At 36.1% G+C, this 129,167-nt stretch overlaps 1 pseudogene; it reads right to left on the reverse strand.

The window, feature by feature from the left end:
• Nucleotides 1-57,614: 57,614 nt before the first annotated feature.
• Nucleotides 57,615-99,850, reverse strand: LOC100541138 (mitochondrial import inner membrane translocase subunit TIM14 pseudogene; annotated as a pseudogene).
• Nucleotides 99,851-129,167: the final 29,317 nt, after the last annotated feature.

Below are 129,167 nucleotides of genomic sequence, written 5' to 3' on the forward strand. Positions count from 1 at the left end.
TTCAGTACTAGCATTGCTGCACGACTAGAGAACATAACAACATTCTTTATTTAGTATTATAACATTCACATGAAGAGAGACAATAATTTTTCTCCCACTTAATGGCATATATTAAAAGGAAAACAATCTCACATGAAGATAGCATATTCATGTTTGACACCTTAACCTAGTCATATAAATCTAGAAACATCACCAATGTTATACATGAAGGCAGCCTATGATGGGACTTTATCCATGTGAGTACCTTAAAAAAAGTAGTTCCCACATGTTCTCAGATGATTGTTAAAAAGCCAGCACCTTCACACATTCACCATCCTTTCTTTCTCTAAAAAGACAGTCTGTACAGATTATACATTTAATCGGTGGTAAAAGAGGTACCCTATATTTAAACAATGCCACAAACATAATGACTCATTTGATGTCAGAAAAACTCTGAAAGTTTCTTTTTGATTTTCTAACTCTCTGCACTTCTGTGGAAACTTCCAGTGCTACAGAAGAATGTATGTAGGGAAGTACTCCCTGGTCTGAAAGTACTACTGAAGAACCCATTGTACACTAATATATCAAGTGGCTTGGGAACATCAGTTGCAACATTCCCAAATGCTGAAGAAACAGAAATGAAGCACATATGTGACGGACTGTCAGTAAATATTGCACTGTATTTGAGTCAGCTCATGTAACACAACAAGAGTGGATGTAAACATGAACAAAAACACATGCTTAAAAACCATTCCCCACACCTTCATTTTTTTTAATTTGCTGTATGCTCTTAAAGCGTGGCTTGCCTAATCAAAATGTAAGATTTAATAAAAGCTGCAGCTGAACAGAGCAAAATTACAGCACTCTCTAATATGGCAAACATAATTAACTTTGAATTATGTGAATTAACCATGCCTGACAAATTATCATTCAGCTCTGAAATTAAATTCTTTCTTACCATTAGATTTGTTTGTTGAGCTCAAGTAGGCAAAAGTAGTATTTAATAAAGTAATAACAATGCTTTGCTGAGAATGTTTTTGAGATATATGAATTTATCCAAAATAAATCATAGGAGTGTTATTATTAGTTCATTTGCAAATACTGTATAATGCTACAATAGAATTACAGAAAAGTTTTATGTCACTACAGGTTACTCTATGTACATTAAAACTTTTTTTCTAATTACCTCTAAGTTGATCTAGTAATATCATTATTGGCTAAATAATTCTGGCATAGATAACTTTTGGCAAAGATAAAGTGTTATTTTCCTTTTTTTTTTTTTTTTCTTCTTCAATTAAATCAAACTGGCACCCATACTGAACCTTGGAAAACACCACTTTTGACTGGCCATCAAAATGATTTGCCTCCACTCACAATGATCCTTTGGAACCTGTCACCCAGACAGTTTTTTACTGAGTGAAGAGCACATCAATCCAAGCCATGAGTGGCTGGTTTCTCTGGGAGAATGCTATAGGAAACAGTAGCAAATATTTTGCTAAAGTCCAAGTAAACAAAATCCACAGCCTTTCCCTCATTCACCAAGCAGATCACTGTCATAGAAGCAGACGTGGTTAATCAAGCAGGACCTGTTTTTCATAATCCCATTCTGACTTCGTCTGTTCATGTGATTGTATTGTACATGTTAAGTAATGGCACTCAAGATGATCTGTTCCATGGCATTGAGGTCAGATTGACAGGCCTGTAATTCCCCAGACCGTCCCTCTTACCCCGCTTGCTGCATTTGTTAACCTTCAATCAACTGGGACCTCAACTGTTAACCAGACTTCCAGAAGAGAGCTGTGTAGTTCCCAAAAGTTTCAGTAGGCTTTCTAATTCAAGCGTGGTAAGTTCTTTTTTCAGATGTTTTCTGTACAAACTGGTACTAAAAGATGAGAGTAGTCTTCACAGCACTGACCTTGTTTTCTCCTGTTGATGAGGCATTTCAGAATGAATGTACAGTGTTACACCTCAGAAGAATAGTAAGAGGTTAAACCTTACTATCAGTTTGTAATCTGGAAATAGCAACTGTGAAGTCTGAAGCACATGGCAGAGGAACGACCTATTTCCACCCATTCAGATTTCTATTTTCAGAATTCAGTGGATTGGAAGAAATAAATATTCACCAACATCTTAGATAATGTAATACATCAGTCATAAATAACTGGAGTGTAATAGTAAGAACTTATTTATTTGGATGAATGCAAATAGAATGGCTTATATAGCAGAAAATATTGTCGTGCCTTTTAAAGTTTCACACTTGTTGGTTCTTCCTGAATGTAAGGACAGTTTATGCTCACAACAACATTTGAGCAAAATAACATATGCAACTTTTTTCTGCTGTTGCTCATTTCAAGTAAAACCCACCTACACTAACACTCCCACTCCCATCTGAATTAAAAAAATAAATTAAGATATATGCTAGAAGGAAGATAGGGAACTATAATTTGGGATGATCATCCAATAAGACTGTTATCCGTAGAGTAAGTTAAAATAGCCAATACTGGGATTCTGAGATTTTGTTATTTGATTCAGTTTTTGCTTTTGGATACCATCAGTACTAAAATAACATCAGCATAAATCTAAGACATAGAATTTCAACCTGAAGAAGATCAATGGATTAAAGTCCTTACTAACTTAATGTGTTTTAGTGTCATAGTTTTATGATTTTGGTTATTGGTATTCCACATCATAACATCATATAGTGCACTGGGAGTTAAAGAGCTAATGCTCCAGTTCCGGGCACCTTTCCAGGAGAGAAAAAGAACTACATAACCCGGAAGACTTTGCTTTCAAGAGAGAAGATATAACCCCTGGCAAGATCACAAGACCTTCCCTTCTTTTTTGGCTCTCCTCCCTGCCAATTGTACACCTTGCCTCAGCACTAGTGTAAGGCCTACAGCTTTCAACTCTCTCATTATATTTGATTTATTAGTTTCAATTCTAATTATATTGTATTATAGTATGTTAGTTTTCATTCCGATTCCAGTATCTCCTTAGATCATTGCTGCTGCTTTTAATTATTTGGGGTCCCCTCTTTCTCTTTTCTGGAGAGGCACATCTGCAGATCCCTCTGTCCCACTGGTCACGGAACCAAGCCAAACCAGCCTGTTTGTCAACGGTTTATGGGCTGGTTCGGCCCAGTTCCATGACTAGCAGGGCTAAGAAGGATTTCACAAAATCCGCGCCTCTGGAAAAAGGGAACAAGGGACCCCAAAATGATTAAAAACAGCGGCAATGATTTGAGCAGAAACAAACTAATTTACTAAATATAGTATCGGAATGCAAGATAACGCACCATAATACAACTATAATCAGAATTGAAGCTAATAAATCAAATATAATGAGAGAAAGAATGTCTGAAAAGTGGATAGGCCTCACCACAACACTGAGGTGAGATGTGCAGTCTGGTTGAGCAGCAGGGTGATGGGAGAAGAGCTGATGAAGAAGAGCGGATGAAAAAGAGCACATCAGGTGACCTTGCCAGGAGTTATATCTCCTCTCTGTGACTGCAAAGTCCCCTGGGGAATGCAGTTCTTCTCTTCTGGACAGGTACCCAGAACTTGAGCATTAACAGTTAAAATCCCAATGCCCCACATGATGTTATGATGTGGAATACTGAAAACCAAAAATCACAAAACCGTGACAGACATTTAGGTAAAAAAGGAAGAAAGATAACTACCTAGTTGAAGGAGCACTCACCAGTGTTACTGCTGAAGGAAAACACCAACAATGGAGTATCTCAGAGCACAGAGGTCAATAGAGGTATTTTCTGACTTCTATATAAGACAACCCATAACGAATCCATATGACATTTCAAAAAAAGCAGATTAATAAACGGTCCTATATCATAATATGAATTTACCTATTGCACACTTCTTTAATACCTTACTGATAATTGGAAATATATTCCTAACATAAATATATAAATAGCACGTGGGCTTTTTCTTATAGAGTAACTGAGGAATATCAACTTTTTATCTCTGTTTCTCAAACATTTTGTTTAATTCTTTAACAAAACTTCCTTGTAACAGGCAAAAATGAAGATAGTTTGTAAAGTTTTATACAGAGAGCACAGAGCTTTTATATTCTTAAAAAACAAACAAACAAACAAAAAAATCCAAACCAGCAAGCTTTCAAAATCTTTGTTCCCCTACAACTACTTGCATTCTTCACATCTATTTCCTAGTAAACAAAAGAACAAACAAAATAACAAACCAAATATGGTCAAAAAATAGAATTCATGTATTGACTATGCAAAGATCACAGCAGGGGTTCAGGTGTGGAAATATTTTAGTATTTCCATCTATGACCTCAGGAGTGACTTGGGAATTTTTCAGGCATGCATCAAGCAATTTGATTATACTGGCCTGAAATTAACTGTTCATGAGGAAACCTTGTTATTTGTGGACTTTGGTTAAAACACCAGCAGTTTCTGTTTTGAACAACTAATTACCTCTTTTGGATGTGTTGGTGTAGAAGATTGAGAGACAGAAATACAGTCTCTTCTGCTTATTATGATAAGTAGGTGGTCTTACTAAGTAAGTGGTTTCCAGTCTTTTGAAATACAGATCTCATTTGGGGCAATGAATGATAGAATCATAGAATCATTAAAGTTGGAAAAGACCTCTAAAATCATCTAGCCCAACTGTCCACCTACTACCAATATTTCCTCACTAAGCCATGTTCCTTAGTACAACACCTAAATGTTTCTTGAACATCGCCGGGGATGGTGAGTCTACCACCTACCTTGGGAGCCTGTTCAAGTGCCTGAACACTCTTTTGTGGATGAAATTTTTCCTAATACCCAGCTTGAACCTCCCCTGTGGCAACTTGAGGCCATTCCCTCTAGTCCTAACACTAATGATACAGGAGAAGAGGCTGACCTCCACCTTGACACAACCTCCTTTCGGATAGTTGTAGAGAGTAATAAGGTCTCTTCTAAACCTTCTCTTCTCCAGACCAAACAATCCCAGTTCCCTCAGCTTCTCCCCATAAGACCCTTCAAAGCTTCATTGCCCTTCTCTGGACATACTCCAGGGCCTCCATGTCTTCCTTGAAGTGAGGGGCCCGAAACTGAATGCAGTATTTAAGGTGTGACCTCAACGGATCTGAGTACAGACAGATAATCACCACCCTGGTCCTGCTAGCTATTTTTGCCATTTTAGAAACAAATTGGCCCAGCACAAATAACATAAAACCATAATTGCTTGTGCCTAATGGTCTTCTGGCCTACATACTCCACTGGGAGGCTGGAGAACTTTTATTCACACCGTGTTACTCACATGCAACTCTTTGTAAACTATTTTCCTGGGCAGAGAATGAAGACAAACTGGATTGCGCTGTGGGAGCTGTGTCAAGACTTTGTTGTGTAAAATCCATTTAGGTAAGGCAAATATTAGATGAGATTATATCACTTGTACCCCTCAGCACCCTGCACAGACTTTTGAGTGATCACATGACTTTCTGGCTCAAGAGCAACCATAATAGAAAATATTAACAACTGTCAGTAAACAATATTTTCCTCTCACCAGCAATTCAAAGATGTAAAACTCAGATATGTCTCAACTTTGAGAAACAGATAAAATGAGTGTGGAGGAGAATTGATCAGCCGTGGCAAAAGGAAGATTGGTGTAGAATGGACAAAAGAATTTTGAATGTTTAACTTTAAAAAAACCCAACAAGATAAATATTACAAATAGTATAATAAAAGCCAAATAATTAAACATCCTAAGGCTATAAAAAATTAATCGAGATTAGAAAGACTTATTAGCATAATTGTGGAACATCTTAAAGGCTTCTAGTCAAAACTGACTCAATCAACACAGTCTTGCAGAAGTGCTATAGATCTTCTCTTTCCTCACAAAAAGTGGTTAATCTAAAATTTTGAATCAGAGGTAGAGAGCATTTTATAATTAACAGTGTACAAGTTGTGCTAAACACACACAAGTTCAACTTGCATCTCACTGCTGAATGGCATTTTTTGAATACTTTCCTAGTTATATTCAGAGCAAGACAGTTCACAAAAAATGCTCAGAGTGCATTGACACAAATAAAGCAGTAGCAAATTGGAGCTAATAGTCTATTAAACAGCAGCTAAATCCCATCCAAGACAAATTTGGAGTATTCTGCTCCAAATAAAGCTCGTCACACATAACTGGCATCTTGTTCAATGAGGGTTTATTTTTAAATTATCTTCCAAATAGTAGTGAGTTTTATATACATCAGGCCACAAATCAGAACAAAATACCATGTGCATGTGCATGCTAATGAACTATAATTACAAAATTATTAGTGTTATGCAAAACAGAAAAGCAGATGTCTTTCTTCTTTTCTTTTCATTTCTTTTCTTTTCCTTTCTTTTCTTTTCTTTTCTTTTCTTTTCTTTTCTTTTCTTTTCTTTTCTTTTCTTTTCTTTTCTTTTCTTTTCTTTTCTTTTCTTTTCTTTTAAGCATGCATTTTGGAAAGCAACTATGATCTAACCTTGTATGAAATTTACAAGGCACCTCATACAGAACTGCTTCCTGCAGAGCACAATTGAAAGGGCTGCTCTGCAAATAGATTTCTGAATTTTCCCTTAAGAAAAGTAATACATAAAGGAGACCTGTGCCTGGCTAGGAAGTCTCAAACTCCATGTTTGAAAAAAAAGATCAGAACTGAGGCAGGACATTGGTTCATGAATCATGTTACCACGAATGTAAGCACAAATGCTGCTGAATAAGTTCTAAAAAAGTCTAGAGAACTGAAAAAATGTGGTGTGGTGGCATCTATCATAATATAATACTTCAACTACAACCTTCTCTCAGCTGTCAAAACAGACAAAAATCTGTTCTCTTACTTCCTTACTATTTAGTTTTATGAAATTTGGGTTCTACAGAACATTCTAAATCCTTCCTTTTCAGGCTGAGCATTTTCCCATATTTTTGTAAGGATATATCAGGGAAAATTAGACAAGGGAAACTAAAAAGCTTGCACAGTTACTGGCACGTTGGTCTTGAATGAAGTCTTGAGCAACCTTGAACATGAGAAGTCTTTTATTGTATGTTATTCGATCTCCCATTTCTCTTGTCACCTATTAGAGAATTTATAGGGTGATTTTTTGTTATGTGTAGACATCTTGAATTTGCAGTGTACGCAGATAAATATCACAGATCCACAACTTGTATAAACATCAAATGTCTCACTAATGCTAAAGTAGCTGTACCCATTAGGGCAAAGCAAGACTCTTGTAACTGATTTTCTAATTTTTATGTAGACCTGAGAGACTAAATCCAAAGGTCTATCTATTCTAAGACTGCCTTTTCAATGTTCTCTATTCATTTAAAAAATTGAGGTTTCCTATTTACAGATGATTTTAACTGTAAACAAATAGAGGCTTCCCAAAAGACTTCTTGTACAGTATTTCAAATGTGAAACATTATTTGGCCTAGAAATAATCACAATAATAATTATCAGTAATGTACTGTTTCATTGAATAAAATAAAAAATTCTAGTTTTATACATTTGCCTCATATAATAAAAATCTGCAGTCTTAGTAACCGAAAATAAAAAATGAATATTCATTTTTCCTCCAAAAGAGCATTTTAAACTTCTGGGAAATCATAAGCTCACACAGAAGATATATGTATTTATCTCAAAAGTAAATATGTCGATATAAATCATAAAGTTTGATATTAGAACAATAGTTGGAGAACAGAGCAGGGAGAGGATATTCTTTCTCTATTGCCTCAAATCACAGGCTATTTTACTTATTTTTATGAAAAGTATTACATACAGGAATGTAACAAGCAAAGAGATCTTAAGGAAGAGTAGACTTTTCTTCAGCACACCTGGATCACATTTAAGATGAAATGGTCTGAGAATCACCTTATAAGTGTATCAAGTTCCACGATCCAATTAGTTGTATATGAAAATTCCACATTTGTAATTGTTATGGCCTATTCAAAAATGTGCAAAATGTGCAAAACTATATTTTAAAAATGTACAGCTGTTAAGTGCTTAACATATATACTTTTTAATGTTAGCAATATTTAGAAGGCATGTCAGAAAATCCTACTCCTTCCATCTTTTCAATTTCTCATGAATATGTCTAATATGTCTTATTGTGCCTGAAATGAAAGATTAAAGAAGAACGAAGAAGATGGGCATCTTTTTTTTTTTTTTTTTTTTTTTAATTTGTCAACAAGTAAATGTCAGACCCCAGATGTCTGGGCTAATATTTATACACACTTCCCAGTCATTTAAAAAGTTAAAATCTTGAAGTATTTCCATAATTTTTGATATAAAGGTCAAGACTAAATTAACATAATGCTTCACTCATGTCAAAAATCTAAAACTGGTATTCATGACTTCCTTCTAGTTTTCCTAATTAAAACATAAATTCATTCATTTCTTTTAAAAATTTCACTAAACTAAATTAGTCCATCAACTAACTGATTAGTTGCATTAGAAAAAGTACTGCATACGCTTAATAAAGATATGGTAACATTTTAAGAGTATTTTATTTTTTTCACTTAAATTACTTCTTTTAAATAAAGCTGAGATCTGTATTATTTCTTCTAAATGAGGCTTAGCTTTATTTTTGAACCAGATATGATTGTTTTCTAATGATAATTTTCTGCATTCTGTTACAGACTGTTCCTGCCCGTGAATAGCTATTAATAATTTGAGTATTATAACTTACATTGCCTGGCTTCATGTTGTTATTCCAGACGTGTCTGGTTCTCACAGGGAACCTACTTGACCGCTGCCAGTTTCACACCAACATCTCAGATATCCTAGAATGCCTCCAGTTGCTCTATCTATCCATATTTGAGCCACTGAATCAAGGTTCTCCTGTTGGATAGTATGAGTTCACTGCGTTTACTTTTCATTTTAACTGAGTTTATTTTCATTTAGCTAATTAACAACATGCTTTGTCTTTCATGCAAAATAAAGTACAATGACAGTTAAAAGTTTAATTGCTTTTCTTGCTCAATACTCATCCCTTCTAAATGTTGATAGTTCTATTGTTTTCCACTTCTCCTTTTGTCTTGGCATACAAAAATCAGAAGCAATAAAATAGTGTACTGTCTGATTTCTCTGCAAGTATAAGAAAATGCTAGAGCCAGCTCTAAGTCCTATTTGTTGGCATCTAACTGAAGTTAGTATAGCTATGGAGAGATGTCTCAGTAAACAGAAAATTGAAAGATATTATCTATTTAAATGTCAGTCTGACTCATTTGTTCTTTTGTCTTTTCTACAGTCATGAAGATTGGGCAAACAACAATGCTAAATTAGGACATATTGTAATGGTCTTTTGTTTTCAGGAACTCCATAAAAAACACTGATCTTTTGTTCTGGTACCAGATACAGATTGTTTAAATTCTTTGCATTCATCCAGTTAATCGTACTCCATAGGAAGTCACCCATCTATGATTCATACACTCTGTAGTAGTTTGTGCAGAGAGCTGACTTGTAGGGGTTTAAGTGGAATTTACTGTATATAAACATGACTGCTACAACATATGGTGACACAGACAGTATCTATTAAGGTTAAAAATGTTATGCAAAAAACATACGTTCATTAGTTACCTAAGGAAAATTTTGTGCAAAATAGATTATTTATTTATGTCACAAAAATGAAGACACAGTAATTATTTCAAATATTTATTCATTTCTATAGTGGGAAGACTGAATTATATACTTGTATTCAAGATCAGTCAAATTATCTACAACTGACATATAAAGCAAATGAAAAACTGCCCCACAAATATGTGATTTGTTGTTTACAACTCAACACTACAATACAAACTGGGGCAATTTTCAAGAGGTGAAACCATCCACAAGTCTAGGCACCAACATAAAACTAAGGAAATGTGCAATTTTTTCTCCACCTCTACGAACACAGCATGAAATATAATTTTAAAGTAACATTCATAGACTAACATGTGCACATCAAATCATTCCCCAGTTATGTATGACTGAAATGTAAAGAAATAAAAAGTATTCTTTCCTAGTATACATAAAAGAAAGCAATCTGTAGATTTCAGGCAGATCTCCTGTAGAAGAGAACACATATCCCAGGCATGGAAATAATATCTAATAAGTACGCTAATTTAGATGATGCGTATTAGAGAACATGGATATTTCAGAACAGAACAAAAGTTCATGGTCTAACCTACTTTTTTCACAGGTCAAAGAAGTTTTCCATCATATTTTCTTCATTAAGAAAATAACATTTATAAACTTACAGTAAATTTTGCAGAAAAATATAAGGTTTTATGAAGTAGTAAGCTGACATACAGCAACTCACAGACTTCAATGCGAAACATTAAATAGTATGAGGAAATGTAAGTTACATTTAGATCTGTTTATATTTAGACTTTATTCTTGATTACAGATATATTTTTACAATTAAATCTTAAGCCGTACACTAATCAACTTTTCAAAGGTTTCCTTAAGAAGAATAACAAAGCTCATATAATAATTTCAGTACTGGTTTATTGCTGTCTCTGTACTTCCCTAGAAATCAGACCCATGGTTATGTGTCCAAATCTAGTAATCATCTCACACTTTTATTCTGTGTTGATCAGCATTCCATAAGGATACATGTCACAATTCAAATGTCCTTTGACTCAGCTGAAGACAGCCAACCTTTAGAAAACCCAACATAATCAAAACAGCAAGAAATAGTAAGAAACAGTGAAATTTGAGATGTAAAAATTAGACAGAAAGTTCAATATGTTATATCAATATGTCAAAGACAGAAGGAAAAAAAAAACAATCTCTTACAAGGGAAAATATAAAATAATCTTGCAGCACTCAAGACATCTGATATTAGTTGGAAGTATTAAGTTGCATATGAGGAAGGTTCAAGTGAGCAATGAAGAATGCATTTCCATAAAGGAAGGTATTTCTTCTACACAATGGCTTATTTTGGAGAACAAGACAAATAATGTTTATAAATCCATATCATAATAATGAAATGTGTGTGAAAAAGCCAAATCGAAGCACAGAATGTATGGAAAGATGTTATTTTTTGCATAGTATTTCAGCACTTGTACTAGGAATTTCATGCTGCCACCATCAAAATATCCTTGAGGTTTGTTAATACTCCAGAACATAATTTCTTAACTAAAAAGAATGGAGACAACCTGTATAAGTGTTCATTTGTCTTTTAGCTGTCAGTGTTAGATGAACTAACAGAATGGTCAATATGAAATTAATTAATAAGGAATAAAAGACAGAAATATAATTTATGTGATTGGAAAATAGATCCTGTCAAACTAAGTTTATGTCATTTTTTGATTAAATGATTTTTCTGCACATAAGTAATAGTTAGATTTAAATTACCACATGACATTTTGATAAATAAAGTATCAAGATACACAACTTCAACACAGCACAAGAGAATTCTACCTGGATGGTCCCTTACAGGCGATTCCAAGTGATTCATTGCGACATGATTTATTAGAGACAGGTCTATGGAAGTTGAACATACTTCTTTTCCATACACCATCTGTTTTTCCTTACCAATTCCCCACCTGCCTCTCTCCCACCACCTTCTCTCTTACAAAACAAAACAAAACAAAACAAAACAAAACAAAACAAAACAAAACAAAACAAAAAAAGCCAGTACTTGTTGCAAATTTGAATAAGCATTACAGTTAGAAGAAAGCAAATAATTTACTCAGGTTGATCACACCTAGAGGCAAAGCAGACTATTTCTTAATTAATTTGCTGCTGAAGACAGCATCACTCCAGCAGGAAATCAGTCATAGCTCGACTGAATGTCTACAACAAGGTCAGTTCCGTGCATGATTATCACAGTGCCTTATCTTGGTTTTGTTTACACTGCTGGGAAGCTTTGAACAAGTTCTCTGAATACATATTCTACAAGCTAGCACACACTGCAGTTGAGCAGAAAGAATGCAAGACATTATTATAGGAATGTAATGTAACAGTCTGTTTTTTGTTGATAGAGAAATAAGGGAATGTTTTTACTCTCTTTAAATTTGAGAAACATCAATTCCATTGTGGGAAACAAAATCTAGGGATTAAAAATGGAAGGGAAATAAATTCCAATCAAAAGAGTGAGACCACCTAGAAAGTATATCATGTTTTGCAATGAGTTCTCCATCACTTGTAATTTTAAAATCAGAAGTGTTTGATTTTCTATTTTTTATGGGTACCTTTCCATCTGTTTTTCTGAGAAGGATGAGAGTTGATTGCAGTGATAGCTTATAGAGTGAAAAATCTTTTAAAATTTTTTAGAATACTGTTTAATGCAGTACCATAATCTAGCAAGACTTAGGAAAAAATATATGGATAAAATACAGAATTTTTTAAAAATATGAAAATTAGTACCCTTAAAAGTCTTCTCAGGGAAGATACTGATTTACAGCTTTAAATCAGCTTCCAAGCAAAGGATATATTTAGTAGACAGGATTCTAAAAAATTCTCAGAAATAAAATGTGTGAATGTGTGTGTTCACCACTGCAAAACTTCAGAATTTAAAAAGATCAAATTACTTACTCAGAATTTCTCTATGGATATTCAGTATCCCAAAGAATCACTGCAAGGATTGAAGGAATATGTTTGACATTTTCTTTCCTTCTGCATGACTACATCTGAGAAGTAGGACAGAGATGGCACCTTTAAGTTGAGTTCAGTGACAAAACAGACTATGACAAACTATAATAAAATTCTAATTTAGTGCTAACAAGGAATTTCAACTATTTTGGAAGACTATTCTTCCCACAAGTAGAATGAAAATGGGAAGGTTTTCATAAATCAGCAGACAATGTGTTTTAATTATTTATTTATATAATTTTATAATTTGTATTTATAAAAAGTTACAATGTAAGTAAGCTCTTTAACATTAAAAACATAGTAATTCAGCAAAAGCATGCCCTGCTCACTTTAACTTGGCATGATGTGTATTAGTACTCATACATTTAAATTTTACTGAAAGATTTGATTTGATTTAAGAGTTTGGATATTTTTTCCCCCAGTATAATTCAGGACTATGCTAACTGTTGAAAACTGAACAGTGAAGTAGCAACCACATTAAATATATTTTGCCTGATTTTCACCTCTAAGGTGTTTGTAATAAAACTGTTCTCTCAACAAATACGTTGTTTTTAAAACCACTGTATCTGACCTCCGAAACACAAGAAATCCAGTGGAGGAAAAGTGTAATCATTTCAGCAATCAAATTATTTTTATGACCATCTCTAAAAACAAGCTAAAAAATAAAATTACATCAATCATTCTGTTTCAAGATCGTAATTCAGACTTTTACAGAATTCAAAATATGCCCTCACCCTGTAACAGGAGAACTGTGTGCTAATTAAGATTAATACATGATTCTTAAGGAAGGAAAAAAAAACATAAAGAAACCTTGTAAGAGTGAGATGTGAATTTCAAAGACATCTAGTACAATGAGGTAATATGGCAAGAAAGAGTCGTTTGCAATTGATATTTCAGTTGGGTATCCTGTTTTAGTGAGTCTTAGACCATAGGTAATTTATATGAGAGTTGTAAACAAGGGATGAAGGCTACTGAAGTGGGTACATGAGGAAACAAAGCACTCCAGTTAATCAGGATGCACTTAACAGGGAAATTTGCTTAATTGAGATGTTTCCCAAGGAAGCAATTTAAGACTAATGATACCTAATAGCAATAACTGCTGTTTAATGGGGATGGTAATTTCACTTAATAGGGATACCATCAGGTAATTATGGCCAGGTCTAAACTACTGACTTCTGTTGGCAAAGCTGTACCTGTCAATCGTCTGAAGAGATTTGGTCCTTGATCAACAACAATGGGGAAGAAGAGATACAGGATATTACTTGGATTTACGCACACAATATATTAGGATATGAATTCAAAGCAAACTTAATTAAAAAAAGACTTCTATAGATAAAGCCTTGTTCCAAGTCTGCTTTTTATTTTTATTTCTTTGTTTGTTTGTTTGTTTGTTTGTTGATACAAATGTATTCCATGCTGGGAAAGACTTTTAGTGCATTTGTTCAGCCAAAATCAATCACTATGCTCTGGTGCACAGGCTGGCCAAGCTGGGCTCTCCAAATTCTGTTCTTTACAGTCATAGTGTGACACTATAACTTCCTGGAGAGCAACATTAGTCATGAGAATCCTCCCTACACAGGAGGCTGTTACTGTGCCATTGTGTCCTCATTAATGAAGCCTGATGTGATTTATCATAGCTTATACACACACTCCTTGGATACCATTATATACAAATCAGTCTCCCTTTGCTAACTCTGCTTAGTCAACTCAGACCTCGTACATTTCCCTTTCATTCTGTGCACCCACACTTGCTACTCTGTTGCGTGTCAGCCTCCCATGATGATAGATCAACATCAGAGAGAGCAAGAAGTAGAAGCTAGTACCTACAGATCAGCATCTTTATGGCACATGAAAGCATGAAAAAGATTCAATGAAAAACAGCAGTGAGAAACATAGGAAAAAATCTGTAAAACTTGGTAAATATTTGTTATTTGCTTTGAGGCCACCAAAGATCACCTACAAACTTTTGAGGTATTTTTCTTAACTGCAGTCTCCTCAGAGGTAAGTATCATTTGTCTAAGAGAAAGAAAAGATGGAAGTATAGCTCTGTGTGATGGAGGAATGCAGTCTTCCAGCGAGTTATATCGTTGCAGAGAAGGTCAAACAGGTACACTTCAATATCTCAGGCTCCAAAGAACCACAAGTGAATAACAGAAGAAAGTAATTGCAAAGTCTTCTGTAAAGCACTGACTGAAAGAAATGGGGTAAGAAAATTTATATGTTAGTTCTCGCCAACCTAATCACAAAGTGGCTAGGATTTATACAGGCCAGTGAAGGAAGAATTTAATAGGATATATTTCAATCTTTCATTGCTGGCAATTAGTTTCAGTAGTAGCTGTTTCTAATATTTTTGCTCTAGTTTGTAAGAATGCTGCACAGGCTCTCTAACTGAATAATTCCAACTCTCACAGCAGATTTCAACATAGCTTTGTAAATTCAACATTAAACAGGCCTTAACATGTGTCTAGAGCTTCTCAGTGGTATTCTCCCAAATGTGGCTAAAAAGTACCACACATATGTAGCTACAGGACTGATTGCTTTAGACATTCAAATGTGTTTAGACATTCAGCTGTGCTATCCTTTAGTCAGACACAACCCTAAAACTTTGCCTCTATGTGACAAATAACTTCAGATAACTAAAATTCAAAGAATGCATTCACAATTAACATTTCAAAAGTATTTTTTAAGATAGGATATGAAATTCTGGGGAAAAGAAAGCATGATTTAATGAGCAGGAACACTGCAACACTGCTGTTGCTCCTGTCTTTCAATTATACTTAAACCTTGTGGCCTGCCATAGATGTGATCACTATTGAAACTGTATGGAGAGCTCATAAGTATGTTTAGAAACCCATACCGTTTCATAGATCTTGGTTGAAAAGTAAGAAATGGTGTGTAACAACATGTCTAAAACATGTAGGAGGCACACAATGATGAGACGGATTAGAGGATATTCAGACAGTTAGAGAAAAGTTAACACAGTGTCATGGTTTTATGATTTTTGGTTAACAGTACTCCACATCATAACATCATGTAGCACACTGAGAGTCAAAGTGTTAATGCTCCAGTTCCAGGTACCTGTCTGGAAGAGAAGGACTACATACCAAAGGGGCTTTGTGGTTAGAGAGGAGATATAACCCCTGGCAAGGTCACTTGATGCCCCCCTTCTTCATCAGGCTCTCCTCCCCGCTGCTCAACCGGACTACGTGTCTCACTTCAGATACTCTCTCTCATTATATTTGATTTATTAGCTTCATTTTTAATTATATTGTATTATAGCATGTTATCTTGCATTCCGATAGTATATTTAGTAAATTAGTTTGTTTCTCCTCAGATCGTTTCCCTGTTTCCCTTTTCCGAAGGCACAGATTTTGTGAAATCCCTCCACCCCACTAGTCACGGAATTGGGCTGAACCAGCCCGTAAACTGTTGACACACAGAATGGGAGTCCTGATCTTCAAGCTATTTTAACAAGTATTCCATACATTTGCTTTCTCGAAGAGAGAGCTGTTGTGAAAAAAGGTTTCAAGATTTCTGCTGTTTCAGAGAACAGTGGAAAAATAATCTACATAGAATTGCTGAATTGTAAATTTGATTTAAAAAATCAAGATGCAGGTATCAGTAGGTAGACTGATATGCAGTGTGTCATGGGACAGGAAAGACAAAATCCTTCGAGATTTCCTGGAACCTGGACCAGGAAACCATCAACTCTGACTGTTACATCATGATGGTGACTAAGCTGAAGGTTCAAAATTTGAGAAGTAAGCCAGAGAAGAAGACAAACTTTCTCTTGCAACACAATAATGGCAGTTTGAGGACTAGAACACATTACCAAGCTTGGCTGCACTGTGCTATTACACTCAAAGTATAAGTATATTTGGATTTGGAACCTTTGAAATTCCTTCCATTCAGGCTGATGAAAGATGAACTGGGTGGGCAACATTTTTCCAGCAGTAACACTGTCACACTGTCATAACAGCTGTGAAACAGTGTGTCACCTCTTCTAGGGCAGATTTTTACCAGTACCACAGGCAGGCTCTTTCTTGTTCATTGCTGGAAAAATGCATTGCTCATGGTGGATATTGCATTGAAAAATAATGCCTTTTAGCTGAGAATTCACTCTATAAGTGGTGTTACTGTGCTCTTAGTATTCATTGTACTTTCCATTGAAATAAATAGGAGACATTATTTTCAGAGCAACTTATATATATTATATTTTAATGACTTGGAGGAGGACGACTGGTAATCAAGGTCTTATTAGATGGGATAGGGATAATATACTTATATAAGCCTTATACATATCTAGCGTCTAGCAGTCACTAGTCCAAATAGCTGAAAGGGTAATAAAGTCTTCAGTGCCACCCAATATGTCTGATAAATAACAAATGTTTTCACAGCAGGTAGGAAATTTTTTTTTTATATTCTATAGGAATCAGATGTCCCAAGAATTAACAATAAAACAACTGTACCTGCAGTCCTTTCACAATGTTGTATCAGTTCAGAACTACTATAAAAGTAAAATATTTAATAAAATTAATATCAAATTACATATATACATATAATGTTCATAACAACATTGCTTTCACTCCGCAGATTTCTTCCTATTGATTCACATTAGATAGTAATAAACACATAGGCAAATAATTTTATTTTTAGTTTTGATATATTAACATGGTTTATCAAATATTACATGGCAATTTAATAGATTTAAATCACACCTAGTTCTGTACTAAATTCTCAGCCATTAAACTTAATACAGAAGAAGATGGACTAAGATTCTTTACTAGTTTACAACACTAAATTTAGGAACTGAAGCATCAAAAAAGATAATTATTCCTGGAAGATTGAAAACAACCAATCAAAATAAATTATTAACTTATAAAAAACCTAAGGATATGAGTTTATACATTAGATTACCTTTAGGCACATTACAGCAGTGGGCATAATGCTGTTTCAGTGCATATCAATATATTATCAAACATAATATGCAAAACAGAATATCCTAGCTGTCATCAATTCTCATTTGTGTGCAATTACCTGTAAAATATCAAGATAAGTTTAAATCATTCAAGCCACTGGTGTTCTCCATGACCAGCTGCTTCTAATAAACATATGTGATCAGTAAGTTCTGTGGTTTTTTTTCCCTTTTTTCTTTTTTTAACAGTAAGCTCACAGAATTATCTGCTCAGACAAAAGCAGTAATAGGAGAATGAAGTACGCCCTGTGGGGTTTTACAAGGAAGTACATTCATTAAGCAGTTCTTACGATGCCATAAATGCTTTAGCCATAAGAACCAAACATAAAATCTCAGACTTTGTAATATTCCAATAGGGACTACTTTGCTTTTTGCAATATACAGTTTTTCTTCTTCTTCTTCTTCAAAAAAAAAAAAAAAAAAAAAAAGAAAAAAGAAAGAAAGAAAAGCAACCCGACCAGTAGGATAGTTCTTTACTAGAGCAATTGATATTTTCTTTGGAACAGGCTCAAAATATAAAATTTTATGCATTTTTAAGTAAAGTTTTATACATTGGTCTAACACTATGTGATATTTAAATTATTCACCTTATTAAATCTATGCTAAAATAAAAGAATCTCATGACATAATAAAGGATAAATTTTGAAAGGCATTATGAAATTGCAACGATGTAACTGTTAAGGCTTATACTCTGTATTGTGCTGTATGAAATTATACTGCTCTCATTTTTAAAAAAGACAATGAGAAAAATATCCCAGCCTGCAAGGAAATGGGATAGACATTTTTGACTCAAAAAATAAGTTTAAACAACAGGCAAGAAATAACTGAAAAGATAATAAATGTGAGTGTGCTGATTTACTCCTTAAGAAGAGCACACAATGGACCATGCTTGCATAGATGGCTCAGTTAATACACATTTGTTTTACAAGTAATGCTGTAGACTAGAAGAAACAGTTAGAGGTGTGCTTCCACACTGTAGACTCTGGATTAACTGCTACACATGATGTTTCTAATGCTGACAGAAACTGTATGTTTAGATGTTATTCAGTTTCTAGTTAAAACAAAGAAAATGACTGATGAATCTGAATGGATTAAAAGTGTGTTTGAACTTATAAACAAAGAAAATTAAATTTAATGTATATAAAAATATATAAAATACATATTAACACACCCAGAAATTTAGCAATATGTTCTCCCTCAAAATTCAAAAACTCAAACCATCAATCTTAACACTTATTTTAGCAACTCAGTAGGAATCAAATAATCTAAGTAATCAACACTTCAATTCTCAGATGAACAGCTGATTACTTATTAATTATAGTGAAAACTGATATCTGTATTCTATCTATGGCCTCAAACCTATACAGGTTTTGGAATCGATGCGTAAAATGTATCCCTACACAACCTTGAGTTCCAGAAGTAAGATGCATAAAATTTTGTAAACTCTAATGCTAACTATTTGAATACTTGCAAGTCAGATGGAAATGAAATTTACATTAGATAAAAAATAGGAAGTTTTTTGGAATCATTATTCCTAAAACAGTGATGGAACCACCAAAAATTTTACCTCTAGAACCATGAAATATAACACATAGGTCAATTATTGGCAGTGTGTTCACCACACATGTAAAGTTGAAATGGCATTCAGATCTATCCAAAAAGAAACAACTACCTAAATCTCTTTTTTTTTTTTTTTTTTTCCAGAAGTCATCTATATAGAATAAATATTTACTGTATTTTCTGTTTTTTGTTTTGTTTTGTTTTGGTAACTTTTCTCCCCATCTTCTTTGCTAGTCCTAGCTGTCATTGCTTCGGATTTTTAGTTCCCTACAATACTATCTTCCAACTTAATTTCATAAAGAATTTATAAATACATCCAATTGCCTCCTCTTCTTACGTACTCAAAGTTTTGTATGAGTTATCTTGCCGTACAACTTCCTGTGCATAGAATTACCAAACATAACCAAAGATTGATCCTCGTCTGACTGTAAGGAAAGACAAAGACAAAAGATAAAGCCCATCTATTGCAGCCACACATATTTTGACCACATACAACACTTAACTACACAGCTCTTCACAAGAAAATTCAACAGTAAATAGTCGTATTCAAACTGAAATCACATGTGTCACAGAAGAGTATAGCAATAGGATAAAATTCAGGAAAAAGAAAAAACAAAACAAAACAAAAAAAAACCTTTTCAGGCTCATGAGAACTACTTGAAACACAGAGTTACATTTTAGCAAAATGGTGAGGCTGAGGCTTGCGTTCTGTAATCTTTAACAAGGAGGTAAGAGAAATAAAGGCTTTCCTTACAAATCTTTGTGGTGACTAGTATATTTTCTAGTCATTCCTCTGTTGTCTCAAAATCTCATAGACAAATGACATTGATAATTATCTCATGACAAATGTTGTATACATTAAAAATATCTGTTACAAACTTCAATGTTTAGCATAAAATATTAAAGCTAGAAAAGCAGAAGACAGCATATTAATTCAATTTATAATTAGGTTAAAAAATAAGATTGGAGTATTTTTTTCTCTTTAAGATGAAATCATTTTCTTTCCTTTTAAGTCATTTTCCACTGGGTGCTAATATTTAATTCCACTCCTGCCACTGATCTTACAGTTTCTTATTGGCTTGGAAAACCTAGAAAGCTCTGTAGTTCCAGGTATACATATGTATATTTGAACTGTAAAGTTACAACCAGAAAACTATGGGCAAAGTTAAGGTTAATCAAATCAGTATTCCAAGAACTGTTATTTTCTCCTTTGCTCTTGAAGAGATGAGAATTTGTGGGCTGTTTTTCTGCAAAATAAATAAATAAATAAATAAATAAATAATAAAATAAAATAAAATAAAATAAAATTATGCTCCTCTACAGTTGTTAAGGATTCTGGGGCTTTGGCTTGGAATAGCTGTCTACTGAACTTTGGTCCAGATTTTGCCTCTACAGATTGTGCCTTAAGTACACAGATGGTGTAAATGGTCAAGAAAAAGTGTAGAGCACGTGCTTTAACATAAAGTTACTGTGTTTGTTAGTTTGCTTTCAGCCATATCAGGGAGATTGTTCTGTGGAGTATTTTTATTTGGCCTTATATCTATCTTTGCATTTGCTCTTAGACTTATGATTGCAAATAATTTTTTTCTCTAGGTGATGAGAAATAGATTACAATTAAATATATGTTAATGAATATATGATTACCTACATATGTATCTACACGTGCACACTGTTTTCAGCCAGTTTTCCATGGCCATTTATTCCTAGAATGAAGGATGCAGTCTATTTTTCTGTCTTAGCTTCAGCTGGGGACGGAATCATTTTCTTCAGAATGCCTGATACAATGCTATGTTTCAGTTCTAGGAGAAAAATAATGTGAATAACAATCAATATTTATACTGGGCATTGTATAGTGGGTGGTGAGCAATTGTTTGTGCATCGCTTGTTATATCCATTCATATATATATATACACTTGTTATACTTATTTTCCTTTTCTCTATCTTAGTAAATAATTTTATCTCAACCCACAAGTACTGCTTTGTTTTTTTCTCCTTTTGAATCTTTTCCCCTATCCCACTAGGAAGGGGGGAGAGAGTGAATAACTGTGTGATGCTTAGCGACCCAGTTATTAACCAGGGTGTTAACCTGTTAATCGGGTTAAACCATAACAGTAATTTTTGCCAGCTGGCCTCCTCAAGCAGTGGAAGAGCAAGATGAACTCCCATCCCCTTTGAAACTCCTTCCACCTGATGTTATATGGTATGGAATATCCCTTTAGCCATTTTAAGTCAGCTATCCTATTTCTGTTCCCTCCTAACTCCTTGGTCCCTTTACTGAGAATGCCCTTGGCTCTGTACAACACTTTCTTAGTAGCAACTATAAACACTGCTGTGTTATCAACACCATTTTCCTCCTAGAATCAAAACATATAATCATACCAGACACTCTGAAAAAAAAAAAAAAAAAAAAAAAAATTCAGTTCCAGCTAAACCTAACGTATTTTCTTATGACCGTTTATACTGAACAAAATAATAGAAAAGTTTCTATGGTTGATTTCTGTATTTGAAGGGTTTGTCTAACTGACTTCAGTGATTATTTCTATTCAGCAAGTGCCTGTAGAGCCAGTAATAATTGAGGCATTTATTCATCTGCACCTAAACTAATGTGTAAAAACACTTAATAGTTCTTTTTTTTTTTGCTTTTGGAACTTTTTTATTTTTGGTGATTTTTACCACTTAGGTGCCTGAGAAACAATCAGATACAGTCAATGTTTGTGTAGATTATGAAGAAAAGAACCTCATATTCCTTTTAATAAATTAGTTTCTTCTATTTCCTCTTCCTTCCCCTCCATTCTACTGATGGGAGGAAAGGTTGTCTCATGATTAACTCTTCAAACTGTGATGTCATTGGACTTGGTTAATTTTACCTGAATGAAAAATAACCACAACAAAATTGCAAGAAATTCTTCCTGCATCTGGAAATTATAGTATAGAAAACAATAAGAGAACCAAATTGAGAAATAAAGACATCATCATTTGTAGACATTTTTGTTTATGAAAATAAAACTAAAAATTTAAATCACAGTACAAGATAAGATGATCACTGATGAAATGGGAAAACAAAAATATACCATAACTTGTGCCAAGGAGATAACAAAGAATTTGAAACAATATCAGACTACCAAGAAAAGGAAAAAATAACAGCTACATTTCCAGAAACTAATCAAGACATGTTGCTGGCATATGTCCACTATGAAATTAGAGATAAATGAGAGAAGCAATAAAATCTCAAAACATCACATGGCAATTGATTGAAAATAAAATTGTGTAATAGTATTGTAAACGAAATTGGAAATGCCTCTTCTATTCAATATCTTTATGTTTAGCATGCAGTTTTCAACTCTTTATAAACCTTACTGCAATTAACTATTCTTGTCTAATTTCCCAAGCCAGGTGTCTGCCTCAAGGCAGTTTTACTTTATGAGTTTTCCTCAAGCACGCTTTCACTATTTCTGAGAATATGAAAACATGTTCTTTTCCTATTGATAACAAATTCTTAGAATTATTTAATTGAAAAAAAAAATTCAATTAATTTAAATATATATATATATATATATTTACTGGATTTATCTCCATGAAAGTTAACTTTCTGGAGCATTGCCAATATCATTGGTACAGACAGTCAAAAGTAGTAAATAATAACACTGAACACTTTCTAAATCTGTAAGTCTGTCCATTCAAGAATGATAAAACATAAGTTAAAAAAAAAAAAAGTCTGTTAATAATTCATAAACCAAACAAGAAAAATATATATATATTAACCTCGGTTATAGTTTGGTGGCTTCTATTTAACTAAAATTGAAAAGAAGTTGAAATAATTTGTCTTTTAGACTCCAGGTTGAGTATGCACTATTTATGTAAAAAGATAAATAATTAAAATGGAAAAACAAGCAAGAGAAGAACACCATTTTTCTCCCTTCCTTTGAAACACAGAGTAGTCTTAAGCAGTAAATTTCAGGGACAGAAATTAACTTGGAGACCCCAAAATGCTCTTTCTCACAAAATCATTTTTTAGATTGGGATTATAATTCAAGTCACCCATATTGGAAGTGCTTCCACAGTGACATAAAAATGAATAATGTCAAAATAAATGAAAAAGCTAAAGTTCACCTTTGGAGCAGAGTGCCTGGGAGGATAGGCAAGCCATGTATTTAGACATACCTCCACAACAGTAGTGAATGTTTAAAACCTTCAACAGCTACAGTTTAAGAAAAATGGGCCTAAATTTAACAGTGTTCAAAAAGAGCAACTATGTAGCACACACTGCAACGGGCCAGTTGGCCTTTGTCTCTCCTTTGTCTACCTCCGTCCTCTATCACCGACTACTGATGTTAGTTTCAGGTTTCAAATTAATGATTCTGATTAGACTTCAAAAAACTGAATACATGTCCACTATGACCACTAAGAGAATTCTGATTTCCAGAGGCAGATCTCCAAATGAATCTTTTAAAAATATTTGTGAAATTACTAGAATCTAATACTTCTTGAAAGACAAGTGACAGCAGGCACTGAGCCTGAAAGTGATGTTGCAAACATGGCAGCTCACTGTGATGAAATAATTCAAGCTTGTAATTAAATTCTATCTTTAAATTTCCATCAGTGATACTCAGTTGGGTGACTCTGACAGGGTGGAGCTGTGAGGAAAGGGATTTTCTGTTGCGAAGGTTTGCAATACCGTTTGCGTATTTATCATGAGTACAGAGGCTATGATATAATGATAAAGAAAAAAAGAAAAAGAAAGAAAGAAAGAAAAAAAAAAGAAAAAGGAAGAAAAACCTTTACAGACATGTATAGTTAAAAAATAACAGTATTAGTATTTCTTATAAAAATTACTTGATATTACTTGTTCAGAAGTCACCTGAGTGTTCCAAGTCAATGCAAAGCAGGAAAATTGTGACTTTCAGTTCAGAAGTATAGAAAGAATCCATAAACAAATTACTATAAATGCTGTTCCAGGGATCTCCTTTGTGAATCAAGGCTTGTGTGAAATGATTCTCAAAGAGTAGGCAAATATAATTGCAGATGCAGAATTTTAATTTAATATCTACTTCACAGCTAAAATGGATTTCCTGTACAATTTTCATTTGAAACCAATCTTTCTCCCAAACTTTTCTTACAACATGGAAAAATGCTAAATGTATCTCACTCCAAGTGTCAAGTATTCCATGACAATGCCAAGTAAACAAAATCAATTAAGTAAAACTTTCCATTCTATTTTCATGTTATAAATACTTTGGCTAGAATTTCCTGTTTGCATGAAACAGAATAATTCAGCAAAGGGAAGGAAAATTCATGTACTTACATATATATTTGTCTGTATGTGATTACATGCGTACATACAAGTTAAAAGAATTTGCCTTTCTCTTAAAAAAAACCCCGCACATACAAACTTGTGTATGTTTAGAAGTCCCTCTTATTTTTTTGAATACTGAAGGCTTGGGGAAATAGTTCAGGTTTTCCATACCTTTCTTTTAGCTTAAGAATGTGGACGTCAGAACTTGCTATGTCCAATGAACTACTGCCATAAGTGAAGTGCAGAGTCCGAAAGAGGGCTACAAAGTCCTTGGATCTTGTTCTTGATTTTCAAGTATCTATGTAGTAACTCTCTTACAGTCCCTCTATTACAAGAGAGGTTTCAGAATTGCATTAATGATGTCAATTTCAAACACAAAAGCTATTACTGAAGCCAGAAATTAATGAGGTATAGGGTGATCCAACTTCGTGTTTGTAGTCTTCCCTCAGAGAGGGCTCTTCTGTAAGCCAGTAGAGCCTTTCTCGAGTACCTAGTGTGAACAGTTGTGAATAGAAGTTTTAAGCTGCATACAATGCAACTTTATTGAGTCTATAAACAAACAAGTTCCACCGTAGGAAAAAGTGAGGTTTTAGGTATTACTGTTAATTTGTCTCCATTGTCTATGAAGGAAATTTGCACAAGCTCTGAGACAAATGTTATGGTAGAAATACATTTGGAAAATTTTAAAGGTTAAGCCTCAGATCACAGAATTGTTCCCAGTTACTCTGTCATATGTACCTTCCTTACTATTAGTCATTTAAATTTTGGAAGAGCTGTGGTTACTTGCCTCTACTGCTCTATTGGAAGGTTGTTTCAGAAAGTCATTATCTATTACTACCTCGGTCTATTCACAAGTAATAAATACTCATTTATGCAGTGTATTCTTCAGCACCATCTACTGGTACTTGTTCATCCAAAATATCAACACCTGTGCAGTCATAAAGGCTGCTTGTAATATCTTCTCTCAAGTGAATAATGCGATATGGTCACCATGGTGGAGTAATGCAGTGTTTTTGCAAGCGATCTGGCCCAATTCTGAAAAGAATGCTAATTTTGGCTAGGGAAGATTGATAATATATCTTTACACAACTGTTAAAAGAGAAAATTAGTGTCTCTCTATCTCCTGGCATGTAAGAAAATTCATCATGTATTTTCCACTACCTATGTAGCCAAGAAGCTGCAATTGAGGATCATAGTATAAAGGATACCTCAGCTTTAATTTCAATATATATAGTTTATTTCAGAGAAACAAATATGAAATACTTGCCAACTGTGAAGGAAATTATTATGTCAGCTTTATAGCTAGATAAGTAATGTCCTTGTAAAAAATACAGATCTCAACCTGTTGACAAGTGTAGTTAAAATGTGCTTGTAGTATAACAGCCAGTGCTGCCCCAGAAGACCTTCACTTGTAATTTATGCATTCCTATTTCAAAAGAGGAGGCAGTTCATGTTGAGAAAGAAATAGCGCACTTTTTAATATTCTGTCTAAGGGTTTCTAGCAAGAACTTTGATTTATTAAAACTGAAATAAATTCAAGCAGCTAATTTGAAGTCCTCAGCATTTGTACAGTGTGTTACTTTCATTTCAGAAGCCTATGACATTGAAACTAAGTTGGTTGTTCTGTTATCCCTAGAGCTCTCTTCTCACACTGAAAGTGTAAGACTACAAAGCCTGGATGACAAATTCTTTGTGATGACATTTTTGGAAAACTGCTTCCATGCTACTTCCACAGCTTCCACATCTAAGTAGAATATGGCTGTCATGGAGTTAACTAGATCAATTTATGCCCATGACAGGGGAGCAGTAGGCCCCTGCCCTCCCCCAGTCACCCCACAAAATGGGAAGGAAAGAAGGGAGGAAAAAAACAGAGGCAACAATCTATGGAGGAAAACTTATTTTACTAACTATGATACCGGAATGCAAGATAACACAATATAATACAATCTAATTGAAATCGAGACTAATAAATCAAATAAGATAGGAGAGAGAGAGTTCCTGAGACCGAGTCAAACCTGAAAAGCTTGGAACGGCTAGGAAAGCACCCTCCAGCACCCACTGCCAGGCAGTAAGAGACCGCCCCATCTGGAAGGGCCAGATCCCATGACTTCCGTAATATACAGGGATAGGTACCTGGAATTGGAGCATTAACACTTTAACTCCCAGTACACTACATGATGTTTTGATGTGGAATACTGAAAACAAAAAAAAAAAACCATAAAACCATGACAGTGGCCCATTTTTCAAGCAGGCTAGCTGCTTCATCCACCGTTGGTCTTCTGTTATCTTTCTTGTTCATTCCAGCCAGGGTGCTGGCAAACTATAAGGGTGCATTTCATACAACTCTCTGCCACATAGATATCACATCATCTGGATCTTTGAACTGGTATTATCATCCAAGTTAATACTATACATCACCTCTACCACAAATAGTTCCCTCAAATACTAGATACCTTTCTCCACAGTGGTCAGTTTGCCTGAGTTCAATACCACGTTTTCCTTGAAGGAATATCTTTCCCACACAGCTGACAAGAGTTGTACCTATTACTGGTACATCCTATTTTGGAATCATCCATTGGTGGGAGCAGCAGACATTTTGTATCTGTCATTTTGTCTCCTTCTTAGCCCTATTATATATCATTATCATAAAGAGAAAGAACACAGCCAGCTACTGAATAAAATGAATTTAACAAACATAAATTTCAACATATTGCAATTAAATAAGCATTTCCAAACACAATGTGTAAATAAATTATACAAGTAACTATAAAACGGGAACATCCTGAGCTTATATAATCTCCTTCATACATCAGGCATCAGCTTATTTCACCCTTTTCTCTGTATGATGAGCTCAGAAAAGGTTTTCCCTGTATAGGCAGAGAAGTAAGGATTCCCTGTGAGAAATTCATTAACAAAAAACATATTTTTAAGCAGGTCTAATATATTTTTAATTGTGTTTGTGGATATATACTGCCTTGGAAGGAACACCTCATGCTTATGTGACTCTCAAACAAACACCGAAGCTGAAGAGATGAGTCCCTCACACCCAGCTCTGCCAGGTGCTCGGGATGTGAGGTGAGAACACCTGTAAGGCGGCACCGCCTGGGAAGGGCGCGTGATTGCGAGGTGACTCCGAAATGATCCCGGCCTCATTACCTCCAGATGGAAAGGGCAGGAAGAGAAAGCGGCGGGAAGCAAAAATGGCAGGAAGCTAAAATGGCGGGAAGAGACAGTCACATTCTGAGCTGCTGTTGGTTGGTGGGAGCCAGAGACACCTACATAAGGCACACGGGGGAAAGTGTTCTCCTCACAGCGTGACAGGAATTCCACTGACGGAGGAAGCTCTATTAGAGGAAAATCTGACCCAACTGGACAGATGACCCATAGATAGTTAAGTCTCAGATGGGGAAATTGCTTTGGAAGAAAGAAGGAAGAAAACAAGTTGGGACATCCAGAAAGAAAAACTGATGCTGAAGGGGAGGAAACAGTGGAATAGTGCTAGAGAGGTAAAGAAAAAACAGTTAAAAAAGATCTGTAAATAAAATACAAAGGAAATGAAGACACAAACAGACCCTTCATATAGAACTCTAGTTTGTAACTGAAAATTAAGCATGGCAGTATGTGTTGGAAGCTGACAATCTTGTAATTGGATGAATTAAAAACAACTGATGGAAGAGAAACAGACGAAACTGCGGAAGCCTGTATGTTGAAAAGGGAGAGGAGGTAAAGAGAAAAACAACCGTGGGCAACAAAACTCCCTTGTAGATGGGGCAATACTCAGGTTGAAAATAAAGCATGAAAGTACACCTACTGGAATCACAATAAAGAATAAAACAGCATTGCAATGGGGGAGTGTATTTTTTTTTCTGAGATGCTGCTGCACCATCTGGAAGTCTGCACCATGTAGAAGTGGTGAGTAAAGCTGCTCAGGGGGGTTTTTTTTCTGGCACGAGTCGAGGCTGGGAGATGCAAGGTCTTCCTTGGCTGGGTGCTCGTGTGCCAACTCCATGGGGATGTTCAGTTCTGTGTGTCCATTGGGGGGGGCATTGGTGCTTCTCGGGTCTAATGGTGCCTGCCTTCCTTTTCAAGAGCTCCCGCAGAAGACGGCGGAAGAAGCTGTGTGCAGAACCGGGAGGCAGGAGGGCACAAGAAGAGGGAGCAAGAAGAGGAAGCAGGAGGCTGCAGCTGGGCTAAGGGAGAGGTGGCCTCAGCAAAAGCATCTCCCTGTCACCAGGGGCATAGTCACGTCACAGTTGCCGGCACTTTAGATGACCAGGTTGGCTTTGTGCTGGGTGACCTCACTGTAAGCAGGGCTCGGGTCTTTGCTGTAGTTGGTCTTTTGCCTTGTTGCTCCTTTGGCTGCCTGGGGAATGTGAACCCCTGTAAGAAGGGCGAGAGCCACCTTCTCTGCACCTCAGTGGGAAACTGAGCTCGCTGGACCCCATGGGCACCCTGTAGGTAAGGTAGTGCCGTTTCCCTGCCACTGTTTCTCTGGCCACTCAGCATTGATGCCTGCTGGTGACCTGCCTGTATGTCAGCCTTGTACTCAGGGTGTGTGTCATGCCATTTAGCATTTGGCCCCCTGAGAATCCCCTTGGCGTGTTGAGGTCTGTGGCCTCTGTGCAGCCCCAGGGCAGGACAGAGGCTCTTGTCTGCTGCTTGTGGGTACGGGGATTTTTCTCCCACAGGCCTTGGCTGCACTGCCTTCTGCTTCCCTTCTGGAAAGCCATCTCAGTATGCCTGTGTTCCCCTTCCTTCATTTCACGTGACTTCATTTGCGTGCGTGACTTGCGATTGAACTCTCCCTTTAGGCCTCCATGACTATGGCTGCAGCTTAGCCATGGCTTCCCACTGGGGAATGGGGGACTCGGTGGATGCAGCAAGGGGGATGTTCCATCTTAGCCCCGCAGGTGGTTGCAAGTGTCCTCTTGTCTTGCCCCTTTTTTTGCCAGGATGGAGCAGAGCTGTGTGGTAGTTGTGTGGCCATGGCCACCCTGTATCAAAGGCTTGGGTCTGTGCCTGCATGTCCCCTGTCCTGCTGGCGACGTGCCAGCGTGACACCCCGAAGCGTGTGTCACAAACTGTGGAGCCCTCAGTCCCCAGAGCGGCCTGCCCCCCCATAATCAGGTCTGGGGAAGCTGCATTGGTGCAGCCGGCCACTTTAGCCATCTGGTGGGAGCGGCCCCTCCCCGGCCCAATAGAGGGTGCAGGTTGAGGTGCTACTTGTGGCACAAGTGAAGGAAGTGGAAGTCTTCTCATGTCTTTTTTTTCCATAATTTCCTTTTATGTTTTTGTAATGATTTGTATGTCTCTTCTCTCACCAAACCTTTTGTGATCTTCAAATATTAAATGTTATTTGCTGTTGCATGTTATTTATTGTTGTGTCTTGTTTTTCTAGTGTCATTATTTTGTATTTCTTCTTGTCATGAGGTGTCTTTTTTATTTAATTGCTGTCTTGATGTATTCTATTTAGATACTGTAATCAGGAGTGTAAGTCTAGTTAGTGATTTTTTTTCCTTTTTTTCCTGTACTTTTGAGGTATTTCCAGCTCTTCACTTGTTAATATTTTGATTGTTTTGACATTTCTTTTGTGGATGTTGATATTAGATTAGAAGTGGTAATCGAACACACTGCAAGGTGTTGTGTAAGTGTAACTGCAGTTAGCAATTCTATGTACTGTCCTGTGTTTATGGATTTAACCTTTCAAGTATTCAATGTACACTGAATCGTGCTTTTTTAATTTTGTTCCTTGGTTAGGCCACTTGTGATTGAGTTTGAATTTCAGTGCTTTTCCCCTTTTGCATTTCTATCACCAGAGCTGAGGTATTTGTTATCTTTATTTTAAACCTGGCTTCTTCGACTTTATTATATGTAAGAATCTTTGTTCTGGTTTTGAAACATACGGTGTTTTTGTCATCAAGAGTGCAGCAAAAACAAAACTCCAGGAGAGTAATTGTAGCTTAGACATTAGTAGGAAATTCTTCTCTCAGATGGTGGTGAGGTCCTGAAACAGGCTCCACAGTTTATGTCCCATTCATCAGGGTGTGCAAAGGTGGGTTTGGGGTCCTGACCAGCCTGCTTGGCTGCATGGCAGCCCTGCCAGTGACAGAGGCTGAGGTGAATTTCAAGCTCCCCTCGACTTATTTTGTAACAGTAAATATTCAAAAGAAAATTTCAGATTCAGTATTATGCTTGTTTTTAAATGGTGTGATTTGGAAAGCAATGTTTCGTTTGTACAGAGAAAAAGTTAGTTGGTGTCAGCAAGCACATGCAATACTAAAATAGGGTAAATCCTGATGCAATCAGGTTATAACTTGTAGGGCATTTATATTTCATGGCTCTACCATTTGTTTTCTGGGAATGATTGCTTTTTACAGAATGGCAGCTAAATATAGAGCCTTGACAAACAGTTCACAAATGGGTAAAAAATGTCCATTAGTTCAGTAAAGATTAAAAATGTTACAATCTGCATTTTTTGTGTGAAGGTATGAATAAATATTTCTCTTATCCACAAAAATACTTAATATTACTTTTTAAAAAAATACGGTCTGACTACAAATAAATACTCTGTAGAGAACTGATGATCTTTATGCTGCTATGAGCATTTACATATTTTCACCTCTGTGCTAGGAAATATTTCTTCAAATAGAGGGGGCATACTGGAATTGTGATACCTCTAGGGACCTTATGACAAAGCCTAGCCTCTTGGTTTCTACAGCTTCCTGCAACAGCCTAGCTTTATATCGTTAGTTTGAAGGAGTTTTTTAACTCAATAAGAGCATCTCTTCTAATATTGCTTCACTAGCTTAACTAAAACTGTTTTTTTTTTGTTGTTGTTGTTTTTAAGTTAGTCTAGAGTTTGGGCAGATAAGCCTTAGCTGATGTAGTTACTCCCAAGCATTGACTTTGTTAAATTGATAAAAATGTACTACTCCTGTAAAAAATCTTTCTCTGGAGTGTTAGTGCTTTAACTTCCCAATTAACACCTGTGTCCATCAGGTTCAACTGCTGCAAATCTGTCCAAGTGATAACACCTTCAACTGCTGTGAGATATTTGGCCTGGTTCTGCATCTTTTAATAATTACATTAACGCTATCAGTGTTTCCAGACATGCTCAGGTTGTATTTTCAGGCTTTGGTTTGCTGCTTTCCAGGAGCTTTTTTCTTTCTGTAGTAGAAGGTTGCTGATGCTTTGACCTTATCCCATCTTTCTGAGAGCTTGGATTTGTCCCTGGCTACAAAGGCAGCCTTCCCTGAGCACTCTGCTTGAGCCTCATGCAACCAGTCTCACCATCGTCTCTTCCAGGCTGTGCATTCACTCATGTTTTCAGTTGTGTTCAGCAGTGCCTCTGCTCTGTGGCCTCTGTATTACCTGCAGATGCCATCAGATCTCCTAATCTGATGATCGCCTGGGTATGGGAGGGTGTCAGAAGAGGAAATAGTTCATTGCTCTGTCTTGCATCTGAGCCACTGCGTTTTCTTTGGATACCCAAAAGAATGCCCTCCTGATGCCACACAACACTGTATCCATTGTCTAATTTAGTGTACTTGTCTCATGTACTTTGCCACATGCCGTGCCACATATGGATAATTAGGAAATTGAAAAAGCTAGTAAGCATTTCACATTCTTACCTGGAGAACCAGATAAAGGACAACTGTGTCCATGCTCCCCTCAGTACATAAAAGTTTTCTTCAGTACTACCATAAAAAAATACAGTAGTGTTTTATTCCATCTTCTTAGGCAGACTTTGGAAATTGGCTTGTAGTGGTTTATTTTTTTTAAGCTTCAAAGTGACTCTAATTCTTTTAAGACATAGGTAAAAACTGGGCAGGTGTTGTCTTCATTTAAAAGCATCTGTTTTGTTCAGCTACAGTACACTTGCTTTTTGTTTATTTATAGTATATACAATAACTTATTTGCAGAGTATTTCTTGACAGATGGCCTTTCACTGCTCTAGCTGAAGTATTGTTTATTTTTGGAGATGAGAGGTGGGGAAGGGAATCAATGAATTGATTAAAATTATAACTATTGTAGAAATCTATGTTTCTGTACAAGCTTACCCATGCCCCTCTCCCCTTCCAAATTTGTGCACTATTTATTTCTCTTTAAAACTACCCTGCAAGTATGGACTTGAGATTTTTGTCTTTTTATGCCAGCTCTTTAAAGTAACTTAATTTCTACATTCTGATGTATGAGTGTTTCAGTGTCATCTCAGATTTTCATGATCTTGTTCCCCAATTAGTGTAGCAACCTAAAGAAATTTGAAATAAGATTAGAAGAATGTGACTGCGCTATCTTAAAGTTATATTCACTTTTATAAGACTTCAGCTTTTTAAATCCTTTGAGACCTGGTAGTGATTACAGTCTATTTCTAGTGAAAGTACAGCTGGGAACAAAGGTGGTTTGAATAAGTGAATCGACCTTATTATGACAGAAGTGTCAACAGAGACGTGCATTAGAATACAATGGATTCCATTTTTGAAATAAAGGAAATCTGTGTATATGCGTTCACGTTTCCAAATAGACTAAGCAAATAGAGTGCCAGAAATTAGGAAAAAAAAATATCCCAAAGCTAGCAGTCTTCCAAAGCTATCTCTGTGTTTTCTATAGCACCTTACAGACAGTATTATGTGGTCAAAACAAGATTTTTTTCCTTTGAGGGTAAGAAATATTGTTATAAGACTTCAGCAGTATGGTTACTTTCTTGTGAGCATCCGAACCTTCATATCTAAAAAAATAATGGTTTCATTTGTTTGCAAAGGATTAAAAAAAAAAAAAAATTTTCCATTCTTTCTACTGTGGGTTAAGAAAGAAAAACAGTAACAGCTTTCACTTCTTCCTTTTTCTGCTTTTCTGTTAAAAGCAGGCCAGACCTCAGGGGAACAGAAACAGAACCATATTTGCATGATTCACATGTTTACAGAAAACAGTTTGCATATTTTTAAAATTCTGGAGTTATTTTAGTTAGTATAAATTAACTCTGGCACAGATAAATCCAAGAAGGAAAAGAGGAAAAAAAATCATAGAAACTGCACTTCAAAAGGATCCAGTGAGAAAGGCCATTGTGCTTAATAACATCTAAATAGTCTGGAAAGGAGTGTGTTTAATGCAGCATGGACATGAAGCCAGAAATGGGGGTTCTGTGGGTAGGAAGATAAATATTGTTTGCAAGACAGACCACACTGTCTCAGGTTGAAGTTTTTTCTAATCTCCTGGCCTGATAATGGCTAATGGTGTTTCCAAGAAAACTACATAAAAATGAAAGTAAAGAAAGAACAATGTCATTGCTGACACATCTTGAAAGTTTCCAGCAAGTATTTTATCACTGATAAATCTTTACCATTCTGTAATAGTCACCAGTATTTATACTGATATGGATTATATTTTAATATTCTATATATTTCTGGAATCTCCCTCAAAAATGTATTATGGAACTGTAGAAGCAGAATGGCTTGGGTTGGAAGGGGCATCAAGGATCATCAAACTCCACATCCCTGCCTGTGGCAGGGCTGCCAATTTCCATATGTAATTCTGGGCTAGGCTGCCCCTGTGTTGCACAAAACCCTGCTGAAGTCATAGTAGAGAGCCATGTGCTCAGCTGGGGACATGAACTACCTGGTGACACAAGCACAATGACATCACAAGCACTGTGCTTGGGCCCCTGGCTGCCACCAGTGAGTGCCACAGCGGTGAGCCCTGCACAGGAGTGTGGACACGCTGTGTTAGCCCTCGTTCCAGCTGGTAGTGATAGTGGTGGTGGCTGATGGGTGCTGATACCCATGGTCCATGAAATGTGGAAAAAGGGTCTGAACACTTGGGAAGAATATAGGAATATAGTCAGGGCCTGCAGGGATACAACGAGAAAGGCTAAAGCCCGTCTGGAATTGAATCTGGCTAAAGTGATAAAGGATAATGAAAAAGGCTTCTTCAAGTATGTTAACAGCAAAAGGAAAACTAGAAAGAATGTGGGCCCCTTACTAAGTGAGGGGGGGATTCTAGTAACGGGGGATGCTGAGAAGGCAGAGATACTGAATGCCTTCTTTACTTCTGTCTTCAGTGAAAAGGCTCTCCCGCAGGAATCCCACACCCTGGAGGTTAGTGAGAGGGTCTGGGGAATAGGAAACTTTGCTTTAGTCAGGAAAGAGGACGTGCATGAGTGCCTAGGCAGTACTAAGGTCCACAAGTCCATGGGACCTGATGGGGTGCATCCACGTGTGCTGAGGGAGCTGGCGGAGGTCATTGCCGAACCACTCTCCATCATTTTTGAGAGGTCTTGGATAACAGGGGAGGTCCCTGAAGACTGGAGGATAGCCAATGTCACTCCGATCTTCAAAAAGGGCAAGAAGGAAGATCCGGGTAATTATAGGACTGTCAGCCTCACCTCTGTCCCTGGAAGGGTGATGGAACAGCTTGTGCTGGATACCATCTCCAGACAACTGGGAGAAAAGGAGGTTATCAGGAGTAGTCAGCATGGGTTGACCAAGGGGAGGTCGTGCTCGACCAACCTGGTGGCCTTCTATGATGCTGTCACATGCTGGGTGGATGGGGGAAGAGTGGTAGATGTAGTCTACCTTGATTTTAGAAAGGCATTTGATACTGTCTCCCTCAACATCCTTATAACAAAGCTGAGGAAGTGTGGGATAGACGAGTGGACAGTGAGGTGGGTTGAGAACAGGCTGACTGGCAGAGCGCAGAGGGTTGTCATTGGTGGTGCAGAGTCTGGCTGGAGACCTGTAACCAGTGGTGTCCCCCAGGGGTCTGTGCTGGGTCCGGTCTTGTTCAACATCTTCATCAGTGACCTTGATGAGGGGATAGTGGCCACCCTCAGCAAGTTTGCTGATGATACGAAGTTGGGAGGATTGGCTGACACGCCTGAAGGCTGTGCTGCCATTCAGCGAGACCTGGACAGGCTGGAGAGCTGGGCAGTAAGAAACCGGATGAGGTTCAACAAAAGCAAGTGTAGGGTCTTACACCTAGAGAGGAATAATGGTGTGTTAGCTGGGAGTACTGCAGCTGTGACTGGGTAAGCCAGAACTGTAGGACTGTCAAACATGCAAGTCGTACCAGTGCATCCATTGTAGCTGCAGCAAGAGTAGATGATGAAGGGAGTCTTTTTCATTTCAGGAACACAAAATATGTGCTTCAAGGTATATAACTGTTGATGAGATGGAGGACAGTACTTGCTAGGAGATGTCGTGGCAGTTAGGCACAAGTTGGATCTAGAGTTAGCACAGTTCTTTCAACCAGCTGCTTCCGAGACGCTGCCCTCCTCGAGAGTTTGAATTGCATAAAAAGTAAACTAGGAAAATGCTCACTCCTCATTATTCTTCTCTTGTTGATACTTTCCATAGGGTTCCTGTTCAAGAGGACATGTTGTGGATCCAAGCAGTCCAGGAGTGCAGCTCTCTCGTTTCCAAAAGCAGAGAATTCCTTTGGAGACAACCAAACTTGCTCTAAGAAGTTCCCCATGTCTCTGCAAGGAGATGACTGCTACTTCTATTTCTACTCTGTTTTAAGGTATGGTTGGGTTTCTTTTGTCTGGACTTTCTTCCTTTTCCTCACTTTTAAGAGAAAGGAGTGGAACAGGGGGAGACCTACTGGTGATGTGTTACCTTCATAACCAGTGGGATTCTGCGCTTGCTGCTAAGAACCTGGAATAGTAGCATGGACATGTTTCAGGCTGAACTCTTATTTTTCTGTGTGGTTTCCTTTTGCTTGCAGGGAGACAGTTGTCCCTTCCGCCACTGTGAAGTGGCTCTGGGGAGTGAACGAGTCTGCTGACTGTGGATGGAGGGTGGTTGTTTCAGGAGCAACTGCAAGTTCAGATACATGATAGTTGATGTGAGTGTTTGCCTAAAAATTTGCTCTCCAACTTAGTCCACAAAACCACTTTTCATTACTGTTGGTGGGCTGAATGCACTTTTGCTGGCTAGATACATTTGCTGTGAAAATCTTACTGGTTTCTGTTTCTAGAGGGGTATGGGGAAGAGAATTCAATGCTTCAGGTATATCTTAGCAAGAGATGTTTGCACTAGGTGCCAAAGGCATTTTCTCCCCAGATGCAAAAAGAGCACATTGCTCAGACTCCTAAACCTGCTGGAGCAGGGTTGTAGGAAAGAGCGGGCACTGCCCGCCTGCCAGCTGGACTTGGTTGTAGTCTATCAGGCCTTCTCTGCCCTGAATTTCTTCAGAACAGTTTGTTCTGGCTGCTTGGAGTAGTAAAGGGTGGGGCTAGAAATGATTGTGAAGAGCTAAGGCTCTGCCCGATAATTTCTGATGGACTTAACCATGGCATTTGAAGGCACTGTTTCTCCCAAATACTGGTAGCATTTTACAGGTGCACTGGTTTAATCCCCTGAACTGAGAGTGCCTGTCTCTTCTACCTGAAGGATATGAAAGTGAAATATATCAAGTAGTTACAGCTTATGCAGATGTTGTGAATATGCTCCCAGATGTTTTCTTTAGTGATAAATGATGTTTCAGCACTGTGACAGCCCTATTTCTGGCATGACCTGCAGCTCTGCATCTCTTTGCAAACCTTGTGCGCCTGTTTCCATGTCGCTTCCTTTCTTTGTCTCTTCAGAAGAAGCGCAGTGACATTCCCTGCTATTGGGAGAATCAGCCAGGAGGCTGCCAGAAAGCTTTTTGCACTTAAAGGAACACGGTGGTAACAGACTGACCATATGTCAACGGTTTACGGGCTGGTTCAGCTCAGTTCTGTGACTACCAGGGTGGAGGGATCCGCAGTTCCACACCTGCGGAAAAGGGGAACAGGGGACCCAAAAATGATTAAAAACAGCTGCAACGATCTGAGAGAAACAAACTAATTTACTAAATATAGTATTGGAATGCAAGATAACACACTATAATACAATATAATTAGAATTGAAGCTAATAAATCAAATATAATGAGAGAGAAAGTCCGAAAGGTGGATAGGCCTCACCATAACACTGAGGTGAGATGTGCAGTCCACTTGAGCAGCAGGGAGACAGGAGGAGAGCTGATAAAGAAGAGCCGACGAAGAAGAGCGCATCAGGTGACCTTGCCAGGAGTTATATCTCCTTTCTGACCGCAAAGCCCCCTGGGGAATGTAGTTGTTCTTCTCTTCCAGACAGGTACCCGGAACTTGAGCATAAACATCTTAACTCCCAGTGCACTACATGATGTTATGATATGGAATAACGATAACCAAAAATCATAAAACCATGACACCATACCACCAAGCAAAAGTGAGTTTATGATGGCGTGAAGCATGAAAGACTCAATTTTGAGTATTACCTTTGTGTGGGTGCAGGATGTCAAGTAACCATTCAATGGGCAGTGCAGAGAAGAGTCACGATAAATGAAATATTAGATTGTGTTTTGGCTGTCAGAATAGTGTTGGTTTTTTCTGGAGAGTGGTAAACAATGGCAAAAGCAGTGGTGGACATGGTAGGTTTACAGTGCTCTTGAATAAAAGGTAGAAATGTTCTACAGTTCTTCTGTTTCCTTTGAAGGCAGCAGATGTCTCACAGGGTACTTGTATAAACTTTCTATTTTGCTTAGATGTAGAGCAATGATTATGTAATACTCTGTGATTCTATGATTCTGAGATTGCTCTGTGGTGTGACGTGTTTTGTCCATTAATGCTGCAAAACACCCAAGGTCACTTGTAACCTTCAAGAGAATGTTTTCTTCACAAGCACCGTAGTTCTTTATTTGGGTTTACACTCAGCAGTGCTGAGGGAAGGGAGGAGGAGTCCTCAAAGATCATCTAGTGTTCCACCCGTCCGTCCTGCTGTGGCCAGGGTTGCCAGCCACGAGATCTGACTGCCTGGAAACCCATTCAGGCTGGCCTTGAATGCCTTCAGGGATGGGGCATCCACAACTTCTCTGGGAAAAGCAGTTACTTAGGAATCTTTTACCTGTGCCTCATATACACTGTCTTGTTTCTTCCTAGGCGATTCTTGCTTCAGTCCTGCCTGAATACACGTTGATCAGTGTTGAAGTCATAAATCTTCCAAGCAGGTGATGACCATAACTTGGTCTTCATCAGTGTCATTTTTTCCATTAAACGTAAGTTCTTTCATGTCTGGGGAAAAATTGGATGTTTGAGATGTATCATGGCATAATACAACAAAGGAAGAGGTCATCTGAAATAATTTAAATTGCTTACTAAAAATCTCTGCTAAGTATGTCATGGGGAAAAGTAACTCAGTTTTTGCAGAGGATGACTTCTTGACATATTTACAGTTAAAGTTATGTATTTCTGCTACAAAACCTGGCCCCTGTTTTCTAGACTCAAGCTGCTCTATCTGTACAGATAAATTTGCACTATGAAAAATGTACTTGCTGGTATCTTGCACTCTAAAGGCAGCCTCAAGTTAACTGAATCGCCATCTCTATGTGAGTGTGAAGTGCAGGAGGGGTTAACTACAGATCTCAGAGCTGGTTTGCTGAAAGTGTATCTCCAGTTAGAAATGTACTGATTGTTCTCTTTCTTGTTCTCCCAAGTCTGGAACTGCTTCTGGGAAGCCAGGAAGACTCTATGGCACAGTCAGAGGTCTCAAACTCAACATCCCATTCCTCATAAGAAGCAGATAAGATCCAGCAGCTGAGCTGCACAGCTGAAGATGATGACATCAAGAAGTTCATAATGGAAATTACAGTAGAAGAACTGGATGGAGAAATTGATGTGGACACTGAGAAGGATGCGGATGAGCTCTTTCTGGAACTGTCTGAGGTCATTGACAGTGTGACACTGTCAATTGTATATTTTAAAACAAACAACAACAAAAAAACAATTAAAACCATCCCTATTCCTTTTCTTTCTTATTCTGAGGGGACGCTTTTTCTGAAACTTTGCAATGAGTCTTAAAGCAGAGTAGAACTGGTAAAAATCGGCAGTGACTGCATTCAGTTCTCCTGAGTTCCCTGCTGATCTGAGGTCAGGGGCCGTGCACCCATTCCCCAGCTCTGTATGGCTGCCTTCAGCATCAAGGGCACAGAGCAATTCTTTGGGCACAGAAAAGATGTTCATCTGCAAGGCTGAAACTGAATCTTCTTCCTTCCTCCCCTCTTGGCAAAACTCTGCATTGGGCTCATATGGAAGATCTGGTGTCCTGATTCCTTGAACAATGCCTGTATCAACTGCAGTGCTGCAACCCCTACCTCCCACTTGCTCCCCCTTCTCTCAGGCCTCTTGGTGCAATTCTTCTCCTTGAACAAAAGGTGGAGACCCAGTACAACCAGTATACTATTTCCCTTGCCTAGCCCCTGCTTGCCTGTGGGTAGCAAGGGGCAGCAGCTTGGAGAGCTAGGGCAATGCTTTATTGGATCTGACTCCTGCTTCTCATCCCATTGCCCAAGAACAATAGTGGAGTCACTCTTCTCCTGACAGCCTAGTGTATCTGTACTGGATCGTGGCCAAGGGGGTAGTACTGAATTTGTAAGTCCAGCAAGTGCTGGGGTTTGTGCCGCTGGTGGTAAGTACCAGAAGATTTCACCATCCAAGGGAGCTGCTCCATACAACTACCTGGCAAAATCTGGGTTGGGACACCTCTCAGGGATGACCAAATCCTCCGGGCTGTCGATCAAAGGAAGCCAGGGCAAAGTCCTCCCACTCGAGTCAGCTTCAGTTATCACCTTTCAAACACCTTCAGAGTTTTTGGAGAAGGCCATACGTCTCCAAATGTGCACATGCCCAAACACTATTGTGATTATCCACAAATTATTTAAGATGGGAGTGCACTGCTCTGAGCAAGAGGATGTTCTCAGCGGGAAGACCTTTCAGAACAGGAAGCAGAACATTCTCAGGCAGACTTAGCAATGTCAGGGCTCGGGATGTTTTCTTCTCCTTCGCTTGGAAGGCAAAGAAAAACATCTAGAACAGCGGCAGTGAACCACACCAACCTTCATCACAACACTCCTCGCGGACAGAGAACACGCAGTGACTGCCGCGCCCAGACTAGCTCCCTGTTCGTTATCCTGTTTGTTCTCAGCATTACCGAGCAGCGAGTTTCACAATGTAATTATCACTCCTTTCTCTGTGCTACAAAGAATGTCATCAGGTTCCATTATACTTCTCCTCAATTCTTTCTTTCCTGAATTGAAGAGGAACTACTTGATGAACTTCTTTTATGGAAACCATTTGTACCTCTGCTTATAAGTCTCTGCTTTTTCTGCTGTATTCTTCCAAAGTTGTAAGGAGCCGAACTGTCACGTTCTGAAGGTCTCTTCAGCATAGTAGCACCTTAATGTTTTCTGCTTTCTAAAGGGGTTGCTGAAAAAGGTCATGGAAACACAAGATAAGTGTGTAGATAAGTGTGTAGATATTTGAGGAGACATCAGCTGAAAAAGAAGAATCAGTAATAGGATGTATTAAGACATCATGCATGAAGGAAAATAAACATTTTTCTCTATGTTTAGTTACAAGCATTTCATGATTAAAATAAGATGATTTAATAAGTAATTTTATAGCCTTTTCCTTAGTATTACTTGGGGTTTGGCTGGGTATCAGTCAGCAGGTATTGAAAAACTGTCTTGTGCACATTTATTTTTAAATATATGTATGAGACAGTGGATGTGAGAACAGTGAGCTGATGGGTGGTGCATTTCACCATTGTGCTATTTCTGTCTGTTGTGGTTTCTATGAACGTACGAAGGAGGCATTACTTTTGGAGTGTCCTACCTAGCATACTTTTTTATGCTTTGATTCTTGAATAATACATAAAGTTTTGTTCGGTTTATCTGTTTACTTTAACTCACTGATTTCATTATTTATTATTTCAAAGAGAGTCATGTCTTTTTAAATTTTTTTAGCCTGACCTCCCTCATACATACTGCTTTACATGTCCTTCAGGTACCTACTATATTTCTGAGTACTTATCATTTTATGTAACTGTTTCAGAGCACTCAAAAGACTGCAAAGTAAATGAGGGCTACAGTAGGCAAATCATCTGTTCTCTAAACATTTCTATATTCATGTGTCCACAAATCCTGTTATTTCATTGGCTGCACTGTGAAGTGCTGCCTTTCTCCAGACAAAGATCTGTGAAATTGCTCTTCTAAGACTGCTGGTGGTAACTGGATTAGCTGACAACCTTGTTGTTATCTGTATTTTTCATGACCCACCTATCTCTTTCTTAGCTTTTTTTTTTTTTTTTTTTTTTTTTTTGTCCTTCCTGTTTTCAAAAGGACTCTACACCAAGGATATCTGTATTTCCCTTAAGTATTCCTAATGCTTGCCTCAAAGTGCTTATTAAATTCTTAAAGAAAAGAAATATAGTTTTATAAGAATATATGAATGTAACAAAAGAAGCAGCTGTTTTAAAATGTATCTCATAAATGCAGCTCTGTTGAGACGCGGAGGAGGGAGGAATGAAAGGAATCAGTGCATCAGCCCTGGGGAAAAAGTGGACTGAATTAAAAAGGCAATTAAGAAATGCTGAACCTCCGCTGTGTCAATGAGTTTCTATAGCAGATAAAACTGTGATGATGAAGAACATGCTTATGCCTATTGTTTCAGAACAATGATGTGTGTCCTGCTAGTAATACTGTTGTTCTAAGTGTATCTTGTAGTGTTTTTATTCTTCTGTCTGAGCTCAACAAACATAGATGATAGACAAAACATTCTGTCAGAAGGACAGAAGACACTTTGCTTCAGCTAGTAACAAATTGCTTTCATTACGAACAAATGGTCTTGAAGTATTTTTCTGCTGTATAATCTCCACAAGATGTCAAGCACAAATGGAAACCCAGTGTGTTCTCTAAACAATGAAGTAAAACATAGATGTAGGCAAGTATAGTTTATGATGAATTGTTTCTAAGTGGCTCACTGTTAGATGAATTTAGTCTTACTGTGGATGGGCAAAAGAACCTGCAATCTGTATACTATAAATAACTTGATATGATTAGACTGCAACTTTTACAGTAATTGGTTTGGACTTGAATTAACACTGACAATTTTAATAGATAACATAATTAGAATAGCGATTTGCTTAGAATGCAATGCCGTTTAGAAGTATCCTAATTCCCTGTCCTAATGGGGTTTAAATGATTCCTTTGAAGATATTATCAATGTGTTATGCAGCAGCATTTGATTGTCCTGAGGTAAGATGTCTGTCAACATTCTTTGTAAATCTGTATTTTGAAAAGTGGACACTGCTGTTCTTTCAAAATTATATTGCCTCCTCTTCCGCATGAAAGAAGCACTCAGCTGATATGTAAACTCCATTTCCAATAGTGAAAGTGAACAGGTTGTGACTGAACAGTTAGAAAATACAAACTTTTCTTCTTTTTGACTGTCTGTCGCTTATTATCTCTTTCTTTTTTTTTAATTTGCAGTAAAGATCTTTATGCTCAGAAATGAAGAAACACTGTTACATCAGAATATGAAACGTGGCTCTTGGATATTTCAATTTAGAAATAAGTGCAGTGTGGCATTTAATATTTGAAAACATGGTCTTGATCATGTGTTCTATCCTATATTATTTTGTGAATTTTATTACCACATTAAATCTTGACTATGCTTTAGTAAATCTTTATTTTGAAAGTTCAATATATTTGCTCTATAAAATCACGTTAGGTTTCCATTCCATATGCAAATGGTGTCTGAAAAATCCAATAAAAATTGGTCAAGCAAAGGTACTTAAAATTCTCATTGGTTCTGCAACATGGGTCTAAACACAAACACTTGGAAGGAAAAAAAAAAAAAGAGATAAAAAGGAGATTGAATATTAGACATGGAAAAAACAGACAGTCAAAATTAAGCAGCATCAAAGAACACATGTTCTCTTTCTGCCAACGCCAGATCTGTAGAGTAAATTAGGAAGGAAAAAGATGGTATATCATGCACTCAAGTATGCCTTCTGTGCTTTCACTCGCAACCTAACTGATGTACACTACATAGCCTAAGGTTAAGTCTGGAGGTTTTCCAAGTAAATGCTATTCTTGTATTTATCATTTCCCACATTCCTCTGTAATAGCATATTTCATAATTGCATTATTAATGACCCATAGAAAAACAAAAATAATCAATCATATTGTCAGGATAAAAGGAAACGACTCTTCATGAAGAGTAAGGAAAAAAAAAATAAATTTGTAATACATTCAATCTCCATTGCAACTTTAATGTAAAAGAATAGAGAAAGAAGCCTGCCATATTACTTTAATGACAATCAGTGATGCTATGCCTCATCTGTTGAAAAGGTAAAAGCTATATCTCTTTTTAAAATACAGACCTCAACAGAAATTTATATGAAAATACGTGAACTCCAGAACATACAAATGTTAATGAAATTTCAACCCCTAGAAACTTCAAAGGACAGCCCAAATATTGTAGATGATATGAAAAAACTCTTTAGCAGGGTCCGTGGTGACCGGACAAGGGGAAATGGTTCCAAGCTTAAAGAGGATAGGTTTAGGTTGGATGGGAGGAAAAGGTCTTTTACAGTGAAGGTGGTGAGGCTCTGAAACAGGCTGCCCAGAGAGATGGTGAATGCCCCAGCCCTGGAGATACTCAAAGCCAGGCTGGACCAGGCTCTGAACACTCTGATCTAGCTGTAGGTGGCCCTGTTCATTGCAGGGAAGTTGAACTAGACGACTGTAAGAGATTATTTTATATAATTGTCTCAAAGCACAGTAGGGACACAGATGAACAAGTCTAAGCAAGTCCTGGGCAAGGGTTGTGAAATCCTTTGTCTGAGGGACACAGATGGACAAGGCCAGGGACAATGAGAGAGAGATAAGCTGCAGCTTAATGGCCAGGAAGCAGTCTTTTGTGCGGGCATATCTTGAGGAAGATGGCCATCGCAGGAGGTGCTGCACATGACTTTTACCCAAGCACCCAGGAATGCCACTCTGGCAGAAGAAGGATAAAAAGGGGACCTACAATCATGAGGTTTAGGTTTTCTGGCAACAGATTCTTCATGAAGAAGGGGGTTTTGGGACATGAGAAACCCAAAGTCCTGCTCCTTTCCCTCCTGGGCCTATTCTGTCGCTGCACCTTCTTACTGCCTAAGGCTGGCCATGCTGCTGCTACTCTCCCCTGAAAGGTTTTCTGACAACAGATTCCTCAACGTGCTGCTTGCATGCTGAAGAAAAAGAACAATGGTGTCTGCCATCAGATTCCTCACTATGGAATTCCTGCATGCTGACGGACTCTCCTAGACCTGCTAAGGGACCCTCCTGGACCTGTTACCTGAGTGCTGCTGTTTCCTCATGGACTTACCCTGTGGCTTCTTCCTGCTGCTTGCTTGCTGCCCAAGGCCGGCCACGCTGCTGCTGCTCTCCCCCTAAGCTTTTGCCTTGGACCATCGGGATGGCATGCGATGGGAACACTGCTGGATCCTGGTGGTGACTATTCTTGCTTTACACAATTGTTGCTTATTTCCTATCTTTTCTATTACCCTCTTTCCCTTCTCTGTCACCCTAGTTCATAATAGTCACCATCCTTCCCTTTCCCATCTCCCTGATTAGGATTTATAATAAACTGGTCAGATCAACATTTGAACCGTTGTTTCTTAATCTCATGCCAGGTATACAGATATCAAAGAACGTCCTCTCCCTCCTATAAATTGGAGTGAGACAATGACCTTTAAAGTTCTCTTCCAAATATGAGGATAAAAAAAACACAAACAAAACAAACAATGAATGACATGTATCTCTAAGATAACAGAAACTTATAAATTAAAAAATAATAAACCCCCTGGAAATAGAGTATAATATTGTATTACTTTCAGAGCTTCTGGAGAATGGTCTTTTACCAAAAGGAAGCTAAAAAAAATGATGGAAGTCTCAGAAAGTCAGAAACTTGGATGCCCCAAAATCATCAAAGGCAATGATACTTATTCTGCAATATCAGCTTGAAATGGGTACATTTTTTTTCAGACAGAAAAGGGGAAAGTATTTTTTTCTTTTTTTCTTTTTCTCTTTTTTACTAGAGAGGAACAGGTAAGTCCGCAGGATTACAATGCAACCTGACATCCACTGTAACATTTTTATGGTATGGCAACTAGAAGTAACATAGCTTCATGAAAACAGCTTGTGAAATACAGCTTTTGTGATGTCCTTAATGTCTCAAAGTACACAAAGTCAAACTCAGCCTCTGTGACTGGTATCACATTTCTCAGAGACAAGGGCGTCTTCAAAGTCATCAAAATATAAGCCTATCTTTCACATGAAAGTGCCTGAGGAGAACAGTGACTGAAGAACTGCGGAGGTTTTTTGCTTTCCCAAACAGAGCAGAAGTTAGAGCAGAAGAATTTTCCCAAGAGAACTGCTGCTTACGATATATTAAGGCTGATAAGAAAAGATAAGAAAAAAGCCAAATTGTTGAAATTAAAGAAAATTTTACAACTGAGAAAAAAAATAGGGCAGCAAAACAAGAGCTGTGTGATGTGAGGTGTAGTCTCAAGAATATTTTGATGGTTCGGAAAATCAGCTTGAGATACTGGAATGGAGATCCAAAGTAGGCCATGAAGCTAGAAAGGGAACAAATAAAAGATCTTGACAAAAGCAATGAAATCTGGTCAGTGTTGATCTATTGGCATGGCGTAACTCAAAATAATGTTTATTTTCCTCAGTGCGTCCTGTGTGTTGACATGCTAAATAGACAATAATTATGATAAAAATCCTATACAAAATATATCATACTCATATGAAGAACAGTCACTCTAAATGTCTGTAGTACTGAAGTCAAGAAATTATTTTGTTTTTTTGTTGTTGTTGTTGTTGTTTTTTGACACTCTTGGAGTGATTGAATTATTTCATTAGGGGAAATCTGGTTGGTAAAGTCAAGTTCTCTTTGCAATTTTGCCAATGCATCTTAAATTTAAGGTGATGCTTAGAGTCTGCTTGGTTTCAGAAAGCCAAAAAGGCATACTTACATACTGAGATAAAATCTCAAGCACCTGATGACTTTCTGGGCGAAGAGAATTTGGCTTTTATCCCATGTTTTCAGTAGAGGGGCAATCATTTTCCTTACTAGTCTATCGAAGTGTTTCCTGCTGCCAAGGAGTGTAGCCTCCTTGAATAATAAGCCTTTGTTCTGTTCAGTCGCTTTAGAGAAATTAAACTTAATTCAGTTACCCAGAATATTATCTGTTGCCAAAATGGAAAAATAATAAAAATATTTTCCCCCATTTCAGTCCTTGCCCTAAAGAGTAATTTCTGGTATTAAAGGTTAGTGGTATTTGTTGTATCGGTCCATTACTGTATTTGTAAGATATGGAACCTAGCCAGCAGAAATCTTAGAAATTAGAAAATAACTGATATTGACTTGCCATTATATCATTAAGAAATGACTGGAGAAAAGTTAGATGTTTGCTTAGGTCATGTATTTCCAAGAGAAATGTGATCAATACTTTGGAAATTCACTAGGAATTTGTCTCTGTGATAGGAGCACCGAGAGTAATAATATTCCACTTCATTTTTTTTCTACCTAGAAATATTTGTACAATTCTAGGAATATGTGTTTAATGTGTGTCATCCATTACACCTTACTTCAAGCTTAGGAGTGTAAATTCTGTAGAAGAAATCATGCTGAGAATGAAACGTAATAATACTTTTCTGTACTGCTTATAGGAAACTATGCTCTGAATACCTTAAACAAAACTCAAAACATGAACACTGACTTACGGTAGTGTCAGTGTTACTCAGAATTACGGTCAGAATTACTGAACTTTTTCTCTCAGTCTTTTGCATTTGGCTAACATTTTAAATTCTTCCAGACTCCCTGGATTTCTCTTTCTAAAATCAGAGTTGAAGGAGGAGTTCATTGCTGTCTCACATTTTTCACGTGTTCCGTTGTGCAAAGTAAATTGCACTGATCTTCATTCATAATCATCTTTCTTGATCTTGCTGAATGTTCAGAATATTTAAATATATACATATATTCCAAAGCAATGATAGAATTTCAATGGCCGTTTTCTTCAGAAACTCACTTCTAGCAGCTTAAAATATCCTTTTAGGTGTTTCACTGGATATCAAAACATGCAAAAACTGTTGAACTGCACCAATTACCTCCATTTACAAAATATATGTGTGCATATCTATCTATATCTATCTATCTATCTATCTATATCTATATCTATATCTATATCATCTATCTATATCTATATCATCTGTATCTATACATAAATGACATCTTGGCTTTAGATAATAAGAAGGTAGTATGGGAAGTGCCAGTTGATCTGTGTTATTTTCCTGGAAATATAGCAAAGTGTTTCCTCTTATCCTGAAAATATTTAAGGTGCTAGGTCATCATCTGAAACATTATCATCCTATGATTCCTTTAGAAAGAAAATGACAGAGATGAGCAACATTCTACTAAAAGTACAGAATCATCACACTACAGCACAATAACTTATATGTGCAAACCAATCAATGCCTGATAATTTTTTTGTTATCATAAGCTTCAAATGAAACATGGTGTTTTCTTAAAGCAGAGACTACAGATACCAGTCAGCAGAAGGAAGTTTGAGGAAAAGAGGTTGTCTGCCCTCATGCCTGAAACATTTGTTGTATTTTCAAGACTCATAAAAGACTTCCCACTGCAAAGTGAGGATGAAGCAGTGAAAAGAGATGCCAGAGGGGATCCTAGCTCACCTTGGCATTGGATATGGGCAGCAGTCTCCAAATGGTAAGTAGCACTCTAATTCCCAGAGCTGTGTGTGGTCGTGAATTACAAAGACAACCTTGACAGGAACTGAAAGCTCTGGTTTCCTCTCTCTCTCCCTCTCCTCTACCCCTCAACCTGCTGGCAAATTTTTGGCATATTACAGAATAAAAACCTTGCTTTAAATAGGGTGAAATCAGCGGAGCATTTAAGTTCAAATTTCTGTTAATATTATGACTTCACTGAGTATATGTCAAGGATGAATCTAATTCACTGACAACTAAATAAGAATTATTATTGATTATAAAACAGCACTTAATCAATTTTTTTTAACAGTAAGTAGCTTTCTCAGAACTTCCAGAGTAACTACTTTTGTTCAGATATTGAAGTCTAATTTTAAGGTCCTAATTATGTTCTATATTCTATGTCAGGCAATTCTTTTATCTATATACAGTAGTTGAAAAATTACAATCTTAAAGAAAACAGTAACAAGGTTATCACTTTTCTGCAAAAGTTGAGCCGAAATTTTAAGAAAATATGAGATGGAATAAATGAAGGCTTTTACTGATATATTTCTTAGTATTTAAGATAGTACATCAATAAAATGAAAGGCACAAAATTTTTCAAGTGTCAGTGTAGTTTTGCTTTTTGCTGCTGACTTCATAGTGATTGTTCTGCTGTAGAAGGAACACCTATTTCTGAGAGTTCTTGACTCAATAGAATCAAAATCTAATCTCCAGACACTGGAGAATATTTTTCTCTCATTACACGTATACATGTATTCAAACAGATTTATACAAAACATTACCCTCTTGCTGACTACATGTGTTTTTGTCCTCCAAAAGCCATATTTTTATGTGCAAATCCATCTATGTGTCCACGTCCACCCCCCTCATGTTTGACCCATTTGTGTTTATGACTCCCTCAGTGAGCTGTGCAGTGCAGGTTCCTACATGCCAACCTCTGCAGTTTTCCCACTAGCCAGGGCAACTCCTATCTGCAAACTGACCGATTCTGACAGCAAAGTTCCCATGCCTGTGTGCAAAGATTAAACGACATTACCTGGAGCAGGATAAATAGATCCATATAGACCCAGTCACAGGCAGCGCTAGGAAATATTTTGGCACATAAGTAAAGTGCTACTAAAGTCAGCCTGATGCAAGGACAGTGATAATCAGAAAGATGTAGATGTGATACAATTGTTATTAGAGCAGATGGGTGTGCTACCTATGTGCTGCATAAATATGAAAAGCCATTATTTTCTGTTATTCAATATACTTCCTCTACTGTCAAATTCCTCTGGTGAAAGGAACAGATAAAATGGATCTTCACATGCCTCAGAATTAAGAAAAACAATGCTTGATATGGATTTTTTTTTTTTTGGTTTGTTATTCCTTAAAGAGATTAGCAGACTTCAAAGGAGTCACACTAAAGAAGATAGTTTCTGCATCAGGCTTTTTTCATGGTGTATGTCCCCAGTCTGTGTGACAGACATTCAAGATTCAATTAGCTCAGATTTTTCTGGAGTCTTCTGCTATACTCCCTCCAGAAGTCTCTAAAATTAGGTTTTATAATTACTTGAAGCAAACTAATAGTTTAACTAAAAATAGAAGTAAGCAACAACAAGACACAAATTAAAAAAAGAAAAAAAAAAAGAAAAAAAAAAAGAAAAGAAATCTTATATTTCTAACCACAGTCAGATGCCTCTGCAGAGGAATTCCTGTTCTCCAGCCTTATCTTTAGTCAAACACTTTTCAGTGGTTGCCTGAATTCAACTTCCCACTGTGTCCTAAAGAAAGTCTTTGCTGACCCCCCTAGGAAAGTCTCATTCTTTTCACCACTTCTGAGGACTAGTTACAGAGGCGTTCTCTGGTACTTGTGCTTCCCTTTTGCCTCCAATGACCTTTCCATCTTCAGTCCTACAGTATTCCTGCTTTCCATGTTAATCCTTCTCTGCTGTCCTTCTGCATCCGAGGCATTTCTCCAAAATGAAGCGGGTTCAGTTGTTCTCAGAAAAGGAGCAATAGTACCGAATGTGTAATCAGACCGGAATGCAATAGGAAACAAACCTATTAAACAATTGTACCTTTTATCATACATGGGAAAAGTTGTCATCACCCAGTTTGATTTCCGTTATACCGAGGTGCCTTACACAGACATTAAATCTTACACAGTTATTTATACTCTATGTGGTATTACCATTCTTTATTTCCAATTACAATTACCAGAGAGCCAGAGGCCTCTGGTTTTGCCATGCTACATCGCAAGATTAGAAATCTAGGCATAATTTCATGTCTTCTGTATTTCAGGTGAGAAATGCAGACTTTTTTTTGAACATTACTTCTTCTTTATGAAGAATCTAGAGTATAGCCCTTCACATCTGAGGATGTGTAAAACTGTATCACTAATCTTTCTAGAATTCTCTATTTTATTACACTGACCGTTCACATTGATGCACAGCAATCCTGGTACATTAGCTTTTCAAGTAAATAGGTTAGCAGTGCTCAAATTATCTGGTCTACAGCAGATAACAGAGACCAACAAAGAAATATTGGTAAGATTCAGAATTTTTTTACTTAGGAATAGTTTCTCCCTGGTCGTACAGCACCCAAAGCCCTATTCCCAGGGCTGACTTAGCGATTATGCTTATAATCTGTATTTATGATCTATGTAGCATGTAGATTATTTTAACATTTTATGACTGTTGTTTACTTCATGACCATTGTTTACAATGTTCATGAAATAGTTTCTTCTTTACTGCACTGCATAACATGTTGAAATGAGTTCCCTCTTTTGATCAGTAACAATTTATTCTTGATCAGTAAAAATACAAAAGGTAAAGTTTTCTTACACAAGTACTTGTTCAGCTATACCTTGTTGACTTTAAATAGTAAATGCAGTGTATCAGATGATTTTTAGTATTCCTTCCACAGTGGTAGTTTTTGTACACTTCTACATACATTCAGATGTAAAAGTACACAAGATGTAACTTCCTGAAGATTAAATGTATATATATCATCAACTCTTACATTTCATTTTCCTCCTCTTTTTCACTTACATACAACTCAGACTGAGAACAGGGTACAGAAATGTCAATGACTTCTGTAAAGGAATTCTGATGTCAGATTTGAACTTGTCATTCCCTCATATTGGAATTGCACAAGATTCTCTTGTTATCAATTTATATTTCCTCAGTTTTTAATACTAAATTAATAACTAGAAAAAAGTAAAATGAAATCTATCCTGTCATTATCACCATTACATTTTCCTTTCATATCCCTAACAAGGATCTTTTCATTCAGGCCTATTGAAACAGAAATCATTAAAGGCTTTCTCACTCACACTAGATCACTATAGCCAGATAGGTGCATAATAGGAAATTAACTTTCTTTGCAAGCTATATCTTTCATTGCATTTCACACACACATACACATACAAGCCATGTAGTGGGCAACTGGATTAATGAAAAAATCATTTCCTCTCTTCTTTCTGTAGCTGCTATTAGATGAGCGGAGTTCTGGTAGATTGGCAACAACTGTTGGTACCTCTTGCTTGCAAGCTTTTTCATTAGTTTGTAGCTTTTTCTGCGGGATCCTCTGTGGGGCATCATGCACTTACCAGTCTCATTTGAGTGTTTTCACTTCACATTTCAAGCCTGCCCACTTGTGATACTGTGAGACTGGTCTTGATATCTCCTATAGCATAGTAGTTATGCAGATTTTTGGTCTTCCTGTCTGAATTCTGTGTCTTTTAATGTTCTGCTTTAATGATCTGTTCATAAGACAGATGGTTTCTTTGCCAGTGAAGCACCTTGTTATATGCAGAATAGTCTTGTCAAAGTTCTCTGTCCAGCTTCTATGTGTCTTGTCTGTTTTGCAAGAAACAGGTTATACCTACAGTACAAGAGCATGAGGATGATCAGAGGGCTGGAGTACCTTCCCTATGAGGATAGGCTGAGTGAGCAGGGGCTCTTCAGCTTGGAGAAGAGAAGGCTTCAGGGGGACCTTGTAGCAGCCTTCCATAACTGAAGGAGGTTTATAGAAAAGCTGGGGAGGAACTTTTTAGAAGAGCATGTAGGACAAGGGGAAACTGTATTAAACTGGAAAAGAGTTTAGACTGGATATTAGGAAGAAATTCTTTACTGTGAGGGTGGTGAGACACTGGAACAGGCTGCCCATGGATGTTGCGAATGCCCCCTCTTTGGAAGCATTTAAGACCAGGCTGGATGGGGCTTTGAGCAACCTGGTCTAGAAGGAGGTGTCCCTGCCTATAGAAAGGGGTTGGAACTAGATGATCTTAAAGGTTCCTTTCAAACCAAACCATTTAATTATGCTATGATTCTATACAGGTTTTTTTTTAATAATTATTTTCCAGATGTGCATATCATTGTAAAAATTACATTCCAGCTAATAAAGAAGGAACTTTTTCTGACTCTCATCAGTAGTAGAGGTTACCACAGCCTTGAATTTGGAGTTAAAAAAAAAACAAACATTAATACACATTTTTAGAAAGGTTGTGATTTTATTTAATGGTCAACACTTCAGAAATTTTTTGTAAACAGTGAAGTGATAGATAGGCTCAAAACTGCTGAATGCCTTTTTACAATTCAGTAAATAAATCATTTTAAAATTAATTGGACTCTTTTGTCAACACTCATTTACTATTTATGTTTTTCTATCTCTAGCACTGTCTTCTTCCCTCCATTTCCTTACCCTCTCAGCACACACAGTGAGAAACAATCAGGACTTGTGACGTACTGCAGTGGAAGGCTCACTGTGCAGTTCTGAATGGAATAAATCCTCCCAGTTTTATTTCTTAGTCTCAAGAGCCTGTTTTTCCTCCAACATGCAGTTAAATACAGACTTTGTATTAAAACTAAATGCAGAATCTTCCTAAAGACGAGGTTAATGTATTTTGAGAGAAAAAAAAAAAAAAAAAAACAATAGAGACATTCATTTAGGAGAAAACCTAATATTAAAAAACCAGCAAATTAGTTTAAATGTGTTGAAAAGAAAACTTTGTTTAGAACAGAAGTCAACAAAAAAAAATTTCCATTTTTTCAGCAACTTGCGTCTGACAACGGAAATGTCATCAAATGCCATCGTCCTTGGAATTCATAGGGTTGCAAAGATATTACATCACCTAGCAACAGAAACATCCATTTAGAATAAAAGGATCAAATGAATTCTTTCAATGTGATGTAGATCCCCCAGGATATATACAAATAAACTGCCATAGAAATCCACATGGTTTGCAAGGCAATCTGCTTGTTTGTCCTTGATGTATCAGTGTTTTTCATTAGGAAGACTGACCTTTTGCTAGCAAAACTGATAATAGTCTCCTTGTAATTTCATGTGTATGTTTATTTTCAGGCTGAAAATCTGAGCTTAGAGATTTACTTTCTGTTCTTGGCAGCAGTGAGGGACTGGCACACATATTACATATCATGCCAACCAGCCCATTCTTTCTTCTCCAAAGTGAGAATTTCTTGCATTTTGTAACTTTGTATGTCAATAACTACAGCAGAGAAACAGCAGGATTTCCAGGTTGTAGAAAATTCTCTTTCTTAATTTTAAAACAGTATTGAAATTTCCAGCAAATAGAAACTCTGCTTAGTGTCTGTTCAAGCAAACTGAAATGCTTGAGGCTTTTCAACCAATACCAGTTCTCTTAGTAGTTCTAAGACACTCTCTGGGCCTCTGTAATCAGGCCCTTCAAGCTCATCCAGCCCATGGCTATGGTTCCCATAACCTCTTGTGTTCAGCTTTGCCTCACTAATGAGACAAAGAGACATTAAGATGATCAGCCAAAGCAATGAAATTATTACGTGTAACAATATTGATAAATCTGAACAGATTGTAGAAATCCATGGAAGATCCTTTCTAGATAGAGATATAAAAAAGGAAAAATTTGACAACTAGTCTGGTTTTCTCTCTCATTCTTTGCAGTCTTCAGAAGATTCTGTCTTGCAGAATACCACAGTAATATGAGATAAATTTCACTCATCTAACTCAATCTGAGTAACATGTTAAGCTGTTATTAATCTAATCAAACTGGTAGACATGTATATTGAGCAGAACAACTTGTTTTTTTGTATGATGTTTTATGACTCAGAAGTGAGTTCTGGCTGCTATGTAATTCTCTGAGTGTGTGTCTTCCTTTTCTTTCTTGAATTTCCAGCCTGGAAAATAAATAGCAGTAATTCATTTACCTCTTTACTTCTTTAGGCACAGATTTTCAAAGGTGTTAAACACCTTTGGAAATTTTCCCATAGACTGTGAAGTTTTAAGTTCAAAATCTTTTCCCTAAGATAGCCTACCTCTCTTTTTTTTTTTCTCACTGATAATTGATCTGATTGTCTGATCAAAAGCTAATGTGTAGATTAAAACAAAGGTGTACTGAAGTGTGATTTGACTGGGAGGACCAAAATACACGCAGTTACACAGTGATCCACCAAATTATCACTAGAGTACAAGCTGTATTGTGTGTCCTGGAGTTCTTGTCCTCCTGCAAATCCACGTGATCATGCAGCTGTAGAAAGGAGATTCAACAAGCAGAGGACTCATCACTGTAGGGGATTCTGGTACCCCTTAGAGCAAAGATTCCTGTAGAATAAACAAATGTTCTGTTCAGCAGAAAGAAAAATATAATCTAGCCTAAGAAGTTCCTGTAATTTATCTGTTATTTGTAATGCTTCTCAAGTGTGATGATAATTACATAGCCAAGCACTTAAAAGAGAAAGCTATATTAAGGGAGTAAAAGCCTGTTGATCAGATACTGGTAGACTTTGTCTCTCAGATGTCAAAAGTCGTATTCAGATTGGAAAATTTGATTATTCTACCCTTCTCACATCCATTTAATAATGATAATAATAATGCTGCAAACTCAGTTTATACATAAGATCTCATTGCAATCTAGCCACACGTTTGGTAAATATGTCTAAAAGTAAGAGTGGTTTTCCTAGTAAAACACATAAATGTTACTTCAGGCTAATATCCTTGCAAGACTGATATACAGAAATCGTTTGGAGAGGCAACTAGCTGATATATAAAAGATTTCTTAAAGACTGATTAGTAGTGAACCAAATCAATATAAATTTAGTGAAACAATCAGAAGACATTAGAAAAAGGCAGTTTTATGGCTATTCCAGGCCTGTTCTTCATATCAGTTAAGGCAAGTCCCTATCACATCATATTTTCCTGCAGTGTGTTAATGCTTTCTGTGAGGAGTATAACAGGCCCACTTATCTCTTTTGTGTATCTTATTATAATAACTCAGATTAATGGAGACCTGTCTATTTTACTCTTGTAGGGGATGATAAATACTACAAATTATTATTGAAGCCATTCAGCTGCTCATTAATAATGCATTAGTAAATATCATGTGATTAGATTTCATTGAAGTATGTTACTTTTACACCAGCTTGCAGCTGAGCCAAATGCTGCCTTCAATATCAGCAGTATTTCATTCATGAAGGGGGAGGGTTCTGCAAGATTCTACAAGTATATAGGACGTGGAGGAAAAAAAAAAAAAAAGAGAAAAGAGCCCCAGAAAACTTGGAGTCCTGAAATCCTGTTGTATCAAAGCTTAGGCTGCATGGAGAATATTTTTCAAACAGACAGAGAGCAGAGTATTGGAAAAAGCACAATGGCTCTTCTAATTTTCTCCAAAGACCAGTGAGCCAACATTTTACACTGCTTAAATGGCCCAGATCAATTCTGCACCATGCAACAGAGACTTCTTCAAAATACAGGTTTTTCTTTCCATTTCTTTCTTGGGCAAGATTAAAAATAATAATTTAAACCCTCTGGCAAGGAGTATAATTTTGTTCTCATTCTGTGGTAGCTGTCAAATCAGCTTGGGCATCTTAAAAAAGATTACATCCTTCCTCGGAGTTTCTTTTCTAGAAGACTCTGTGTTTTTGGTTTTTGTTGCTGTTGTTGTTATTTTTTATGTATATAATTTCTTAGGAGGTGAAGACATTTTTTTTTCCCCTGAGAATTCTGACAGTCTGTTTTCTAAGTAGTGATTGTGCTTCCTAAGGTTTAGACTTAGCCTGCTCATGATCATAGTCAGCTTTCAAGTTCATACATTATTTTTTTACCAGTGAGTGTAGAAAACGTCTCTCTATATACAGCAATAGTGAGCAAGCTTGAAAGAAAGCTGTTTCTTACTCTCACATTCCGCAGGATTAGAACTAAAATTATTATTATTATTACGGTTTTTCCCCTTCTAGTCAGGTAATTATTCATTTAAATTTCTTTCTTGTTCTGAGAAGCATACTCTTCTAGGCTATGATGTAGCAGGAAAAGTCCTGTGGTAGTTACCTGAGTGTCTGAAATCTGGATTCCTTTATAAAACATTCAAGCAAACAAACAACAACAACAACAAAAGAAGCCAAAAGAGAAACATGAAACTGTCACAGAATGCTTCTGTCTAACAGAAGGGGTCCTAAAATGAAGGATTTTTTCTCTAAAGTGAGAAAAATTGTAGTACTTAAGCTACAGGATGAAGAGCAGGATAATACAATTTGCTAATGACCTATAAACACTTGAGTCTGGGAGGACTAAGCATGTTGTGTGAAGTTCAGGATTTTGTTTTCTACTTTCAAAAAAAAACAAAAAACAACAACAAAAACAAACAAACAAACAAAAACAACAGACCATGATGATTTCTGTTAAAATTTGGGGTGCTTCTTGGTCAGAGAAGATACCTTCTGCTTTCCTGCATTTACAGAACTCACCTGCTGCCACAGAGAACAAAGGGTAATGGCAGCTTGTAACTTATGTTGGTCTTCACATTCAGAGACAAAACTTCATTGCTGAGAAAAATATCAATAGACATTTAAAACTATATACAAAAACATGGTGTTTTCAAATTGCTTTGCTAGAAGATCAAAATAAAGACGTCAAATAATAAATCATTTCAAACACTTATTATAGTAATTGATAATTTACCTAGAAAAAAATAACAAAAAAACTTGCAGTTCTGATAAAAGAATTACAAGTGTAGCCTGACTGCTTTCCCTATCAATATAAAATTAACCATTAGTCTGTTGTTATTGTTTATATAATATCACAGAATGATAGAATTGTAAGGGCTGGAAGGGACCTCTAGAGATCATCTAGTCCAACCCCCCTGCCAAAGCAGGCTCCCTAGAACGGGTTGCACAGGTAGGTGTCTTGAATATCTCCAGAGAAGAAGACTTCACAGCAACATATAGATAATAGAAAACTTTAGAAAATAGAAAACTGAAAAGAATTTACAGACTTTGCATAAATGTCGTTTGGGTAATTAATGATCAGGAAAGCACAGTGACATTTGTTTTCACAAATTAGATTTTAGGATATCAGAGTTACCTCATTTGTTTGTCTTATGAAAGAAACTCTGTGAAATGTTGTAAAATAAATACATATTTTGTGTGTGTTGATCTTAATTTTGTATATTCCCCAGAGTACTTTTAGTTATCCTACTTTGAAATGTCTTTGAAATTAACCACAAAGTTTTACTTGTTTAACTTCCCCTGAAGTGAGTATTGATACTTTGTAATGAAATGATAACTTAGCAACCATAATTGTTTCTGTAACATTTGTCATAAGTGACAGGGTATTAGTGCATCTGCAGAAACTCTTCTTGTAATTCACACTGGTTGATTAGAAACCATTGTTTCATCCATTGCCCCTAAATATTCCTTCATTCCCATATAAACAGCAGTAGCTAACACTGCTATGTGATCAAAGACTAGCTTTTAGAACAATAAATAAATAGAGGTTTAATCTTTCTAGTGCTTTTTAGAGGTACTTAACATTAGTCTACAAAGAACATTAAATGAAAAGAATTAAAATAATTAGTAATGGAAGAGACTTACTAAGTCATTCCTCTGCCAAAAACAGAGTATATCTTGTATATTATATACTACATTTTTAAGTGTAATGTCCGGTCCAGCCTTTATTAGCTGATCTGTTGCTTGTTTTTTTTTTCTTTTTTCTTTTCTTGTTTCCCCCCCCCCCCCCCCCCACTTTATTGCCATAATGAATGATAGTAGCAATGTAGGAATTTTTCCCTACCCTTGCACATGTACTTCTCAGATGCTTGCTAAATTATTGCTAAATTGCCACGCTACACCGAGGTGATCGTTTTTCAGTGTCGCCAGGCTATGAAATATTTTATCCTTGCGTGCAAAATCACCATATTTAGACTTTCTAATTTACTATCAAATTCAAAAACATTTTTATGTTCATACAATCTCTTATAGAATTATAGAATAATTTGGGATGGAAGGGACATTTATGATCATTTAGTTCCAACCCCTACTATAGGCAGGGACACCTCCCTGTAGACCAGGTTGCTAAAGTCCCATCCATGGTATTGTGTTTTTCTATGCAGAATTATTTCCATATGTGCTACTTAAATCATATTTGCAAAGCCTGCATATTTAATGCAAGGAAGCTTTCTCCAAGGTGGCCACTTGCTTTACTTGTACTGAGTTCAGTTCAACTTCAATTTTTTTGAACTCTCTACACTGAGAAATATGATCTTCTTGGTTCCATAAGCGATACATTGATAAATTTTCTGCAATCCTATGAAATTGAAGGAAATTGTCCAAGGAAATTAAATTGAGGAGAAGGGCTATTGGAATGTGGGTGTTGTAAGCAAAACCTTTCTCCTTTGTAAGCCATTCTGAAAAGCACCATGAGAAAACGTGGCTTGAAGAAGTCTAATATTTTATTCTCTATGTGGATCTGACAAGCCAATTGAGAAAGAGAGAGGAGACAAAATGCCAGACTTCTTCCAGAAGTCATGCCATACCTAAGAGATTTTTCACATCAGCTTTTATAATTCTCTTAACAATGATTTTTTTTTTTTTTTAAGCTGCAGACTAAATACAGTCTCCAGTCAATGCAATTGAGAGTCCTACATGGCATCTATCCCATAACTGTGTATTCAGGTTACATATAATTAGTATGAAGAAGTAACATTAGAGAATTCATTCTCTAGTAGCTTAAAGCAATAGATTTACATTGATTTACACCATCCGAAGGGCTGATCCAGCACTTGAACAAGTAAATAGCGGGGGGGGGGGGGGAAGAAAACAAAAAATACTTATCCATCTTTCATTATTTGATACTGATAAGAAAAACATTGGAAAAAAAAATTTGGCTATTCTACAGTACTCAACTTCAACACTCTCTCAGCTTTTAGAGAAACAGGAAAAAACTATCATAGTGAGGAAAGGTGAGCAGAAGAGTAGAGAGATTACTTCTTTGGGCATGTCTGGACTTTGGAGAATACTGTTTTTCTATTACTTTGGCCTTGACAATCTATATTCCTCCAGCCTAAAACAGGATTTTAGGCACTGCAAGTGATAAATCTTGTAGTCAAGTCACTGGTGATGATCTCCGATTTCTTTGTGCTTGAGAGAGAATACAAACAATGTTTTCCATTATATTTCTGCTTTACTATAATTCCCTGATATATGCATCCTGAGGCTTCAAATGTTTTTTTCTTCCTATAATGCCCACTTCCAGTAGGGAAAATCCTTCCTACCATTAAGCAGATCAGCACTCCTGCCCATCTTGATGCTGTCTGCAAAGTTACTCTTGCACTCAATTCCCTTGTAAAGATTATGAAACAATGCCAGTTAAACATAACAGACACCAGCACTGAACTCTGTGGAACAATAACTGAACCATCCAACAACTAGATTTAACTCTTTCATAACAATCATTTTTGCCCAGAGGGTTTTTTTACCCAGTGGACAGTACATCTATGCCATGAGCAGACAGTTTCCCTCAGGAGAAATCTGTGGGTAACATTGTCAAATCAGTTGCGAAACTCCAAGTAAATAACATCCATAGCTTTTCCAAAAAGTTTTCAAAATACTACTACAGGAATTTGTAAACAAGTAAGTAAATCACAATGGAATAAATAAAAGGGAATATATCCAAATCAGGAATGTTACTTTTATTGCAAAGAAACCTAAATATAATCTGTATTCAGACCTCTAAACTTCAGTGGAGGTGATGACGCAGGAGAAAAAGAGCAATGTGTAAGACCATCTCTATTACTCGTAACATAGTATGTTTGTTCTCTATTTCTGAAAAAAAATATTCATGGTCAAATAGATCTGTTTGGGCTAATAATAATTTGTTGTGCAATTCCAATTTACAGCCTTGTAAAGAACCCAAGCCCTGGATGCAGCAAAATATTCTCTTTTCTGTTAAATTTCTATCCAGAAAACAGAAGACCTGTTTTGTTTGTAGGTTTTGTCTTTCCTTTCCTTTCCTTTCCTTTCCTTTCCTTTCCTTTCCTTTCCTTTCCTTTCCTTTCCTTTCCTTTCCTTTCCTTTCCTTTCCTTTCCTTTCCTTTCCTTTCCTTTCCTTTCCTTTCCTTTCCTTTCCTTTCCTTTCCTTTCCTTTCCTTTCCTTTCTTTTCCCAGTGTGGCTCCATAGCTTGCCAGCAGGAATTATTTAATGCTGAGAAATGTACCACGAAGAGAAGTCTGGCACAAGTCCACTTCCTAATTCGTGCTTTGTCTTACATGATGCCAAGTGCTTCTGAAATCTGAACAACAATTAGCTCAGCAGGTAACAGTTCTAGCTTTCTGTAAATGTTCTCTGTAGTAGATAGGAAATAGAAAACATTAGGCAGATGATGGATGCTGTAGGATCCTGTACAGAGCAATGTGTATTGAGGAATGTGACTGGGGAGCAAAGAGGAATGAAATACAATGTAAAAACTGTAGAGAGGAATGAGGCAGAACATAACGTTATTAAGCTAATGGTCTGAAGGGATAGAATACTAAATTCACTGTGGATGGAGGTAGTACAATATACACAGTAGGAAATAGGACATTATAATAAATGCAGAGGAAGAAGAATACATTTCTCTGAAAGATTAGGTTATTTGTTCAGAACATTTTGTTGCATTTTTTTATTACATTCTCAAGCATAGAAATGCCATTTATCTTTACATACATAATGTGTACATGCGTCTATTTATTTATGCACATACACAGTGACATTAGTCAATTTTGACTCCAGAATGAAGAGACCATGGATATGTTTCTAGAACGTAGATACAATGAAGACTATTTTTCTGGAAATAATAAATTCTCAAAAATACTGAACATTAATTCAGAGTGTGGTACACTCTAAGCATGTATTTTAAATAAAGAAATCACATCCCAGACTCTAAATACAATTTGCCAACTTTCCTTCCAGGAAGCGTGAAAGCAGCAAAAAATGAGAGTCATTTATTCACCGTCTGTTTGGCAGTTCACCTCCTTAACACATAAAGGTGCAGAACATGCCAAATTTAGTAAGTTTTCAGTGATGAGGCTTGTAGCAGTGAAGACGGAGGATTATTGACCTTATAAACATATCCCAATTGAGAATTTATGTGCCTCAGACCTTAAAAAGTTGGCTAGCAATGTCATTCATCTCTTCCTATTACATGTTATTTTCATCAACCTATGTACATTTTATGCTAATAGTTACAAAAGTTATTTCAAATTTTATGGCAGCTGAGTGATTCCAGATGATTTTTGTAATAGGATTAAGAAGTGAGAGAGAGAGGAGAACATACAGGAAAAAAGGGTCACTCATAAAAGATAATAATATCAGCCAGATTTTAAAAGTATTCCTCCATGCAAACTAGGCTATACTAGTTCTTAATCCAACTGTTTTCATCATTAATCTGTGTATGCATACCCAGAGAGGTATGTATAGTGTATATCTACAAGTAATTGCTGTTGAGTCTTGATTACTGGCTGAAACTTCTATATATTGACGCCAATAAGTGGTGTATTCTGATTGATACAGCAGAAGTAAGGGATGACATCAAGAAGAACCCTGATAAAATTCAAAAGGTGGGCTCTTGTGAACTTAATGAGGTTCAACAAAGTGAAGTGCAAGGTTTTGTGCTTGGGTTGAAGTAATCCCAGATAAGTATACAGACTGGGATAAGAACTCCTTGAGAGTAGCCCTGCAGAGAAGGATTAAGAGGTCCTGGTTGGTGAACAACTTAACATGAGCCAACAGTGTACATCAATCCAATACATTCTATGATTCTATCACATATTATCCTTATAAATACATAATATTTTTGATCTTTTATAAAAGTGGAATTATTTGTACTGAGAAAAGAATGAACAACACACAAATTAAACTAAAAGCTTCTTGGTTTGCTGTAGTTCTGTATTCAAGTGAAACCAAGTAGGAAACAACATACAAGATTCACAAATCCTTATAAAAGCACGAAGAGTGCCTTGTTGAAAATATAGCATTATTATGGTATGAAAAAATAAGCTCCTGAAAATGAAGGAATACATCTTCCCAACCTAGACTATGAATAATAAAACAGATTTTTATCAGACAGTATAGTGTGCATCATATTTACATAAATTGGTGGCATTCTTCTTGTGGTGCCACACTTTCTGCAGAGAAATATGAAATGAGAACTTATCTACCACTTCAACTTCAACATGTGTGATATGACAGTGCAGTGCCTACTAAGTCTTGAGGCTGCTTACCAGCATCCAGACACAGCAAGTTTATATCCTGTCAGAATACAATCTTGACTTGAAAAATGAAAAAAAAAAAAAAATAATAATCTGCAAACATTCTCCAAAATGCCAGAAATGCAAGTCATTATATAGGGATTTTTTGTTAAGTTAAATGCAGCAAAATTTTCACGAAAATTCTCTTAATAAACTCTTTCTGTAGTCTGTCTAACAAGGATTTGTGACTGTGCTCCTTGATTCTGACAAATTATGAGGCACTACATGCAGACCTTATGGCCCTAGCAGTAGAGAAATTTAACAGCGTCTTCAATTGTTCAACAAGAAGCACAGTCAGTATACTGAGGGAAGAAATTGTAACACTTTATTTACTGGTAAGCTGAGTCAGATCAGGGGATCTATCAACAGCCTTTCAACATCTGTGAGGAAAGTGTCTAGACAAGAAAGGCAGCTCTTCTCAGGAGTGCATGGTGAGGAGAGGAGAGGAGATGGGAGGAGAGATGGGTGGGGAGGGCAAGAGAGGACAAGAGAGGGAAGAGGAGGCTGCATTCCAGTACCAATTGTCTTTTGATTGCTATAGTTTTAATTTCATCCCTCAAAAGAATAATTTAATTCTGCTGACCAGTAAACGGAAATACACTTTTCATTCAATTACATACTGAATAAAGCAAAAGTAAATTCTAAGAGTTAAAAAATCAGGACGAGGTCCAGAGCAAGGTCTTGAGAGAGAGACCTGATTCACTGCTGAGCTCATGACTTTTACAAGTCATTTACAGAGAGATTCAATTATGTATCTACTACAAATTCACTCCTCCTCCAGTTTAAGTCGATGCATATAAATTTGCAGTGTGTAAGCCAATAACTCCTTTCTCATAAATGAGAAGTTACATTTCTGGAGTAATAGAAAAAAATAAAAAGACAAAACTATATTAAAGAAGTAGGTTTATGTTCCCGTTATTAAACAGTAACTTTTCATTGCTTGGAGGCTTTACCCTGAAGTCCAGTAAACATAATCAAGCTCTAATTAAATGTTAATGTAGAGTCAGCATATTAAAAATTCATAAGCAGTGAGCAGATGCTATGTTGTTGCCAGGATGATCTAATTGACAGGATCAGATCCCAGCTGTGGAAATTCTCTCAACTGAGAAACTGGCAATGCAGTGCCTGTTGGTTGTACATTTTCAACCACTTGTATGGTTGTCAGCATACTACCTTTGGACACAAAGGCAAAGGTAGAACTATTTCCAATCCGTAGGCTGTTTCCTACTCACAATCAACCATGCTGCTAGGAGCTGAAGCAATACTGCAAAAAAAAACCAGCAAAACAGTCGATGATCTGTGCCAACCACCATATAACACAGCTGTTTGTATTGTGTTTTTTAAAAGTCATACTTCAGTTTTACATTTTAACAACTGATTTGAAGTTCAAATATTGGAAATAAAAAATAATTTTAAAAAGTGCTATATTTCTACTTGACATAATGTCAATTATTTCATGTAATATTTTTACAGAGAAAAAAGGATTTATCATTAAAAATGTAATTTTGCAACTTTCAATAAAAGAACACTAAAAGAAGAATGATCAGATTTTTCTGTGATAGAAACTAGTGGTGAAATAACAAGAAAAAAGACTGCAAAACTAAGTACGCATAAAAGCTTTCATTGATTTATTTATCGTTCTACATAAACACCAATGCTAATGAAAATCAGTAAACTGATTACTTTTATTACTCATTTACCTCTTAGCTAGATGTACTTTAATTTACAGTTTAAATAAGTAACTGAATGCCTTATTAGCTAATGTAAGACAATATATGTCGTAAGACTTCCAATACGGCTTCTTTTTCCTTCTCTTTTAATTGTAACATCTGGGTTCTGTGTCTCTGGATAAGTTAAATGTTCACTGGGACAGTGAATGGCCCTTTTCTTGAGCTTCAAAGGGAAAAAATGGAGAACTTTGAAAGAAAGAGACATTAGGAGATCAAACCATGCATATTCCTTAGAAAATGTACACATGCTTCCTCTTTCCACCTAATCACATCACTTCCAAAAGTCACACCAAAACAGCACATCCATTCTATCTTTTGCTCATGAGCTCTCTAGAATCTTGGTTCTCAGCCAAGGGTGCAATCTAGAACTGTTCCTGACTATTTGTGCATGCTGTAAAAAGGAAGGAAAATTCTTTTCTTCTTGCCATGCCAATCTGAGCATGCATAAGACAAAGCATAGCTCTTCTGCAGACATCAGAGCCTGAAAAATTAATTGCCTTGGTGGGAATAACCCTGAGAGCTATTTTGCTTGACTCACAACCTTATGCTATGTCTGCAAAAACGCCAGTGCTGCAGCCTAGTCTCTGTTTAAAGTTTTATGGTTTTGTAACATTGCTGAGCAGTGACTTGGTCAGTATTGCAAACATGTGCTGTGAGCACATTTCTTCCATTGTTTAAGTTTGGTTCTACATTCTACAATGTAACAAGTTATGAAATAACAATATCTGCCATTATGACTTTTGTCACCATTACTACTGCATATAATTGAATTGTTTACAGAATTGTTTAAATTGCAATTGAAATTAATTACAATTACAAAACAAAGGCTTTTCCTGAAAGGCTATTCATTATTTCTCTGAATTACTCTCCTATCTCCTATGTAAATATTGTTGAATTTTATCCTGTATGTAATGTGAAATCCTGCCTGAGACAGGCAGTTATGTTTGTTTGTTTTTCTTGTGATTCTTAATTTTGTTTCAAACAGAAACTGATTTTCCAGACTTTGTCAAATATCTGAAGAGGAAGAAGTTCCAGCCAAGAATTAGCTGAAGTTTCCGTATAATTTTGAGGTTTTCTTGCTGATGTCATTATTACATGGAGTCACTGTCATTCTGTGACAGTCAGATTGTAAAATAAGATATTTTTCAAAGAATTTGAAGGTTTTCATTATGGATTTCTTTATACATTATACCATCAGACATAATTTCTTCTCTTCATGTAATTCCAGTTTAAAATTATTGAACGTGGATGAAATCTCAGTGCTGTTTAAAGGAATGACAAAACATTTTCATTGGAGCTATAATGTACTTAGGTATCTTTCTTTAATATACTTTGGAGATACTGAGATACTTTCCTACTTTGAAATTATAACAACATATTTGCTTCCTGGAAGAGCATTTTTATAGTCATGTGTATTAAATCTTATATGTGTGGTTTCCATACAGCTAACAACATTCTTTTCCTTTTTTTTTTAAACTTGTTATTTCAATGGATTTCATCATGCTCACTTGTGTGGTTACAGATTTTCATGTAGGTCCTGTACAGGTGATTAGTTACAAATAGTTCCTCAGTAGGACATGAAAAATTTCAAGAGAGAAGTTGTCTTCTTCTTGTTATGCATACAGCTGAATGATATGTTATTGAAGTCACAATAAAATGAAACTAAATGTGGATTAGGGACCATTTACACTTTTCAGATTTCGGTAATAGGGGTTTTTCACACATTTCAATGCTAGTTCTTGAAAGTGGGTGAGTTTCCTCAGTATTTCTGTTACACTACTGGCTGAAGCCAAGGACCATAAAGATTTTCATCATATCCTTGTCCCTTACTGCTCTGCACCACTCCCAAAAAACACAACATTTGTAAGAATCAATCTCAAAAAAGCAGTTACAATTCTTCATAAAACAAATTGCTAAAACAATTATAAGGACTGCAAGCTGAAATGAAATCTGATCCATGCATTTGAACAGAATTTCTCTTGTACTTAACTGCAATCACCTGAAGATGGGACTTTTTGTAAAAAAAAAAAAAAAAAAAAAAAAAAAGAGAGAGAGAGAGAGAAAGAAAGAAGGAAAATAAATCCCACAGGGATTTCCCAAAGAAAGAGGAAATAAGTCAGAAATAGCTAAAGGTTCATCTTGAAAACAGATTTGGTGAGCAGATTTCCATAAAGAAGACTGATTCTTGGATAGCTGATTCCTGCTGCTTGAGCCTGACTGTGTGTGGAGAATCAAATAAGTGTATTGTACCTTCCTTGAAAATATACCAAGATATCTGCCTGCTTTCAGTTTTCTATCCCAAAGGAAGATCATCAGCAAATCCCCACGTTAAGTAATTGCTTTGCTTAAAAGTAGTAATATTTTTAATTCAATTCACTAGCAAAAAGCAAGGAAACCCCCCCGAAATTTTCAAAGAATGGAGCAAAAAATACTTTGTCTTGTGATAATACATTAATTCAAGCTGCTGTACAAATAATGGTCTTGCAGTACTTCATTCAAGAGTGAGAGAAAAACAAACATTGCCTTGCTCAGCTTGGGGGGAAAAGGTATGATGCTGACATAGATTTAAAATGTGAAAATAATTTGCTGCACTTCATTATTTTCAAAGGGGAAGAGAATAAGCATGACCTGATAATGATTAGCAGCAAATAATCACAGAGAGGCTCCAGGGAATTGTTGGCTGCATAAGCTCTTGTACGAAATACATTTATGGTGGTGATTATTTACAGCTATTGTACATCAAATACTTTTTTCTTTATACTCCTAATAGATTTCCAGATGAAATTTAATTACAAATCAGCCAGCTTAGTACCTGACAGAATTAAAGAGATTAACACACTCTTTGGGATAAAAGTTTAACTTTTGAATGAGAGTTTTTGTTGAGTTACACACCAGTCAAATGAAAACACACATACAAGGCTAGATGTACACAGTATCGATTTATCTTAATTCCCTGTCAAGTCTGTGCTCCCTTTGTAAAAAGCATTGCCCACTGAAATGGAATCTAAATAATCCTTTTTTTTTTTTTTTTAATTTTTTTTTAATGGTTTGGTCAACTTTTCTATGGCTGTGACAATGATGAACTGCATCAAAATCAAAATGCCAGTTCTGAGCCTCATCCCTTCCCTTCCCTTCCCTTCCCTTCCCTTCCCTTCCCTTCCTTCCTTCCCTTCCCTTCCCTTCCCTTCCCTTCCCTTCCCTTCCCTTCCCTTCCCTTCCCTTCCCTCCTTCCCTTCCCTTCCCTTCCCTTCCCTTCCCTTCCCTTCCCTTCCCTTCCCTTCCCTTCCCTTCCCTTCCCTTCCCTTCCCTTTCTTCATCTTCCCTCCCCTCCCCTTTCCTAATTCTCTCATCTCTTCTCTTGAATTCTCTTAAATTCTTCAGTTCCAAACTGTAAGTCCTTTTTTACTTAGTGATATTCTCTTCCCCTACTTAATTGTCTCATCAGTGATTAGAGCTTAGATAACTCTCAGGGTTTGAGTCAAATTCTCTCGACTTATTTCTGAGGGCACCTTTATGTGATCTTAAGTGAGAGAGCCAGCCAGCTTGCTCTAAGAAAAAAACCTACAGCTAGAGATTTCTGCTGCTCAGATGAGACATTCTAGCAACGTGTTTATGTTCCTTTCCTGTTGTTATGACAGGCACAGTTGGTTAGCTGAGCCCCGTTAAGTCTTTCATACATAAATATGGAGTTTGTAGGCGCTCCCTTGTCAGCATTCTCACTCCTGTATCATGCAAGACCTGTGCAACCTGATCCTCCGTCTTCATATACAGGTATTGTGTCTGGCTCACTATGCCACCTAGCCTTCAAACACAGTATATATCTCCTTGAATAACAATCATTCATGATCTTTGGCTTTTCATCTACTAAGTATTTCAATGCTTGGTGTTTGCTTTAAGTTGTTTTTGCTAAAGTTGGAAAAATTCATCTTCTTTCCTGAACTCATAAGTGTTGACAATATCTGTCAGTTGTGGAGAGACGAGATAGATAAGCGTGGCAGTTATTTTTTACCAAAGGAAAAATAAATGGGCACCAAAATGAGAGAGATTAGTTTCCGGGGGTTTTGCTTGTTATTTATTTATTTTTCATTATTGTTATTATTTTCCTTTTTTTTTTCTTTTTTTTTCTTTTTCTTTCACACAAAAATCATGGCACAGGAAATGGCAATTTGCACTACATCGGGAACATAAATACTATTTCTCCAAGATGTGTGTACTAAAGCAAGGTACAATAAAAACTAACAGTTTTAGAGTACAGTAGAATCAAGTTGTGATCTCTCTCTTGCAGTGAATGTTCTGTTTTGAACTGACTGTCATTATTTAAGGAAATCAAATGTAAAAATCTATACCATTTTCCCAAAGTTTTTTCTTCTCCATTAAAAATGTCAATGTCAAGTGATGAAAAAATATTCCAAAGGGTACATATTCTAAGAAGAACTGATATTTTCGGTATTCTAAATTAAAGCTAGATTAATACAGCTTACACTTTAAAAATAAATGCACTGAACCAGGAGGACTTTTTATCTATCTGTCTTACACAAAGAGAGATCTATATAGAATTTGGAGATACATCTAATCATCTAGAGCTATATTTTTGTGTTGTTTGCAGTAGGTGTGCTAGATCTAGGAAAGTCATTCCAAAAGTAATACCTCCTATTTCTTTCCAGGGAAACTACAATAGATACAAAAAGCACAATAGCACCATTTGATAGAGAAAATTCTCAACTACAAAACACTATTTTCCAATGTATGTTACATATTTTCTGCTGTTCAGTTAACTTCAGGGTTCATCATGTGCCTATGTTTTTATCTAAAAGGAAAAGGGGATTATAACAAACTTGTGCTGGAGGGATTTAACTCCGTGTACAGTTTTAGAGAGTCTAATATGATTTGTTAAGATAATAATCAACTCTTGACAATCATTATCTTCCTCCTTCACATCCAAGTAGAATTATTGTCCTCATGTTGGCTTCTTATAAAGGCATGCAGATGGGCCTCTGAAATTCTCAAATTTTCTCTAAGAGTATTTCCATCTCTGTGTAATTTTATTATTATCGCTTTCTCAGGATTTCCTGGAATAAATAATTTGGGTTTCAATTGATTGTAGCAACTGAAACTTGAAGCTATTAGCAAGCCTTTGGCAAATAGCTATGCATTAGTATTTATTACAGACACAGATGCATGAGAGGTGCAATTAATTTTGTCTTTGTTGAATTTCAACATCAGTGAACTGTTCATTAATTTTAGAATTTGAGAGGATTCTTGGAAACTATTAAACAAATGGGTAATTTTTGAAACTATTTTATGTCACATGCGACAGTCTAGACAATAGATGTCATGCTATATAAAATAAGATCCATTTCTGCTTCATTTGGTGTACACTGTATTCCATATAATTTCTTATTAGTCTACGACAAATTGCATTCTTTGGATAATTTATCCATTAAGTTTAAGTGAGAAAATGAACAAAATGCAAACTTCTCAGAGGTGTTTTTTGTTTGTTCATCATTATTTTTATTCCCATTAATATTCTTTATTAAGTTTTATTACCAATATTCTGTAGTGTTCAAATACCTTATGTATTTGAGTTTTTAAGAAATTCTTTTTTCCCATTCTTTGTGAATTTGTTTTTGTCCATGCTTCTGAAAAGTACGGTTGTTTGTTTTGTGGGTTGTTTTTTTTTTGTTTGTTTTTGTTTGTTTTTGTTTTTGTTTGACAGATTTCACAAGGTTATCCAGTTAGATTACTCAAGGTACATTCTCCGAGCTTTGTATGAGTTATGTTTGTACAGTTCTAGTAATAATACAGAGATGTAAAGTTTTGTATCAGCTTAACTTTCTAAAAACCCAAATTCCTAGTTACAAACTCCAAACTCACAAAAACAAAACTAACCAAACGGGAGTTAGGAGCACAACTGTCACTGAAAAGATTGTAGAATCATAGAATCACAGAACGGTTTGAATTGGGAGGGACCTTTAAGATACTCTAGTTCCAACTCCAATGCTAAAAGCAGGGAGAGCTCACACTAGACCAGGTTGCTCAAAGCCCCATCCAACCTGGCTTTGAATGCTTCCAGGGAGGGGACATTGTCAGCATATGTGGGCAACCTGTTCCAGTGTTTCACCACTCTCACTGTAAAGAATTTCTTTCTAATATTCAGTCTAAATCTACCCTTTTCCAGTTTAGAGCCATTTCCCTTTGTCATGTCACTATGCGCCCTTCTAAAAAGTTCCTCCCCAGCTTTCCAGTAGGCCTCCTTCAGGTACTGGAGGCCACTATAATGTCCCTGTGAAGTCTTCTATTCTTCAGGCTGAAGGGCCCCATTTGTTTAACTAGCCTGTCCTCATGGGGGAGGTGCTCCACCCTCTAATTGTCTTCATGTTCCTCCTGTGGACCTGCTCCAACAATTCAAGTCCTTCTTGTGCTGGGGGCCCCTGATTTGGATGCAGGACTCCAGGTGGGATCTCACAAGAGTAGAGGGGCAGAATCACCTCCCTTGACCTGCTGGTCGCTCTTCTCTTGATGCAACCCAGGATGTGGATGGCCTTCTGGGCTGCAAGCACAAGGATGCATTATGCCATTAGATATCTAAACATCTTTCAAAAACTTTCCTTCAGGAAACACCGCTGGATGTCAATGGGTGCCATTTTTTTCTACATGCAGAATTTCAATGACACATCTTTGCTTCATCTGCACTTCCATGTCAGATGCCATTGTGTCAGACTGCCCCTCTGCTGCCATCTGTCACACGGCAACAAAATGCAATGAAGTACTGGTGGGAAGGTTTAGCATCTAATGACATACAACCAACATCTGCCTCTGACTTCACAGGCCTGCAAAATAAGAAAGGAGATATGACTTTCAGAGTCATATTTTATTTTTAAACACTACCCTGCAATAGGAATCAAATTCTACAGTGTATATCTAGTCTAATACTTGTAGCAGAAATGTGTCATTTGTTATATTAAAATAAAAGCTATCATGGTGCATCTCTTCTTATTACAGTATTATGTAGCATTACCTGCTGTTAAATCTGGAATCTGAAATCCATCTTGCCAACTACACTATTTTCTTTTCCAATCTAAATAAAATTGTTGTAGACTCAGATAAAGACACTGCTTAGTATATAAAAATTTTCTAAGATGTTTTAGAATTGCAAGTCTCCTAGAAGGACTTCAACATTCCTCTTAAATTGGCTTCTGTCCTTGCCTCTTAACTATTTCTAGTAATTGTTGACTTTGTCTTTTGTTCCTTACCAAAGACATCAGTTTGAGATTATCTCCTTGTAAGGTTTCTGAAATAATAATCTATTGCAAAGTCAGGGGAGACCTATCACGGAGTTACTTCTCTTTTGCCTTAAAATATAACTTCAGCATTTTGGGAACTTTCACCTATGAACAAAGTTCTGTATTACAGTCTCACAAAGCCAAAGCATATATGGAACCATCTGTGATCAATTTTTTCTAGATTAGCTGAGTACTTCATTGTTTTTAGTAGGAGGGGGAAAAATGTCTAGAAAAACAACTAGTCTCTGCACTTATAAGAGAGCTGTACTGCTCAGAGCTCCTTTACATCCAGACAAGTTCCAGTGAGCTCACTTAAGGAGAAAATGAGAACTAGTCCCTGGTCATACCTAATGCTGTTGGTCCTGAAGGATGATGAGTCCTGAAGGAAGGAATGAAAATTGTTTTGCTTTAGGAAATACAATATTGAATTATACTGTGAAATAATATACAAGAAATTGCCTTTAACACTCACTACAGTTAAATACAATGTTTATCTGTATGTTTTAACAGCTGTATTACAGTTCAAGAGGGAATTTAGATAGCCTTTTAAGCTAGAAAGGACACTGTAGTTTTGTTATTGCTATTGTGTTCTCATACAAACTAAAATGTCAATGAATTGGACCTCAGTTTCACACCAATTTGTTGTCTGCAGGAAAATATATGATAATTCAGTGTCTGAACTGGTGCAAGTCCATGTATTTCTGCTTGAGTTCTGTTGATTCACAATGGCTGAAAGTTTAGGTCAAGCATTTTATTGACTTTCCAGTAAAGAGAAAAAAATCAACAATTCAATATATTTTAGACAGGCCATTAAAAAATAAGAAGGAACAGTAGTCTTCACATTCTAATTTGGAACAAATCAACCTGTGAATGCAATTAAAACTGTGTAGTTACTGTTAGTATCTATGTGTGTATGTAATGTCTCTTCACCACATACATATGAAGTGCTGGATTGCTATCCTGGTTAGGTCAGTGGACTTGACAAGCAATAGTCTCAAGGGCTGCTGTGACAAGTGAGTTCATAGTTTGCAGTTGAAGTACTTGTCTGTGGAGAAGGAAAGAGGTTAAAAGAAGCAGAGAACATTAATTTTTGATCCTTTACTTCACTTTTATATCTTCATGCTCATGATGTATCACTCATCCCTTATTACCAATCTTCTCTCTTTGTAGATGTAAAAATCCTTCATTCTCATCCAAGATTTTTCCCAGAAGACAATATGAAAGAGTAGAATAATATTTTGTTGCCTCTCTTTACCTCTTTTTTGTCTTTTCTTTTTTTTAATTTTTCTTCTTTTCCCTTTTTTATTTCTATTTAATTTACTTTTGCTTTTACTTATTCCTTTTTGATTCCTATACCCCAGAGGAGATTTTGAGCAGAGAAACTGAGCTTACAGAATGACTGTGGATGGACATCTTTCCACAGAAGGCAAGGAAATTAAAAAAAAAAAAAAAAAAAAAAGGTTTTCTTTGGAGGGATACAGTTTCTTTTTTCATTAGATTACTTCTAATAGGGGAACTCTGCCAAACTAAAACAAATTTTCAAATTATTACCCATACAGATACATATTGATTAAATACTTCAGCCAATCATTTATAGTTACAACCACAATTTTAAATTACATGGGACTCAGTATTAAACTGGCAGATTTGCTCACTGTTCCTGAAGGGATTTTTTGTTGTGTGATATATATTGGGCATTTTATTTATTTTCCATGTAAAAGTCAACTTTCACAAAATCACAGACTTGTAGAAGTTGGCAGTTGGCAGGGACCTCTGTGTCCATCTGGTCCAATCCCTCCTCAGTCAGGGACACCAAAGCAGAGTGCCCAGGACAGTGTCCAGATGGCTTTTGAAGAACTCCAAGGAGGAGACTCCACAGCCTTTCTGGGCAACCTGTGCCAGTGTTCCAAGTGTTCCATCACCCACACAGTAAAGAAGTGCTCCCTGATGTTTATATGGAACCTAATGTGTTCTAACTTGTGCCCATTTTCTCTTGTCCTGGCACTGGGCACCTCTGAAATAAGCCTGCCTCTGTCTTCTATGCAGCCTCCGTTCAGGTTTTTACATATCCTATGTTCATTCTAACCATGTTAATTATTGCTTCTCTACTTCCATATTTAAAAAAAAAAAAAAAAGAGAGAGATTAAAAATCATTTACCATAGGATCCAATATATAGAAAATTTATTGATAAATATATATTTCATGAATATCTGCATCTGTGTCATCTGAAGAGAACAATTCTGTTCAGTAAAATTTCTTATGCTGATTCTTGAAAGAGAAATGGCTATAAAAGTGTAACATAATTTGTATCCTTCAAGATTTACTTTACCAATGATTTTCTCAATGCATTACAGGAATAGTTACCGGTGTAATACAATACAGCTATGGTCTGTGTTAAAAGGTAGAAATTTCAACTACTCTATACCACAAATCATCTTGCAGTTAAGGATCTCCCCTGAATCTGTCTCAAACCAAAGTGAGACATATAAATTTTGTGTACCATAACGCACTTCCCCCTTCTTTTGAGATTTGTCAAAAATCATTTTTTTCACCTCCTGGAGTGGAACACAGCAGCTATTTAGCAGAGTAATAAACCATTTCAGAGAAGAAATTAAGATTATCATATTGTTTAGATGAAAGGAAAGCTTTGATAAGCCAAAAGTAAAGTCAGAAGAGTTAAGATAATTTTGCTAATGCTGTATGTTTGCAAAAGGCTTTATTGCATGTTTAAAGGTGGCAAAGCTACTGTTTTTATGTGACATGCAACATGCGAGACAAATTTCTCTCAGCAGAATGATAGGTAAGCTTTGAATTTCCAATGGTTATTCCTGTTTTTACACAAATGTTACTCTGTTAAATCAATGGAAATCTAGATGTTAAAACTGATGAACATGGGAAGCATTAATCCAAAAAAATCTGAACATTTACTAAAGGGAAACATATTGTCTGAGATACTGTCTGCCAAATCTTTCTTTAGATCAAATCCTCAGCTAAAATAAAACATCTCACTAGCTTTTTCACAGGAAATCGTCAACTCACCATTTTTACCATGCTTATTTTTTAGAGTTGTAAAGATGATCACAAACTTGAGTGTACAAGCTTCAGGCCCTTCACAAATCCCATTCAGACAAATTATGTATTCCTCATATCTGAAATCACTTCCATAAATATCATTTTTCTGGTATTTATTATAATAGAATTATGAATCATATAATGTCTTGGGTTGGAATCATCTACCTGGACTGATGCAAAGCATTTGATACTGTCCCACATGACATCCCAGTTGTTATTGGAGATAAATGGATTTGATGGATGGACCGTTTGATGAATAAGGAATTGGCTGGATCATCACAGTAAGAGAGTTGTGGTCAATGTCTCCATGTCCAAGTGGAGACCAGTGATGAGAGGCATTCATCAGGGATCAGTGTTTGGACTGGTATTAAAATCTTCGTAGGCAACATGGAATGTGGGATTAAGTGCACCCTTAGCAAGTTTGCAGACAACACCAAGCTAACTTGGTGTCAACTGGACTTGAACACCTCATGGGATGAAGCATCCATAGCCTTTGCAAATAGCCTGTGCCAGTATCTCACCATCCACTCAGTGAAAAATTTCCCCCTAACATCTCACCTAAATCTTCTCACTTTTAATTTAAAGCCATTCCCCTTTGTTCTATCACTATCAGACTGTGTAAAAAGTCAGTCTCCCCCCTATTAATAAACTTGTTTTAAAAACTAGAAGGACACAATATGGTGTCTTTGTAGGAGAAATGCACTGGCTCTGTAGTAATTTAGATATTAATTTGCAGAAAATTTACCTCACAAATTCTGTAATTAGTTCTATGTGTGATTATTATATACAATAGGCAGTCAGTCAAAGTGTACACATAGAAATATTTAAGGTTGTATATGAATTCTGTAAAGAGGGTATTTATATTTCTGTGTATGCATGAACTGACACAGCATTTTTTCACAAAATACAATATAATGCACTACAAAAACATTTTAGAGGTAGTAACACTTCCATGATAGTATACACGTTAAAGCTATTTAAGGTAGTTTCCTTACCACAATTTTTCCCAGCTGTATGGGGTTTGTTGTCTCATGAAAATCTTATGAACTCATAACATGGGCTGTGTATTCTGGTAAGAATAAGAATAATACAAAGATGATTAGGAAATAATGTACTGCTCTGACAGAGACTAAGTATGTTCATATAGGGTTTGCATTCTTTGATGCAACAAGATAAATTACAGAGGTCTATTGCCACTTAAATACTTTTTCATGATAAAATAAATTAAGTGACCACTGAAAATAAATAATAGGCAGGTCCAGTTCTTATTTCAGACTGCACCCTATTCTTGTTGAATTTGTTTTTCTACATTGACAATATCAGTGCTGTGCAATGCATGTATTTTACATTTGGGATAGGAAGAAGATGTGTGAAAACATTTTGTTTACTGTAAATCTAGAGGAAAGGTTTAAATCTAATCTAATTTAAAACCATTTTTTTGTATATTTTTTCTGGTAGAAAAAGCCTCTGTTATGTATGTTACTGTAATGTTAATATCCTGATTTTCCTATGTGTTTGGCTAGTCAGTATACTAAAGTTATAAATTTATTATTTTAGTACAATTTTTTCTCCCATAGATCCCTCTTACATCACCTTTTCCCCCACTACACTTATGACAAATTCATAATATCAACAAATCCATTTCATTTTTGCTAGACTTTTACACCAGAACTTTAGTGCAAATAAATGAGGAAAGGAAGAAAAGAAACAAGGTGAGTTTGAAAGATGAGTCTAAAGGCAAGAAAAACAGCTATGAACCAAGAAGGGGAGTGACAAAAGAACTGGAGAATGAAAATGAAATGCCACTTGAAGTCGAGTGCAATTGCAGGCAGATCCAGTTGTGTCAGAGAAGCAAGGGTGCTACAGGTGCAGTCTCATTGAGAGACCGTTGTGACTTCCAGGTCCATTGCAGGAAAAAGAGATATAGACTGGTAACCACTTTCAGTGACCCTGTTGTTTATGACTCATCTCAGAGAGGATGAGCAGTGTCTGAAAGTAACCATCAAATGAACATCTAAAGTCATAACAGTCTGGCTTATGCCATTTATCCTCTTTGTTACTGTCTGCCATGGGTGTAGATTAATGTTAGATTATTTTCTACCCTTTTTGCAGTCTCTACCCTCTTTTGCACTATGAGAGTTTGAATGTCTAGCATGTCCTTGGAGTACAGGAGCATTTGACATTTTCCACTTTAGTACCTACCTCTGCCTTCCCCAGAAACGAGTATGGTAGTAAATGTTGATGAGTAGAATGAGTTGCCAACAAAAATTAATAATATTCTAAAGGTCAAGGTAATTTACCATTACCAGCCTTGGTATGCAATAGTCTAACCACTAAACATCATCACAAATTATGTATTATAAGCAAGAGAAGGACACAAGATTATTTTTCAAAGCAGATAGTGGTAATAAGAACAAAAAATTGAAAAATAAGTTTTGCTTAGAATATAAATATAGATAATAGCAACTGAATAGTCTCTTCTTTTTCCTTTTTCCTTTTCCTTTTTTCTTTTCCTTTCTGTTTCCCTTTCCATTTTCTTTTCCCTTCCCTTCTCCTTTCCCTTTCCCTTTCCCTTTCCCTTTTCCTTTTCCATTTGTCATATAATTCCACAAAATATCTTCCATTTACTTTTCATCTGAAACGACTTTCAGGAGAACATGATTAAGATCCTTGGAAAGTAACATTCATCCAAAGATTTAAGACTTAAGACAAATATGAAGAATAATAAACCAATATGTCTTCATGGAGCTTCACTGTAATATTGTGTGGGGTATTTCCCCCTTCTTTTCTTATGTGCTACACATCAAAATGGAAAATCAGCTGTAAAATTATTCTAAAGATAAATGGAAATATGACATTTGTCAGTCTATCCCAAAGTTGCTGCAAGGAGTTTATTTTTTCATAAAATGTAGCTGTGATATTGCCATAATTTGAGTCAAATACAAACTATAATTCTAATGACAATAATCTACTATTTAAAGTTTGCACAAAAATGTATTTATGTCTTTTGTTTTGATCTCATCACACTGCAGAAAGCTGCTAGCTAACCCTGGGCGTATTATTAAACCTAATCTATTAGCACATCAGTTGCACTCCTGTCACTGCACGGAGCTTTTCAGAAAAATAGTCCCAGAATTGTTTTGGACAGATTTAGTTACAAGAGAAAATAGTTAATGCAGTACATAGAATCATAGAATCCTTAAAGTTGGAAGGGACCTTTAAAGGTCATCTATCAGCTCCTCTGGAATGAACAGGGACATGCACAGCTAAATCAGGTTGCCTGGGGCCTGATTCCTGAAGGTGGTTCTTGTGAGCCCTTGAGTTCCAGAAAAATCTTAGATGAATACATGAGATGAATTACGCAGAAGGTTCCAGTACTGGCTTAAAAGATTCAAGAATTTGAGTAGCAACAAAATTTAAGTTAGCTTAAGGATCTCTTATTTCTCTCTACCAATTGACAAGTACTAAGCTAGATTCTCTGACATATATGTCCTAATTTGGCCGAGTATAGAATTAATATTTTTTGTTTATGACCAGATCGGAATTGGATAGAATAATGAAATGGTTGTGTTTTTCTTTTCTGAAAGATGATTGGATCATAAAGTAGAATTTTAATGTATTAATTCCTCTTACTTTCTTTCCCCACCTTCATATTCTCAAGCAACATTGAAGAAAACCAAAATACATACTTTTCTGATATTTTCCTATAGCTCTAACGTTCAAATGTGATTACTATTTCTAAAGTCAGTAAATATCATTTTCTGCTTAAGATGCAGAGAAGATCAGGGAGATATGCATTCGTTAACAGATTTTTCTTTTCTTTTATTCGTAATCCTGATAGGCTCTTTTTTTTTTTTTTTTTTTTTTGACAGGTTGTTAATGGCTTTTTAGGTGCTTAAAAAAATATCCAACTCTTAATATCATCCATACTTACTGAAGGTTGTCATAATCTGCAGTTTTTCTGTCTGGAATGTGCTGTGCTTATCATAATAGCACTGTGATATTTAAGAATGTTATCCTTGCCAACTTGTGGATGAGCCTTGCTAAAAATGATTTCTTTGTTTTGCTGGCATGCAAAAGAAAGAGAAGAAATAGAGTGATGGAGTCTGGTGAGGGAGGACATGATTAAGTAACTTATAATTTTAAGATTATCTGCTTTGCTGCTGCAACATGTGTCTTGGAAGAATCATAGAATCCTGGAATAGTTTGGTTTGGAAGGAACCTCAAAGATGATCTAGTTCAAACCCCTACTGTCATGGGCAGGATTGCCAACCGCTAAGTCTTAAATTTAAGTGCATCTTCCTGTCCATAAAGACAACAAACCATAACATTTTTTTGTATTCTTCATCTTCTTACAAACTAAGTTACTAATGATAGCTGTAATTTCATCTAATTAGTTGCCCGAAAGTTCCTATTTTAATCAAAGACAGTTATTACTTACTATCAGTGATTGAGAGAGCCTAGAGGAAAGAGAAAGAAGGACCTCTGTAGTGCAATTATTACTGTTCTCTAGGGGACAATTCAGGCCACAAAGCACAAACATCACTCTTAAAATGGAATGAATAGCTCTCCAGAGATACCCCTCTCTCTCGTTACTGACAGTAAAGGAAGCAGTAGACACCTGCACTGCTTCTGCATTGATGAGAGAGGCGCTGGATGCCTAGGCAGATTTATGTAAAGTAAATTCAATTTGGAATTTCTTATATCATCTATACCATCAAGAAAAACTATTAGTCTATTACTTTAATTTACAGTTATAGAAGAAATTTTCTCTCAAGTACTACTTATAAAGGTGAGAATATTTGATGCAGAATGTAATTTTTGTATAAAATACACAAATATATACAGTTAACAACTTCTAATACAAGAATAACATGATTTAAAGTACAATATACACTGATCTCAGATTCACAAGAGTTAAATTGTTTTACTACTGTTTGCCAAAGCTTTCTTTGACTTACGAGGAGATATTTAGCTATCTAGATGCAGAAGTTATGAAAAAGAGCAACAGAAATCATCAACCATGTGGAATAGCTTACAAAGTACAATAGAACAAAGAAAGTAGCAGTCTCCAACCTGAGGGCCAAATATAAAGGAAAATGAAGTAATGACAGACGTGGAAAAGTGAGAAGACTGCAATTAGACATTGCTTCATGTGATGAAAGGAGGAGAATTAAATCCCTGTGCAAAAATCTTGAAATAGAAAAAGAGAAAATATCTTAACTACATCTTACTTGAAACTGTAATCTTTGTTTGGTGTAGACCTGTCTCCACAATGGGATGTTGTGGGTGACAGAATCTTGCATTAATTCAGAAAATATTTAGACCTATAAAAGTGTGTCAAAGTAGTCTCTTCCACAAGAAGTCCCCGAATAGCTGGTCAGAAGCTTTTATGGAATTTCAAGCAACATCCTACCTTATGTTTGTATTTTGGTATGTATTTTCCTAAGAAGTTCTACAGAGAAAAGTTTCTCAGCTAATTAAACCATTACTTGCCTCAATTCAGAATAATAGTTCAGATATCCACAGAGCATTCTAGAATCTCAAATGTAAGTATGTTGAGCGTTGTTATACTTAAAAACTTAATCAATTTTGTTTATTTATTGAGGCTGAGGAATCATTTTAAAGACAGGTCATGTTCTATTATTGACTATGGCCCACAGTGAAGTAATGCCATTATTTATTTTCTCTTTCTTTTTAGTTTGTAAAATCATTCTCAGAAAATTTTACAGTTTCTTTGAAATCACACAACCAAGACACATACCCTACAAGACAGTACCTCCTATTTTCTGTTTTGCCAAGTGTTTGTTCTTTTTAATAAATAGTGCCAGTTCAGATGTCTGCCAACATGCTGTTAAAAACTTACTTTCAACAACCAAGTTACTATCACAATGAAAGCATGAAAACTTTGATAGATTTAGTCTTTGACTATGGCCCCATGGCAAAAATAAAAAAGACGACTCACTTCTCATTTCTCAGTATAAGAATTCTCTACAGCAGAAGAAAAATACAGGAGATAATACTGCAGTGGATGGAATATACAAAAGTCTTGTCTAGGACTTTCATAGCTCTCATTGAAATCAAGTTTCCTTCAAATTAGGTATCAGTAAGTCAATACTAAGCATTTTTATACTGAATGATGCATGGAATCCCCAGCAATAGTGACAGACCAAAGCTAATTATCATTCAAAATTTTCTTTGGGTCTATGACCAATTGCTTTTATGCTATTTATTATGTTTGGGGCATCCTTCCTACTACTGTAACTGTAAAGAAAAATAATTTTCATTAGAGCAGTTCAGAACAGATTGGTTGTTATTCTCTTGTAATTCAATGTGGCCATCATCCCTAAAACCTCCTGCCAATTTCACAACCTCACATTTTATGTGCATGTAATCCTGAATTTTTGAAGAAAACAGCTTGACTATAAAAAATGTATATAGAAAGAAACAAAACTGCAGTCTCTTCCATGTTGATCCTGTTGGACTTGAGGGATTTCAACAGCTCTCAGTTTTTCATGTGAAAAAGAAATATTTTTCCTTCTCAACTACAATTTTAACTACTGGCAATTGCTGTAATATCACAGATAACACTGCAAAGCATATTAGCAATTTCAAATGTAAATATCTTCTTTATTGACATCTGCAGTTTTCTCTGAAGTAATCACTTCAGACTCTCTTTAAAGCTGCTGGAGAGTAGTCATGTCAGAACTTGATTCACGGGCATCCAAGTAATTCAGATGTTTTGACTTTACTCTCCTTTTTTTTCTTTTTCAGAGAGTATCAGTTGGATTTTATTTATTTATTTATTTTGTGGTTACTTAAATTAAAATGACATAAATCTTATAATAACAATTATTTGAAACACAACAGCTAAATGAAAATAAACAAACATCCTCATCTCAGTTGCCATTTGTACTTACAGGTATTTTTTTATTTTATATGAGTGCAACAGTATCTAAACACTTCAGTTTGAGTACAAGTTATCAGATATGTAATGCACAACAAATCTTTTGTTTGCAATACTGGAAAATCTTCTCATCCTTTTTCCTAACCTTGATCTTTCCCAAATCTTGGGTATCATTACCAAGACTACATCCATTTTTGAAAGATTTTCTTCCTTGTGTAATTTACAGCTAGCATAGTAGTCATTGACCAGAGATGTTTTTAGCGGATAAAAAGTTGATCTCTAGTTTTGCCTTGTACAAGCAAGCCTAAAATCTGCCCAGTCCTTCCAAAAATATTGAAATGTGGGAAGAAACCATTATATCTCATATATTTTATTTACTTAGGTAACTATACTCAGGATCACATTGGTTGCTTCTGTAGATTAAACACTAACCTCTCAGGTATTTGTGAACTTTTGTCTTCCTTTTTTTTAACATGGTGATAATCAGAACAAATTAGTTTTGTTTCTTAGATTGCTAAAACCCTCCCAACACTTTCTTCAGCACCAGTGCTGAATAAATCATTGTAATGTTCCCCTGAAGTGAATTGAAAATTAATTTACACAGCTAAGATGATCCTCCTAATAACAGGGAACACGGAACGGGGAAATTGGAAATCATTACCCAGCAAACATTATCTGCATTATTTTTGTAGCTGTTTTAGATTGCATTGTAATAAAAATTAGGAGACTGGCTGTGAAGAAGTTTAAGAGGGTCCCCTGAAGAGCTTCTGCTTTAAAATTGATTCTTTAAGAAAGCATTAAAAAGCTATTGGAATTGATTGCCTGCTAATATAAAGGAAATACTCTTTGCCACCATTTGTGTTAAAAAAGAGCATCTTCATTCATGCATGTTATTAAAACTACTGGCCTGAAAGCCCCTGTAGAAAGATAAAGGATATGGATGGGATATTAAAACAGCAATCTTTACTTTATGTGGGATTTAAAGTTAATATGTCTCTTTTATTAATTTAGCAAAAGCCATTAGTTAGATTGTCAAATATGGGATTTACAATTAAAATGCTGTAGAATAGATGTGTCTTAAGAAAACAGAGAATGAAGAATTTTTCAATAATCTTCCAAGCATGAGGTATACACCTACAGAGCATAAATCCTGAATTTCCAGTTTTCTTTTTTGAATGGTTTGCTATGCAGTAAAATTCAGAGCTTGTGACACCTCTGATTAGCTCCAACAATTTCCAATGATATGGGGTCATACTGAATTAGTTCTTAATCAGAAATCAAATGGGATCCACCATACTACCTTGTTTACAAAGACTGAATTGAATGGCTTTTGAAAGATGTTATATTATGTAACAAACTTGTAATATTTAGCAATTATATAAAAATGGAATTTCCTTCCCTAATTCTGAAATGTTAAAAACTTTTCATGGCTTTCTGATTTCTAACACATTTGAACAAATCTTCCTTGTCTCTCAATTTGGTGTATCAGGAAACATTAAAAGGCACTGAACATTGAAGAGAAAATAGTTAATACTGGTCCATTAGAAATGCATGAGCCTTAATGAAATAATTTACATAGGTGCATTCTTCAATTTTCCCTTTTTCTGAAGTGAAATACTGTGTATGAGGGAACACCATTCTGGGAACTTTGCCCAACACAACAATCAAAGTAAAAACTGTTTGGATGAAATTGCAAGGAAATGCAAGTTGATGAAACTTTATTTTAATTGCAGATTCAGAGAGAAAAGGGACAGAAACAGTGTGACAGACCACATTACAAGCCAGTATGGAAACTAAAGAAATAACCATAATACTTTTATGACTGGGAAAAAGACTTTTCTGAAACTCAGTATATGAACCTACTCTAGTTTTGGGCCTGAACTGAGCTGAAGAAGAAAATGTAAGTTTGCAAAGAATTAAAAGACTGAAGTTTCTCTACTGCAAGAAAACATTCCTGGGAATTCCTGGTTCAACCTGTATGCATATAAATTCTGGAGCCCGAGAAATAATATGTAATGCAAATCTACAACCACTGTAACATGTGCCACAGCATTCAATAGATCATTTAGTTTTATGTAAACAGAAAGAACTATCCCCAGAAAATACTCAAATATTGGTCTTTGGCTTTGATGCTCTGTCTAGAAACTCCTCAGACGCTTGCATGAGATAGTAGATTATGAAATGTTTAATTTATTTAGCAAAGAATCACTGAAGTGATTAATTCAATATGGTAATTTTACATATCACAATAAATTGACTTTGATGAAATGAAAAATTATTATCAAAACAGACAAAAAATCATAAGCTTTGTGAATAATTTTAATTTTTTCACACCAAGATTTCCTAGCAGAAACCACAGCTATACCAATAAACATTCTACCACTTCCAATAATTACAGCGTATTTGTGTCTATGTAAATTTTTAAGGAAAACACGTAATTTAAAAACTTTTTCTGTGAGGAAAAATAAATGTTTTTAAAAAAGCAGAAGTACATCAAATCTTGGAAGAATGCACTTGAAACATGAAAAAAAATATATTTACAAGGTAGAAACTTTGTTCCCTGTGTACTGGAATTTTATTAGCAAAAGCAAAGTATATGAGCGAGATCAAAACTTGCAGCTCTGAACATACTTAGAATAACACTTCTAAGCAATCTCCCTTCAAGTATTTATTAAAACTGTTGTGACTGTCAGTGACTGAAGGATTTAACTGCCACTACCTACTTTTATAGCCTGACTTTCACTGATAAGCAAACACACATTACCTACAGGCTTCCCCTTGAGACGTATCTACCATCCAGTAGATTGAAGGAGGATGAAGATCACAAAGAAAAGCACTAGAATTCTTCTGAGAGCGAATAAGGAGGAAAAGTCAGTTAGAAATTTCTTGTATGGACATTAATGAATGAGAGATTTAATATATTTTCTTTCTTTAAAACAAACAAAAAAAAACCAACAACAACAAAAAAAACCTTTGCATTTTGTGTTTTAGCATGCTTTATATATTTGATAATTTCAGAGTTCTACCTTATCTACATGTACTGACTATATCTGAGTTCACAAAATCCTCACACGTGCAAACAACTACATGAACATCTTGTCACAGTGTAAGCTGGGATGTAGATTTATAGCATTTTTGCTTTATGTCTGAGTGCTTGTTCTCACCCTACAGTAAAAATGAGATAAGAATTGGATAAGATAATTGGATAAGAACAGTTTCAGCACAATCACTGAGGCACCACTGCAGCAGGCATGAGGGATCTTATCTCATCTTGCTGCCCCAGGAGACTGCACTGTCAATTTCTTGGCCAGTTGCAAAAGGAAAATTTTTGTGTTTGGGAATGCTTTGGCCTCTTTGAGCCATTGTCCTGAGCAGCAGCAGCAGCTGGGATTAAAGCTTGCCTATACCTGCACCCACAAGAGAACCACTTGCTGAGGAGGGACTAGAACTTCCACATACCCCCATTCCTAACTCCTGTTTTCATTCTTATCCACGTACATGTTTTTTCCTGATGTGTGATTGATTAGTGTTTCGAATAGCTGAGCCAAAATAATTATGAAACTGCAAAGAGTTGTCAAAAATACGAGCACATAATAGGAAAATCATGCATACTGATCAGTGATGCCTTAGGTTTTGGATAGGTTCTTTATTTTGGAGATGGCCCAGTGCATACATATATAGCATATGCAAAGGCTGCTCTGAAAGTAATGCCTCCTATTTATTATGTTGGTGCACAAAGTCAGAGACAGATGTTAGTGGTACAGCAGCAGAGACTGAATGTTCCCACCAATATTCCATTACATTTTGTTGCTGTGTTACAGATGGCAGCAGAGGGGCAGTCTGACACAATGGAATCTGACATGGAAGCATGAATGAAGCAAAAAATGTGACATTGAATTTCTTAATGCCAAAAATCTAGTACCCACTGACATACATTGATGCTTGGCAAATGCTGATGGAAACCAAACAGTGGATGTGAGGTGGTGGATGGTACTTTTCAGCAGTTGTGACAGTGACAGGTTCATCTCTGCTTACAGTTTTTTATGAGTGTAGCATGCAAGCTCTTGTTTGTCTCTGATAAAAATGCATAGATAATGGTGATGACTATGTTGAAAAAGTTTTATAGCTGAGAACTTGCTTATGAAATAGTGTTATTGTGCTCTTTCTATAAATTGTATTTTCTGTGGAAATATATAGGAGGCATTACTTTTGGAGTGACGTACATTCTTTACTCTATTGTATGTCAGGCAAAGAGTCCTGTAAAATCTAAGTAATTTCCTTTAAAAAAATCTACATTAATGTATTATTTTTCTGATAGTGATATATGTTTATATATATGTTGCTTTCATAGTACAAACTATTGAAAGCAATTTTACAGGTTTCTTCTTTTTTTCCCGCATGCATACATTCATGTAGCTTCCTTAATTTGGCATTAAGTATTGGTCTTCCAAAAGTGTATTAAAAAGTCATGTTCTATTTTTCTTTTTTTTCTGTTTAGTGTTTATAAAGAGACTTCTTGCTGACAGCCTTGATCGAAAACTTGCATCAGAGCATAATTTCAGGGACATATTGGACATTCAACAATTTTGCATTGTAATTATAAAGCAGATCAGTACCCACTTGTAATTAAAATCATAATATAGCACTGCCTCTTGCCAGTTCTTAAAGCCTATCTCCGCTCATTTTTTCCCTTCAGTTACCACAGTGTTTGACAGCTGTGGTCATATAGACAATACACCTGCCAGTTCCAGAGGTCCAGATGCCAAGCTTCACTCGTTTATGAACTTAGCTTTTATCTGATTTTGCCGAGAGAAAATATTCAAAATGACAATAGCAAGAGGTGGGAAATGCTTAGCAGAAATAATTAATTTTTTGTTTCAAATTTATTTTCAGTGGTCACAGGTATCATAATTAAAAGGGCAATTGAATTATGGGACTGAAAGAATCTTTGCCCATTTATAATTCATTAACAAAGTTTTCAATTGTGTTGAACATTTAGATAAATATTCCAGCTGAGTTTTTGCATACATTCCTTGGCAAGTAGGAAGACCCCTGGGTGGTTAATAGAAAGGAGAGAGTTAAAACGTAGTAAGATTAGCTTTTCTTGAGCACTCAATTCCATCTAAATGTGTCAGAAATTACTCTCATGACATCTGCACTGTATCATTTTCCCCCAGTTTGCTGCAAAATGAATTGAGGATCGAAGAGGTTAACATTCTTGTGTATGGATACATACTAGGCCTGGATCACAGCCAGTAATAAATAAAAACTTCCTCACTCACAACCTGTGTTTTACTACAGGACCATTCAACACTTGGTAAATATAGGACTTGTAATTCAAGCATGGAGGAGATAAGGCAGTAAAGTGTTGTTTTTTTCTCATCTCACACTATGAGCAAGGAAGTTCTTGAGCCAAAGAAATGACAATGTTTGATATGAAAGGGATGTAAATGTTGAAGGCTTCGGAAATTTTTCAACTCTAGTATTGTTCACTTACAAATCATATAAAATTACATATACTGAATGGTTAAGGAATTGAAGAATTCATAAAATCTGAAATAGAGTTAATTTTATTTAGGTTGGCAGTTGAAATCATTGCCTGAATTATTGTAAAACTGAACCATTAGGTCCAATAATATTAGTGCCCTTTCACTTTCTTTTTTTCTGTTCTACTTATACCTGCTACTTTCTTTCAAAAAAAATCATAAGTTTGGTTTAATTTATTTCCTTAATCAAATTATATAAGGTCCCATCTGTAAACTATGTTTTTGCATCTCTCTTATCAGGGCAGAAAGGCCATACGCAATATCTTACAGAAATGGGGATGTTTTTAAAAATATCCCATCTAAAATATCATCAAGTTGTAAATTTACAGAGTATTTACACAGCATGTTCCAGATTTTCCAACTTGCAAGAAAATCAAACCCTGTCCTAGTCCTTCTTTTATTTAGAAAGTAAACATTTTTGTGGAAAACTGATTCTGACAAATGTATTTCACAATTTCTTTTTATCTCCTCATTAATTGCTTGTGCGTTTTATCTGAATCATAATGAAAACTAAGTGAAACCTCATTCTCTACTGCAATGCAGAAATGTTTGTGTTAAATATAATAGCAGAACATGGGAAAGTCAGCAGGAAGAAGGAGTGTGCTAAGAGCAGGTAGTACTGATTGTAAGTATAGATAAGAGAAGTTACTGATTTTATGCTAAGAAAGGTAATGAGGTTTTAAATGTTCCAGTGAGCCTTTTAAAAGTGAAACATTACTATCAGAAAAAAATCTTACATTAAAACCTGAAAACTGCTGATAGCTATAGTTCACAAACTGAGAATCTAACCTGGACATATATTCCAGATATATTGTTTGATTTATTTGACATTTTAGGGCATGGAAAAAATATAAACTCAAAAAGTAGAGCTGAGAGGAAGTATTATTTGAGCAAATACTGGCCTACTCATTGTATCTTGATAACAAGAAAGTTTTCAGAATGGGATGAAAGGCTTTCAAATAAATCTCATGGCAGGAGGAAAGAATTAAAAGCATAAAATGTCATTAAATGTAGCAGAATCTTGCAGAATAGATGATGACAAATTAATCAGCTAATTTTCTTTGATCATATAAGGGATTCCATAGAATAATAGTCATAGAATGGTTTGAGTTGGAAAGGACCCTTAAGATCATCCAGTTCCAATCTCCCTGCTATAGGCAGGGACACTTTCTGCTAGACCAGGTTGCTCAAAGCCCCATCCAACCTGGCCTTGAATGCTTCCAGGGAGGGGACATTCTCAGCATATGTGGGCAATGTTTCAGTGTCTCACCACCCTCACTGTAAAGAATTTCTTCCTAATTTCCAGTCTAAATCTACCCTTTTCCAGTTTAAAGCCATTTCCCCTCATGCTGTCACTACGTGCTCTTATAAAAATTCCCTCTCCAGCTTTCCTGTACAGCCCCTTCAAGAAAGGCTTCTATGAGGTCTTCCAGGAGCCTTCTCTTCTCTGGACTGAAGAGCCCCAGCTCTCTCAGCCTGTCCTCACGGGGAAGGTGCTCCAGCCCCCTGATCATCTTTATGGCCCTCCTTCAGACCTGCTCCAACAGCTTGATGTCTTTCTTGTGCTGGGGGCTCCAGAACTGGGCTCAGTACTCCAGATGAGGTCTCACAAGAGTAGAGGGGTAGAATCACCTCTCTAAGCCTGCTGGTCATGCTTCTCTTGGTGCAAGCCAGGATATGGTTGACCTGTGCTGCAAGGGCAATTATTGCCTCGTATTGAGTCTTTCACTAACTGGCACTCCCAAATCCTTCTCCTCAGGCTGCTCTCAAGCCATTATCTGCCCAACCTGTATCTGTGCTTGGGATTGCCCAGGCCTGGATGCAGGACCTTGCACTTGGCCTTGTTGACCTTGATGAGGTTGGCATGGGCCCAATTCGCAAGCCCATCTAGGTCCCTCTGGTTGGCATCCCTTCCCTCTAGCATGTCAATTGCACCACTCAGCTTGGTGTCATCTGTAGACTTGCTGAGGGTGCACTCAATCCCACTGCCCATGTCACCTACAAGGATGTTAAATAACTCTAGTCCCAGGACCCATCCCTGAGGAACACCACTCATTACCAATCTCCACTTGGACATTGTACCACAACTCTCTGGGTGCAACCATCCATACAATTCTTTATCCAGAGAGTGGTCCATCCATCAGATCAATTTTTCTCCCATTTGGCAACAAGGATGTCATGTGTGACAATGTCAAATGCTTTGCAAATGTCCAGGAAGATCAGTTACTATTCCTTTATCCATTGCCACTGTAACTCCAACATAAAAGGCCATCAAGTTTGTCAGGCATGACTTACCTTTTGTGAAAGCACTGTTGGCTACCACCAACTACCTCATCTTTATTTTCCACGGGTTTTGATAGGGCCTTCAGGGTGATCTGCTCCATATTCTTGCCAAGCACAGAGATAAGACTGACAGGCCTGTAGCTCCCTGGATCTTTTCCTTTCCTGAAAACGGCAGTTAAGTTTCCCCTTTTCCAATCAGTGGAAACTTCACCAGACTACCATGACCTTTCAAATATAACAGACAGCAGGTTGGCAACTTCATCTGCGAATTACCTCAGAACCTGTGGATTGATCTTATCCTGTCCCATGGACTTATGCACCTTCAACACTACTTTTAAAGAGCTGTAGGTTTAAGACCTCTCAGCAAAGAATAGGTAAGGAAAAAGCTTCTTGAAGTCATCAGAGAATAATGAGTTCTAGAAGAAGAGTAAGACCAAATTTGTTTTGTGTAATCTAATAAAAACAGAGGATAAAAGGGTATTGAATTATGATCCATAAATACATAGATAAGGAAACACAGGGCAAGAAAGGATTGCACTGACAGAGGAACAAATATTTAGAAACTGGTCACAATTTTTTCTGGTGTAAAAATTGGAAGGATTAGGAGAAGGATATCCTTTAATATCTTTCAGGTAGGCTACTCACCTCCCACAGTCAAAAAACTTCTGAAAGCAATCATGAAGAATGACCACTTGCAGCAGATGAGACCCAGGAGCTTCCAATCTAGGTTAAGAGCCCATTCCTATCTTACCAAGTAAAGAAAATCAGCTGCAGCTGGATTTTGTGACATGTCATGCCATAAAACATGGGAAGACAAATCCCTATAATTGCAGGTTAATGGGTCAAAGTGTATACTGGATGGATTAATTAGAAGACAAATGCTTTGTAAAACAAAAGCAACTAACTCTCAGGTGGTTTAATGAAACTGCCTCCTAATATAAAAACATTACATGGAAGGGCAAATCCTTTTGTCTAATATTTGGAAAAAAAATCAGATTGTGTAAAGTTCCTGTTAAAGTTTACTGGGGTGTTGTGCTGGATAAGGATACTTCCAAAACAATTATACTATTTTTCATTTATTTATACTCAGATATGTGCCAAAGCAAGGCAGGAAAAAAAAAGCTAAAAATCTTACTTGAAGTTTGGTGTTTGATTACCACTTTAAACAATGTGAACTAAAAATGCCTTGAGGCACTATACCTAATGCATCTGGCATTTATACAACAAATTACCAGCACTAACACTGACCTTGGCAGCTCTGAAGGGGACATACAGTATTTTCATTTAGTTGAGATGATTTTTAAAAATCTTTTCTCTATGATGATCCATGTCAGGAAGCTCAACTGATCTCTATCATTGTGTCAAAGAGTCTCATCTGAACTTCATCATGCTTTCAAACAAAGCACATTTGCAAAGGTGTGAAATCAGCTTGCAGGTGTATTTAAATGCACTCTGTTCCAAAACTGTCGTGGTCTTACATGTTTCGGAAGCCCATTGGGTTGAAAACACACAGTAGTGGAATCTAGTTTTAATATGTGCTCAAGTGTTGTCCAGATAAGAAAATGTAAACATTAAGGTTCAATTTTTCCCTAAGCTCTTTTGCAGTTGTGGGGGATAGCTGCTACACAAGAAACTTTCTATCTACTTTCATGTGCTGTGTAAAAATTCTCTACTATTCCAAATAATTTAAAAAGTAGGCTACAGCCATCAGACTTTTTTGTTACTGGATGGTAATAAAAAGCCATCTCACACAAAGGGTTCAGGGGAGCATATGTTGCATCCAAAAGGTAACTGAGAATCTGCTCACTCTCTTTATTCGCCATCCCACTCCATAGTCAGAAACTAAATCTCCAAAAATTTCCAGTAAACTCTGGACAATCTATTCAAGTTCAGAAATACTTTAAATCTATTTTTCTTGAAGTTATGCTACTAATAGCTACCACAATATTCTATGTCTCAATTTCTTTTCCTGTGAAGTTTCATTTATAAGAAGACTCCAGATAATGCAAAAATGAAAAAAAAAAAATAATAAAAGGCAGATATGAGGATGTGTATTTCTGACAATCTTTTATATTTTTATTTCCATCACAGTATTCATTAAAACTGAAATTTAGTGTATGCTTAGAATCCAAATTCTTTGTGTTTTTTTTTCTTCCATGAAATATAACAACTCAGACAATGAATACTGTGTTAAATAAGAATTAATCTGATTTTAGCCAATATATAATTTCATACATGTAGATAATTGTGTGTATGAATGTGGCATTTACCAGTATAAATATAGATCTGGTAAATGTGCATACTGAGTGTCTGAAGAGCTTTATTTCATGAACCTGCAGAACTGAAGAATCTTTTCTTTCATTAAGAGCAAGTTAAGTCAGATATGTCTGTCTGAAATGTGTTGTAAAAATTAATTTAAGAGAGTATATACCTACATTTTGAAAATGTAAAATATATGAGTTTGCTGAAAATTGTATAGCAAATAAAGATTTTTTTTCCTAATTGTCATAGATTTTTTTTTTCAGAAGCAGATATAACTAAAATCAACACTGCAGAACTTTGTCCTTTTGGTAAAAAAGAAAAAACAAAATAGCCCTTTCACCCAGTCTCAGCCAAGCTATTAGGAAAATAATCAGAGGATGTTGGGCTTGCATTTATAACATCATTTTCAGGAGCCAAAAGGATTGATCAAAATATTCTCTAAACCTAATTAACTAACTGTAATCGATAACAGTTTCAGTATTTCACTCACTTAAGCAGGTTTTGTTCATTTGACATGTTTAATTTTGGCTGCCAAGCACAGAATGAACTTTCTAGTCATTTAATTACCTGAAATTATGAGTATCTTCCTGATAGAGAATGCCATGGTCACAATTAGATAGTCAGAGCAGAACTCTTGGCTTTTTTTCCAGTCTTTATTTTGCTGACATGGCACAAAGCTGACCTACTTGCTTCAGCTCCCAGTCCTTGGCCTTTCTTGAAAAGTGTGTTTGAGTGAGATGTATAGATGGCATAGAAAATATGAAATAGCTTTTGTAGAGTTTGGTCAGATTCCTGGCTATGAGTAGTATGTTCAGGTTCAAAATTTAGGGTATCCTAAATATACTGTTATATTTTGGGGCAGATTTCCTTGACTAAAGAACTGTGAAAGCATAGGAAATAGCTGAGAGACATCCTCTGCCTAGACATTTTTTCAGGTACTGTGAAAGGATGAATTCTCTGCTGATACCAATGTAAGCACCCAAAAAAATAGATTTCTGATATACCAAAAACATGAAAAAAATGAATGCCATTTTTTTTTTTGGAACTTTTTACTATTTAATGGCAAGCATCAGAGCTATTGGAAGCAAAGGTATAATACAGCTCTTCCTTGTGAGCAATATTTCTACTAAATTAAGAGGTCAAATGGTCTTCTATTTCTTTGCTTAAACCAGCTCTCTTATGCTTTTTGACATGAAAGAATTAGAGACCGTGGGGGCAGGGTGAATTATCAAATATAGCAACGGCAGTTAGCATAGATATTACCATTTAAAGAATGTTATGTTCCTGTATAAGAAATCAGACTACTATAGTCTAATAGTTTACTGTGTTGGCATTATTTCTGTGTTGCAACAACTCCTTCAGGTCACAGGTCACATAGCAATGCAGCACCTCATATAAAATGCAAGAAGAATCAAATAGGCATTGATCACATCTATCTTGCTGTTTCACATATGATCTTAGTTTTTGGAAATAAATGTATACAGTTGCATTTCTCTCTCCAACATATGAAATTTGGAGAGATGCCAATTTATTTTTCATACATATTTTTGAGTGTATTTGTGCTGAACGCTGGTTTTCATATTTTTGCAAGCTCAGAATGCTTGTCTCATGCAACTTGGGATACAATTAATCACACAGGAGTGGGACTGTACATTCAATACTTTACCTGTTTTGAGAAAATCAAACTCTCCAGAGGCTGCTCTGTTTTCAATTTAGGAATGTTTATAAGGAATATTCCATATTCCATATACTTAAAGCTCATTGTTTTCACAACACAGAAGAAAAACCTTCAGACTTTCTTCAAAGAAGAGTGTGATGGAAAAAGTGAATGAATTCTTTTGTTGAAATCTCTTCATGATTAAGTAATATTTTAATTGAGTATGAAGGAATTAAATTCAGCTACATTATATATACTTATAGCGAGGACATAAAAGAAAGACTAAAGAATATTAGGAAAAAAAATTAGATGGTGAAACATTGGGATTACTTTTTCTTCTGTAGAAAATCCAAGCATTAGATATTGCTCAGAGGAAGTTCTGCAGCAAATCAGGGGGAAAATATCCTTCATTGTTCTGATGTGTCAGGTACTCTGCACGGGATTCATCTGACCTAAAGCAGATTTTTACATCTAAGTCTGATTTATTTTATAGTCTCCATAAAGAAATAAGCATCTATATGCTGAGATTGCTCTTATCTTGCTCACACAGGAACAATGTATGCAAGTCTGTCAGAATGTATTGAACCAAAATAAGGCTGAAGGTGACTGTTTCCTGGATTGCATCACTACTGGTGATGAAATGTGCTGACACCACTACAATCTGGAAGCAAAATGGCAGTCCATGTAGTGTCAACAGGTTAATTCTCCATCGAAGAAAAAGTTCAAGTTGCAGCCCTCAGCAAATAAAATATTGTGCATGGTCTTTTGAGGTAGGAAATTGATGATCCTTCTGCATTTCCTGAAACGCAGACAAACCATCAACTCTGACCACTACACTGCAACACTGGCTAATCTGAAGGTTCTAATTTCCAGAGTCAGGCCAGAGAAGAAGACAACCTTTCTCTTGCATCACCATAACTCCAGGCCCCATACCAGTTTGAAGACCATGGAGTACACTGCTAATCTTGGCTGCACCGTCCCACACAATTCACTCTATAGTCCAGATTTGATGGCTTCTGGCATCCATCTCTTCAGGACAACAAAAGATAGACTGTGTGGACGTATCAACAATGTTTTCCCAGTGATGATGTTGTCATAGCAGCTGTGAAACTGTTGATCATCTCCAGTGTTACAGACTTTAATGAACACAGCATGAAGGCTCTTGTTCATTGCTGGTTAAAATGCACAGCTAATGCTGGTGAATGTTGAAAAAGAGTGTTTTGAACCTGAGAAGTTGCTCTATCAAATAGAGTTAATGTGCTATCTGTATCAGTTGTTATTTCCATGGAAGAAAAAAGGAGGCATTACTTTCAGACCAACCTATGTAGAATAAGAACAATGACATGCAAGTTAAGAGCATAAGAAATAACAGATTAGAACTGAATAAAAAGTATAAACCAATGTCTAAAATATAAATGCAAAAGTGTTTCAGCTATGTTCATAGTAAATATCAAAAAACTCTGTTATGAGGTAAAAAACTATAAATATATTTGATGATAGTTGTAAACCACAGTCCTGCTTTGTACTCTGGTCAGAAATCATCATAAGCTGAACCATACAGTGCTCCCAACTATTTTTCTAAAGACATTAAATAACTTCCTATATTCTTCTTATAACTCCATAATCAAGTCGATACCCCTTGGCCTTTTATATCTTTATTATTTTTTCACACGCTTCACACACATCTCAGAAACTGATATTCTCTCAATTCTAAACCAACCTAACTCAATTCTCTTACTAAAATGTAGGTAATTCCTGATAGCACTAATACAGTACTCCGTCTTCTCTATTCCTTTATGCAAATTAAGAGAAAGAGAAAAAGAAAAAGAAAAAGAAAGAGAAAGAGAAAAAGAAAAAGAAAAAGAAAGAGAAAGAGAAAAAGAAAAAGAAAAAGAAAGAGAAAAAGAAAGAGAAAAAGAAAAAGAAAGAGAAAGAGAAAAAGAAAAAGAAAAAGAAAAAGAAAAAGAAAGAGAAAAAGAAAAAGAAAAAGAAAAAGAAAAAGAAAAAGAAAAAGAAAAAGAAAAAGAAAAAGAAAAAGAAAAAGAAAAAGAAAAAGAAAAAGAAAAAGAAAGAAAAAAAAAAAGAAAGAGAAAAAGAAAAAGAAAAAGAAAGAAAAAAAAAAGAAAAAAAAAAAAAGAAAGACACTGAAAGTGAAGAAATATAAGAGGATAAGTAGAAAAATGCTAAATTCCACAAGGGAAAACACATTCTTTCGTAAATGCCATCCAGTAATTACTCTGAAAGGTGGCTTTCTTCATAACCATAAAGGTGGCTGGGAAGGAAAGTATGTATCAACAGTTGCTAGTAGTTTATATGACTAGAAACAACAGTTGAAGTGAATCAAAACCTAACATGAGTGTTGGGGCAAGTATATTCTGGAAAGTATCCTGGGTTGGTAATGTCCAGGAGAAAAATGGAACAAGAGAAGGTCCTCCTGACCAGTGTGCTGTCTTCATCTCTGACCCAATCCAGAAAATAAGAGTAAGAACCGATAAATATTTTCCCACCTTAAAATTTCCCTAGCCTTCAACATTTTTCATCTGGATGTATTTCCTGAACAAGAGAGTGTCCTTCAGTGATCCTCAATGGATGTTTCTTCTAAAGATTTGTTTAGTCTCCCTTGAACCCATTCATCCACATTGTCCTTTGCTGAGCATCTCCATGGGTCTGCTATCTGAAAACTGGCTAATTCTACATGTACCCTTACAGGATAATATCAGACAGAATAGTAAGACCAGACAAAACTTAGATCTATATTTAATTATTATTGTATATACCTAGAACAACTACTGAGTATACTCACAAATTTGTTGCATCTTCAGATACATAATTATCTGTTTATAAATTATTTATGGTACAGCAGAATTAGGTTACATGAAATTTCCTGCTTCTCTCTCCAAATGGCATCTTCACATTAAAACTATTGTCTATTCTGCAAAGTTAGTCTGCTAAAGAGTCTATGGAGTCTGTAAAGAAGTGACTTATAACACATTAGAGTAAATGTCATTTGTTGATTAATTTAGAAGGCTATCATTTGCATGACCCTTTTTGGTTTGTTTCTGCTTTGTTTGTTTTGTAGTGTGTACCAGAATGGTGTACAAGAATTGTATGTTGTACCAGAACACCATAGTTGGAGGTTTCATTTTTTCAGACTCATTTCAGAAAATTACATCTCCGATTATGTATGCAGACCCCTAAATTGAAAGATTTCCCTCTTTGAAGAGAAATCACTTGTGTTCTAACAAGTTGTAAACTGCATGAAGGAACCTACCAAATCTAAGTTTTAGACCTGAGCTTGACCCTTTAGGTTGGCTTTGTATTTTGCTGTGATCCTTTTTCATTTTGAATTCTTTTACTTTAAGAGAATATATGGCCTATAAATCACTCTTCAGTAACGTACACAGCAGTATCTGACAAGAGAGCAGTGAGTTTTGCGTTTGAATCTTAAAAGGAAACATTTTCAGATGGATTTTACAGGAGCTAGGAGTCAAAATGATGAATCACTGCAAAATCTTCTTTCAAAAAGAATATCTTTTTAAAGATTTTTTTTGAAGAGTAAAGACAAAATGCTCTGATTTCCTAAAAAAGTTGTAAATTATCATCAGCTTCTGCCTTAATGAATATTATTTTCCTCTAGTGAAGATTTTTAAGTCTCAGATGGGTTTTCAAGGGGTAACTATATAGATAGTGTGAGGAAGAACACAGAAAATGTCTTTGCATCATAATTATAGTTACCCTCTTCTTTCCAGCATCAACCAAGTTATACTCAGAGTATTGGGAGATAAATGTGGGAGCTGTAAGCTTGACGTCTAATATCTGCTACTGAAGATTTGGAATTTGATTTAGTGCCTCTATTGGATGGTTTGAAAAAAAACAGGTCTTCCATCTTCTTTTAATAAATTCATTTTCAGACCTGCAATTTACCTTTTTGGCAGTTTTACGATTCAAAACAATAGGCCTTTTTTAGTTGTGTAATTTTTTTGACTGTCTCCTTTTTCTCTCTCATTTATAAATGAAAAGTAGTTTTCAGTAATTTGTAGAATAGAGAAACAGGAGTCATTCACAGCTCCTTAGTTGGAAAATTTTCAACATAATTCCAGATAGCAGTAAATAGTGGGGGACTATTTTACATTTTTTGATAGTAACACACTGTTTTTTACACGTTACAAGGCCATATTATGTTAAATCCATATACATTTGCTATTCTAGAAATTCTGAAAAGCAACAGGTTCTGAAGTGATGCATTACAATTAGCTCTCAGAAGAAGGTACATTTTCTGCAAGGAGGGATAGAGTCCCTGAACAGTGCAATTTCTCCAGTAATTTAAAAATAAAAAGACATCAACGTGGGAGAGGGAGCAGGAGAAGTTTAAAAGAACAGAGCTTGGCACTGAAGGCTAGTGATCCTAATGATTCTGAGACTTGATAAATCCAGGACACCAGTAGTTGAACAGATTTTTTCAAGGACACAAATAAATGCAACCATCATTGTATGTCTCAGCCCACATTGAAGGAGGTGGTAGCTTCTATGGGCAAGGATAATAGCATTACATATTCACCATCTCTTAGGGAACTTTTTGAATTTGTACTTAGAGGACACAGACATGTGAGTGCTTCTGAGTCATCAGTTTAGCTGTCTTTATAGTTGTTGCTCCCATCGTGTAACTATGAGTGACCATGTGAACAATGTGAAGAAACAAGTAAATGCACAGTGCAAACATTTATCTGACATTAATAACAGGTAGATTATTTAGGCAATCAAGACTTTACAAACAGAAGTTGTTCTAGTGTTCTGCCTCTCCTGGCTTAAGAACTTGTCAAGGAAAAGGGAGGCAACAAGAGCAGGCATCACAGCATCACACTTATGCATAAATATACTGCATAATGCCTGATGGTGTTCTTGAGCAGCACATTAACTGTTACTGTATTTTCTTAAAGAAACGTACAGTCCATTTCAGAAAATTAATGTGAGAGGCAAAATTTAAAATTACTTGGGTCAAAAATTACTGCTTCTCTATTGCATCATCCATTAGCTAAACGGAATGTCTTGAGTATGCTTCAACTAGTTTTAATATAAATTTTAATTACCTTTAAATAAACTGTAAAGAAGAAATAAAACATTCTTGATCCCACATAGATAAAGACAACATCATGAAACCCTATCTGTCAACAACAACAAAAAGATCTATTGATATTTATTCAGTGGTGTTGTGTCACCATAAAATTGAAATAACATTATAGTAAATTAGTCTTTTTATCTCTACAAGAAATAGGAGATCTCCCTTGATCCTGATTCCATTTCTTTGCTTATGAGCAGCTGTTGTGAATGTCTCTTGGTCAGAAACTGCCAACAGCCTCATAATTCTCTCATGTCTTGTTAGCACATAAACCCGGACAGGATCCACAGGAATGACTACTCCATGTCCATAAACCTGTGCTGAATCATAGAATCATAAAAGCATCAAGATTGGAAAAGACCTCTAAGATCATCTAGCCCAACTGTCCACCTACCACCAGTATTTCCCTACTAAACCATGTCCCCTAATACAACTTCTAAACATTTCTTGAACACTATTTTTTTTTTTAATATAACTACAGTTTTGTAATTTATTGCTATAAAATCCATTAAGAATTGAAAGCTATTAGAAAATCTAAGACATCCATATCCATCGGTAACAGTTAAGGTCAACAAACCTTGTTTTTCACAAGGTTGGTGAGTTGTGTGTGTTCAGTGTCTTATACTTTATTTCTTTAACCAAAAGTGAACACTTATCTGTCCTATTTCTTCCTGTTAAGTAATTTATGTTTATTTTCTAACCCCTCCTCAGATTCTTTCATCATGCTAACTGTGGCACATGAGAGAACAGCAGCATAATATTTAAATGTAACTAATTTGACAAAAATTATGAATAGCATTCCAGCATCTGATAACACGCAGGAAGACTTGGCCAAGCCAAATTACTACTTTTTAACACTGAAAATTCCCAGTGGCATCTCTTGCTGCTTACTAAAGAACAGATCTGAAAAACCTTTAAGCTTCATTTCCTCACACTTTTCCCCAAAAGTGACTAAGAACCAAGCACAGAGGAAAGTATTTCCCCCTATTCATTTTTCAAGCCTTATTTGTATCAAGTCAGTGATGGACATAAATACTTACTTTAAGCTGTTTATAAAAGACAATCATATGTACAAGCAAAAACTCCGATTTTATCTCCAATTCATTTTTCAGCATAATCTTCAGTAAATGTTTAGCTTTGTTGATTTTGGTTGCTACTTATGGAGAACCTCCTTTATCTGGATGATAAGGAGGTTGATGATTCAGAACCATAATCCATCCCTACAAGCTTCTCTAATTTTACTTCTACTGGCTGTAGGGCTCACTCCTACTATTAGGGCTGCTTCTTGTTTTGTCATTTTGTGTTCAAATCTGCCTCTGTAACAGCTACCAAAGCCCAGTTTGGGCAGGATCTGCAGCACTTGTTTCACTTGCTTCAAGGGTCCACTTTGCTTCAACGCTCTCATTTCATAATTATTTGCAAACCCAACCACTGCGATGGTCAGCCCGACTGCAATCATGGGCTGACATGATAGCTACTGCTGTCCCCAGACCTGCACACTGACAATTGCTAGGCAGAGAGGTCAGAGGCCACAGCACACTGTATGACTTTAGTATCCCTTGTCATTAGTAGTATGAATAGGACGGTTTGGAATTACATCTGAACAATATTTGTAATTGGTATTTACATGAGTGTTTTTATAGGGAAAACATTTTCTGTATGTCAGATCAGTAATAGAAAAAAATATTGTGGTACTTATTCATGTTGCTCAGAGGTCCATGTACAGAATGCGTTAGCTATAAAACAGATGTTTTTTTATTTAGATCCTTCTAGATGTTGGTAGGAATCCTGGAATGATGTACTTAACATTTATCTAAAAAAAAAATTAAATTGCAACTTTATTCATATGTCAAGATATCTTAGCTTTCTCAAGATTTGCAGAAAAGTTTATTACATTATTAAAAAGACAGCACAAGATCTTTTCTATGTAGAAATCTGTTAATCAATAGAATTAAAGAGACTCTGTTGTAAGAGTCAAGGTTATACTCTGGTTCTTTTCATTCTTATAGTCAGCATCCGTTTCAGTAAACGAACGCCCCATAGGGCAGCTTTTCTCTTCCTAAATATTTACATATTTGTCTAAGTCCAGTAAGAATGGAAGACACATAGAGCCCTATAAACAAAAAAAAACCAAAACAAAACAAAACAAAACCAACCACTCTATATTACAAATAATGCAATTAGAAAGGTTAATGATCTAATTTTCACTCAACACTCATACATATCTGTGATTAACATTATTGTGAAATACAAACTCACAGACTGAAGAGTAGAATACTTCACTCAGAAGAGAGCCAAGCTCTTCCATCTGAATGTGTCTTTATAAAATAACCGTTAAGTTTATCTCGCTACAAATACTTTCCATTTTACTGCACAGTTGAAAGAATTTTGGTCTGAAATGTTAGGAAAATAAAATCTTGTTATACTTTTCCCCACAGAAATTGAAATACATGTTTAAATAATCATTTTATATTAATTGCAAGGTACATGTAAATAAATTCTGCAGTGCCCAAGTGGACCATCTCACAGATGGCAAGGGGGCTATAGAGATGTGAGAGGGAGCAGAAACCAATTTGTGTTACTTAATGTAACAGTGTACACGAATATTTTTGGTGAGATGAAAAAGAAGAGGGAATTTGAACTATTGTGTCCCTTTGTTTTCTTAAATGTTATTATCACTAACAATCCACATAGTTTATATTCTGCAGTAACAATAGCAGAAATGGAAATATCTATATACAGATATGAATTCCACTAAAAAAACTCTTAGATAATTACAGAATCTTACTTCTGTTCCAATTTTTCAGATTGCAGAATGGAGGAAACTTGTGCTAGCAAGTCATTTACTGAAACAATTTCAAAACCTATTTCATTAACTCTTGTTCTTCAAATCAGTTGACAAGGAAAGAACTCAAGGTTTTGTCTTCTTAGCTCTTTCAATGGACAAAATATTAAACCATCCTCACAAATATGCCATTATGCAGGGCTGTTTTCAAAACAGTTTGCACAAGAAATATTGGACTGACAATTAAATTCAATCACTCTGTTTTGCTAACACATCCTGACAAAAATATATCTTTTTTTCCTAGTAGAATACAGATGTATTTCTAACTTACTGCATATGCTTGAGGGTCATCAGGTCACTTCTACTTACATATTCCAAAGACGCTACATCGATAGGATCTCAGACACAGTACTTCACTTGAGCATATACAGTTCTGTATCTCTTATACTCTTGTGTGAAATCTGTTATCTCAATAATCTCAATATCTCAACAATAAAAAATAGATGTGCTTAGTCCTGATAGCATGTGATCATTCTGAAAAGTTTGCTGAGAAATTGAAGTAATTAAATAATTGGTGTGTAATGTAAGAAGGTTTATGTTCTTAGTTATCTTCACAGAAAAAGATATATTGAGGTCAACTGAGTCTCTGAGTTGGCTTCACAGGCTTTTACAGCTAAAAGGAATCATTAAATCTTCCGTTCTGAACTCATTCATATTAAGTTTCAACTAATTAGTGAGTTCACTAACTTGTTTTTGGCTAAAGCATACCTTACAAAAAGGCATCCAACCTTCATTTTAGAACCTTAGATGACCACTTCCTTACATGTCATTCCACAGATTAAAATCAGTGACAACATTTACAAACTCGTGCTTTTTCATCATTTGAATTAGCTTAATTTCAACTTCTAGGAGTTGGCTGTTGTCCTTCCAATCATTGAGAAATGTTAGCTTTTTACCACCCTTCTCAGAAACTCACTCATTGAAATCAAATAATTTCTGTTTCTTTTTAACAAACAACAGATAAATTTGACTTAATATTTATCTAGTTCTAGATAATTAGAAGTTACCTTGAATTAGATAATTAATTTCTCTAGTTTAAAATCTTCTGTCTGTACCAAAAGGAATATCTTCTCATTCTTGTTCTTCTATAGTTTTTAGCAAATACGTATAAACAAGAATACAAGAGTGGTTTCCAGCTAACATTTTGATGTAGATGTAGAGTTACTTAAGATTTCCTAAACACAAGTAATTTCCTTGTTTATTATCTTAAAATTGGTTTTGACCTTTTATTATAGCATCATGCATTGTCTGGTTTGGTAAATGAAGGGAGAACAGTGAATGTTATCTACCTTGACTTCAACAAGGCTTTTTACACTGTCTCCCATAACATCCCTGTAGGTAAACTTAGAAAGTGTGGGATAGACAAGTGGACAGTGAGATAGACTGAGAACTATCTGAACAGCAGAGCTCAGAGAGTTGTGATCAGTTGTACAGAGTCTAGTTTGAGGCCTAAAGATGGTGGTGTTCCCCAGGAGTTGGTACTGGATCTGATGTTATTTATCAACTTCATCAATTACCTGGATAAAATGATAGAATGCAACCTCAACAAGTTTGCTGATGATAGAAAGCTGAGAGAAGTGGCGTACACACCAGAAGGCTGTGCTGCCATTCAGAGAGACCTGAGCAGTCTGGAGAGTTGAGTAGAGAGGGACCTGATGAGGTTCAACAAGGGCAAGTATAGAGTACTACATTTGAGGAGGAATAACTGCATGCATATGTACAGGTTAGGGGCTGTACTGCTGGAAAGGAGCTCTGCAGAGAATGATTAGGGTTTCCTGGTGGATGATAGGTTGGACATGAGCCAGTAGTATGCCCCTGTGGCCAAGAAGACCAATGGAACCTGGGCTGTGTTAAAAAGTGTGTGGCCAGAGGTGGTCCTCGCTATCTAGTCTGTCCTGGACAGGCCACATTTGGAGTACTATGTCCTGTTCTGAGCTCCCTAGTTCAAGAAGGACAGGAAATTACTGGAGAGTATCCTGTGGAGGACCACAAAGAAAATTAGGGACCTAGAGCATCTCCCATATGAAGAAAATCTGAGAAACCTGGGGGCGTTCAGCCTGGAGAAAACTAAGAGAGGTTCTTAACAACACTGTATGTTTAAATGTCAGGTGCCACAAAGGCGGGGCCAGGTTCCTTGTAATGATGCCTATCAACAGGACAAGGTGCAACAATCACAAACTAGAAGACGACAAGATCCATCTGAACATGAGAAAAAATTTTTTTACTTTCGAGATGACAAAGCATTGGAACATGTTATGCAAAGATGGAGTCTCCTTTTCTGGGGATATTCAAAACCCATCTGGATACTTTCCTGTGTAACCTACTATAGGGAACTTGCTTTTTGCAGGGGTTTAGACTACATGCTCTCCAAAGGTCCATGTTCCTTCCAACACTAGCAATTCTGTGACCATCCTGGAAAGTTTCTTGTCTGCCATAGCCACTTTGTCATTGATTTCTAGAGTTGCAGTCCTCCATTCTGTAATAACAATCATGTTAACAGTTCCTCAGTTTTAGATGTATGATCCAGATCTCTGCAAGTACATTTCTAATTCGTACTACTGCTATTCCCTTCACACATTTGCTACTGATCTTCAGCTAACCCTCACCTACAATGAATAATGAATTTCTGTACAGGATGCTGACTTTGCACCAGTACCTAATTCTAGTTCCTTTTATCTCTTCCCAGTTATATAGATACTAAGGGCTAGAAATAGGCACTGCTGAGTTTCAAACTAGTACTTTTGAGTGAAAAGAGTAGGAAGTGCAGCAATAGAAGATATACTGCATCATTCTCAAATGTGACTGTGCCAATAGAAGCAGCTGGGAAGAGTATGGGGTTCTAATTACAGATTGCATCAATCTCTGTGAACAGAAGCAAATCTCCTTCCTGGGTTTCAGGCTTACATCTTGTTTGGAGAGGCATAATGAGTTAGGATTGAATGTTCACTTACAAAAGGATGGCATTATAGGTTGTAAGCAGATGTTGCATGCTAGAGCTCTAATGATATATATATCAGTAAACCAAAACTTTGAACTTCTAAATTAAGTTTTTATTAACCTAACTGCAAGCATAAGGATTCCTGGTTTTATTTTGGGATGTAGAATCAGTGATTAGAAGAGTGTTCTCGTGCATGTTAAATGAGACTATAAACCAGCTAGAATCATCTTGAAAGAAATATAGAGTGGTATATTTCCACACAAGAATGAAACAGTGAATGTTGAAAATGAATAGAAACGGTGAAATTACAGTAGTACAAGTCAATTTATCAGATAATATTAACAACACAATAAAACATATTACCACATAATTTCTCCCATCAAAATAATAAGTCCCAAATATCCCAAATTAAGATAACATTTTTCTGAGTGTCTTCAGACTATGTCCTCACCATCTCACATGACCTGGAGATGGCAAACAGATCAGGGAGGTGATAGTTGCAGATACTGTCAACAGCCCAGAGAAGATGAGACAAATGTGAGATGGTGAGTCAGGTCCAAGGTTGCACCAACACAGAAAATTCAACCAATATGCAGTGAGGACAAGGCAAAGAAACACAACTCAGCAGCAACTGCAGGCAGAGCTGAAATGGGGTGCCCAGGCCCAAGGGCAGGGTGTGTATAAGGGACACCAAGGCATATGGGTAACCACAGGGTATTGACAGAGATATATTCTTTTTTCCCCCCTTTCTTCCCCTTTTCCTGTGCTCTTCGAGTACTTTAAATTTTTGTTTGTTTATTCATTTGAATAAGAGCAACATGTAATACCTGTTGATAAGTAAATATAACACTGGGTGATATTAGTTCAGTGACAGTAGCTTTTGTGTGTGAAAGCATCTTATGCATAATTAGCCAGAAAATATGAAGAATAATTCTCTTAGTGGTATCCCAGGATCTATTCGTGGAAGCAGATGAACACATCTAGGCACCGATTGCTGCAACCATGACCAAACTTCTGAGCCACTTAACCTCCAGGATACACAAAAAATCCAGTGTTCTCAGAGGGCTCCTATCCCCTTGCTTACTATTTGTATGCACACACCTGCTTGCAGCAGCATGGCTCCAGCCCTACAAGCAATTCCTAGGCACAGTGTGTTATTTTCATTGCTATGTCGTGGAGAGCTTGAATTTAACACTGAGATTACTTTTATTTAAACACTGCACAACTCAAGCAGCAAGAGGTTGTCTTTGACTGCAGACTAGAGCCTCAGGCTTTGAAAATAGAAGCCAAACTTTGTTCTCTACAGCTGCAACCCACATTCTTACTGAAAAATAGCAACTGTTCCATACAGAGCCTGTGCAGAAGTTGTGCAGCTTCACAAGGATAGATTTTTATTGGGAAGAGTCCCAGCATAGTGAAAATCTTACAATTATCGAAGCACTAAATAAACACGGTGACACAGAACAAGGACAACTAGCTAAATTTAGAACACATATTCAAATTCCTTCACCTTATATTGCTGATTATGTCTATTTTTGGAGTATAGCTGCCAACAGAGAAAGACATTTCCACAAGTAAATTAGAACACTAGTGGTCTGAAGGTGCTATTTTTTCTACTGTCCATACACAATCTAAGTGACTTTCCTGACTTAAGAGTTCTGTGCCTGGTGATTTGCATCTGAGCCTAGAATAGTAACTGGCAGAAATACCTCTTCTGCAAATCTTTTTTCTTTTCCACCAGTATGTGCTTTAGCTTTGTATAAGATGATCCATTTTTATCAAATGAATGAGACTAAACTATTCTTTCCCTTATGTAGGCTGCTCAGGATTTTGTCTTCTGACCCACACAAGATTCTATATGCCTGGAAGCAGCACTGGGAGTGGAGATGCCTGGTGGTGTAGGGACAGTTCTGTTACTCTAGCCCTTCCATGGATCTGAAAGTTATAAAAAAAAAAAAAAGAATGTGATTAGATTTATTCTGTGATTTTTGTTGCCAAGAGATTATAAAAATGAATAGTATTGCCAGATGTAACTATTTGTTATTATTATTGTTGTTCTAGATATCTACATATGTTGTTTATCCAAAGGACTACTCTTTGTTCTCTCCTTGTTGTGGACTAACTCCAGTAAGCAGCTAAGCACTACACAGCCATTCACTCATTCTCTGTGCTCAGTGCAATGGGAAAAAAAAAGAAAAAAAAAGAGTATAAGCAAGAAAACTTGTTCAAGATTAAAAAAGTAATGTCTAATATAAGAAGGATAAAAGAAAGAAGAGAGAAAGAATAATCTTTAAAAAAAAAAAAACTGTGCAAAGGCAGTATCTCACCACTCCAGCAGGTGGATGGATGCCCAGCCAGTTTCCAAGGAAAAGAATATCCTCAGCAAACCCCCTCCTCTCCCTTTTCATTTCATGACATTATGTTATATCTCTGTGGTTACTTTGGGACATCTGCTTAGTCACATCCTCTCCCACATTCTTGCATTCTCCCAGATTACTATCTAGTAGGGCAAAGTGAGAAACAGAGAAGACTTTGACATTTTTATGTTATCACCAGTGTTTTGGTGACAGATCTCCATCCCAGAAAGAGCCACTGTACTCTCCTAATCACTTTTTTCCTATTTAGTTTCACAGCTTTATCAGCATTCCTATCTCTTCCGAGTCCACTCTTCTTGAAGAGTACTTTTCCTCTGCCATCTATACACTTATTCTTATACTTCTATCTTTTCTCAGAAGCAAGGATATGCCCCTTTTCTTATTCTCCACAATGCAGAATATATTCTCTGTTTGGTTTTGCATGCCTTTTTTTTTTTTTTTTTTTTTCAGATTAATATCTAAATTATATTTCTCTCACTGGGCGTCCTTCAGAATTTTGTTTGCACACAGAAAGCAAAAGTATGATTACACTGTTTTTTCTTAATGCTACTTGTGTAGCATTCTTATTTCAGACCAGTGCCTTTTTAAACCAGTTAATCCAGAACCCCTCAAGTCAAGGAGGCTTGCTGTTCTCCTGAAGTGCTGATTCTATCACATAGTCAATATTATAATTGCACTGTTGGTTTGCTCAGTCAACATCTCCATGACAAATCCTATTCTTCCAACTCAACCATTTCAAATCATAATTGTGCCATAAGCTGGCCTAAAAGTACTGACCCATTTACATTGTTTTGTTCCTGTCTGAAAAGGAAAACAATAAATAAAGAAAGAAGGACTTTTTAGAGAGCTCTTACTATCCTGAATCCAAGTAAAAGCCTGTCATGGTAATAGCTAGACAAAAGCTATTACCTGCCCTGTCTCCCTTTCCCATTCCAGGGCAATATTGCTGCACTTAACAAGTGCTGTACTGATACTTTATCTTTAATTTAGTCTTCCCTAGAATTTGTCAGCTTAAGCCAGAGACTTAACACTATTTTTATGCAGCTTTTTTTTGTACTTAACAGCAGACAATTCATTCTGCTGTGGAGCAGTAAACAAGCTCACTGCAAGATGCCAGTTGGGAATCACAATGGGAAATAACTGATCTCCTGTGTGATATTAGCTAAAATGTTGTGTCCTACAGCCAACCTTGAGATCTGGTACATTATTTTGTGAGATAGAAACTCACACTTAATACAAACTGCAGCAAGACTCATGCATTATGAGATAATATAGAGGGTTTAAAAAAAATAATAACTTATTGAGAGGTGATTAAAGCTAGAAATAATGTATATCTTTCAAGATGTGCCTGTATACTTGTAGTTCATGTGTGCACGTACACGTTTAAGAATGAAGTTAAAGGCAACTTTAAATTTGACTTCAGCTATTTTGTTGCAACTGATACTGGCACAGTACTGGGGTATTGCTGTTAAATTTAAAGATACAAAGAAAATATAAAGGATCAAATTTACCTATATGCACAGGTGGCTGAGTTTCTGTAGTCCATGCCAACACAAAAGAATCATAAATCTAAAATAACTGGCAAAGTGGATTTGGATTTCTGACTATTTTGATTTAGAAAAATAATCGAGAGTGGTTAAACTGTGCTAGTGAAGCTGGTGAGCAGTCTTACTAAGATATTTCTATTGTGAATTAGCAAGATGGAGAGAAAGAAAATTGAGAAGGATCCATGTATTCACATCCATGAATACTTTCTACCTCTCCAAAAAAAATGAGATCATAAAAAAATCAGATTGAAGTTTAACCAGGGTGCCTGTTTTGTTTGGGAGTGAAAGAGTATAAAAAAGAGACTTCACATGAAACTTAACTGCTAACATAGTAAGGATGATAAATCATCTTTGAGCTATTTTGGGGTTATTTAGGCCATGGATAAGGTGAAAAAAAAAAAATGTGACAAAGGGAAAATGGTATAAAAAGAAAAGATGACTCAGGATGACTGAAAAAAAAATACTGTTTTCATTTGAACAGGCTGGTTGCAGCTACATGATTCACAATCCAATGATTGTTTTTTTGCTCATAGGCAAGAAAAAGTGTTATTCTCTGCTCCTTCACCTGAAAGCAATTATGAATGCTGCTGCACAAAGCATGGCTATATCGAGATTGAAAGGATGCTGTAAGAAAAATCAAGGAATTCCAATTGGTCAAACAAGAACTTGGGCAATAGTCATCCCACTGTCCTATTTCATACAATCAGGTTCCTGTAATTGGAGTCAGATCAGCATATACAAGTCAGCATTATCCCATTTTCTCTTGCCACCCGCTGGCTGAGAATATCTATCTTTTACTATCCAAGTTGCTCTGCCACCTGTCAGTGTTATCCTGATAAGTACCTTGCTTTTTCCAGTTAAAATGTATATTAAGTCATGGATATGAAAAGCATTTCTATTTCTTGTAAATGATCAGAGAAGACATTATGTCCTGGGGATATGAAAAAGCTCCTGTGAATATGTCCAGCTGTTCCCCATCTCAGGTGATGCTTAAAGTTGCACAGTATGGGCTTCAGGTATTGCTGCTATTAAATGCTTTTCTTTGACCTGGAAATTTTTATCAGAGGAAGCCATTATCTTCCTTGCCCCCTGGAAAACACCACAAAGCTGAAGATTTTTCACTTCTTCTTGCTACATTTAAGTTATCCATACTTCCTCTTGTGTATTTGGACATATATATAGATTAAAGTTTTCCTCCTGAAAATGGAAAATTAACAATTGCAATTATTTTCATTATCACTTAATTACACTTATAGGCACAGTGCTCTTTTTAAACATCCCATAAAAAGATGTGCTTCTTGAGAACTGTTAATGTATGTTCCCCAAATATGCTTTTATTCAAGGGGGAAATGGTAGCTGAAGTAAATATTTTCCTATGGCAAATTCATATTCAGTATTGTATCATAGAGCAGACCAGAAACTTGACCCTGTACTCCCCTTGCCTTAGAGGCTACTTGTTCTATAGTTTTCAGTAGGAGGGAAAAATCAGTGCAAAGACATTATTATTTCCACATCCCTAGAGAAGGAAACGGACAATCTCAGCATAGTCAGGGAGGTCAGAATGGAGTGGAGAGACTTTCTTGTCATTTGGGGTGATGCTGAAGCCATGGAGAACCAGAACATGCTGCTGCAAATGGCATCATTACGAATTACTTCATACTGGAACTTCACAGTTACTTTGCAGCTCAGATCTCTAGAGTGTTTCCAGGAGAGCTTAAATTGCAGCATAGGCAGTGATAGGCTTATATTTTGTCTGCTTAGTGGCAGACATTATTACCTCTTCTTTAACATGGGTTAAATGCATAAGCACAAAGATATTTCTTGTGAAATGCAATATTGTCAAGCAGTACATGTAGACTAATGGGAGTAAAGCAGAAGAGTTTGCTTCAAGGCTCATCCCTTGGAAAGGTCAGAATCCAAACTTTTTACACAAGAGCACATTATCATATAGATAAGAAACATGCAAGGAGCTTTGATTTAGGTATATTGCAGAGGGAGTCAAAACTTTTACCCTGGATCTCTTGGATCATTTTATGCTATTATCTTCTCAGCAAGGCCTCAACCAGACACAAACTGCCAGCTCTTCAAACTGATGTCTGTCAGAGTAAAACTACATAGACTACTACGCTAGATCTTATTACTAAAACAAATATACAAACAAACGAAAGTCAATCACAAAACATTTTTATTTTTTTAATTTGTAGCATGTTTGTAAAGGAACAACATTGGAAACTTCTTCATTTTCATTACCTCAGTTCATCTACTGGGAAGAGTGAATCCATAAACCTCTCCTTCATCTACTATACTTTTAAAAAGAGTGCTTCAGAAGAATCAGCCTGAAGATTTTACATTCCTAGTTTCTTTGAATGTTAACAGTGAAGTCTGAAGCAACTTGGCTCACACTATAAATTTGTTTATAGCCAATCCAGGGCCCAGAAGGGACTCTGAAACAGGAAATTCTTGGCCAAAAATGTGAACAATTTACATGGTTCAAGTCAAGCAATATAGAAAAGTAAGGTCAAAAGATATAAACCATGCTATTGACCTTCTTGTGGTTTCTGTGTAAGAACCACAATGGAGTATAGCTAACAAGTTTTGTGAATATTGTACAGCTTTCCAATATCAATATCATTTTCTTTTTCTGTCAAATAAATCTAGAATCAGCATGTAAAAGCCATATCCACCTTACATTTGAACTTATTTGTAGCTACCTACAGTTAAAAAAGTTACAAGCTTGGTAATACTGTGCTAGGTTGGATTTTGTTTGGTCGGTTTTTCCTCATTGAATTCAAGTCACACGTTACATAGAGGACCTGACTAAGTTCAGTCTGTTACCCAAATACTCAGTACTACTTTATCACTGTTATCTGATTCAAAGAATTACCTAACTTGTGTTGCCTTAGCATTGGGCTCCCTCAGTTGCTAGAACCTGCAATTTTTCTGATCTATTGGGTATGTATACAAAATACTTTGTACTTGTTTCTCCTCATTATCCATCTGGCTGGTTTCTCTTGAAATAATAAATAAAATGACACTTAAAGATAGTGGCAAGACCACATCTGTTGAATTCATCAGCAAGAGGTGTTATTCCTTTGTAAGGGGCCTGCTTTGCCAGGGGTGGACTCAATGATCTCTAGAAGTCTCATGAAGGAAAAAATAGATGTATTGATAAGAACAAAGAAGTCCTGGTACACTTAGTATATAATCAAATGTGGTTCATTGGAATCACAAAATATTGGATGAGCAAATATTTTGCCATTACAAAACCCAGGATGATTTGATACAGGGTACATGGAATAGTATGTTTGCCTTCTGCTTTAATCGTGCCTTGTTGCACTGCGTAGGTTTGGACAAATCACTTTTCACCTCTCACCATTTTCTAAGTGTGGGTAACTATAGCTATCCTACTTCACAAAGGTGGTATTAGGAATAATTTAACTGATGCCTGTATAGTACTTTAAGAAACTTGGGTGGGTAGATCAATGCTAAATTAGAGCAGGCAATTATATTCCGCCTGAGGGAGAGAAATCAATATCCTTATGGCAAGACAGGAGAAATTCTTTCAGAGGCCCAATTTAAATCTCTCTTATACCACTCTCACATCCCTGTATTTTGTGTACTTCCATTGGAATTACTTTTGGATAGCGCTAGAAAGATGAAAGCACAATCAGATCCAGTAAGTTCATGTCTGAGGAATAATGACAAAAATGCTCTCTGTGGGACTGAAAGAGAAAGCAAGGAGCAAAATTCATTATAGTTGGAGCTGTTCTAAACAGTGAAGAACATTTTGATTTCTCCACTGTTACATAAGCTGTGAATCTTAAGTTTTAATTTTTAGAGAAATAATTCTACTACCTTCCTAGAAGAAAACTGAAGAAGCTGGCACTGAAGTTTTTTGCATTTTATGGCAAAAACTTTTAATTTTCCTCTCTTTACAATAATGACTGAAACTTTTGCTTACTGTCTCCTTAAAATTCATTCTTAAATGGAGAAATATGTGGCCCAAAACCTCAAAATCAATTATTTGATTTTATCTTTTAAAAAACACAAACTATTTCTAAACATTACATTTTTTCTTAAATATGTAATTCATTTAACAAGTTCTAAATTACTAGGTCAATCATAGATCAGTACTAAAACATGAAATCTTTTATGTGTTATATATTCTAGAACATTTTTTTCAGTGCAACACAGGGAAAAAATCCTTTCAAATTTGATGGAAAAGCACACTTTGCAAAGAGAAAATGCATTATAAATAAACTTAAATTAAGGTTGTTTTCATTCACAGGACCAAGAACTTAATTTGCTTTCGTGATCTCTATACCACTCCAAAGAGTACAGAAAGCTGTTATATTTGTAAGAAGCAGATTGTTCTGGTGAGCGAGCAGTGAGTTACAGTATCTGCAGTGATCTGCAGTGATAGTTATTAGAACAATTCCTTTGGTACAAAGGAAGGATGTGGCAACTGGGGTTATGTTGGGCTAGCACTGAAGCTTGAGATTGCCTCCATTTCTCAGATCCCATGCCAGAGTTAACAAGTAACTCATATATGGGCCTGGAGATTATACTGCATTAATGCTGACAGATGTCTTCCTGGAGATGGATATGCACAGGTATAGGGATATGCTGCACTTTGTGTTCCTGGGAAACAGGAGAAAGCCTTTCAAGTCAAGTTGGGATTAGATACGATCATGGGACTTTCTTATTCATTATTATAAAAATAAAATAAAATAAAACAAAATAAAATAAAATAAAATAAAAAATCTGTCTTTTGTTAATTTGGTGCATAGCACATTGAATTTCCATAAGCTAAAAGTCCACCTCCTTTTATGAAAATGTTCTTCCAATGTAGAGTAGATCTACATAAAATGTTTCTCTCTACTGTTATTGATTATACTGTGGCTGGTTGTTGGTACTTGCAATTAAAAGTGAAATGAAAGTTTTTGTTTATTTTGCAGTAAAAATCTTAAATATTTATGAAGGGTCTTAAGTCTAACTTGTCTTGAGGAAATATAGAGAAATTAATAATTTATGTAGTTGTTTTGCAGAAAATTAAAGGTTGGGAACAAGTGTTTAAAAATTAAATCATCCACAATCTAAGATAGCAGATGTTATTTTGTTAAAATCTTGAAAAAGACGAAGTACAATGAGGTGTTATCTTCTCCTTGGTCCAACTGCAATCTTAACAATTCATTGCAATTGAGCAGATTCTAAAGCCTGAGGCTAACTAATGTCAGAATAATGAAGAGGATCTTCAATTATGTAGTCTACTTTTTTATATTTGTTTTTATTTTGTTTTATTGCCTGCAGTGAGAAAGACTTTCTATCTGTAGATTGCATAATGATTTGTGAGACATTACATTTCCACAAAAATCGCTGTATATTTCATTAGCAATCTTACAGCGGAATCCCCTGCAGTTAAAATATAAATGCATAAATTTATCTGTGTATTTTTCAAAAGCAAAATAATAATAATAATAATAATAATAATAATAATAATAACAATAATAACATGATTTTAGATGGAAAAGAAATTTTGAAACTACATAGCTTAATAGCTTAGGAATTCTTGCTCTTCCCCCCGCCCTCCCTCCCCCCCAACCCCTCATCATCTATCTATATTTATTTAATTATTTATCTACCAGTGACAGTTGTGTCTAACTCTCACTTAATCAGAGTTATCCAATTTCTGGTTAGCATCATTAAGCCAGTAGGCTAGGCAAGATAACTTTCTAACGGGATCTATAATGGGTTTCCTTTTAGCCCATAATGAGCTGGCAGAATTCCAAATTCTGCTTTTGTATACATAAATGTTTTCTATAATTAAATCCATATTGAGGAGTCAACAAATTATCTTGTTGGAACTAAGGTCAGGCATGCAGGTAATCTGCTGTAATTATCTTTTGGAGATAAAACTCTACTTACAACCGTAGCATCTATGTTAAAAACATGGCCTAATGGCTAGTCCTTCTTCTAGATCTCTTTCCAGCACAAGTTTCTATTAAAATCTATGGGGAACCCTAAAAAAAAAAAAAAAAGAAAAGAAAAAAGTACTAGAATTTGGGCCATTTTATCAGTGCAAAGAAGTATGTAGATCTGTGGGTGCAGAACTTTACACCAGAATCTAGAGGCTATATGTGAATTTCTCCTCTCATTTTTTTACCTCTTTGGCTCTACTTTCAGCTGCATGTGTAAAACATGGAAATTTTGGCAGTTTTACGGCATCAGAATATTTGTCTGAAACCACCGCCAAAAATATAAAAAAGATTCTGTACTCTTCAAATGAAAGATCTATACAGTAGCGTGAATGAGATAATTTTTTGCTTAGATTCCATCTAATAAGAACCCAAAGGACTTCAACGCTTTTAAAAATGTAAGTTAAGCAGAAACATCTTCAATTTAAATAAAAAGTTTATCTAGGAAAAAATATAGTTGTAAAGAGGTGCCCTTTTAAGATACCATGTGAGTGAGAATTCTGCATTGTGATTCCCAAGATGCAAATATAGGCAGAAAGGCTAAAAACTTGTTCATTGCTTGACAATATGATTCACCTCAGCCATTTGGCATTTTCTGTTCAGAGGAAACCAAGTATTAGCAATTCATCTACACTGTTGTTAAATTGTAGTTGGCATAGAAATATGAGATTGTAATTGCAAAGTAATAATAAATGATAAACTTTTGCAAAAACTACATTCATAACAGTTCACAGACTCAGTCTGTTCAGTTTTATTTCCAAATATTCAACTTTAATAAGCACTGGAAAATCAATCATCTTATTTTTTTTTTTTTTTTTCCCCTCTTCCAAGTGTATGTTGTTGTTTTTGAGACTGACTGTCCTTAGTGACTTCAAAAAAAGTTATTTTTGCCTAACACATGTATCTTAATAAAATGGTAGTATTCTGAATAAACTGGAGTAATTTAATGTAGAAACACTTTTCTAAATATTAAGAGACAGAATGTGCAGATTGAATTAGTAAAATTAGAAGATTACATCTCCTGGCTTTCTCTAGATGTGCATTTCCATATATGTAAGCATTCCTTTTATCAACATCCTTTTTACTGAGAAAGTTAATTTCACATTCCCACTTCTGGAGTTATTTTTATCATTTATTCTGTCTGTGCTATTTAACACAGACAAAGCATAAACATAGTGCCTGAATTTTAAGGATCCATTATGAGATGCCAACCATTTTGCTCTCACTTTCCAGACATAAAATGCAACTTATAAGTGTGATATAATTCTAGAGGCAAGATGAAGGGATGTCTGTGACAGCTACTGGTTCTGCAGAGACAAAATACTAGAGATGTTCAGATTTTGAAACACCTAGTTTGATTTGCTACAATATATGGTTGAAAATAAAAGTTATAGCACACAAAAACCTAAAACGATCTGAATTTTGTCCTTGTTTACTAGTGGTTGAGAGAAGAAAGAAGAGTAATGCCTTTTGAAATTGGTCAGGAAACAGAAGAGAGAACTTGGCATACCTCAAAATATTTGGCAACTCACTGGTTAAAGACCAGACCATATACCTTGAAGTTCAAGGGTCAGAACTCAAACCCACCTGGCTTACTGTGTCCAGTTCTGGAGCCACCAAGACAAGAAGGATGTGGAATTGTTGACGCAGCTCTAGAGGAAGGCCTCAATGATGATCAGAGGGCTGAAGGACTGCCCTTACAAGGACAGGCTGATAGAGCTGGGGCTCTTCAGTCTGGAGAAGAGAAAGCTCTGACAAAATATTACTGCAGCCTTCCAGTACTTGAAGGGGCCTACAGAAAAGCTGGGGAGGGACTTTTCATAAGGGTAGGTAGCAACAGGATGAGGGGAAATGACTTTACATTGCAAGAGGGTAGATTTAGACGAAATTTGGGAAGAAATTCTTTACTGAGAGGGTTGTGAGACACTGGCACAGGTTGTCCAGTGAAGTTGTTAATGCCCTCTCCCTGAAAGTACTCAAGGTCAGTCTGGATGGGGCTTTGAACAACCTGGTCTTGTGGGAGGTGTCCCTGCCTATGGCAAGGGGGTTGGAACGAGATTATCTTAAGAGTCCCTTTCAATCCAAACCATTCTACTCCCTATCTCAGGGGCTGCCAACGTATGAAAGACATGGAACTAGTTTGAGTAAACTTAGAGGAGGCCATGAGAATGCTCAGAGGCTGGAGAACCTCTCCTGTGGAGAAACACTGAGAGTTGGGATTGTTCAGCCTGGAGGAGAAGACTCATAGCAGCCTCCCAGTACCTAAAGTGGACCAATTTGAAAGATAACAGTTTTAACCTAAAATTGCGAAGACTTAGAGTATATATTCAGAAGAAATTCTTTCCTATAAAAATGGGAGGCACTGGAAAATGCTGCCCAGAGAAGTTGTGGATGCCCCAATCCTTAGAGTATTCACAACTAGGTTGTAGGGGTCTGTGAGACACCTAGACTTGTGTAAGATATCTGCCCGTGTCTGGAGGGTTGAAAGTAGACAATCTTTAAGGTCTCTTTCAAAACAAACTTTACTTTGAATGGTTCAAAATATTCAAAAATCAAAATCTCTTTCCTGATAATATTTATATGAAAACAGAAATATTTTAGTTGCAATGAATCATCATCTCATAATAAGGAAACTACTTTTGGATCAGTGTCATTAACTACTGCATGAAGTTTAATACATTTGCTTCATTACAGAATAGTTGCACCTCTGTAAAATAGATTGCATTTAAAATTGTTTAAATGTCTGATGCTCTGTTGACTTCAATAAAACAAAAACTCATTTAATTCAATTGAATTTCTGGCCCAAATAATCTAAGTAAAACTGTCAAGCGTTAAATGAAAATAGCTTGTGATTTCTAAAAAAATCCTTCATTTTATCTAGAAACCGAAAGTGAGACCTGAAATGTTTTGAGAAGTTGATAGCGTATTTGACACTTCTTCCAATTTCCAAATCATCTTGAATTTACAAACAGCTGGTTTGCATAATATCTACAAGTATTTCAGATTAGATGCAAGCTTCTCCTTTCGTCAGGTCTAACCAATCTGAATGTGCTTTCTTCTTTACCATTTTAGAAGTCATGTCTCATTACACAGCTAATGTTCTATTACTCTGTCTAATGTAACATGACTTGACTGGTAACATTTGAGGAAGAAGACAATTTTTCATATTAGAAACTCACTCTTCCTCTCTCTTAACAGTTACTGGATTCCGTTTTGAAAGGACCAAACTGTAATCTTATCCAAATAATCTATATGGGAGAGCTAGCTAATGTAGCAGCTATCTTACTTGCTATCTTACAAGCTTGAACAGCTTGGCATGTCACCGAAGGAAAAAAAAAAAGAAAAAAAGCATGACATACGATGTTTATTTCTTTGAAATTGGTTTGAAAGCCTGTTATGGCTAAACACAAGATTTTTCTATTTATGTAATTTACTACCCACACATACAAAATATAATCCGTTTGTATTTTTTTAATTAAGAAAATCCTCATATAGATATTAAAGAAATATCTTAGTTCTACCCAAGTGACAGGCATATAGTCCTTAGACAAATGCAATTCCTGTTAACTTTGTCAAATGATCTGTAAATGATCAGTAAAGATTTTCAGCTATAACAAACAATTAATTTGTTGCCCTATCTGTCTGGAGTATGAGAAGGTCTGATCTGAATGTCCACCATAGCAGAACCTACAAGTGAGTTAGTTTGATTTTACCTGTTGTTTTTAGCAGTGCTAAGACTGATATTGCTTCAATCTCAAAACTAATATTCTTTCTATCTTAAGATTGAGGACCACAAATTCTTATTTCATGATACTGGCTGACGATATCAGAGGCAAATGGTGGTGGTATGGCAGTTGAGATTGAATTTTCCTACCAGTATTCCATTACATTTTTGTTGCCATGCAACAGGTTGACAGCAGACGGACAATCAGGCAAAATAGCATCTGACATGGAATTGGGTGTGAAGCAAAGGGGTGTCATTGAATTCCTTCATGCAGAAAAAGATTGCACCCATTGACACTCACCAACACTCACTGACAGCTTATGGAGACCAAGTAGTGGTTGTGATCACAGTGTCGCAGAGGGTGGTGCATTTCAGCAGTGGTGACAACAATGGTGGGTCACCTCCACTGGTGCTGATTTTTACGAGTGCAGCATGCAGGCTCCTGTTCATTGCTGATGAAAATACATAGCTAATGATGACTATGTTGAAAAAGAATATATTGTAGCAGAGAATTTGCTCTATGGAACAGTGCTATTGTGCTCTTTGTATCAGTTATATTTTCCATGGAAGTAAATATGATATTACTCTCAGAGCAACATACATTTAACCAGTGACTTCAATAAAGCACTGTCATGAATTCCAGAGAATTTTCCATTCACACTTACATATTTAAGTATATGCAGTCATATTTAAGTATAAGCATAAAAAGTTACTACAAAAATATATTTTCAGTTTAGAAGTATCATATAATGAAATACATGAGTGAGTTCTACTCTTTTCCGCCCAGTTCTCACCTTCATCCCACTGGGATAAGACGGAACTGAGCAAAAGGCTTTGTGATGCTGAGTTGCCAAACTGTAACAACAAGTGTCTTACGAAAGCAGCTCTCTCCAAATTGGGGGCAATCATACGTTTGTCCAGATGTTAGTAATCTAGCACCAGTAGCACCAAGTTATTTTTGGAAACAATAACAATTAATTAAGATTGTTTAACAAAGTCCTACTGCATAAAATAATGGTCCCTCACCAAAACAATTTTCTCCTCTATTCTGACATAAAGCACTTTTTTCTTTCTCTACTTTTCCCTACCTGACACTCAGTGTCTTTGGAGACAAATTCAGGAAGCCGTATTAAGTATTAGTTGGATGACAATATATATATATATTTTTTTTTAAATTAAGCTCAGTGTAGCTCACCTGTTGAGGGAAGTGACTGTCCCACTCTGCTCTGCACTGGTGAAGTCAAACCTCATGAACTGGGTGCAAGTTTGGGCAACACAATTTAAGAGGGACATAAAACTATTAGGTAGCATCTAAAGGAGGACTATGGAGATGGTGAAGGGCCAAGAGGTATGAAGAAAGGCTGAAGTCCCTTGGTTTGTTCAGCTCAGAGCAGAGGAGGCTGTGACGAGGCTTCGTGGCTCCTCACAGGGAGGGAGGGGCAGCACTGAGCTTTGCTCTCTGGTGACAGGGCCAGGGCCTGAGGGAATGGCATGGAACTACATTAGGGGAGGGTCAGGATGGGAATTAGGAAGAGAGTCTTCCCCAGAGGGTGGTCTTGCACTGGCACAGGCTTCCCGGTGCTATGTGCATGGCCACAGGTGCTAGGGTTCAAGAAACAGTAGGACAACAATCTAAAAAATCTAAAACACAAGCTTTGATCTTTGGCTAGAGCCGTGTGTTAGATTTGATGATCCTTCTAGGTCATTTCCAACTACTATTATAATATTCTAATATTTTATGTCATATAACTCAGTTGGTTTTTGATGCATCAAAGCATCACACTCATGAAGGAGGGTAATAACAGTTGTTTCTTTTGAAATCAACTGAATTCTGTAAGAGGAAAAATAACAAAATTAATCCACTTCATGACTGTCTACACATTTAATATATTTGACAGGTTGTAGCAACTTTTTCTTAATTTAAATATACATGTACTATACACAGTATCTATAAACCTGCAACAGTAAATCATTAGAAATATTTCAATTATTTTTTATCAAATTTGTAAGAATTATTACAATACTGATCATTCTAAATATACAGCACTGTAATAAACAAAAGATTGCATACTTTCATAAACTGCCAAGTTAAATATGCTTTGCTTTATCAAAGTTTTTACTTGTTTATATTTCACTGAGGTAACAAAAACAGTAAGTGATTTAAGCTGAAACATAAATCTCTGTTGTGTATTTTTTTAAAGTTGAGTGCCAACATAAAGAGTAGGGATTGACTGGATTTTAACTAAGTTTTCTTGCAAACTTTTAACTCAACAAAATAGATAATTATTCTATCCATGTTTTTCCTACTTAAAGGATAAGATAAATACTAAGAGAAAGAAGAGACAGAACTCTGCAATTTTTGTTAGTAACACAATAAAGCAAAGCAAAGCAAGGAAAAAGAAGATGAGAGTACTATATTTTAAATATCAGATAGAGCAACAGATAAAAAATTCTTTACACGGCTACTAAAGCTTGTTCAACTTTTTTCACATTTCTGAAAACTGCTGACTACAACTCAACAAACATATATTGGCACTTTAGCTGTTTTTTTTCCTGACTGAAAGAGTTTTTGGTTCTCCAATCTTCCTGTATATTTTTTTTTTATTTAGCTCTCCAAATTTTAAAAATCAAGTATGAAAATTAAATATTTGAATGTCAGATCTCAGTCATTTGAACATTTTATGTTCTGTTTATCTCAGTCTCACTCAATCCACACTCAGAACAGAGTATTTACTGTGCAATACTGTGAAACTAGTCAATGAATCTGTAGACAGATCTTTAAGACATTCATTTCCGGGGCAAGAAACTCATTGCAAATGTCCAGAAGAAGACCTCTCATAAACAAAGATGGTAATATATGAAATGTTTCAGATGAAAGCTTTCAGGTATTTTTGCTTACCAGCAAGAACCCATGAAGAAGGGAAGAAAAATAAATGAGGAAAAGGGAAAAGAAAAGAGAAAAGGAAAGGGAAATGGAAAGGAAAAAGATAACAGGAAAGGAGAAAAGTAAAAGGTTGGAAGAGTCAAAATATCTTTTAGCTTAACTGTTTCCCAAAGCTCAATTAATTGTCTACAAAATTTCTGAGTATCATTTATCTACACTGCATTCCAAAATTCCAAAGAAAACATTTCTCTAATATCCACAAAAAAGCTATGTCTATACTGGACTTGTGCTGAGCATTTGACACTGTCCCAGGCAGCATACTGGTCACCAAACCGGAGGAAAAATGCATTTCATTGGTGGACCACTCACTGGATTAGGAATTGGTTGGGTAGTCACTCTCAGAGAGTTGTGGTCAATGGCTTGGTGTCAAAATGGAGACCAGTGACAAATTGTGTTTCTCAGGGATCAGTGCAGGGACCAGAGCTTTGTAGGCAATGTGGACAGTGGGACTGAGTGCACTCTCAGTGAGCTTGTAAATGGCACCAAGCTGAGTGGTGCAATTGGCATGCTAGAGGGAAGGGATGCCAACCAGAGGGACCTAGATGGGCTTGTGAATTGGGCCCATGCCAACCTCATCAAGGTCAACAAGGCCAAGTGCAAGGTCCTGCATCCAGGCCTGGGCAATCCCAAGCACAGATACAGGTTGGGCAGATAATGGCTTGAGAGCAGCCCTGAGGAGAAGGATTTGGAAGTGCCAGTTGGTGAAAGTCTCAATATGAGGCAACAATTGCCCTTGCAGCACAGGTCAACCATATCCTGGGTTGCACCAAGAGAAGCATGACCAGCAGGTTTAGAGAGGTGATTCTGCCCGTCTACTCTTCTCTTGTGAGACCTCACCTGGAGTACTGAGTCCAGTTCTGGAGCCCCCAGCACAAGAAAGACATCAAGCTGTTGGAGCAGGTCTGAAGGAGGGCTACGAGAATGGAGAACCTCTTGTATGAGTACAGGGAGAAAGCTGTAGGGGAAGGACTTTTTATATGGGCATGTAGGGACAAGACAAGCGGAAATGGTGTTAAACTGGAAGAGGGTAAATTTAGATTAGATATTAGGAAGAACTTCTTTGCTGAGAGGATGGTGAAACACTGGAACAGGTTGCCCAGATAAGTTGAGAATGTCCCCTCCCTGGAAGCATTCAAGGCCGGACTGGATGGGGCTTTGAGCAATCTGGTCTAGTGAAAGATGTCCCTGCCTATAGCAGGGAGGTTGGAACTAGATGATCTTAACGGTCCCTTCAAACTCATACCACTCTATGATTCTATGACTTTACCATCAGAACTAAACCTTTGATTTCATGAGTTGTAAGACTTAAAATAGGAAAACGCCTTGCAAAAGAGGAAAAGAAAAGAAAATTTGTCTTTTGTAAAACTGTGCTTAGGAGAGTGAAAGCAATAGCCCAAACTGCTATGTGCTGGAAACTGTGTTTTCTTCTTCTGATAGGCAGTTATTTACCTTTTGAAATGACCATAGTTCTTTCCTCTAGTAACATTTTTTCAAAAATTGTTCATATTTTCAGTAGTCATATTTTTTCATAAGTCCTAGATTTACCTTCTTCCTAGTTGCCCGTACCTGTATGTGTATGTATGTATGTGCGTATATTTATATAGACATATATATGCTTTTATATGTCTACATAGTTATATAAAACCATATTTACACATTCCAATACAATGCATATTTTAAATGCAGGAAAGAATATACCCTTGCTATGCTGTCTGTGTGCCAGCTGAATTGATATCTTTTTCTCTTTCTAGCCAGAACTATTACAATGAAATTGTCTCCATTGTGAACTCATATTATAAAGAAACCTGAAGCTCTGACAACTGAAGGCATTATGATATACTCCTCTCACACTGTTAAAGCACACATGGAGAGCAGGGTTCTCTATAAAGCGTAAGTGAAGATTTATAGACCTGATGAAAGAACTCTTCCCTGCTGCCTTCTTAAAATAATTATGACTTTCCATGAATCTCTTTCTAAATCAAGTGCAGAATGACAAAAGCTTAAGGAAACAAGCTGCAAAAATACCATTTGCAATAATCTGTAGTAGACTTATTTCAGTGTCATATTACATCCTTCCCTGAATTCTGAATATTATTATTTCAAGAAGACACCTATGTCACCTATGAAAAACAAGTATTTATTATGTCTGCCCCTATGTTTCAAAAATTTACCTTCTGCCATGACTTTCGTATTCCTATAACACCTTACTATTATATTACTAAATACTGAAGGAGTGAACAGGTATGAAGTAGGAGAGACATGAAAATGTATTTTATAATATAAAGTGTATATAATAGATCAGCCCTTTTTACAATCGTGAAGAAATATTTACAAAACAAAGTTTGCACTCCTGAAATGAAAGAAGTTGATAATTTTAAGAGACTGTTGCTGATCTTTGTTCAGGCTGCAAGAGATAACTCTCTAATTTGTCCAATTTCTTGATAGTGGTTCACATGCTTACCAATACCTAGGTTTAAGTAGTTGCTGGGTACTCAAGGGTGTCAATGGCTTTCTGGAATTTCCTAATATATCTTACTTTAGAGATATATGCCACTGAGTGAAAACTCTTCTTTATTTATGTTATTTACACAAAATAAAGCCATTTGTGATTAGTTGTTAGCTTGTTGAAAAACAGAGGGAATAAACTCATCCTTTTGTTATAAGGATCTAAATGCAAAATTTATCTTTGTTCTCCAAAGGCCTTTCCCAGCTGAACAATACCTTGGTGAGCCATAAAACAAACCTGGCTGGTGTGATGCTTCAGTTCAGCCATTCAGCTCCTCACCCTGATAGCAAGTTATCCTCTGAGCCTCACAAGCTCTGGGCATCACACTCCTGATAATGAAATGAAGTGAAGGTTAGTGAGATGCCATCAAGAACCTCTTTTATGAGTAAACTTCATTCAGTAATCCTTAACTGACTACTTTCCTCCTAAGTGTTGTCTCCTGGCTGCTGAAGGTAGATTGGGTCATCCCGTTCTCTGTTTTTGTAACTCTGACTTCTCTGACTTTCACACACTAGCATGTCTTCAAAGGCTCTCTGTGGCTTTTTGGCATGAACTTGATCCTTGAATTAGAGAAAGAGTCCTAAATCCATTCAGATAGACTCCTGACATTAAGTAGTATTACAGATAGTCAATGTACTTAGATCCAGAAAACAAACAAACAGAGAAACAACAACAACAAAATACACTGAATGTAAGCACTGATGACTTCTGAGAAAACTACTTCTTAAATCCTCCAAAGAACTACAAAGGGTCAGCACTTGAAATAGATCCTTGTAGAAGGCTGTTGTGATTTAACTCAGCAGGCAGCTGAGCACCACGCAGCTGCTTGCTCAGTGCACCCCAACTGGGACGAGGGAGAGAACCGGAAATGAAATAAAATTTCATTTCATTAAAAATCCTGCATTGAGATGAAAACTATCTGCTATGAAAGGAAAGCAGAAACAGAAATGCGACTGTAACTGTGTGTATATACATATCCACATATCCACAATGCAGTGTCTCATTCACTCTGACTGACATCCAGCCAATCCAGCAGCCAGACTATCCCACAGCTTTATAGATTTCTGCATAATGTCATGTGGTATGGAATAACACAGGCAGATATGACAATGCACTTTAAATAAAAGACTCTGAACAACATAATAAAAAACAAAAAAAAATAATGACTGTAGTCCTATTATGTTTGGGTTTTTTGTGCTTTTTTCTCTTTTTTTTTCTTTAAGCAAAATATTCCACACTGATTAACATCTGTGCCATCTGATATAGATGGATCGAAAGCTTTCTAACAGCTTGGCTCATTAAGATAAGGCTCATTTATTATTTAAAATAAAGTATTTTCAGTGCTTGTGTATTTGGAAATCCTGTTCCCAGGTAGTTAAAACTAACTGCACTCCCGTATGCGCAAGGAATAAAAGTTTTTAACTGACACTTGATTTGCCGAAGAAAAATGCCAGAGTAGCAGACTTCAGATACAAAGGTCTGCAACTAAATGCTGACAAGACACCAGAGAAAAGGAATGCAATCCTTGAAAGGCTTGAGAGGTGGGCTCATGTAAACTTCATGAAGTTCATCAAGGCCAAGTGCAACATTCTGCACCTGGATCAGGACAAGCAGGTACAGTCTGAGTGGAGAATGGGTTGAGAGCAGCTGCAGATCTGTGGAGAAGGACTTGGGATGTTCATTGATGAGAAGCTTGACATGACCTGCAGCCCTGAATGCCAACCATATCCTGAGCTGCATCAAGAGAGACATGACTAAGAGTTGAAGGAAATGATTCTCCCTTTCCTCTGTTGGAGAAAGATTAGATATTAGGGAGATATTCTTCAATATTAGCCTGATGAGACACCGGAACAGGTTGCACAGAGAAACTGTGAATGCCCCATCTCTTAAGCATTCAAGGCCAGGCTGGATAAGGCTTTCAGAAACCTCACCTAGTGGAAGGTGTCTCTCCCTGCCCATGGCAGCAGAGTTGGTATGATATCATCTTTTAGATCCTTTCCAGTTCAAACCATTCTATAATTCTATGATTGGAAACAGTGGAAGTTGTGCTCATAGTTTTTCTCATTTTTTTGTGTAATTGCAGTGCAGTTTTTTTCTTTCTTCATGAGGAAACAAAAGGTAACAAACAGCTAATGGTAATATGAAAGAGTAAAAAATGTGGGGTAAAAATAATAGGTAAGCAACAGTCCTTACCTTCTGGCAAAATTTCTTTCTTCAAAGTAACTTACAAAAGCTAATTTTAGATTCAATTTATCAGTGTATTAGGGCTTGTTTTTTGGGGGGTTTTTGTTTTTTTTTTTTTTGATACTACATACATTTAAAAGTTCTGAATGCTAGTTTTGTTTCATTATATATGGTAATTTCTTCTTCCTTTTTGATTGATCACTATAAAAATTGTGTAATGGTCAAGAAAATAAAACTGAAAGATTCTTAATTTTACCATACTGTGTTCTTTTTGCATGCATTTTCAAATCTGTTTCTATTGGGCTTGAGGAGAAAATATAGGCATTAAACAGTTGTGGCTGCATACACTATAAAAAAAAAAAGCTTTTTTTGGCCATAATTTATTAGCATGTAACTGTTTTTACTGTTCTTACTGAGTCGGTAATGCACATGACCATCACTTTCTTTTAGACAGATTTGATTGTAAATTCTGAAGTTTTATTATTTATCAAAATGAACAAGATCGAATTCATGTCCATTTTACTTTCACTGAATAAAGTGTAGATTTGAATTATGCATGACAATATTTTTACTATTTGTTTACTAATATGTCTATATTTTATATGTATATACAGAGAACAATAAATAACATATAAATTATAAGCAGAATATATATAACTTGATATATCTATTGTAAACAGAGCATATATCATCATATACTATTGTTATTGTTATTGTTGTTAGGTATGGATATTTCAGTGTACTAATTTTTTATTTGTAACGGCAGCAACAAGTTTAATCCTACATGACAGAATAAAAGAGAAGGACAAAACCTCAATGCAATATTTTTCACCTACCGTTACCTTTAAAATACACGCACATATGTATGTATACTTATATGTATGTTTTTTACTTTTCTTTCAATGAGCATATGCTCATTCTTAAAGTTTAGACCTCTAATTCCCCTTCAACATTTTACTCATCAGTATGCAGTTTGACTGTTGTTTCCTTTTGTGGTTCGTATTACATTCACAACTCATGTCGTGTAGTTTTTGTGTAATTAAATATGTTACTCCTGACAGTCATATAGAAAATATTCCCATTTTAATGAGAAAAGTTTTGTGGATAAAATAACAAAAAAGACTTTGTCATCCTTCCTTATGTCAATTCACTATAATAAATTAACACGGATGACATATTCTCCATATTTCTACCGTGCCTTCTATAGCTCTTTCACTGACATGAAAGTATGTTTAGAGACCAGTCTTTTCAGGAAAATAATACTTAAGAGCACTTTGTAGTCTGAAGTCTGAACTATATTCTTGTAAATTCTGTTTGACATTGGCATAGTATCTTATTTTGCTCTGAAAAGAATAAGCAAGACTTATACTTAAAATGCTTATTTGGGATTAATATAAGAACAGTTGTGAAAAATGTGTATATCAAGCTATAAAAGGTCTGAGGAATGGAAAAAAATAAAAAGCCAATTTCAACACTTGATTATAGTGGTATTCCATGGTGCTGTGTACATAAGAAATTACACAGCTTATATGAATATTTTAATAATCTTTTTCAAACTCTATGTAATATATATATGATCAGACACAAAATAAATACAGATGTGTGAATTATGTTGACAGAAAACATAGTGAAAAGAAGATAACGTATACTCTACATTCTATGAAAAAAAAAATGTTCTGAGATGAATAATTAATTGGTAAAAAGATTTTATGGGAATGTTGTGTAGTCACTGCTTGCATAGCAGTTTTGCCTACAAGGCTTCAGAGAATATTCACAAATTATTGTATATTGTAGATGATTCTCTAATGACCTACTTATATGACATATTTACTCCTTATATCACAGCTGCTACAGAGCTCTTAAAAAAAAAAAAAAAAAGAAAAAAGTGTAAATTGATCTTTCTGTTAAACAGCTGGAGAAATGTGTATTTTTTCCTGACTCTTCTCTATTGTGACCAAAGATCTGGTTTGGCCACTTTTTCAAAAAGTTAAATGTATTGCTTATGATTTATTTCTTCCAGTTAATCTCAATTTCACAGAAATCAGTAAGAGTCACCCATAATATTTGGTGGAAGAATTTGACTTCAAATAAGTCATTAAAAATTTCAGCTCAAAAGATAATTTTTTCTGACAGCTACTCTTATTGAGATAAAGAACTAGATAGGATGGACTTGATTTTGTAAAATCCCCACATCTCACAGACTATATTTATCTGTTCTAGCATCAAAATTATAACTTCTGTTTTGCTTGAATATGTAAGCAGCCACAAATATTTTTAATGCAACTGAGAAAGCATTCTCATTATAATAAGAACAATGAGAAAATTTTTTTCCTTGAGAACTATCATGAGATTATTCCTTATCCAGATTGTTCTTTGACAACTATTTTTATACTGAACAATATCATCAATATCATAGATTTTTCTATCTAGGCATCAGATATATATATTTGATGTAGTAGTAATTGGCAAACTGTTGATAAATCTGGGGAAAAAAAAGGTAGAATTAATTGAGAAATTCTAAAATTGGCAAATATATTTTTATAAATATCAACATACAGGTTTTCCAGAAAGCAGTATCAAGATAGAAGGTGATTCCTAGTAAAGGTCCTCAAAATATGATCTAGAAAGTCATCTTGTCTATGGTTACTGTTCTGGCACTGCTTAAGATGTATAGTTATAAAGTTTGCTGGTGCAATGAAGTGGAAGTTAGAAGAGAATAGAAAAGAATATCAGAATATAGAGATTAATAGAAATAAAGCTAGATTTAACTACAAGGTTATGCAGTGGAGCTAATAAGAAAAGATCCTCCAATATGCTGAAGGTATATAATCTGGAAATGTTTTGTAGGAATGGGATATGATAGTCTCTGAATGAATGAGCTGCGACTACAATACAGCAATAAACAATACTACAATAAAAGTGACAAATGCAAACTGAAAATGTATTGCAAAAAGTAATCCATGAGAGATGGACAAGCACTAGCATAATTACGCTTGGATCTGTTTAAAATTTGCCTACACAATATTGAGTTTTCCGGTCAGGAAAGGTAACCTTGACTGAGAACAAGTGCAGAGAGGGCTGTAGAAGAAATCAAGAGCAGAGGCTCAATTTTCAAGATGAGCATAAAACAGTTTTCTTGGTAGAAATATGTGTAGAAGAGCAGAGTAGAGCGAAAGGTGATTGGAGTCTATAAATGCTTCAGTGGATAGATGAAATAAAGAAGAAAAGCCTCATTAAACAACAATGCTGAAACAAAAGAATACACTAGAAAGACATAAATGTATTTGTGTGAAAACAACAAAAGTCTGTTAGCCATCACACAAAGAAATTTTACCGTGGCTTTACAGTTAGATTACATAGAAGTAAAGCTGCTAAAAGAGATCCTGGTAGATCTAATCCACTTATTAATATGATTGTTTTAAATGAGCCTGAGAAGAGAAGAGAAATGGAATACACTACTCTGTTTCCTTTTATTCTCACAGGTAGACTCCAGGGGCAGCGGTGTTTCTAAATTACACTAGAAGAGTAATATGTAGTTCTGAAATAAATAAATGCATTGAGATTCAGTGAAGTGTGTTTCTTAAGAGAAAGTTGAGCAACATCAAGTATTAGATTCCCCTAACTGGACTTGAAAGATAAAAATTAACTTGTACACTGTCTGCAAAATACAGTGAAACAACCAGAAGGATGATGTGCAGCACCATGCAGGTGCAACTTAGTTCTTTCAGTTTCTGCCAG

The sequence above is a fragment of the Meleagris gallopavo genome, chromosome 2 (genome assembly GCF_905368555.1).
Source record: "Meleagris gallopavo chromosome 2, MGAL_WU_HG_1.1, whole genome shotgun sequence".
Classification (NCBI taxonomy): domain Eukaryota; kingdom Metazoa; phylum Chordata; class Aves; order Galliformes; family Phasianidae; genus Meleagris; species Meleagris gallopavo.